Source organism: Arvicanthis niloticus, chromosome 1, assembly GCF_011762505.2.
Source record: "Arvicanthis niloticus isolate mArvNil1 chromosome 1, mArvNil1.pat.X, whole genome shotgun sequence".
Taxonomy (NCBI): Eukaryota; Metazoa; Chordata; class Mammalia; order Rodentia; family Muridae; genus Arvicanthis; species Arvicanthis niloticus.
Genome location: NC_047658.1, coordinates 40,645,619 through 40,789,797, shown reverse-complemented (window position 1 = coordinate 40,789,797; position 144,179 = coordinate 40,645,619). Strand labels below are relative to the sequence as shown.

The 144,179-nt window shown below is 45.6% G+C and overlaps 3 protein-coding genes and 2 long non-coding RNA genes across 9 annotated transcripts in view; 1 reads left to right on the top strand and 4 right to left on the bottom strand.

Moving 5' to 3' along the window:
• Nucleotides 1–24,679: 24,679 nt before the first annotated feature.
• Nucleotides 24,680–102,414, bottom strand: Fam169b (Protein FAM169B). 4 transcript variants are annotated; one of them, XM_076935740.1, is made up of 9 exons: nucleotides 102,378–102,414; nucleotides 79,461–79,591; nucleotides 74,869–74,968; nucleotides 58,192–58,277; nucleotides 51,443–51,620; nucleotides 36,042–36,224; nucleotides 32,629–32,760; nucleotides 27,785–27,888; nucleotides 24,680–25,950 (listed from the first exon to the last, which is right to left on the bottom strand). In XM_076935740.1, exons 1-9 carry the CDS (start codon nucleotides 102,397–102,399, stop codon nucleotides 25,894–25,896), a joined length of 993 nt encoding a protein of 330 aa, XP_076791855.1. In that variant the 5' UTR covers nucleotides 102,400–102,414; the 3' UTR covers nucleotides 24,680–25,893. The 4 variants fall into 4 exon arrangements, with proteins under 4 accessions (XP_076791855.1, XP_076791854.1, XP_076791848.1 ...); XM_076935739.1 differs by lacking the exon at nucleotides 102,378–102,414 and adding an exon at nucleotides 101,433–101,528 and having other exon boundaries at nucleotides 24,680–27,554; XM_076935733.1 differs by lacking the exon at nucleotides 102,378–102,414 and adding an exon at nucleotides 101,433–101,528.
• LOC143442659 (uncharacterized) lies at nucleotides 89,351–98,644 on the bottom strand. Its single transcript, XR_013111000.1, has 2 exons — nucleotides 93,702–98,644; nucleotides 89,351–93,464 (listed from the first exon to the last, which is right to left on the bottom strand). It is a non-coding gene; the product is annotated as an uncharacterized LOC143442659 (long non-coding RNA).
• A 7,604-nt stretch (nucleotides 102,415–110,018) lies between the features above and the next one.
• Pgpep1l (pyroglutamyl-peptidase I like) lies at nucleotides 110,019–141,137 on the top strand. The gene is made up of 5 exons (XM_076935729.1): nucleotides 110,019–110,483; nucleotides 120,610–120,662; nucleotides 137,615–137,737; nucleotides 139,132–139,358; nucleotides 139,881–141,137. Exons 1-5 carry the CDS (start codon nucleotides 110,282–110,284, stop codon nucleotides 140,077–140,079), a joined length of 804 nt encoding a protein of 267 aa, XP_076791844.1. The 5' UTR covers nucleotides 110,019–110,281; the 3' UTR covers nucleotides 140,080–141,137.
• Nucleotides 130,088–134,209, bottom strand: LOC143442655 (uncharacterized). Its single transcript, XR_013110992.1, has 3 exons — nucleotides 133,771–134,209; nucleotides 132,423–132,582; nucleotides 130,088–132,262 (listed from the first exon to the last, which is right to left on the bottom strand). It is a non-coding gene; the product is annotated as an uncharacterized LOC143442655 (long non-coding RNA).
• Nucleotides 141,138–143,405: 2,268 nt separating the features above from the next.
• Nucleotides 143,406–144,179, bottom strand: part of Igf1r (insulin like growth factor 1 receptor) — a 279,402-nt gene continuing 278,628 nt past the window's right edge. For both annotated transcript variants that reach the window (XM_034512795.2, XM_034512804.2), the window contains one exon: nucleotides 143,406–144,179. This exon is cut by the window's right edge. The gene's annotated coding sequence lies outside the window, so the exon portion shown is untranslated.

Sequence of the window (144,179 nt, the reverse complement as noted above, 5' to 3'; positions counted from 1 at the left end):
GGTATTTGAATGCTTGACCCATACGGAATAGCATATTAGGAGGTGTGGCCTTTTTGGAGTAGATACTGCCTTATTGGAGGAAGTATGTCACTGTTGAGATGGGCCTTGAGGTCTTATACACTCAAACTATGCCCAATTTTGCACACAGTCTTCTTCTGCTCCCTGTGGATTAAGATGTAGAGCTCTCAGCTCCTTCTCCATCAGCATGTCTGCCTGGATGCCACCATGCTTCCTACCATGAAGATAATGGACTCAACCTCTGAACCTGTAAGCCAGCCCCAAATAAATGTTTTCTTTTACAAGAGTTGCCAAGGTCATGGTGTCTCTTCACAGCAATAGAAATCCTAAGACAGCAACCAAAGACATAGTATCCGAATGCTACTATTCCCAAGGGTTATACTCAGAATAAGAGTCCTCTTTCTTCACCCCTCCTCCACAAATCTGCAAAGAAGACTTGACTAGGTACAGTTAAAAGGAAAACATGGAAGCTGCACCCAGAGTTGGATTCAGATACTGGTTCTGGCAGCAAAGTGAGTTTGTGGAAATCCACTCTAATTGACATTCTGTCTTATCATGTGAAAAATGAAAGAATACAGTGTTGTTCTCATAGGAAGATATAAGGCTTACTCGGGGCCAGACACACAGCCAGTGCTCTGCAGGGTGTGGTTATTGCTAATAGTAGCCAAGCCACTCAACAGAACATGGCAAATGAAGCTAGAACATCCATTTTCAAACCAAGAAGTATTTACTTAATGAGACAAGACCATTCTGAGCTATCAGATGATGACTTCTGCTTCCTTCTCCACAAGCTTGAAATAAATTCCACCTTCCCAGTGAGCTGGCTGCAGAAAGTCCCTCAGTGTGAAATGATGAAACAGACCAAGGAAAGCCACAGGCTCTGTGCCAGTGAAGTTATGCTAAGTACTGAGTTGCTGGAAATAACAACACCACCTATCAGGATATGCAAGGTTATGCTGGAGCAGCAAACGATTCCAACTATTCCAAGAGTCTGTGACTTAAAAAAAATCACAATACATGCTTAAGCCTGAGACCACAGAGCTGTAATCTCACTTCTCGAGAGGATGAGGCAGGAGGATCAGAAGTTTGAGGCCTGCCTTGCCAACTGAGTGAGACCCTTTGTCCGCAATACACATCCTTTACATACCATCTAGGAGTCTCCCCTCAGAGATCTGGGTTCTAACCATGTTATCTTAAGTGGTGCTGAACATCCAGCATCAAGGACAGGCTCCAGAGGGTTTCATACTGACAATTGAATGTGCTCAATTCATGGACAACATAGTCCATGCATGGTCACTGGCCTGAGTTAATCAGTTGACATCAGCAAACCACAAGAGTACCAAAGAGTGCACTGCCCCCATGATCACTATTGTTGTGACAAATACTTAACAAAAGCCACTTAAGGGAGGAAGGGTTTATTGTGGCTCAAGGTACAGTCCATCATAGCCAGGAAGTAATGGCAGAGAAGGGGGTGGGGGTGGGGGGTGGAGTGGTCACAGTGTGCCTACGATCAAGAACAGAGAATGGTGGCTCCTTGGAGGATCCCTGGAAAGCTGAAGCTGGGTTCTGCCATCAGTAAAGGAGATGCACTTACCACCAGAGAGCAAGGTGATTGGGAAGAGCAACCTCTCTTCACCCTTGGACCTCTTTTGTCTGAGTCACTGACAGAAGGTTCTGCCCACTCTGGGGAAGAGCTTCCCTGTCAGTCAGTCTTTCCAGGAAATAACTCACAGCCCTACCTAGAGTGGTGTCTCTCAGTTGAGCCCAATCCAATAAATTAACAACCAGTGTTAACTCTCCCAAAGCACCAAATACCATAAGCCAAGGTGGGCTCCATGCAAACCAGTTGTGTCCCCCAAGAACAACAGGGAACTGAGGAAACACCCTGTCTCCCAAATTCTAACAGCTCAGAGTGCAAGCACATTGTGGAGTAGAGTTTGGAGTTGTATTTAGCAAAGCACAAAGTGTCTCAGAAGTCCTTACTATTCATTTGAAAGGGACCCATGTCTGTATCCCCACTGACCCTCCAGATCCACAGGTTCTGAATCCAAACCTTCAACCAGACACAGACTAAAACCAGTCTGAGTAGGGGAAATGCTGCCTGCACTGAATGTATACTGAATTTCCTTTCTTGATATTGTTCCCTGAACAATACAGTGTAACAACCATTTACAGGGCATTTATATCGTGTGTGTGTGTGTGTGTGTGTGTGTGTGTGTGTGTGTGTGTGTGTGTGTGTGTGTGTGTATAGTATATTATGTGTCACCTAGAGATAACCTAAAGTGAACAACAATCAATGTGAGTGAGTTACATACAAATTCTACAGCTTATAAAAGAGACTCAGACATGCACTTGGCATCCAGTCCCCTGTATCCTGAGGGACCGTTATCACTGGACAACTACATCACACTGTGGTACTCACTGACTGCATTAGGCAAGAATAGAGTGGAACTCCTTGAAAACTAGGATTCTTGGATAGAAGTGAGAAAGGATTTCTCTCCCTAATTCTGAAACTATTTTTAAAATGTACAAGGCAGCAGAATCCCCCTGGGCATGTTCCCCTGCCCGGCTGTACAGTATTAGGATAGCAATACTGGCCAGCTTGGTCAGCCTTTGAGGAGTCAGGACAGGACCTCGTTGTCCAGGTCAAGTTCATTAGAGAGCTAATTAGTGCCTTGGATACAGGATCTATCTATAACCCTCATCCTCCATGACCCTAGTAAGCTCAACCGAGGACCCCTCTCCTCAGCAGCTACAAAGTTCATTGATCCTGAAGATGTCTGTGGTCTCTAGAGGGCTCATACCCCTGTGGCTACAAGATTTCCAAGGGAAACCCAAGCAAGTCACAAAGGGCTATGGCAGCACAGGGTGTGGTACTGAAGAGGGAAGCCCAGGACAGTATGAGGACCAGCAGGCTGGGCCAGTCACCGGACATGGATAACACAGAAAAAAGCTGCCCTATACCCAGCCCAGTTCCAGGGAAAGAGCTTAGCAGAGGTCAGGTGTACATACTTTCAGGGGATATCAGTGTGACTATTTCTCCAAATGTTTGTGAAGCTATAGAGAAATCTGGAGAGAGAGCCCAGAACGGATGCTCCCAAAGTCCTGGGAGCTGCCACATGTCTGACCCTGAGCAAGTGAAGGCATCAGAGAGTTGTATTAAAGGCAGGGACAAGAGACAGATAAGACCACAGAGGATGCTGGGAATACATGAAAGCAAAAGGATGAGGGGATGAAGGGTGTGAACAACAGGGTGACTCACCTGGGACGACCAGAAGACAGGTTAGTCTCTGGGGAGTAGGAGAATGTTTGGCCAAACTAACCAGGTATCTCAAAGGCTGGGGGGACTGTGTGCCTTAGGTACAGAGTAGTCACTGTAAGTACCTAACAGAGACACAACAGGATGGGCTGACTTATGCTGGCAGCTTGTCTATCTACACTAGGGTAACCCAACAGGGGACCTTCAGACTACATTCCCTGAATGTACAGACAGACGCATTCACAGCAGAAAGGAATTGTTTTTCAATAAGTCCACAAGGGCTTCAACACTGCTCCTCCTTGATAGGAGCAGAACCTAATGGCTCTTTCCCAACATCTGGCTTCTAAGAAACTAGATGGAAATACAATATAGAGTCTAGTAGTGAGAGCTGGTTCTTCAGAAGCCTTGCCCGCCCCATCTCCAACTATCTGGGGAAACCAGCTGCCCCATCCTGAGAACATGTCAACATGGAAAGATGCTGTGTGAAGATTTGAGGTCTCCTACCTGCAACTCAAGAGGAATAGAGGCATTTGCCCACAGCCGTGTGGGTGCACCAGTCTGGAAGGAAGTCCTCTAGGCCCGTCCAGTCAAGCTTTCAGACGACGACATCACTAGCAGACATCCTGGACTAAAGCCTCACGAGATACTGTGAGCCAGAACCATGCAGTAAAGATACTCTCTAAACTCCTGGACCCTCACAAGCTCTGTGCCACACACAGCAAACCATCATTTCCAGCTAATGTGTGTTGGCCTTAAGTTATCACGTAACAATAAAAAGTGGCAAAATGAGATATTGGGGTAAGAGTGGAAAGACAGAGGAGCAAATGGAAGGAGGGAGACCACCTAGACAAAGTTTAGGAAAGTCACATGACCGGCTGGACCAGCGTGATGGGAACAGAGGGGAGGAGATCTCCCACGTCTGATAAAAAAAAAATAAAATAAAATAAAAATAAAAAAAATAAAACATTTAGGACATTTAGAGAGCTCAGAGATTTGACCATAAGGTATGGTGAAATGCCTCAACGAATAAGGCCACTTGCCACCAAGCTCCACTACCAAAGTTTGATCCCCAGGGACCCATAAGGTGACTAACTCACACAAGTTCTTCTGGCCACTATATACACACTACATACACCATGGCTCACCCCTCACCTACACACACACACGAACGCGCACACACACATGATTTTAAAAAGAAAGAAAAGTTACAAGGATGATCGCGGGGCTCGGAGCCTGAGTTGTGGAAATGCCTTCAGAAACGGAAACAGTGCAGATCCACCATTTCTCACCGCGAACCCCGCCCACTGCTGCCTGCTCCAGTATCTGGAACGGTTCTTCCTTTTAAACAATATGCTTCCACGAGAGCATTCTCGCTGGCCGGGTTTCCAGTCTCATAATTTCGATTATCAGGATGGCCAAAGCATGTCTCTGAGACATGAAGTTTCCCTTTTGAGGTTCTGGATTTTTCGACACTTGTAATTACTCCCCAGGTAACTGAGGAACTTGAAACAGGCATGGCCTTTTTTTCCCCAACGGTCACATGCGCAGATAAAATCCCCTCCAGCCGCAGCTTGTAGCACTTGAAGCAAGCATGCACTGACCACAGCGTGAGCTCGCCTGCAGCCATGCACTAAACTCGAAGCCGCCTGTCAGAATCCCCAGATGAGACCAAGCAGCAAAGCCTCATCGATCCACCCATCAACACCTTGGAGCTAAGCTGAGAGAACGGATCTCAGCTGGACAGGGGGAGGGGCAAGCAGAGGTGTTGACAGTGTCTCCTGTGATGGGTTCCTAAGTGAAACAGTGCCCTTCTCGGGTGTCACCAAGTGTCAAAAACAGCCAAGCACTGGGCAAAAGCTGAAGCTGACCCTCCCCCTCCCGAGGCCAACAAAAAAAAAAAAAGTCACCTACACTCTCTTCTTTCACTTTGAGACAAGGTCCCATGTAGCCTGGGCTAGCCTCAAGCAGGCTATGTTGCTGAAAACGGACTTGAACTCCTGGCCCTCTTGCCCCACCTCCCATGTGCTGGGATTGCACATACTTCACACCGCATCTGGCTTTCCTCCCTTCTGAGGGTCTAGAGAAGCACTGAGCAAACCGTCCTCCACTCACAAAGGAGATAAACATGAGGTTGTTGCTGTCAAATCGGTTCCTTCTGCTTAGCAATTGTTTCAAGGTGAAGAAATATTGGAAAGAGAATCACTGGGCTCGCCCTTTATTTCTTTGTTTCCTTCTTTCTTTCTGTCTGTCTTTCTTTTTTCTTCCTTCCTTTTTTATTCACAGATACCTCTGCTAGGTTTTACAGGACAAATCACAATAAACCCCGTGATATGAAGGTGATTATCTCCTGACTGGAGTTTTATTTGATCAATTACTTTCTCACGACAGGGACGTGCCAACACCCACTGTGCCTTCTGCCCAAGACCTCTGAGCAGACCCTGTGTAGACACTGGGACCATCACGCCAGTTGTACATGTGTTCATATGCGTGCCTCCTTCGCTGAGCACAGGGAATGGCTTTCAGCAGGACACCTGTCAGGCTCAGGGCACAGCCTGCCGCAGCCGGAGACATTTGGTTCTTTCAAACCGTAGGAAAGGGGTCTAGAGCTCAAGGTGGCTCGGTAAGCCAGAGTGTTGGTTGTGTAAGCCTGAGGACCTAAAGTCAATCAAATATCAGCGCCCAAGTGAAAAGCCAGCCATGGGTGTGCACACCTGCAACCACAGCACTGCTGGGGGCGGAGACAGGAGGATCACTGGGGCTTGCTAGGTGGGAGCCTAGCAAGATTTGGTAAGAGACCATGCTTTAAAGGAATAAAGCAGAAAGCAGAGAGATCAGGACATTTGGTGTCCCCCTCTGGCCTCCAAGTATGTACACAAGTACATGCTCAAGCAGGCACACAAGTGCATTGACAGCATACACAACACACACACACACACACACACACACACACACACACAAGATAGAGGGGGTGCCAGGGCATATAGTAGGTAAAGACCAGAGATACTGTGAAGCATGCTGTAATGCACAAGGCAGTCTCCTTGACACACACACACACACACAAAGTATCCATAATGATATACATGCTGAGGTCAACAAAAGTAATCATGAACTCCACACAGGCAGATACTTGGACTTCACCAGCTTGCTGTCTGTCTCCAGACCCAAAAACACACCAACTGCCTCATAGGAGGTAAAGCAGGAGAGGAGACAAGAAAGAGGCAAAAGAAAGAACATGGGTAGCCTACAGCACATTCCCTAGGGGTGTGTGTGTGTGTGTGTGTGTGTGTGTGTGTATACATACATATATGCATGTGTATAAATGCATGTATGTATTTTGTATGTATGCATGTATGTATGTTTTATTTGATCAATTTGATCAATGTACATACATACATACATACATACATACATACATACATACAAGATACATACATGCATTCATACACAAAGGTGGGGACACTGGATTTGTTTCAACAATATGTATAGTCTCTCTGTCGGAGTTTTACCAGCTTTCCATCATTTTTCTGATCCAAGCGCAATAGTTAATGTCAAGCCAGCTGACCCCCTGTGCACGTCCCAAAGCTGCTGGTTAGTAGCTACATGGAAAAGACTATTCATCTCCCTGCCATTCCCCAAATATACACCATCAGTGTCTTCCATGTTGACCTTCACCCTTACTGCTAGAACTCAAGCAATCTGACCAACATACAGACACACACACATACAAATTGCAGGGTCTTTGACTCTCCTGCTGGCGAGTGACCTGGGGTAGTCTCACCTAAGCTGACCACTAAGCCAGCTGAGCTATGCACAGGCATCTCCTCCAACACTTCACGCAATGTTCCTCTCCCTCTTCAGAGAGAACCCAGACTCCAGAGAGACTTCATGTCATGCCAAGTCAACTTCCTGCCCCAGCATCTACAGCCCAAAGCATCTCCCAGTGTCCACCCTTGGTAACCATGGAGCACGGAACATACATGGAAAAAGCTGGTGACAGGCATCACATTGGAAGGCTGAGTTCTGAGGAAGAGGTCAGCTTTTCTGTGGCCACTCATGCAGCCAGCTTTGGGTCATACGACATGCATTCTAGAAATCCTGGCCCTGGTCCTAAGGAACCTTGCCAGCTGATTCTGTAATTACACCCTTCTGTCCAGGGATAGGAAGTGTCTACACTATGCCCATGTCTTACCAGTACTGGTGCTTTGACACTGAGGCCTTTCCCTCCCAGAGCCAGGTAATCCCTACAGAGTCAACAACTTGCCTCCAAAGTAAACTAACCAATGTACAACCCACACCCATATCCTCCTGTTGTAATCACTCTAGAACCAGATGTCAGGTGTAGGACAGCCCAGTACCTCAGAAGCCCTGGCTATCACTCAAACAAGCCCCCTAAGTCTGTTTGCCCCCTTTGTCTTCTCTTTCGGCAGACACCACAAGTAATGACCTGGCCACCTCCTCGCTGCCTCTTCTCCCTCAGTCTCCTCCCCACATGTCCAGGAACAGCTGTGTATAGAAAACTCACAGTTGTAGTCTACTTCTGCCTGTCCCACCATACCTAGTTAAAACAAACTCAAGATGCTCTTGAAACAATGCCAAACCTGCTTCATTGGTGAAAGGGGACAGGGTTGCTGGTCTGAGCTCATATGGTACCCATGTGGGCTTAGACCACAGAGGCACAGCCAGCCCTCTGCCTCCTGGAATGCCAGCCCCTGTCAATACCAGCAGCCCAGGGAGGTAAGGACACGATGCTCACACTGGCTGGAACTTGCACACATTGTCCTCTCATGGATCACAGAAAAGTCTTGGAGCAGGTAAAAGACCCAGGTTAACCCGATAGAGCCAGATTTGAACCCTAGCCTTAATTGTAGGTTCTCCATCTTTTGCTGGGTTGCCTTCCGGCTGGACACTATAATGCATCAAAAACAAGTAAGCCCCACCCCTCCTTTTTTCCCAGGAACCAGCAAGGACCACACAGAAAATATACCAATAAGGTGTGACTCTTCTATCAACCCCAGGGATCATGCACATGCTGTGATCTACTGTCCACAAACTCTCCCTGATGACACCCAGTTATTGGCCAGTAGTGGCTTCTTTGACGACCATGGCATTTAGCAGACCAAGCGAAGAGAGGTGGCCCAAGGGAGCCTCCTAACTGTTCCCTTGAAGCCCAGCCCTGGCAGAGCACACTGTGTAGTGTTTACAGCCACGCAACTGAGCCGTGAAGGAGGTAAAGGGTGCATTGTTCCCAGCCCAGCTGCTTTTAGGAGAGGACTTTATAGTGTGGCCCTGGCAGCTGGGACAGGAAACAGGGCCTGAGAGGCGTGGGAATTCTTCTGCTTCACTGGTGCCTGAAGCCAGCAGGCTCATTAAGGTTTTCCACCATGGCTGAAGAGAAAAGCATTTTCCAGAGCACTCTTTGAAAAAGGGCGACCTCCTGATGTCACTGCATCTACACTTCCCCACAGCAGCAGGGAAAGTTAGAAGAAGTCAATTGACTCTAAGTTTGCTCCTTAGGTGTGCCCCACCCCTGGGGGGAGTCAGGTTTTTTCCAGTAGGTTCCAGTGGGATTGTGAAGACAAACCAGACACGTTCAAAATAAGAGAACATTAATTTTAAATTGATTTTATTTGACAATAGAATATGTGCATGTGCATATATACGTGCACGTGCCTATGTGTGTATTTGTGTGCGTGCGTGCACACGTGTGTGAGCACACCCGTACATGCATGTGTGCATGTGTGTGATGACCATGATGTGGAGGTCAGAGGACCTCTAAGCCATGGTCTAAGCCATGATGTGGAGGTCAGAGGACAACCTTTGGGATTCAGTTCTCTGCTTCCACTGTGGATTCCTGGGAAAGAACTCAAGTCACCAGACCTCGAAAGCACTGAAGCTAAAACTCCACAAAGTCTCCTCACCAGCCCCTCTGCTTTTAAATTTTAATTCAAAATAAAGAGCATTCTAGTTCGAGAGAGGTGGGGGGGGGCAGAAGTGCCCTATGTACAAACATATCAATGTCACAAAGGACAGGGAATGTTTCCATGTTGGTTGTTCCAGACCAAGGGAGCAAGGAGATGTAATAGCTCTCCTGTGCTGGGGGGTGGGGGGAATCAGGGAGAGGGAGCTTGGGGAGAGGGAGCACGGGAGGGGGAGCTGCTCTAAAGGACCAAGTGGCCGAATTAAAGCAAAACAGAGGATGAAGGTGTTGATGACAAGCCCTGCCCTGTGACACATGACTATGAAAGACTGCCGTGGGGTGTGTGGTTCCAGCCCTGTCTGTAATCCCAGCACTTCAGAGGCAGCGTCAGGCGGATCTCTGTGATCTGGACGAAGGGTGGGTGGAAGTACCATGTAGCACCCACATCTTGGAAACTCTTGCAAATTTTAAATGAATTCCAATGTCTTTAGGTTTGGTTCCGATCTAGCTTTTGGACAGAGGCAGAGAACTTTCCACTGGAGGGTAAGCTTGCATCAAGTTGAGATTGGGTAGGGGTGGGTACCAGTTTGGAACCCAGGGGAAGTTCATCACTCATTCCAACTGTCTCATGTCCACACTAGGTCCTAGAAGCTCCAGCGTAACCAGGAGCTTGCAAACCAGAAGAGGTGGAGAAAGCAGACAAAGGCATCAATCTCCACCCAGCTACTCAACAAACAGATCAGGTGCATACCACACACCCAAGAGCAAATGCGCTGCATAAATTGGGCTCCATGGGGTTTTTAGGGGTGAGGGTGGGGTACTCAGTTTTCTTTAAAAAAAAAAAAAAAAGAATTTATTTATTTGTTTTATGTAAGTGCACTGTCACTATCTTCAGACACACCAGAAGAGGGCATCAGATCCCATTACAGATGGTTGTGAGCCACCACGTGGTTGCTGGGAATTGAACTCAGGACCTCTGGAAGAGCAGTTAGTGCTCTTAACCTCTGAGCCATCTCTCCAGCCCCCACACTCAGTTTTCTTTAAGTGGCTGGCCACTCACTGGCGGTGTGAGCATGCTCTAGCAAGCATATGGGCAACACAAATTAGACTTGTTTTTTTCTTCTTCTTTTTGGCGAGAGGGGAGAGATACAAGGAGGGTGGATCTGGGAGGGCTGGGAGGACAGTGTGATGGTGTGAATTGTGTTGAAAATCCCAAGTAGTCGATAAAAACATTGTATTGAAAAAAAATGAGGACCCAAAGTATGTTGGGTATGGAAGGGGGAGTTGGAAGAGGTGAATATCAAAATACAGTGTACAGGAAAGGAGAGGAGAGGAGAGGAGAGGAGAGGAGAGGAGAGGAGAGGGGAGGGGAGGGGAGGGGAGGGGAGGGGAGGGGAGGGGAGGGGAGGGGAGGGGAGGGGAGGGGAGGGGAGGGGAGGGGAGGGGAGGGGAGGGAAGGGAAGGGAAGGGAAGGGAAGGGAAGGGAAGGGAAGGGAAGGGAAGGGAAGGGAAGGGAAGGGAAGGGAAGGGAAGGGAAGGGAAGGGAAAAAAGCATGCCAGTCACCAGATGGAATCAGGCTTTGAGGCTGTGAGGGGAAAGAAAGGACAGTAAGAGAGGACAGTGAGAGCTGATGAGGAGAAGCCCAGAGATCTAGACTAGGGCACTTGGGGGGTGTGGTAAAACCAGGGTGGGAAGTGGGGAAGCTAAGCCCTGAGGTAGTCCTGACAATCTTACTGGTGGAAGTGTGGAAGTGTGGGTCAGGGCGGTATAGGGTGTGGCAAGAACAAAGTGGATGTCAAGAGTGACCACCCCCCCCCCAACTGTCGAAACTCACAAAGAGGCTGGCACCTGTGTCTCACCCCCCCCCCCCCGCCCTCTTCCCCAGTCATCTCTCCTCTGATTGGCCACTGCCTAGTGTAGGGATCTTCCCTTGCCCTCACCTAGCCTTCCCCCTCCCCTCACCCAGCAGGCAGTAATATGAAGGAATGTCAGCCTTGCCAAGGTTCAGAAGATCAGCCTATTCTAAAGACATGGCTGCCAGCTAGATCTCTCAGGGAGCTAGGGGTGCTGGGGGGATGATAGAGGAGCTGGACCCCTTCTTTTAATCTCAGTGTTTTGCTTCTGTGAGCTGGTATCTTTTCCCCCAAGCAGCCGCAGGGCTCGCAGAGCCCATGGGGCCCTCGGTGGAGCTTCCAGATGCACAGCATGTCCTGGAGCCTTGTGGCTCCTTTGTCGCCCTGATGGCAATGAGCAGAGATGAATCTCAACAAGCCCTCCAGCTAGAGAAGCCCCCTCCTTAGGAATACCAGGGCTTCCTGCAACCTCTACTACAAGATCCTTGAGGGCAGTGGGTTCAAGGGAGAGGACCTAGAGTCAGGCCTAGTTTGAAACCCACCTCCTGCCCTCCCTCCCTCCCTGTGGTTCAGGCCTGAGCTCCCAGTGCTGGTATTCCTCATTTGTGAACCGGGACACTGTGCTCTCTTCCTTCTAGCTGCTGAGAGGTTGGATAAAATGAGGTAGTTTGGGTAGTTTACGTTATGCTTATTACTATCATGGCTTCACAGTTCATTGCCACCCGGGGAAGTGGGTTTGTCACTGAAGTCACCAGCAGCCCCCTGCAGCCCCCTGCTCAGTTTCTGTCTCTGCACTGTGCTCTGGCACAAACTAGTCTAAGCCTAGTTCCAGCCTGACCCTATCACCCCATTCCCTTTCTTTCTTTTGAAGACCTTCTAGGGGGTCCCTTGCCAATATCAACTTCATCAAGGCTGGTACAAAAAGAAGAGGTATTGGATCAGAGCAGAAAGCTCCCTGTACAAAAAAAAATAGTCTGTCTCCACTTTTATAAGTGCTCCTACACCCAACTGAAACTAGCGACTGTGGACAGAACTCTGCCACCCCTAGAGGCCCAGAGTGGAGTGGAGTGGGGCAGAGTTAGGGGAGCCTGCAACGCAGAAGGGAGATTTATAACGTTCTACATGGCTTTCCTGCTACAATCGCAGTTTCCCCTAGTCAAAGCCTCATGACTGCATATCATTTCCTGGGTATCTTAGTGAAATAGGCCTCAACTCACATTAGAGCGACGTTTTGTTTTTTTGTTTGTTTGTTTTTTGTTGTTTTTTTTTTTTTTTTTAAACTAAGACTCCGGTGGGATCCAGGGAAGCCATGAGTAGAAGCGATGTGCAGAGTCCGCAGGGAAGTGCAGCAGCGCCATCTAGTGGCCATTCTTGCTCTGTGCATCTCCTGGACCATGAGGGTTGACCCGCATAATAAATTACATTTTACAGTTTTAAATCCACCAGCTTTCGCGTTCACCTCCGTAACAAACGCAAAAGCAAAACTGCTTACAAAACATGTTCGGGTTGTTATTTCTAAGGGTCCTAAAAGGGGCCGCTGTAACCGTGTTCCCTCAATTTTCAGACGGGTCATGGGCAGGAGCTGGCCAGCCCAGGATCCCTGGTGCTGGAGGCCTTCCTAGAGCTTTCTCCAGAAGATTGCATCCTTGGGTAGAAACTCAGAGAGCACACCGGAGCTCAGCCAGAACTACGGGCTGCCCTCTGTCTCCGGTGCCAACCATCTAGGGTAGGGCCTAGGAATCTACTTTCCTACCTAGGTTACACTACTTCTCTCCGTGTCTGCAAAGCTCTCCTGGTCTGCACTGGTCTTGCTCTTGGCTATACTGGCAAAGTTCTGCGGCTCTCAACCTGAAACTGTTTAGGAAAAGCTCAGGTACAGAAGAAAGGGATGGAGACAGTGCCGAGTACCGGATCTGTCTTTCCTCACCCCACACAGCAGGCAAGACCACCGTGGGGTAACTGGGGTAACGGCAGGCCCAGCCTTTGGTCGGCAAAGGCAACAGGATCCAAACGCAGCACCCAAGTATCCAATGAAGCCTGAAGGATCACCATTTGCGTTCCCTGAACCTTGGCAAGGCTGACATCTTTACAGTGCTCCGACGAGAGGCGGTCTGTGCTAAGACTTAGCTACACAGCACAGCTTCTGCGCTGGTCTGACCAACACCATTCCATCTGCCCTTACTTATACTACAGTCCTCAGCACCAAGTTTCCCGGCACTTGAGCCAAAAGATGGCCCCACTGTGTTCATCCAATCAGGAGTGGTCAATACTCTGAGAGCCTGCCCTCTGATACACACAGACAAACTGGGGGGAAAAAGTACTACTCTTGAGTGGAATTATGCATTAGACACCTGATAAGCACAGCACCTAAGGCTCACAAAAGTGTCCTGATCGGTTTTAAAATGTGAAGGAGAAACTGCAGTCTGTCCTGGATACTATTTAACTTTATACCAGCCAAGTAGCAAAATGTAATGTTTAATGTTTTTATGTAGAGAAAAGCTCCTGAAGGCCAAAGTCTCCAGGACCCACAAAGGTTGTGACAGTTCCACAGTGACACAGAATGTCCTCCAGGCCCAGACAGAGTCAGTCTTCAGTAGTTCCCACTTACCATGCTCCTTCCTTAGTCAGGGTTCCCTGGAGAACCAGAAATGACAGAATATATATATATATATATATGAGGGAGTTGTTACATCACTTACTGGCTGTGGTCTGGCTAGTCCTACAATGGCTATCCCCTATGAGGAGGCCAAGAATACAGTGGTGTTCAGTCCATGGGGCTGGATGTCACAGCTGCTCTTCAGCCTATATTAGAATCCTGAAGACGTAGGCTCTAATATCAGCAAAGGAATGTCTCAGCGCAGGATAGATGGACTTACCAGACAGAGTAAGGCAGGCAGGCAAAAATCAAAAGCTTCCCTCTGTCCTGTCCTTTTATATTGGCTGCCACCAACAGGTGTGGCCCAGATTTAGATGGTTCTTCTAGCCTCAAATGATCCAGATTTGGGGTGGGTCTCCCCACGTCAAATAACCCAAATAAGAAAAATCCCTCACAAGGCGTGCCCAGCTGCTTGGGTTTTCGCTACTTCAAGATGGAGTCAAGTTGACAGACAAGGTTAGACATCTTGTAGACACACTACAAAAGTCAGTGAACTGCAGAAAACTAATACATCAGTCCAGACTCTTGGTTTGAGAGACAGAACACCAACTCTAACATTAGGCAAAGGAGAATTTTAACTCTCGAAACTGAAAACTCTAGGGACAGTTCTGGCTTCAGGGAAAGCTGGGTCCAGGGTCTCAGTCCTAGAATGTGGAGTCTACTGGTTCCTGTTCCACTTGCTAGCTATCTCCCAGATGGCATCACTCTTCTGCCTGTCTCGAGCCAACTGGATACCCTGAGCCACTTCTGTGCTGGGAATACCCTGCTCCGACTGTTTAGACCCGTGTCTCACATCCCACTAAACTGCATGAGGTAAGATGCAGGGGACATAACAGGCAAACATCCAAGGCAGCCTCTGGAAGAAAACGCAGATGCCGGAAGTTGACGACGCAGATGCCGGAAGTTGACGATGCTTGCTGTCCTCTGCGCTGCAGAGTGCAGACAACTACCCAAGCTTTTTGACCGACAAGCCTTAGCTTTCTTCAGCTCATAAAGCTACCTGACATCCCAAGATCCCTTGTGTCAAAGTTCAGGCTTTGCGGAGAAGGAGAGCAAGGCTCAGAGGGAAATAGATCCCTGACATTTTAAGGTCACCTGCCCTGGTAACTCAGAGCCTGAGAAAGTGGCCACAGGTTTAAGGGAAGGAGGGAGTGGGAAGCTAAATGAATATATCACTCTTTTCCGTGTGCTACAGTCCCCTTTTCTATCTGCTTACCCGATGCTCTTACAAAGCCAACAGCCTCATTACGTGCAACAGCCTCCCAAGGAAACTGCCAATCAAAGCGTCTCAGATAAAGGTTTGCCTCAAAGTAAACGTGGAACTACTGAGTTTAACACTGGTCATCACATGCTACTCGAAAGCACTCCACATCTAGGCTGGCATCACAAAGCTGGGCAAGTCATGGCTAACCAGTCATCCCAGCACATAGACGACACACTCCGATGCTACGTCTGCTACTTGTGAATTGTGGTCTCACCATTGCTTTTTACAGTCTCGCCTGTGTTCTCCCATCAAGAGGCCACTCTCTGGCCCCTGCCTCCTTAGCCCAAGCTTGCTGAGATGTGATCTTATACCAGACTCACAGTATCCTTTACGACGTCCAGCATCTCTTAGCCTGATCCAATTAGCCACCTCTGAATCCTGACTCTCCTCTCTTCTGATCACTGTCAGGTCAACTGAAGGACACGGTGGACAAGTGGTGCAGGGGTCCCAAGCAGCCAGGCAGTCCTAGGCTGAGCACAGCCCCGCCCTGCCTGCCTTTTTGCCTATCATCGTGTTATTTAGCCATTGTTCAGACGTGTGCAAGCGACCAGTCTACATGGAAAGACAGGAGCCAACCAGCTCCTGAAACAGAAGAGGTCCTCAAGAACACGTAGGGGAAGATCAGCATGCTCCACTATAGAGGAATTTTAGAGGCTGCCCTGGGGATCTCCGTTCCCACTCAGAGTCCCAGAGCAGCCTGAGATACGCAGCTCTGCCCCTGCTTGCCCTACACAGCCACCACTAAGAACTCTGGCTGTGAAACTCACCAAGCTGTGCCCAGCCCACCCACTTCAGGGAATATCCTTAAAGGATGCATACCAACAAGGCCACCAGACTTGAAAGAATCCAAAGTCCCTGGGGCTTTGCCTATCTACCCAAGCTTGCAACTGGCTTTGATCCTTTGCTTCAAGCCCTGACCTAGCTTCATGGGACTCCTAATCCTGGCTGAATACACCCCAGTTGGATTCTTTGCTTCCAATCCACCCTCTAGTATTAGCATAGACTGCGAGCAGCCAGAGGAGGAGGAGCAACAGAGGACCATTCTCTCTCCATCTTCTGTTCTCACCTGTAGCTACCTCTGTGCTCACTCTGCTGATCTGCTGGCATCCGTAGTATGGATGTTAGAACGCTGATTGTCAATACTAGGGTGAAACTAGGATGTCAGACCCCCTACTGCTTCTTGTAGAGGATGATGCTGCACTAGACAGAAAGCTCAAGGAGGGCGGGGGACACGCCCTGTGCCAGCCCTCAGCTTAACTGGTCCATGAAGGGAAAGAACAAATTGAGTTGAACTTCAATAGGGCAGAGGCACCCTGGGCTGTGTGAGAGTCTCGAGGCACATGGTGCACAGTGGGTGGGCGGGGATCTTGAACACACTGTTACCAGCTGCTTTGTCCTAAGCCAGTGTGACCTGGGCAGCCTCAGATAGTAGACAAACTCGCATACACCTCCAGCTTCCCAGTGAATCCTGCAAGGGAATCATTGCTGTCCTTTTACTAAGGGACAACACTGTCCCAAACACTCAGCTACCAAGGCTAAGAAGAAAAAGTCAGGCAACATAAAAATAAAAAAACCTAAAAGCAAGTGTGTGTCCAAACTGACAGTCCAGAGAGAAAAGAACCCTACCCCAAATCATAGAGGGATGCTGAGCCTCTCTGACTGACAGTTCCCTTTCCCACCGGAAGCCAGAAGCCGTCAGCACTGTGCCCTACGTGCAAATGGAGGGAACCAGCCGGATGGAGCTGCAGGAGAAACTGGAAGGGTCCCACAGCTGTGTGCACCCCAAGTCAGGCTTGGAGAAGCAAGCAGCCTCCAGGCTGTTTACAGCGGGTGCCTCCTGCTCCTTGAGGGAATTTGTGAAGGAGTTTGTTTATTTACTTACTTGTGGCCTAGTTTACTGAGTTAGTAACAAAATTATAGAACTGTGAAATCTGATGCATGTGTAACATTTTTATCAGTGAGAGGAGGTGGGAAGGGAAAGGAGGAAGAACGTGGAGGAAGGAGGGGGGATGAGGACAGAGGAGGGAAGAGGAAAAGAGGCAGCTGAAGGCCCTATTCGGAAGTTTCCACTATATTTAATCTTGTCACATCATTCAAATTTAGGAAACGGATTGGCCCAGCCTAGCTCCTTTTAAAACAAATGTGTTCTGTTGCACCAACGGACACTCCAGGGGCAGGTGGTTGGGGGTGAGTGGTACGTTGGCACTCTTTCTTTCTTTCCCTGGGGGAAATACATAGTATTATTACGGACGCATGCCAGTGGGAGGGTAATGAGTGTCTTCTGAGACTTTCCAAGATGAGGGTGAGAACCCCAGACCGTGCCCAGGGCAGCCTTGGTTTGTGCGAGGCTGCCATCGTGTGGCAACTGCAGGTATTGCTCCCGGAACCCAGGAGCGCATGCGTGCACAGGTTGGTTCACTGTTTTGGTTTTTTAGTTTGTTTGCTTGCTTGCTTGGGTTTTTTTGTTGCTTTGTTTTGTCTTGTTTTGTTTGAATGATCGGTCAGCTAAACTGAGAACTAAGATTTTGAGGAAAATGAGATTTAAACTCTGCTATCTACTCTGAATCTTCTCCAGGACACCTTCTAAGCCACCTCATGTGAGTCTTCATTAGCACAGGCAGAGATGTCTAAGAAGTCTATCAGTGGGGGTAGTCAGAAGGTTCTCTATAAAAGGCAGTCTCCAGAATAGGGCTTGTGTTCCACAGTCATCTTGTAATATGTCACTTAAGCTTGCCCTTGTTGCAGGGTTGGATTCCATGTTCAAAGTTCCTGAGGCCCCCTGCATGCAGGGTCCCAGCCCGAATGACTGGGAGTGTGAGCCCAGAAAGGACAATGAAACAAACATGGAGGTGCCATCAGTTTGGGACAAGATCAGATGATGTCCAGCATCCCAAGCCTCTGCAAGAAGGAAGATATGCAAGATGAAAGATGGCAAGAAGAAAGAAGTGCAGTCCTGACTGGAGGGAGTGTGGAGTCACCTGGATTGCATTCTCTGCCATTTAATAGGGCGTAGCCTGTGACATAGATGAAGCATGCTGAAGCATGATGTGCAGGGATCTAGTCCTGATTACACACCCAAGTGCAAACTCTGCAGGTCAGAACAAAACACAGACCTTTGGAATCCTATGCAGATCAGTCCTAAAATAACCCTCGTATGCTAGGATCTGAGACTCTCCAGTGTCTCATATAAAATTCTGTATTGGGGGCTAGGAAGATAGTTCAACAGTTAAGAACATTGACTGCCCTTCCAGAGGTCCCGAGTTCCATTCCCAGCACACACACAGTAGCCCGCAACCATCTGTAATGGGATCTGATGCCCTCTTCTGGTGTGTCTGAAGACAGCAATAGTATACTCACATACATAAAATAAACAAATAAATCTTTTTTAATGTTGTATTTGCATAGAATTTGCACGGATCCTCCCGAAGGACTAAGCCATTGCTAGATGACACCAGAATCTGATCTGTAAATGCTGTGTGAATAGTTGTTAAACTGTATCATTAGGGGGTGGGATAGTGACAAGGGAAAACAGGCTCTCATGTTTGGTGACACTGGCAACTTTTTACAGCATACATTCTGGGAGTTGTTGAATCTACAGGTAGGGAAGAGGGAAATGAAGAGCTATCTGCACAGTGAAGAATGAAGTGGATGGAACACTTACTGAGTAAAGGCTTCTGTTCCTGGCATTAGCCCTTGAGATTTCAGAGGATTGAGTTTCTGAAGCTGTTGGTCCAAACATGTCCAGCAAGGCCCATGAGGCTTGGAACTGCAGTGTCTGGGCCAATATTATCTATCAAAAGGCAATTGACCAGGTCTTTGGACTCAAAACCTGGTGTGACTCCTGCCAACTGAGTATTACAAGAGAGATCATGGAGTGGCACTCTTCCTCCCCAGCTCCCCCCTCTCGACTGTCACCAGGACTGAAGGAATCCTGTCCCACACAAGAGGGGGTGGAGACACACAGGCACATACAAGCTTTTGAGAAATATGAAGCAACTTTTATCAAACCTTTTAAGCTTCAGTTGGTTTAAAATAAAGCTTTTTTTTTTTTTTAATTTCAGGAGGCTGGAGATGTAGCTCAGTCACTAGGCAGTGGCCTAGCTGCAGAAGGTCCTGGGTAGAATATATAGCACATGCATGCATGTGCACACACACACACACACACACACACACAGGTTGGCTGGTACAAGATCAACTAGAGCTAGAAAGATCAAAAACAGAAAAAGCACACCTTTAATCTCAGCACTTGGGAGGCACAGGTGGGCAGATCTGAGTTCAAGGCAATCCTGGTCTACAGAGTGAGCTCCAGGACAGCCAGGGCTATGCAGAAGGTGAAAGAAAGAAAGCAAGAAAGAAAGAAAGGGAAAAGAAAAAAGAAACCCTGTCTCAAAAAAAAAAAAAAGAGCAAGAAACCCTAAGTATTTATTTTCAGTTTTAAAATGAACCACCATACCATTGCTCATCAACTCCAAGTCCCCACATCCCAGAACCTCCCTGAATGCCACCTCAGAGGGTCGGGCACTGGGCCGCCATGGTCACAGTACTGCATGCACAGGGGACGTCCCATTCTGGTCTGATTCGTGTTTCTAGTATCGCCAAGGCTTTCCACAAGCTTGCTGTTCTGAGGTTTACTAGCTCCCCCCGCCCCCAATTCTGCCTTCCCTGTCCACTCATTGTCAAGAGCCTCCAGGAAATGTGACGTGTCTGAAGGAAATGGGGTTACAGAGGATTAGCCAGTTCCATTAAGCAGCCTATGACCCTTCATAGAAGCACCTCAATGCTGTGGTATGGAAGGAAATTACTCCTTCCTCATGTCTCGTCTAAAGCTGACCCAGGCTTTCCCCTGGCCAGAGCTTCAGCTGGGACACTCTTAGACTCCTTGCTCTTGTGTGGTGGTGCCAGCTCAGGACAGCAGCCATTCATTCCTCTCCCTCCCCCACGGCAGTTGTTTTGTGCTCTGAAGCAGAGGCACCGAAGACAAGGAGCCGACAGAGAAAACGTGTGTGACGGCTATCCTTGGTTGTCAACTTGACTACATCGGGAAGTAACTAACCCCAAAATGGAGGGCACACCCAGATTCACTTCTCATCTGAATCTTTGAGGCGGGAAGACACACATCTAATCTGGGCCACACCTTCTGTTGGCAGCCTATACCAGGACATGGAAGAAGGAAGCTTGCTCTCTGCCTGCTTGCCCTCACTCTCGCTGGCAAGTCCATTCAGTCACGGACATTAGAATCTACATCTTCAGGATTCCAATGGATACTGAAGACCAGCTGAGACATCCAGCCCCATGGACTGAATAACTATGAGATTCTCGGACCTTCCATTCCTAGGCAGCCATTGTTGGGAGTAACAGGACCATAGCCTATGAGTCAGTATGATAAATCCCCTTTCTGTATTTAGATTTGTTCTACCTGTTTCTCTAGAGAACTCTGACTAATATAAACAGCTTCTCAAGATGAAAACTCAAGAACCTAACTTAAAACTTCCATCTGCAGGGCAGGGCAGAACACACCCTGGCTAGACATTGGGATCCCCTGGGTTCTATCCCCTACCCCAGGGTTTTAGGGGAAGGAGCACCTTCTAGCTGCAGATCAGTAACTCTCTACAAAGAGAACTGCAAATTCAATGTTCAGATTGCCTCTTATAGATAGGATATATAAATCAATATTCTTAAAAAGAACAGAATCAATGGGATGTCGTGTGTGTGTGTGTGTGTGTGTGTGTGTGTGTGTGTGTGTGTGTGTGTCCTAAAAACACATACACTATCTTAGTTGCCGTTGTATTGTTGTGAAGAGACACCATTTAATTGGAGGCTTGCTTATAGCTTCAGAGGGTGAGTCCATCATCATGACTGGGAGCAGGGTGGCAGGCAGGCATGGTACTGGAGAAGTAACTGAGGGCTACATCATAATCAGCAGAGACACTGGGCCTGGCATGGGTTTTTGAAACCTCAAAGCTCACCCGCTATGACACACCTACTCCAGCAAGGCCACACCTCACAATCCTTCCCAAACAATTCCACTAACTGAGGACCGAGCATTCAAACAAACGAGCCTATGAGGACCATTCTCACTCAAACCACCACATTCTGTTCCCTGGCCCCCGGTGGCTTATCCATATCATAACGTAAAAGGTGTTTAGTCCAAGTCCAAAAATCCCCATAGTCTTTCAGCTTCAATACTGTTTTAAAGTCCAAGTCTCTTCTAAGACTCTTGCAATCTCTTAACTGTAACCTCCTATAAAACCAAACAGCAAATTACATACTTCCAACATACATACACAGGATATACATCACCATTCCAACAGGGAGGAAAAAGGGCACAGTGAGGAGATACTGGACCAAAGCAAGACTGAAAGCCAGCTGGGTAGACTCCAAATTCTGTATCTCCATGTCTGATGTCAGAGTGTTCTTCAGATCTCCAACTCCTTCCAGCTTTGTTGACTGCAGCACACTTCTTTCTCTTGGACTGGTTCCACTCCCTGTTATCAGATCTTCCTGGCAGGTATCCCACGGCTTTGGCATCTCCAACATTTTGAAGTTTCCAATAAAAGCAAGCTTCCTTTTCACAGCTCCACATAAAGGCTTCTCTGGGCCTTCATGCATGGACTCCTGTGCCTCCTCGGCTTTCTTTAGCCACAGAGGAAGGTTCCAGAGCCCCCTTTCCATGTATTCCTTGATAAAGCCAGAACTTTGTAAAGTTGTATGGTTGAAGCTGCCAAGCTCTGCTACTTGCTTGCTGGTGCTGGAAGCTGCAGCAGTCATAGACTCACATTTGCAGAAGCTTTCCTTTGTTGTTTAAGTCAAAAAATATCCCTCGAGTCTTTTCTTTCCTTCACAGGTTGCAGGATTAGCTGGGTGGGTCTTGCCCTGCCTGAGGTTACTACTCTTGTTTAATCCATTTTAAAACAAGCCAAAAAAAAAAAAAAAAAAAAAAAAAAAAAACCTATCTTCTTGAGCATATAATTTGGCTCCGTTTCCTGATGTACATTATTTTTATTTATTTATTTTTTTTTTTTTTGGCCATGCTCCTTCTTTTCCATTAAAGATCTACATAAGAGCAGCCACTAGTAGCCGCAAGATACAGCCAATCCTAGGCTGTCTTGAAATCTCCTCTGCCAAGGACACTAATCTAAAATTCTTCAATAATGCTCAGGTAGATTTTTTTTTAAAAGGTCAGAAAGCAGACACATACATTCTCTGCAAAGTACCACAAGAATGTTCTCTAGGCCTCTTGCTAATTCTTGCCCTCAGAAACTTCTTGAGGTGTGCCTGCAGAGTCCACATCATCCTTGGCACTACTATCCGCCATGCTCCTACTAGAACACTCCATTAAGCCACACTTATAGCATTCAAGTTAATTAATGCAAAGCATTAAAACATTCACTTTTCTACTACAAAGTTCCAAAGTCTTCCATAGTCTTCCAACAAACAGCATGGGCAGGCCTATCACAGCGATACCATAGATCCCTGGTACCAACTTCTGTCGTATTGTTCTGTTGCTGTATGGAGACACCATGACCACACAGAAAGGGGGAGGGGAGGGTGATGGATTGAATTGATAGATATATATGACAGATTGATAGATGATAGATTGATAGATAATAGATCAATAGATAATAGATGACAGATATATGATTAATAATTGATAGATGATAGATGACTGCTACATAGTGATAGATAGATAGATAGATAGATAGATAGATAGATAGATAGATAGAGTAGATCAGCTTTAAGTAGTAACAGCAGGATCACACCTAAAGGCTAAGAGCCGGGAAGTTACTCGGTCCTTGAGGAGGCTGGTACCTCAGCAGTAAGAGTCTCACAATCTTTCTCATTGAAGCAAAATAGGACAGCTGGTGGCTTCTCAGTCCACGTGGCTGGGTACTTTAGCAGGCCCAATCTGGTGCTGGAAACCTGTAAGGTTCCTGGAGAGATGCTGGTCCTTAGCCCACAGTGAATGTCTAGAAACGATGGTTCTGTTGTCTGTGATAGGAGTAGGAGCAGCAGCAGCAGCGCCAGCAGCAGCGCCAGCAGCAGGCAAATCCACTCAGCCATAAGGGGGAGACCAAGTGTGCGGATGCAGATGAGCTTCCTCTGCCAAACCCTTTTACCTGGGCTGCTGCCAGAAGATGCTGCCCACAATCACAGGCTGCCACATCAATCCAGGCTGACACTTCCTCAAGTGAGGCTCCCAAGTCAGGTGATTCTAATTTGTGGTACATTGGCATTAAAATCAACCATAATACAGGGGGTTAGTATATACAATATACAAAAAAAAAAAAAAAAAAAACCTGCAAAACTTAAACACCAAAAATAGTCATTGGATAAACTGGCCAGTGAACTGAACAAATAAAACCTCAAAAGAAGAAACGTGAGAAACACAAATGGTCAACAGATATTCTAAAAAGTTCCCAATTTCTGTGACAATCAGGAGAATGGGAATTAAAGCAATAATCTCAATATTATTGTTTCAACCCAAAAGCCCATCAGCCCTCTGAACACTGTCATCCTAAGTGAAGAAAGCCAGATGCCAATAACCTCTAAGATATGACTGCGGTTATGTGACATGCGCAGAGCAGGCATGACTGTAAGCAGAGTGCGGGTGGGACACCTAGGAATCGTGAACAGTGAAGGGGAAGGGTGCCAATACATGCTACACTTCTTTTGAGCGGTGGCTATAGAAATCCTGAAAATCACTTTTACATTAAGTAAACTATATTAGCAACAACTATTTAAAACTAATAGGAACACCCTGGGCACTGTTGTCCCAGCACTCTGGGGCCTGAGACAGGAAGATGGTGTGGTTGTGTAGCCTGGGTTACACAACAAGACCCTGTCTCAAAGTGGGTGGGGGAGGCAAGTTCAAAAAAACCAGTAAAAACAGAATTGATGATCTTGTATAAACAGGCTCACCACACAATGACAAGCAAGAGATCCTTAGGTGCCCTCCCCAGAAAGCACCCTGCATCAGCCTAGTGCTGCATCTGCTATGCCACCATCAGGGTGGGTACTGCTCTGACCCAGAGAACCTCTCCCAACTCCGTGAGCACCCTGCAAGTCCTAAAGTTAGGCTGCTAATACATAAAAGGTCTTTACTAAGCAATAATGTTATTAAATCCCAGAGATCCTTATGAGTTAATTTTCATATAAACAGAAAACACAGAATCTTCACAACACACAAACTACGTACTAAAAGATGTGTGGGGTCCCACACAAAACACCCCTCGGATGCTCAGTCCATGTCTGTGGTCTGGGCTCCCTTCACAGACCCCATATACAAACGGGGGCCTCGTGATGTCCCTGTACGGAGCTGCAAGTTCTGCTCCCTTACAGTTGGGCCCCTCCCTCTTTGCAATGAGTGTGAGAGGAAGAGAAACTGCAGGGGACACTCGAGGGCAGCCCATCCAGAGAGAGCAGCTCCCTAGCGCTGACACCAAGCCTCCGTTTAATGTCCCAAGCACAGAGTTTGTCCCACAGAAAGCATACTGGCTGGATAGGTGGATGGGGGAGAGTTGGATGGAAGAAAGGAGCAAGAGAGGACAGATTGTTAGGGGATATAGAAGTGAATCAAAGGGGGGGGGGAGAGAGAGAGAGAGAGAGAGAGAGAGAGAGAGAGAGAGAGAGAGAGAGAGAGAGAATGAATGAATATGTGTGTGTGATAGTTAGGGTTTTACTGCTGTGATCAAACACCATGACCAAGGCAACTCTTATGAATATAACATTTAATTGGGGACTGGCTTACAGGTTCAGAGGTTCAGTCCATTATCATAAAGGCAAGAACACGGCAGCATCTAGGCAGGCACGATGCAGGCAGAGCTGAGAGTTCTGCATCTTCATCTGAAGGCTGCTAACAGAATACTAAAGCCCACGCCCACAGTGAGACACCCACTCCAACAGGGCCACACCTCCTAATAGTGCCACTTCCTGAGCCTAGCATGTACAAACCATCACCATACATACATACATACATACAGATAAATGGGTAGAGGAAGGGGGAGAGAGGAACAGAAGAGGTGAAGGAAACAGAAGAGAGAGAAAATGAGAGATGTATGTGTGTATGCATGCATGCGAGCATGTGCGTATGTATGGAGAAATGAGCAAAGAGCTGAATGCTTTGATGAATATCAGGTCCCACAGCATATATGTTTGACCATTCAGGGAACATAAAGTGCCAGGCCAGCTTTCTCTGGGAGAAATCCTCCCACAGATCCAGACATCTGGACCCAAAGGCATTGAAGGCAACATAGGCAGTATACTGGGTCTAATGCAGTGCAAGGCCCACAGTGGCCATCATCTGGCCCCAGCATAGTTGACATTATCCAGCCCTGGTGTTTGCCCTCAAGGGGCTCTGAAGTGACTGACAAACCCCCAGAGAAGAAATCTGTCTCCCTGAAAAACTCTGGTGACAAGTTCTAAGATTACAACAGGGCTGAATGTACAACATGGATGTTTGGTACCATGGTTAGTCTCTGAGCCCATTTCCACTAAGGGAAAGGGTATGCGTTCGTTCACATGGTCTCAGGCACCTCCCTCCTATACTCCTGGGGAGTGGAAGCAATGGGAGTTTTAATGACTGAGATGCTAAAGTCTTGGACCTGCCAATAGTTGGCTTGCAAAAGTGGCTGCCATTGAATATTTAGCTTCTTCAGACTCTGTTATTCCAGAGCCTACAAGGGGAAGCAGAGATAATGGATGCCATCCTCAGGACCATAGACGGCTACATAAAACCCTCAGGCTCAGATCCTGGAGAATCCAGACAGACCTCTGAGGAGTTAGGGGTCAAGGTCACACCTAATTCACTTTCTCACACGCTTCTGCCTTGGCTCACCAACCAGCCCAGAGACTGCCACTGTCCTCTTGGCTCCCTTCCCCTCCATCTCATCCCAAGAGGGTCTCAGGGGCATCCAAGCTTCCTCTTCTCATTTGACACATCGTTGGTCATTCTGTGTCCTCTCCGGTTCTCCAACGATCCACTCCTGAAATCAGAAAGTAAGGCAAAAGCATTCACCTCAAACACTGTGATGAGGTCATGCTGGACCGTGGGGTCTAGACATAGGGCCTTGGGGTGACCTGGCTTGGCTAGTCCCCACACTTCATGTTGAGATAAAAAGGAGTCAAGTCATGTTCGAACATACTAGCTAGTCATGCACGGAGGAAATAACATTTTGTCATGGGTGCACGTATTTGCTGGATGAACCCAGAGGCCAGCCTTTACAAGACCTGAGTAAAGTCAGAGCAGAGCAAGAGAGACATGTGTATTCAACACCAGCAGCTGATGGACAGACTCAGCTAACACAAGTCGGAACACTCCAAAACAGCTCAGGCTGTACTGGGCATGCCTACACTTCCCAGGTCATTATCCCCTACAGTACTGAACAACAATCTCTGTGGTGCTCACTGCATTGGGTACCCAAGTCATCTAGAGATGATGTTACGAGATGATGTCACGTATACAGGAGAGTGTGAAACAGGAACACCATTCTATACAGGGGGCTTGGACATCCAAGTGGGGTCCTGAAACCAACTCTCACAGACACCAAGGCAAAACTAGACATTTTTGTTTGTCTGTTGATTTGTTTTGTTTGTTTGTTATGGGGTCTCCTGTGTTCCAGGCCATCCTTGAACTCTCCATGACGCTAAGAATGCCCTGATTTTCCTGTCTCTATCTCTTTTGGGCTGGCCTCACAGGGGTACACAAATACACCCAGATTATACAAAGCTTCATGCAGCTACTGGTTGAAGAAAGGGGCGGGACGCTTTCTTCACTGATGTAGCATGAAGGGGTAAGGAGGAAGAGTTAGGAGAAGAAAGAGAGTCAGTGGGAGGGGGAGGGGAAATTGAGGGTAACAGGGCAATGACTGTGGTCAAAATACATTACATACAAGTGGGAAGTGTCATAATAGAACTCACTAAGTATGACTGATATATGTCAATATATTTTTAAGGCATTTGTATTTCAAAGGCATTCTGCTTTTGAGTATGCAGCCATACACACAAACACACACACACACACACACACACAAATATTCCAACATCCAGCTGCTTCCTCTGAAAGGAAATTTAGAACTCAGTGACCGGAAGAAAAGGGCCAACTTTTTTCTTTTTACCCATGTTCTGGAATACCTTCTGCCTCTGAGGAATCTTCTATCCCAGAAATCATCTACTTAGAATGAGCCATGTCGCTTCACATGGACAAGAGTTAGGCTTCAGAGTTGACTCTTTAAGGATCTCAGAGCAACGACTCAGTGTACGTATGGGCTGGCTTCAGGGAAAACACCAAATCTTATCAAATATTGAACACCAAGATACTAAGAAAGACTTCATAACCTGATTTCCCCTCAAGACCCCAGTCACTCTGGAGGATGCAAATACCCAACTTCATTCTCCTTTTAGCCATCAGACTGGGGAGGCGGCAGGAAAAGAGCAAGGACGGTTTGCCTTGCTTTTGTTTTACTTGAAAGATGCTGGCCTGTGACCAGATTTGAAATTCAGATTTTTCACTAATTCTCTAACCAGACCAAGGTCAGGCTCCTAAGTTTCCTTCTGGCTTCATGAGTCCTTGTCTGTCTGAGAGATGGAACTACAGAAAGAAAAAAAAAAAGTCTAATTATAAAGGTCTCTTCTTATCCCCATCCCTCTGTCCCCGAGACTGGAAGGTTTGTAAGCATCAGACAACAGCATGGCCCACTGCTGGGGAGGAGCCTGCAGCCCAGGTATCCAAAGAGCTGGGAGCTGCCAGGTAGTCACTAAAAAAGGCAAGGTGATGCTAAGGAGACAAAAAGGCTGTGGAATGACGCGTCGACACTGTACCTTGTGGCTTTCTCCATGATTAAAGTGCGTGGGTCCATCCTTCTGAGAAGTCTGCCTGGCAGTGTCTGTGTCCTCTTCAGAACATTTAGGGTGCACTGTGCTCCCTAAACAGGAGAACAGAATAAGTGAGCCCCTCCCCAGACATCGATGCTGAGGCTCCACTCCATTCCCCACTTTGATCTTTGCTAAGATGCTCTCCTCTGAGGACAGCTGCGAGGTGTCAGGGGACGTAACGTGGTAGATGGCTCAGTGGTGGGGATGTAGCTTAGCTAGGAGACTGCTCGGCATACACAGTACTCTGGCTTCAGTCCCCAGCATCACGTACGCCATGCGTAGTGGTGCCCGCCTGGAAGCCTGGCTCTTGAGAGGTAGAAGGACCAGAAGTTCAAGGTCATCTATATCATTCGGGTGTTAGCCATATAAGTAGATTTGTAAATGTTTTCCATAACCACATGAATTTAATAAAAATTTGGTTTGGCAAAAATTTGATTCTCAGCACTTAAAACCCCTTCAGTACACTTTATCTCTCTCTAACACAGAGTTTTTACACCATACTGCCCGTGGACTTACTAGTTTATAAATGAATGCAGAGGCCTCACCAGCCTTGTCTGCTTGTTCTCTAATGCCTAAGAAAGTGCCTGCCTGCACCGTAAACTGCTATCAAATGAAATAACAAAAGAACACAGTGGATAGATGGAGTAAATGAATACACTCTCAAGTTCCCACCTTTGCTTATATTTTTGTGTGGCTCGAAATAATTCATGCAAAGAAAAATCAAGTGTTTACTTTCTATCCAACGAATGTCCCATAACGTTTAATACACTAATTGGAAAGACACGTATCTGGGGAACCAGACATTCAGGTAGAACAGTTGAGAGCCTGCTCCATTTCAGGACTGCAGTGCATAACAATGGCCACTAGAGGGAGCCATAAAACCTGCCCAAAACAGCACTCAACAAAAATCTCACAGTAAAACCTTAAGCAGGTTATTTAGGTTCGCCACATTCCCAGGCATACTGGACCACCGTAAAATTGCTGTTGTTGCTGTACTATGTAATGTACAGCTAATTAGAAGAAGCTGCTCACGCCTCGGACTCCAGTTGGCTGGCCCTCTGACTTTAGAAAAGCAGACCTCCCTTCCCATCTCAAAAGATTCACATCTCAATCTGTATCTAGGGGGTTTCTTGTTTGGTTTGGGGTTTTGTTTTGTTTTGTTTTGTTTTGTTTTGTTTTGTTTTGTTTTGTTTTGTTTTAGATGAGCATAAGTAGAAGAAAAGCATTTTTCCTGCGGATGACAAAGTGAACATGATAAATTCGTCTAGAAAATAAAATTGTGAAACTTTGAAGGGAAAAACTTTTTTGATTTTCCACCTACAGCAACATTTTTTTTCTTGCAAAAGAACATTTCCTCGTTGACATATTCAATTTCATCCCCTCCAGTAAAGAGACTTCAGGCATGTGCAGACTGACTAGGAAATCACATCAGAGGGAATTACGATGCTATCAGTCAAGTTTCAAAGGTTTGCCATGTAACTAGGGGGGGGGGGGGGGACGAATTTCCCACAAACTCCTCTCTCAAAGGGTCTAAAAAAAAAAATCTAACAATCTCCATGGTCATTACGAGCCACAGATGTTATCAATAGCCAGGCTATGCAAACTTTAAAAAGACACAACCCACAAAAGAAGCCACTTCACACACATTCTCAAGCATCTGCACGGAGCCCAGTGACTCTCCCTTTGAAACAAGCACATTCATGGCTTCTCCAAACTCAGAAGTCGTGAGGGGCCCTGCTTCCGATTTCATTTCCCTACACACAAAGTGGTAGAGACTCTCTAAAACTGCGGTTCTCAACCAGTCATGGCTCCTTAGGAGGTCGAACATCTATTTTACGGGGGTCTCATATCAGATAGCCTATGTATCATATATTTACATTATGATTCACAAAAGGAGCAAAATTACAGTTACGAAGTAGCAATGAAAATAATTTTATGGTCAGGGGTCACCACAGCGTCGTGAGGAACTGGATTTAAGGGCCACAGCAATGAAGAAGGTTGAGTACCACTGCTCTGGAATAACAGAAATACAGAAGCAAGAATACAGACAATACATTCACAATTAAAAAGGAACTCTAGGGGTCCTTGGCTAACTGAAGATTCAAATGAAGTGACATAGTGAGATGACCGATGTAGAGGACATTCTGGAATGTGTAAGACCTATGAGAAATTCTAGTCAACTCACACTTGCTGATCTCCATGAAGAGAGAAGCTGATTAGAAGCTGACCGTGCCCAGCATCGGTGCAGATTTCTGATTGTGTCCCAGAGCCCCTGCTTACCAGCTGGGAAAACCCCACAGACATCAGTGAGGTGGCTGGCTGATGGCCTACCCACCACAACGTGCTGCCTGGAAGCTCTGATGGTGACACTGGAAACAAGCCAGGATTTAAAGAATGAAAAGACCCTTTAATTTTTTTTTCCTCAAAAACTATGGAATCTGAGTAATCTAATTATAGGCTAATTAGAAGAATGACTCTTCTTCCTGCAAAGGACTTCTGGAACATTCTCTGTGAAGGCCCTCTCATTTGCTATTTGAGAGTAGGAGCTGGTGACTCTCAGAGTGGGTTAGCATCTGATTTCCAGATCAGCTCCCTCTAACCAGACCACACAGACTCCCAACTCTTGAAATAAACCCCAGTGGAATTCTCCAGGAGGAAGCCATCTCCCCAATTAGGCCAAAACAACCTCCTCCTCCTCTCCCAGCTCCTCTGGCCAGGCAATTTTCACATTCCAATATGCATTTGCTTTTTCCACTCCCAGCCAAGGAATGGCTGTGTGTGTCGGAGCACAAAGCTGGACCCTTCATTTGTGAAGCTCTGTTATAAACCTATCTGGATGGCCAGCCCCATGCCCAGGGGCACAGGCAGCCTTCCCTTCCCTCCTAACGCACTGCCACAGGGCAAGTCATTTAGCTGCATCATTAGGATCACAGTTGCAACTCCCCAGTCTCCTTCCCTGGCACTCCTTCACCTCATTAATATCTGTAAGGACCCATTAAGCCTTACAGCCGAAGGGTGCCATCAAGGCAAGGCCTAACGCTATTATCAGCAATAAGGGCTCAGGCACTTGCCTGTCACCACCTGAGTTAAGGCAGTCACCCGAGTAGAAAGGCAGCCTACACCCTGGCCTATACACCCCTAATGAGCCACCGGCTTCTGCAGAAACATCCAGATGAATGTGACGGGTGCCCACATCACGGAAGGGAAGAAAAGCTACTGCTTAAACTTAAGGCAGTGCATTTAACCAGCTGGATGCTATCTCCAAGGACAAGAGGTACCTGCGGCTGGAATGTCCGGGTACCTAAGCTCCAACCAGCCCCTTCCATGGAACCTGTGCAGCTGTGAAAACTTCTGTGGGAGTCAGAAAGCCACCTGTAAATCCTAGAACAAGCATACCTTCATTCCCTCTGGCCAGCTGAAGGTTCTGCTCCCCTGGGGAACCTGCCATTAAAGCCCTACCTTGCTCCCTTGGAAGACCCTTCTATCCAAACCTCACTGACAAGCCAGGACACTGTCTGGAGCCACCCAGATCTGAGAACAGTGCATCTGCAGGGCATGATAGTGTCCTGCCATTAAAACGTTGGCTACAATTGCCCCATGAACTCAAGGTCACTGTGCTGACCTGCACAAGGTCAGGCCAGTCAAAACCAGCAGGGATGACCCAGGCACTGGCAAGGCCCCACCTGTAGCTGAGAAGCTATTGGTAATTAGTGGTGGTGCCTGGGGAAGGATAGTTACTTTTCTTTGGGCTGTGGCTACTTGTAGACTGCCCAGGCTCCAGTGGTTGCCCCCACTACATAAAGATAGCACTAACTGGATGCAATGAGAGAGATTTTTTTTTAAAAAGTTTTAAACAATTTTAAAAAGATGGATGTGAAGTTAGGAAGGATGGAGATAATCATAAGCCATCGTGTACATATATGAAATGCATACAACAAAGAAGAGGAGGAAGAAGAAGAAGAGGAGGAGGAGGAGGAAGAGGAGGGGCTGGAATGAGATGGCTCAGCCAGGAAAGTGCCTGGTGTATAAGCATGAGGTTCTGAGTTTGAATCCTCAGCGCCCATATAAAGGTCATACCCAGTGGATTACTTCTATAACTCCAGCATGGAGGTAGCGGGTAGGGAGGAGATGCCATATCCCTGGAGCTCACTAGCCGGCTATTCTAGCTGATTCAGTACCCGATTCATTGAGACACCTTGTCTCAAAAACAAAGAAATAAAATGGAGAATGACAAAGAAAGACAAGTCAATATCAACCTCCAGCCTCTATATGCACAGATGTGCACACACCTCACAAGCATGCACCGCACACTCACGTACACGCACGATGATTTACACGGCACCATTCAACATTACACACCCTGCACAGGAGAGGGACGGAAGACTGGCTTATGGCAGCAAACCTTAGCCGGCTTGTGAATTCCCAACCAAGTGTACATGTTACTCCCTCAAAATAACATTTGTGCCTGATTCTCAGCCACACAGAGAGGAACAGGAAGAACATTCATAGATGTTTCAGTGATCTATCTAGTCTATTTGGGAAAAGGGAAACCATTAGAGAGCTTCCAGTTCCTAAACTGAGCGACAGCTTTTGGAGCCATGCAAATGAGATGGCCATAAGGGAGAAATACACAAAGAACAACTATCTCAGTCCCTCCTCTGTTCTGCTACATACTCAAGAGCAGTAACAGCTACATGAATCAGACTCAGTGAAGTGAAACTGTCCCCATTTGGGGCAGCTATGGACGCTAGGGTGACTAGACCCCCTGAGCAGATGCCCATCCCACTCACCATCTTGAAGTCTTCGCTCCTGAAGATAAACCTTGAGCCAGATGTTAACACGCTGGCCCCAGGCCCCCGGGGGCTCCACCTCCCACAAGCGCCCTCTCTCTCCTGGACAGGTCAACAGGAACTCCCTGAGGACTGGGAAGGAGAAGCAAACCATGAGTCAGACTCCTGCCCACCCGGCCAGCTCAGCCAGCCAGTTTTCTCTGAGTCCCTGCACCTCATGGACCACCCACTCCTTCTGTGGCTACCCTCCACCTCCTCAAAGCCCTGCCCTGCTGCATCTGAACCCTTCTCACCAACTCCCCGTGGATACAGAATCATCCCTGCTCACCCCACGCTCCCACTTCCATCTGTCCTGCACTGAGTTCCAGGGCTGCAACTATGAAGTACCCATCCCTTGGTGTCCACGGGTACTGAAGAACTCTGAACGCACCAAATCCAAAGATGCTACATTTACATAAAATGCCAGGCTCAGTGTTGGCACAGACACTTTGAGATCCCCCTGCGGGCGCTTTCAGCACATGACGCAACACAGATGCTGCATGGAGAGCAGTTAGACGGGGATGCTTAGGAGAAGGTAGCAATGGAAGGGCCTGTACGTGTTCAGTCCCAGGGTCATTTCTTAAACATTTTCAAGCCATAGTTACTTTGAATTCTGGTTTCAGACTCCTCAGATAGGACAGGCTGACAGTGCCACGGAAAGACAAGCTGATTTCTTGAGACTCTGAAGGCCTAGATTGTCCAAGGCCTCCCCTGACCTTCCTGTGTACCTTTCCAGGGATCCCTAGGGTCTCTACTTACAGGGGTGACTATGACAGCTAGTCTTGGCTGTCAACTTGACTACATCTGGAATTAGCTAAAACACAAATGGCTGGGTACACCTGGGAGGGATTTTTCTTAATTAAATCATTTGAAGTGGGAAAACCCTCTTCTAATCCAGATCTTTATGGTGGGAAGATCCACCTTTAATCTGTACCACACTTTCCGCTGATACCCTACAGAAAAAAAAAAAAAAAAAAAAAAAAAAAACCCACATGGAAGAAGGAAGCTTCCTCTTCTTGCCTGCTTGCTCTCACTGGCAAGTCCATTCCTTCACTGGCATTAGGGCTTATTTCTTCAGAATTCCAGAGTCTACTGAAGACCAAATGAGACATCCAGCTTCATGGACCAAACAACTGCTGAATTATTAGACCTTCAGCTGGTAGACAGCCATTGTTGGACCACCACCTGTAAGCCCTTCTAAATAAATTCCATACATATTTACGTATGATGTATATTTCATTCTTTAAGTTCTATCCCTCTTGAGCGGTGATTCTCAACCTTCCTAATGCCACAACCTTTAAATACGGTTCCTCATGTTGTGGTGACCCCAGCCATAAAATTATTTTTATTGCTACTACATAACTGAAATTTTGTCACTGTTATGAATCATAATGTAAATATCTATGTCTTCTGGTGGTCGCTGGAAACTCCTGTGAAAGGGTCATTCAACCAACAAAGGAGTCACAACCTGTTGGGAGCCAACACCTAGCAGAAAGCGGCTATCATCTTTGCAGCCATCTCGGGCCATATATCCTGACAAGAGACTTGTTTTCAACAGTCTACAACAGCTGAGCACACTCTGATAAACATCTTGTTTTTCTCAGATATGTCTTACTTCGTTGTTTAGTATCCACAGCTGCAAGGCACACGTGGTAAAGTGTCTTCAGCTGCATTCCCCTGCTTGTGCTTATACATACCCAGGATTTTCTTTCAATAAAGGGGACTTGATCAGACACTCTGTCTTGTCTTCATTCTTCTCGTCTCTTGCCCCTCCATCCCCACTCTCTCTCTCTCTTGCTAGACCCCATTGACTGAACCAACAGGCCAGGTCACTTGGTGCCCAAATGTGGGGCAGCACAGACTGGAGCAACGACCCACAGGCTGAGAACCTCTGAGTAGGTCCTTGAAGGTTGGTAGACTATCCACATTTCCTGAATAAGCATTTTCACATGGCAGCAGCCCCAACACCAGAGAAATGGGAAGCCACTTGCAGTCCTGCAGGTAACTGGGAAGCTATCACACAAGCATGCTCTTGGACCACTTGCAGGCTCTAGGCAAAAGCAGTGTGGAAGATTGTCAGTCTAAATACAGCGCTGTCTGACGGGTGGAGCCATGCTGGGAAACGCTGAGTGTAGCACAGCGCGCCCTCCTGGCCTGACCAGCCTAACCTCTCTTCAGAGAAAGCCAGCCCCAATGGTAGAGGTCTTAGATAATTGGGGTTTCGAATCAGAATGTGTGACCCCAGGAGAGTTGAATGCCAACCCTATCAGTTTCAGATAAAAATGGAGAGTCACTTCAAGGCCCTGGCACAGCTCCCTGGACTCTGTGTGTCCCTGAGATATTTATTTCTGATTATATTTGTTCCTCAACTTGGTGAAGTACACCCCAAAACAGCTGTTTAAGTGTGTGGTATGTGGCAATGCATACGGTACATCCGGCCTACAAAGCAGCATTGACTCTCTTGAACATTGGAGAGGGCTGCCGAGATGGCTCGGCTGGAAAAAGCACTTGCCGCACAAGCCTGATGATCTAAGTTCAGCCCCTGAAATGCATGGAAGAGCATTAATTCCTAAAACTTGCCCTGAGCCCCACCTGAGCACCATGGCATGTGTCTGCATGTGTGATGGCTATTCCTGGTTGTCAACTTGACTATATCGGGAAAGAACTAGAATCCAGAATTGGAAGGCTCGCCTGTGATCCTGATCTTGAGGCACAGTGGGTATGAAAAGCTTAGGCTCAGACAAGGTAGTACATGTCTTTAATCCCAGGAGACTAAAGCAAGTCCCAGATCCAGGCATGTTGGTCCACACCTTTAATCTGGACCACACCTTCTGCTGGAGACCTACCTAAGGACATTGGAAGAAGGAAGACTTGCTCTTCTTTGCTTCCTTGCCTTGTGGGGCTGAGCAACTGCTAGATCCTTGGACTTCCGTTCACAGCTGCTGCTGACCATTGTTGGGGAGTTGAACTACAGACTGTAAGTCAACAACAAATTCCCTTACTATATAGAGACTACCCATAAGTTCTGTGACTCTAGAGAACCCTGACTAATACAGCGTGTGAGCATGTTCCCCTTCACACGTACATTCACATACATATACCAGCACACACATATACACACATATAAGCACATACATACATACATACATACATACAGCACCATCTACATTTTTTCAAATGAAATTATTTCTCAAGCTCAGAAAGGTCCCCTTTGCAAATCAAACAGGAAGTCTGTGGTTAGCTGAGGCTGTGGGAAGGAGAAGTCTCAACCTACATCTACCCAAAAGACACTTCTGCTTCAGCATCGACTCAGTCCACAGGTGTTAGCAGTCACCATTACTCAAACGCTCACCGAGGACTCAAGTGAGAGTTACCTTTATACATTGCAGGAGATATCGGACAACTGATACCCAGGGCTTCATCTCCTTGAAAGGTGTCACAGAAGTCCCTCAGCATGGCTGTCCCCAGGCCTTGGCAACGGTTCTTCCTCCTCACAAACACGGTGTCAAAGACAGGCAACAGGTAGCATGCACTGGTACCATCACCACAGAGGCTGCCTGCAGGAAAGCAAGAGATACATGCTGTCTCCCAGGCTGGATGCTGACTCACCCAGACCTCAAGTGTCTAGCCTGGGTCACTGGCACCACCCAGGGGCAGAATTCACTTCAAGAACTAAACAAAAGATGGTGAGATACCGAATCACTCCAAAACACCAGGTCTCTAGTGGACCTGAGTATTCTCTTCAAAGACCCACATAATTAATTGCTCCAAGCACAGAAAATGGGCTGGGTCATGGATGTTCAGCCTGAGAGACTGAGCACCACCAACACACTGTGGACCCAGCCAGACTTCTCCTCTCAGTGAGACCCTTGAAACCAAGGAGGTTTATCTAAACAACATCAAGGTTCTCCCTGAATAGGTGAAGCCGGTCCACAGTGCTGGCAGAGAGACCAATCAGATCCATCACTAGATAATGACTTGTTTCAATTACTTCATCAGAGGCTGATGGTGTCCAGTTCAGGTAAAATGTCTGGCCCTCCAAAACTCATGAACCACACATGCTTCCTGTGAAGCACGAACACAGCTGCATCAGAGCAGGAGACCAGACTTTGCACCCTTTCCATTTCCAGCTTGAATGTGACTATACTGTCACCAATGTTACCATCCACATGACTATCATCTCACCTCTTACTGTCGAGATTCAGAAACATGAGTTAATGTCCCACACCTGGGAATGACTTTCCAATCTTCTCTGGAAAGGAAAGATTCAGGTCCGAGTAGATGGGCTGAATTGCAAGTTATACCATACTAGGCAACATTGTTCATTGGTCATAATGATTCCCTTCCTGTGTCCACACAATTTAGTGTGTGATGTTAAAGCTATTTCCATCAAGAAATGGGGTCTGTTCCCCCATCCAGTCTAGTCTGGTCTGTGACTTACTTTAGCAACAGAACGAAACAGAGGGATAGATGATGTACGGACGGAGCCCAGGTCTCATGGAATCCAGCATGTCTCAAATACTCTCTCAGATACCTACCTCCATCACAAAAGCAAGTGAAGACCAACCTGTTACCCTGAAAGAAATGTGACTCAGAGCCCTGCTAGTCCCAGCCTACCTCTAGCTAGCCCAAGAAGCAGAAGTGTTACCCAGCCCACAGGTCACCATGTTCACATAGAAAACCCATCAAGACTAAAAAACCATCCAGCTAAGCACAGCCCAAAGTGACAAACAAAAGACTCTGTGGTTACATGAAATTATTCTTTTATGCACAATCTATATCCAACAAGGAAACACCATCCAATTAAGGCAGTAATTATAAAAAAAAATATTTGGGATTTCTCCTTCAACATGCTTGAAAAGATATCAGTCTGTTTGGAAATTTACAGCTTCGGTTTCTATGGGACGAGAACAATGTCAACCTAATATGAAATCTTCTGTAACTAAGAAGGTTTAAGTTTAAATAGAGAGGCAACTCCACTAACCATAGAATTAAAGAGAAGAAAATATTTAGGAATCTGCTGTGCAAATGAAGTCCGGGTCTTGAAAATGAAAGTGTCAATCATCGAAGGGAACTAGAGATCCAGATAAATGAGGAGAAGGAACTAGAGATCAGATAAATGAGGAGAAAAATCATGTTGATGAATCAGAGGACTCGAAAGGGAATTCTCCCCCCCCCCCCCCGTAACTCTTCCCACTGTTGTTCTATAAGTTCAAGGCCAGCCCTAGCAAAACTCCAGCATGTTTTTGGTAGCCATTGATAAGCTGATTCTAAATGTTATGTGAAATGCAAAGTTTCCTGGACAAGGAGCATTGCTTGGAAAGAAACAGAGCCTGAAATCTAGCAAAGCCCATTTTATGGCTGTGTCAGGGGACCAGAGTGACACTGCCACAAAGAACTACAGATCAAATGGAGGCAAACGGAGAATGCAGAAACCAGCTCTTTTTAAATTACTTTTCATTTATTTATTCATTACTATCATCATCATCATCTGTGTGAGAGAGAGAGAGGGGGGAGAGAGAGAGAGAACATGTAAGAATGCACACGTGTGATGGTAGATGTGTAAAGCTCAAAGAACAAGTTGTAGGACTCGGAGTTCTCTCCTACCACATGGGTTGGGGCTGGATCTTGAGCTATCAGGCTTGGCAGCAAGTGCTTTTACCCACTGAGCCATCTTGCCGACCCAGAAATCAACTCTTCTCTTTTGATCAACACAGGTTAGTACCAATTATGTGGGGAGAGATTTTTAATTTTTGCCACAAATAACAGTGGGATGATTTGATGCACAAACTGTGCTGCTCACTTGCTGGCAGGCCATTACTGTGGAGGAAGAAGCTCCTATGAAAAGGCAAGCGTTCTGATTACAGTTGCCAGATATTCTGGAAAAGTCCAGTCTGCTGAGGCGATAAAAAGATAGCAGTTGCCAGGTTGGAACAACGTGACTACTCAGGATACAGACTGCCCTATATACTACAGACCATTAAATATTTGTCTGGATACACAGACCGTCCAATACTAAAGGTGAGTCCTCACATACACCATGGCCTCTGGCTTAGCAACAATGTGACCTATGGGCTGACTTGTGTCTCCCAACATTCCAAACCCTTCAGAAGGACTGTATTTAGATAAAATGCTGTTAAAAGGTAGAGTGGGGTTCATATGAGGTTCATATGAGGCTATTAGGCTTTGCCCTTATTCAATATGGCTGCCATCCATATAAGAAGACAAAGAAATATGATCAAGAGAAATGCAGCAGACCTACACAGTGAGAAAATGGCTACATATAACCACAGAGAGACCTCAAGAGAGGACAGACCTGCAACCTAGACGTTGAGCCTCCAGAACTAGGTGAAAATCAATTCCTGTTGCTTATATCTGCGGGTTGAGTCTTTTGTGAAAGTCCAAACAAACTAAGGCATGCATCCATGTTGGTTCATGGACCAGATTCATGCAATATCCTAATCACACTGTGCTGGCTACTTTTTGTCAGTTTGGCAAAAACTAGAGTCACTTGGAAAGAGGGACTCTCAGTTGAGGGACTGCCTGCATTAGGTCAGTCTGTGAGTATGTCCATGGGGTATTCTCTTGATTAATGATTGATGGGGGGGGGGGGGGCACCAGCCCTCTGTGGATGGTGTTACGCTTGGGCAGGAGATCCTGGGTGCTGTAAGAAAACAGGCTGAGCAGACCATGAGAGGCAAGTCAGTAAGCAAAACCACCTTCACTCTTATGCACCACCCAACACCCAACACCCAACACCCAACACCCAACACCCAACACCCAGGCTTCAGTTCCTGCTGCCTTGACTTCCCTAAGTTACCTGGAAGCGTGGCATGAAATAAACCCTCCCTCCCAAAGGTGCTCTTAATCACGTAACTTATCACAGCAATGGAAGAAACCTAGAACACAGCACAAACTGCACAGAAAAACTGCGTTTTGCCTCAGTGTCTTTCTACATGCCTAAAACTGCTCTAAAATACAGTATCCCTGATTTAATGCACTAGAAGCTGAAGGCATGGCCCAGGATGCTAAGCCGTGTGTTGAGTCCACCAAAAAGGAGTGTTACTTTTAAAGTAGACTAGTTGTTTGTTTGTTTGTTTGTTTGTTTAACTGAAATTGGAATCTTTTCTTACATCGTTTACAGAAACAAATTCAAAATGGATCACAGATACAAGGATAAGAGAGAAAATTTTAAAGCTTTTAGCAAGGGGGGAAAAAAAGTCTTTGTAACCTTGACCTGGTAAGGAGTTCACAGATTCAGCAACAAAAGCACCATTAACTGGCAACTCCAACTTCATCAGAACTTTTAAAGATTTTGCTTCAGAAGACTATTAAGAAAAAACAAAAGGCCAAGCATAGGCTGTCAACAGAAATGTTTACAAATCACATTTCACATAAAAAAAAAAAAAAAAAAAAAAAAAAAAAAAAAAAAAAAAAAAAAAAAACCCTTACTGAGAACCAGAATAAAAGGCTCTTACAATTCAATAAAAAGAAAATAAATATTCTCATTAAAATTGCACAAGACTTGAACAAGCCTTTCTTTAAAGAAGACATTCACATGACTATGGATGGAAACCAGCTAACATCACTCATAATTAAAGAAATGGAAGTTAAACCCACAATGAAATGCCACCCTGGGCTAGGACAGCTAGAACCAAAAGGATGGGCCATAGTGAGAGAGGAGGAGGACGTGCGGAAATCGGAACCCCCATGTGTGATTGACAGAAGAGTTCAGCCAGACTTCGAGGCCATTGGCAGTTCCTTTAAACATTAGATATAATCTTGCCAAGTAACCCAGGTATTGTTCTCCTAGGAGCCTACCCAAGAGGAGGAAAAACACTGCCATGCAAACAAGAAAGAGAATGTTTATAGCCACCCATTTCACAGTAGTGAAAGGGAAACAACTCATCAGCCAATAGATTCACAGGCAAAGGAGAGCATATTCGTAAGGCAAAATCATGTGGCAATAAAGAGAAACATAAGCACAGCCATGGTTTGCAGCAGCTCCAAGACACCACGCTAATTGAAAACATGACTGGTAGAGCACCTGGTACATGCTAATTGGCAGGGCAGGAGGCAACTCAGCTATTGCTTAGGGCTGAGAAGGCGACACACGGCAGGCGGACAGTATCCACTGGTAACAGGAGTGTTCTAACACTGGGCTTTGGTGAGAGTTACATAGCCCTCTCTCTAACATTCACCCTTAGTTTAGGCAAATTTTATAAGATATAAATTTATACTGCAATAAAAAATATCCTAAAAGACATAATGAGAGCATGTACAATAAGGTAGGTACAGTTTGCAGCTGTATGTTTTGTCAACGACAACGACAAGTGAGACACTTGATAGATAGCTCCCAACCCCAAATGGCAGATTTTCACAGAGATTAGTTACCCAGATTTGATCATAACACATCTCAAATAATCACCCTGCAGCTCATAAATATGTAAAATGACATGCCCAAGTAAACAGGTACATTTACTGAGTAGTCCTCTGACTTCCACACCCTTATGTGGTGCAGGCCCAAGAGCCCCTCCCCTCCACCCATGCACATGAACATGCATGCATACACGCATAGACAAATATGTGAAAACATTTTCAGAAGTAATTGCAACCCTGATGTGGAAAAAAAAAAAACATGGTGGTTATATGTGTCTCCCAAAAAGCTTAGTGGTTCTAGCTGTGGAGAAGCTACTGGATCATGGGGACTCTGAAATAATTCATGGATTGGCCCACTTACTGATGCACAATAAGACAGCACTAGGAGATGGAACTTGAATGGAGGACGGGGCTCATGGGAAGGGTCCTCTGGAAACATCTGCTTGCCCTCTGGCCCTTCCTAGCCCTCTTTCTCTGTCAAGTGTGTGTAGCACGTGATCACACGATCATTGCAATCTGGCCTCCACTATCCTCCCTACATCCTGACAGTCTGTTTCATCTGAGGCTAAAGCAATGGAGTCAGATGACCACAAAACTGTGAGCCAAAATCAATCTTTCCTCCATTCAAGGCATTTTCACAGTGCTCTGTCACAATGAAAAAAGTGATTAATGTCCCTTTCCCCAGTCCTTAACTCAGGCATGGATCAGTGTTAGCACCAGTCCTGATGTTCATGTCATACACCATAGGCTCCAACATATGACAAGGTTACTCCACATCTCCCAACCCACAACCCTGTCTAATCATCAGGAAATGTGGGACCAGGGATCCATGGGAAGCAGGCCTAGAGCAAGAGTGGGGTTGAGACATATTCAAATCCCAGAAATCTCACCCTGAGATTGGCAGGAGTAGGACCACTCCCTGCCTCCCTCCCTGGGCCTGTGTGTCCTGGCGCACATAGCCCTGTGCTTTTGCCCACCAGAGGAGGACACATAGTTGGGTAGCCAAGGTAAACTCCTCTGCCCTTATACATCATGTCTGGCAGCACCTGGAATTCCTCCTTATGCAAATGAGGTAGCCCTCGTGCCCTGGCCCAGGCCAATGATATATACTTACCCCGATAACACCCACGTACCTCCCAAAGGCTTAAAAAAGCCTTTGTTTCCCCTCAACCCCCTAAAAATAAGCTGTCTCTCTGAAGCTGATCTCACAAGTCTGCTCTCACCACTGGCCAGACCTCTTCCAAAGTCCAGCTGATGAAATACAAGAGGAACCAACGGTCACAGAGTAGAGGAGACTCAGGAGAGCTGACAGGGGTTGCAGATGCTGGGTGTTCTCTTGATCCCAGAAGAGAAAAACAGACACTGATAGAAAAATCAGCCAAGGGTGATTTCTTCAACTTGAACACCATACCATGATGACACAGATACACATATTATGCAGGGCATCTATCCACAAGGCACAGACGACCTTTCTACCTGGCTGTGCAATGCTTCTGTAAACTTCTCAAAATCAACTTCTGGAGAAAAAGAAGCAAAATTACTCTACCAGTGCTTTCTAAAGGATAATCATATCTTCAAAGTTGTCAAGTAAAATCCATGATGTAAAATGATTACCAAGCAATTTTCCTAGAATTCCATTCCAGCCGTGAGCTGAAGAACTAAGATGCCTGCAGTCAACTGGCTCTCTGCTCATCACTGGGACAGAAAGACTAAGAAAATACTGGGAGAAAGCCCAGCAATGATTTCACCCGATGTCTCTAGTTTACAGTATGATCACCAAAAGGAGCAGAAATCATGGAAGATGGAGAAGACTGGGCAACTCAGGAGGTAAGATCACTTGTGGGCACGCAGGAGATACTGAGTTCAAATCCCCGGCAACCATGTTAAAACCCAGGTGTGAACAACTTAGTAAAGACAGGAAGATCACTGGGCCTACAGTCCACCAGCCTACCTCGCAGTTCAGTGAGAGACCCTGTCTTAAGGGAATAAGGTGAAAAGGGAGAGACCAGAATACTTGAAGATGTACACCTGCAGAGACACTTGCATGCGCACACACCAAATTAACGAGACAGAAAGCAAAGACAAAGAAAAAAAGAGTTGTGGTTTTGTCTTTTGTTTTTTGTTGTTTTTTTTTTCTATTTAAAAGATACTAGAGTTAACAAAGAGAGAGAAACAATACATTGAGTGTATTAGGGATTAAAATAGAGAGATTGATGCAGATGCCAGCTCCTTCTGAGTAGTAAGAAGAAAGGGGTCTATCCTGAAAACTACAAGCTGCTCAGAGGCTACAGCGGAATGGATGTTAGCATTGGCACAGTGAAGCCAGCCCTAAGAATGGGAAAAGGCCTGAAGTGAGTGCGAGTCGGCCAACCAGACTTGACAAAAGGCAGACAGATGGGCTCTAAGAAGCCAGGAGAATCTGGTGAGCCTGGTGGCTAGCGTCCACGAGCCTCCCTGGGGAGTGCATGCTTGATACTATTTATTACTCTTTTCCATGTCCTTGCCTCTAATGCAGCCAATGATAACAGACTAAGTTACAAGTTAAAATGGCTTCGGACAAACCTGCTTCCATTTGGGGAAAAAGACCCTAGACAATGCCACAGACAAGGACGTAACCTGGAAAACTGTAGCTGTATATTGGTGGCTCTGGCAGAGTTAACTCTCTGTCGTGATAAGGCTGCCAGCTGGTCATATACAGGTGAAGATTTTAAAAAGAAAAGAACAAGCTAATTGACACCTATCAAGACACCGGCAAGGTCAGAGGCAGTCAACGGCATCAGCTACTGACAATCAAGATCAATACCTAACAGCTCAGGCAGAGGTAGACAGCAGGGGCTTCAACCACCCCTAATGGGTAGGCAGTATATAGATAATGCACAAGCACAGACATAGGTGGGCTAGGGATACAGGCATGGAGTGAGTGAGCCTTCCCTCTGCTTTGCTCAATATAGCCCAGAGAATCAGCCAATCTGAATAAGGAATACCTAAGCCTTTGTACAGTTTCTGCCGTACCCCAATAAAACCCCTACATGGAGTTCAGGGGCTTTTCCTCTTTTGGAAACCCCTCCCATTCTCCAGGATTTCTCTCACTTTTCCTTATTTTCTCACACTTAAAAATTATTGATAATTTTAATAATGTCTGCTTCTACTTTGTATATTCAAACAACTTTAGTCACCACTGGTGTGACAATGATCTTTGACCATGGTGAGTGTCTTAGTATCTTTTATCCTTGGGAAATGTACAAATGAGTCATGAAATATCCTGCTGCTCTTAAAAATCCCGCATGAACATTACTAGAGGTGCCACAGAAATTTAAAAGGTAGGAGAAGATTCCAATAAATCTGAAAATAAATAAAAAGTAAGCATCTCTAAAGACAACACAACCTAACAAAACTGACTCAAGGGAAAGAGAGAGACTAAAATGTCCTACAAGCATTAAAATATTACATCAATAGCTTAAAAAACTCCAACACTTAATGAAAATCACCAGGCTCAGGTGACTTTAGAGATATGTTCTACCAAACTTGCAAAAAACAACTCCCAAGGAACAGAAAAGGAGAGAGCTTTCTCTCAAAGCTATGTGCAATAGAACACTCCAAAGAATTAAAAATGATAGTCAACAACAGGAAAAAATATTGGCTAAATCATTTGAAGATTAAAGTAAAACACACAAATTAATATAAACACCAAAGATTCAACAGTGTAGACAAAGTTAATTTAGGTCACCACAGATGGCTGAATCATATGGGCACCAGATTCTTGTGAAGGAAATGTGTAATCATGTGGGTACATGTAATGAAATGATGAAGACACAGTCCAGCACCACATACAATCAGAAGTCTTCACTCCAACAGCATGGGCAGACCTGAGACAGGGTCTTTGAGAAGAGCAGAGAAAACTCACCAAAGAGGAACCAACATGGAGCCAGTAAGCTGTCTGCAACAATAATGTCCAAACAAAAATGAGGAAAGGGCTTAAAGCAAGGTATGATGGTGGTGGTGGCTCATGCCTTTACTACTCAGCATGGCGGAGGTGGAGGCAGAGGCAGTTTTTCTGATTTTCAGGCCAGTCTGGTCTACAGAAAGAGTTCCAGTACAGCTACCCAGAAAATCCCTGTCAAGAAGAAGAAGAAAGAGGAGGAGGAGGAGGAGGAGGAGGAGGAGGAGGAGGAGGAGGAGGAGGAGGAGGAGGAGGAGGAGGAGGAGAAGGAAGAAGAGGAGGAGGAGGAGGAGGAGGAGGAGGAAAGAGAGAAAGAACAGAAGGGGTGTGTATGTGTGTGTATGAGCATGTGTGTGTGTATATGTGTATGTAAGTACATATGTATGTATTATGTATGCATGTGTGACTTCTCAGAATGTGTGTATGAGAATTCACAGGTAGACCACTAACCAGGAAAGCCAGGAATGGGCATTCAACATTATCTGAAGGCAGATAATGCAGACATCAGGATACTCCTGAACCTGATCTAAAACACAAATGGCTAAGCAGGCTGGTTTTTGCTAATTGTTAGCAGTCTTTTAGTTACAACCATGCTATTGGGTCTCTCCTGGGGCCACTCTACAAGATTAAGACAGAAGCCTTGGAGCCCAGGGCAGTTAAGCACCTATTAAGATGGCAGCCAAAACTCTAAATGCTCCTGAATTCCACTAATACAATTTTAATTAAATTGTTTTGTTTTCATAGGAGATGTTTACAGTGTATTCTCTAGAACAGGGGTCAACAAAATGTCTCTGTAAGGATGACATAAAAAAAAATACTTTAGCCTTTGAGATTCAGCTTTTAGTTGCAACTTCTGGACTCTGAGGTTACAGTACAAAAGCAATCATATGTGTGCCTGTGTACCAATAAAACTTTATTCAAAAATAATGATGGCCACAATGGTCCAGAAGATGGCACAAGGGACTCCTGCTTCACAGGGCCGCCGCCGTGCAGGAGGTGACTGTGGCCCTGAATGTCTTTAGAAGGTTGAAGCAAAAAGCCTCAGCCACAAAGCGGGCTGAGGTGAGGTGATCCTAATGGCCGCCTAGGTTGTCCAAGTTCCTCACCATCCCATTTAATATTTGTAATTGACACTCCTGTTTCCACGGCCTTTACTCTCACTGGGCATTTAGAAATCAGGAAGTTCTCTGTAGATTTCTGCACATGTGGATAATACAAGTTCTTTCTTAAATTGATCTACGCCCCACTCCACAGCACAGTCAGTACTTTCTTCCCTTAAATGCTAACGGCCTTGTGGTTTGAGAGTAAAAGTTAAAGTAAAACCCACTAATTTTTATTGTTTAGGGGAAATTCCCGCATAAAGGAAGTTGTAAAGTGACTAAAGCGCCACTATTTTGTAAGAAAACCAATCACAGAACCACCAAACCAACCAAGAAATGCAAACCGGCCCAGTGGCAAACTGCTTCCAGTGAGACGTCCACCAGAAAATGTCCTATTCATTCTAAACGACAGCACTCGTTTGTTTGAAAGCTGAACAGGCTCCTTAGGCATAAGGAGGTACAATCTACAATACACAAGTTGACTGACACAAATCTCAGAGGCGTGATACTGAGCAGCAGAACCTAGTCTCGGAAAAGCTAAACGACGCAGAGTTCTACTTCCGTGATCTTAAAATGACAAAACTGTGAATCTCAAAAACCACAGTGATGGGAAAGGAACCAGTGGTTGCCAGGACATGGGTGACAGAATAGAGGTGGGCTGACTCAGGGGTGATCCTGTGAGGTGCAGGCAGCTGAGGGAATTAGGATACTTCATTCTTACTGTACAAGGATTAGAATGGGCAATACTATAAAGCCCTGAGTTGTTTCTATTCATCTTTCAAATTATATTTAAAGACTTGTGTGTGCAAGAGAAAGATGATAGACGATAGATAGATAGATAGATAGATAGATAGATAGATAGATAGGATACATAGACAGACAGACAGACAACAGACAGACAGACAGACAGAGATGGACGACTAAAAAGATACTCAATGTACCTAGCCTCCCAAATAGCACAATGCAGAACCCTGCAGGGAGTCACCTGGTGCCCTCAAAGCAGCCATGCTTTATTGGTACAACAGCTTGTTGCTTCTGCCCAGTGTGGTGGAAGAGTAATGTAATGAGCCATACATCACTACATCCAGAAGAAGACCAAAATTCAGATGATAGTTTCCACTGAATATATATGGTCACAGCATCATAGAGTCAAAATATTCAAAGCAAATTGCCATCATGTTGGGGGTGGTCTGCACAGTCTTCAGTAGCTAGAGCCTGGCTGGCCCCTGGTTCTCTCCAGAGTGAATTTGCATGTTTTCTTATGCTCCTGCAGTAGAAGAACTTTCAGGGGGACCTAAGTTAAACTAAGAGGAAACAGGAAGTCAAGTCCATAGACTGCTGGGGTGGGAATGTCAGGTGCTAGCTCTTGTAATTCTTTATCTAAATCAGATAGATAGATAGATAGATAGATAGATAGATAGATAGATAGATAGATAATCTCCAACATACAGTCAAGGTGTCAAAACTCCAAAACAAGGAGACAACATTAAAAGTTCTTCAGGAAAAATGTCAACTTACCTACAAAGGATGAAACACCCGGATAACACCAGGTCTCTTAACAACAATACTAAAGGCCAGGGAAAGAAGGAATGCTGTATTTCAAGAACTGAAAGTAAATAACTGCCAACCAACACTGCTAAAGCCAGCAAAGCAATCTTTAAAAGTGGAAGGGAAAAATCTAGGCATACTAAGACGAGCCCACACCAAGGAAGTTCATGGCCACCCAACAACACTGTAGAAGACATGGAAAAAGAGTGTCATCATCACAAGGACACAGGAAAGAATAAACTTCATGAGGCAAACAAAAAAGAGCTGGGAAAGAGTCCACCACAGCCAACCCAGCAAACCAGTAAGACTAACAGGGAAGAGAGAAAAAACAAACAGTTATCTAAACACCACTATTAATAACTTTCAATGTAAATGACCTCGAGTCAACAAGAAAGAGACACAGATTGCTGGGTAGATTAAAAAACAAGATCCAACCATCTGTTGTCTCCAAGAAACACAACTCACTGGTAAAAATATCCATAGACAGAGTCAAGGAATGGAAAACAATCTATCAAGTGAGCAGAAACCGAAAACAAGCTGGCATAGCTGTTCTGGTAACTGATAAAACTAGACTTTCAGGATGAAGATTTAGCTAAGTTGGCATAATGCTTGCCCAGCACACACAAGGAACTGGGTTCACTGGAAAGTACTGCACTGCTCAGGCATGAGGTGTGTGTCTACAATCCCAGCATTAGGAGACAGGAGAACAAGAAGTTCAAGGTCACCCTCTGTTGAGAACCGCACTGCCCCACGATTGGGGACCACTGTGTCCTGTCTCGAGCTGCTGCTCCAGTCCGAAGGTCAGGGTCTAGCAAGAGAGAGAGTGGGGATGGAGGGGCAAGACACACGAAGAATGGAGACAAGACAGAGTGTGTGGTCAAGTCTCTTTTCTTGAAAAGAAATCCGGGGTATTTATATGCTTTGCCATGTGCCTTGTAGGCGTGTGGATACCACATGTGTCTTGCAGGTGTGGATATCACATGCCTTGCAGCTGGGGGCACTAAACAGCAAAACAAGATATGTGGGGAAAAACAAAATGTTTATCAGAGTGTGCTCAGCTGTTGTAGGCTGTTGAAAACTAAGTCTCATGTCAGGGTATATGGCCTGAGATGTCTGCAAAGATGATAGCCGCTTTCTGCTAGGAGTCAGCTCCCAACAACCCTCAGCTACATAGGGAGTTCAAGGGCATCCTGGACACATGAGACCATGTTTCCAAAAATTTGAATAGATTTCAAACCAAAGTTAGCCAGAAGAGATGAAGAGAATGCCATGCATAGCAATAAAAGGAACAATTCATCAAAGTTGTAATAATTGCAAACATATGCACTAAACATTAGAACCCCCAATTTCAACGTGCAAGTGCTAACAGACATAGAGATCAAACAAATTCCTGACACTATCAGTAACAGTAGGTGATTTCAACACCCTATGGTCATCTTCATAGAGGCCATCTAATTGAAAAGTCAACAAAGAAATCTTAAGAGTTAAACTACGGAATAGAGCAGATAAAGTCACCTGACAGCTACATAATATTCCATCCATACACAGCACATATTTGTCTTAGTCAATATTCTCATAAAACATTTTTTAAAACAGACATTCCAGCTACAATTCAAACCTCACCCGTACAAAAGGATCTAAATGATGTCTTGTATCTTACCAGAACACTGTGCAAAAAGAATAGAAATCAATACTAGGAAAAGAAGACAAAAAACATGGAGACAAAAACACTATGTCCTTAAATGACCAGCGGGTCACTTTAGAAATCAGAGAGGAAATTTTATAACACCCACTATCACAGTTTACCAGAACCTGTGGGATGCAGCTAAGAAAATCTTAAAAAAGAAAGTTTAGAGCTATGAGTCCTTGCCTATGGTAAACGACGACAAGAAAGGTTGCAATAAATAGCCAGATGACGCACCTCAACGTTCTAGAAAAACAGGAATAATCTAAACCCAAAGAGTGGTCAGCAATAACCATCCAGGCAGAAAGCAATGAAATGGTGTCAAAGAGAACACCAGCCACGTAACAATGATTTTCAAACTGTCCCATGAAATAGAAAAAGAAGTGAAGGGAGAGGGGAGAGATAATGGGTCAGCAGTTAAGACAGCACGGGCCAGGCATGGTGACGCACACCTTTAATCATGGCTCTGAGAAGACAGAGGCAGGCACATCTCTGTGAGTTCAAGGGGAACCTGATCTACAGAGTGACTTCCAGGACAGCCAGGACTGTTACACAGAAGAACCTTGTCTCAGAAAAAGAAAACATTTTTTGAGTGTTTGCCTACATAAATGTAAACGTACCACACATGCCTAGTGCCATGGAAGCCAGAAGAGGGCATTTAATCTGGAACTGGAGTTATGGATTTATGATCCAATCATAAATCTTTAAAAAAAAAATAAATAAATAAAAATAAAAAGGAAACAATCAAACTGGTCGTATAAAAGCTAGTAATACCGTAAGACACCCTAATTATGACCTGTCTCTGCCAGGAGACTCGGGACTAGATCAACAAGGCTATGCATTCAGACTGCACATGACTCTCTTACTACAGAGTTAAGCTTGGCTATTTAATTTTTTAAAATGTGAGGACAATATGCTTTAGAAAAGATGAATTATGAATGGTTCCTCTTCATCTTAATTATTCTCCAGGTTCATCAGTCCATCTGAAACTAATAAGCCAGGAAAATGACAACCTGAGAAGGTATAAAGACACACTGAGATCACAGGGCCAGTGACAGTCCAAGGGAAGCTACTGAAATAGCTATGTGCCAAAGCACCTAGAACTGACCTCAGCAGACATTTAACAAAGCATGAGACTCTGGTCATATTACAGAAAACAGAAGGGGAGACAGAAAGAGAAGAAGAGAGGACAGGACTTCATTCCATTCTGGACAAGTAGAACACACGCGCACATGCACGCGCGCACACACACAATGTGAACATAGTTCAAAACAAAAATCAGCTTCTTTATCCACCAAAAGCACTTACCTCCAAAAATAGCACATCCATTGGGGATTTTCTGGGAAATTTAATTGTTGCTAAAATTGATACTTTTCTTGCCAGTGAGCTTGCTCAGAGTGTTTCCAACCAAGCCTGATGATATGAGTTTGATCCACAGAATTTACATGGTAGGAGGAGAGAACAGACCCCCACGAGTTCTCCTCTGGCCCTCTGACCTTGCCCATTCCCCCTCCCACCTGCTAAATAAACACTTGTAATTTTGAAAGTAGTTTTTAAAATGAATAACTTTATAAGAAGTTAAATGGTGATAATGCTGGAACCAACTAGGCCAGATGTTGATAACTTCTATTAAACAAAAAAAAAAAAACTATTAAAGAATGCAGCTATCTAAAAGGACAGTCACCTGCAGCCCAATGGTTGAACGACTAACGCTCGCCAAGAGCCCTAGAAGGAAGTTGCTATTGTCTAACCTAACCTTGTTTTTGTGGCCAATTCCCTGTCTTGTCTTCTGAGGTAATGTCTGAAAGTCTTGGCATCGAGGGTGCTTCCTGAACACATGCCAACTATCAGCAATAGTATTTTTCCTGACAGCTAATTGTTAACATTAAGAAAAAAAACAAAAGCATTAAGCCTTCAGTCACGTCCATTGTTCACTCTTGTAGGGACACACTGTTCTTCCTGGGAACCCAGGAGAAGGCTTACAGAGATAAATTCCACTCCTTTGGCTGGGCTTCCTGAGCCAGAAGAGTCCACAGAGTGTAGTACTGAGGTGGGTCTGCAGAGACGGGCAGACATCCGGGATGCCCAACCCACCCTCCACCTCACAGGCCATGTGTCCCTCACCTTTCATCTTGATTGAGTAAAATCCAACTGCGGCTCCATCTTTCCACAGAATCTTAGCTTGCTCCTTTGCAGGGTGAGGTAAGAAAAACATGTTATCGCTGTCCAGCCTTCTCTCCAGTCTTCCGAAAACAATGGCGTTGAGAACAAAAAGAACAATCCTTTCCCCAAAGGACTGAACCTTAAAAGGAAAAAGAAAGAGGGGCCCCCAGGAAGTGAGACCAGTCAGGAAGGTGGCTCGAGGCAGGGCCAGGTAAGGCAGACTGCTTCCGAAAAAGATGAAGTCTCAATTACAAGGCAGTAAAGGGGTAACAGTGTCAGGGAAGACTCAGGTCCACAGACAAGGTCTGTTAGTCCACAGAGCATGACAGAGGGGGGTCTGCCGAGGGTGACAGAATAGGAAGTTGCCTCCAGGGCATCCAGGACAACCATTCCATGAGATAGTCTGTGTCCTGAAATAACCCAATCTGCCATTTAACACATGGGCATCCTTGTCCTGTCCATGGGTAGCAGAGGGTGAGGAAGCGGGATCAGTGCCACAGCAAAAGCCACGAATTTTCAAAACTTGTGACATATTTCAAGCGCACTCTAGAATCCCAACCCCAGAGCATTATGAGGACTCAAGGCCCCACCTTGAACAAATCTATATAATAAAATCCTCCTGTCCACCCATGACTTTCGTTGCAGAGTCATCCAAGAAAGGAAACCAACCTGTGGTCAAAGTTGGGCCCACCTAGTTAGAAGCTTTCTCTTGCACAAACCAAAATGACATCACGGTTCTGTCTATGATTCTTCTGAGTAAGTGGCCCAGGAAGGACAAATATGTAGCTGAAGTCAGGCCTCTCTTCTAGATTCACATGAGACGTGGCTACCTGGCCATGTCTGGCTACACAACCAGACCAGGACCTATTAATCTTACAAACAGCCCTCCAGGCAGCACAAATAACTGAGAAAATGCAACCCAGAGGATAAAAGCAGCCAGACATGAGGACTGTATCACAGTGCTGAACTTTCTTCCTACAACTGGGCTATGTGACAGCCAATGTGGTGCTGTGTGGGTGTGGGCGTGGACATGGGCATGTCCACATTACCTCCATATCCACGTCCCCGAGCTGTGACTTCCACCCACATGTTGTCACCTGACTCTCATCTGCTGGGGAAAGCCTGGCTTACAGGTGCAGAAACTGAAGCTGGAAAAGTTTAAGTGAGAACGTGGACTAATTTTACTGTCTCCTTCCAAAGATAACTTGAGACGGCTGGGCTAGGGCTATCTCAAGCTGCAGGCTGGGGTTAACAGGCCAGGGCTCCTCCATCTCAAACAGCACACCTACTCCAGCCCAGACAGCAGTTAAATCCTTCCTGCTTCCTCATCCACCAGACCTGAGGCTTTGGGAAAGGGACGATCCACTGAGAACAACAGTGCGTGATTTTACTGTCAATTTTACTTATTTACGTCGTATGTTCCTGTTTATGGAGGGAGTGTGTTTTATGTTAGTGTGGCTGTGTGGGTGTGTGCATGTGTATGTGTGAAAAATGTGTTGTGTATGTGTATATGTGAATGTGTATGTGTGTGTAAGAGAGAGAATGTATGTGTGAGTGAGTGTGTGTGTGTGTGTGTGTGTGTGTGCCAGAGGTCAACACTAGATATCACTCTTCAGGTGTTGTCCACTTTAATTTTTGAGACAGAGACTCTCACTGAAACTGGACCTCACCAAAGGCTGGCTGTCCTGTGAGCCCAGGGATCCATGTGTCCCCGACTCTCCAGCTCTGGGACCACATGTGCCACCGTGTCCCATTGTTTATGTGGGTTCCAGGTGTTGAACTCAGGTCCTCGCGCTGCATGACAAGCACTTTACCAAATAAACCACCTACCCTAGGTTTATGTTTAATACCAGACCCTAAAGTTACCGTCCTCCTCAACATCAGCACCATCATCTATAACTGTGGGAACTCAGCCTTCATGTCCTGGGAGATCTCAGTTATTCAGCCTTCTTTGAGGTTCAGTTCAGGGGATGAGAGACTTTGAGTGGGCTCTAAACCACTGTCTGTTATTATCATTGTGTGTGCACTCTCTCTCTCTCTTTCTCTGTCTTACACACACACACGCACACGCACACGCACATGCACCATGCACACACATGCACATTAGCCCATGATGTACATGTGTAGACACATGTGGAGGCCACAGGACAACTTTGAGGAGTCAGTGCTCTTCTTCCACCTTAACATGGATTTGGGGGAATCGAACTTAGGTCATCAGGCCCCCGTGGCAAGCACTTTTACTCACTGAGCCACCTTACTGGCCCACTTGTCTGCTTTTAAAATGACTAATAAGGCAGCTTACAAAGCCCTAACATCCAGCACCAAGTGTCCAGGGTCCACAAACTTCCTCGTTGGTCCAGAATGTTGAGATATGTCACCTTCATCTGGAGCCAGCTCTTAAAAGAAGACATGCAGATCTGACCAGTTCCCGATCTATCTCAGACAGTGGCAGCCAGATGAAGTTCAGCTTTAAGAACCAGCTGGTGTCAAGAGCTAATGGGTATCATCTGGGAGGCTGTATTTTTTTCAACTTATGAAACCAGAGGGAAAGTAGAGAGCAGACTACATGTGGCAGAGGGGAAACATCCAATCAAATGCTGGCAAGAGAAGAAGGCGGAAAAGGGAGTGTGCTTAATTTGTCCAATTCCATTACAGGAAGAAAAAAATGCGTGACATGTGATTTTGACTTAGAAGCATTTCCGAAAGCATAAAACTAATATCCATTTCTAAGCTCTCACTGGGACCACTAATTACATTAACAAAGAGAGCCTTAGAGATGCTTTTTCTAGTAATTTACGAAAAATAAGTAGCTGAGAAACAAAACCTATTAAAGACAAAGCAAAGACAAAGTCTTACCAACAATAGAAAGAAATATGGGGCGGGTGAAAGCATAGAACGTCACAGCACATTGTTAAATTCTTTCTATTCAGAACATAAACATCCGTACAGTGCTCGCTCAGAAACTCGGGTGGGCTCCTAATCGAAACTTGGAAGAGATGGGAAGTGAGAAAAGCAACCACTCTCATTCTGGAACAGTCTATCTCGAGTCTGCTCAGCACTCAGTAACAGCAGTCACCAAATGGCCACCATGGCCACCTGGGACAAAGGGACTGGAGCAATACATATCGTGTTCCTTTGCTGAGTCTCAAGGCAGCATTAGTTTTCAGGAAGAAAACCTTGCAGAACATCTATAACATCTACTGAGTCTACAGAATCTGGACGTAATCTTTTTAAACAGGCAGCTTACAGAATGGGAGAAGAGCCGTGCAAGTTTCTCAGTCACAAATATGTGACAAATCGCTAGCACCAAGAATATGTGGGAAACACAATTCAACAACAAAAATTCAAATATCCCAGTCTAAAAGTGGGATACAGTCACTCTGCCAAAGAGGGCATATGTCTTAGGGTTTGACTGCTGGGAACAGACACCATGACCAAGGCAACTCTTGTAAAAACAACATTTAGTTGGAGCTGGCTTACAGGTTCAGAGGTTCAGCCCGTTATCATCAAGGCAGGAACATGGCAGCATCTGGGCAGGCATGGTGAAGGAGGAGCTGAGAGTTCCATATTTTCATCTGAAGGCTGCTAGCAGAATCATCACTTCCAGGCAGCTAGGATGAGGATCTTAAAGCCCACACCCACAGAGACACACCCACTCTAACAAAGCCACACCTACTCCAATAGGGCCACACCTTCTAATAGTGCCACTCCCTGTGCCAAGCATATTCGAGCCATCACAACATACAAATGGCCTGTGAACATAAAAAAGGATGTTCAGTATCCTTAGTCATCAGGGACTGCACATCAACACATCTACAGAGTACCACTTCACACCTACGGGAAGGTGTATGAGCTCCTGGTCTGCTGCTGTGATGAAACACCATCATTACCTCAAACAACTTAAGGAAGATAAGGGCTATTGTGCCTTAAGGTTCCAGAAGGATATCATGGTGGGAAAGAGATGGCGACAGTCAGGGAAAGCAAGGCAGCAGGAGCAGGAAACTGGCTGGTCACAGTTTTACCCATACACAGGAAGCAGAAAGAGACAGAGACATAGAGAGAGGCAGAGACAGAGAGACAGAGAACAGGATGTGGGACAGGACTCTAAAACCACAAAGCCCTCCCCCGGTGATGTGCTTCCTTCCGCAAGGCTCCATTTCCTAAAGGTTCCATAACCCACACAGCGCAACTAACTGGGGACCAAGTATTCAAGTAGGAAGGAATATGGAGGACATTTCCCACTCAAAGCACCACAGATGGAGAATAGACGAAGCAGACAACAGTTCATATCGCTGAGGACATGGGGAGACTGAAGCCTGCTGGCACTGCCAGTGGGAAAGTCAGGTGGTACAGTAACTGCAGGGAATCCTGGCACTTCCTCAAAATATGGAATAGAGAGATAACCATGTGACTAGTAATTATGCTTCTAGGTTTGTACGCAAGAAAATTCAAAATGCATGTTCTCATAAAAAGTCATACAAAAAGGCTCGGGAAAGCTAAGAAGTGCATACCACTCAATATCCATCAACCAAAGAATGGATAGTAACACATAGTCCGTTCATAACGCTGGACTGTCACTCAGCCAAGAACAGAGTTAGAATGATGAAAATGTTATGCAGTGATTGATTGAAGACTATTAAACATCTCAGAATTGTACTTTTTTAGTGTAAATTTATGGTATGCAAATTACATGCCAATGAAACTTGCTTAAAAGACAGGGCTCAATTTAAATTTTTCAATCTGTGTGTGTTGGTTGGTGTGTTGGTATGGTGCATGTACTTGATCATGTGACCATGGACATCCATACAGAGGCCAGGGAAGTACTTTGACTATCTTACTCAGTCACTGTTGCTCTTACTACATTGGGACAGGCTCGCACTGAAGAAGAAGGTTGTCTCGACTGGCCATTCAGGGAACTCTAAGACTTCACCTGTCTCCACCCTACACAAATTGGGTATACACAGTCATACATGGTTTTTTACTTGGGTGCTGGACATTCCAGCTCAGGACCTTATGCTTGCAAAACCGGGTTCTTACTGAGCCATCAGCCCAGCCAGAAAGCATAAACAATGCTTTAATTGTGCAGTACAAGAAACAACACTCTAAAGTCATTCTCTAAACTGAAAGTGAACAAATATTGACATTTCATCCGGCACTTACCGAACGCCACGGAAAGGAGAAAGTAGTTTTCTAGACCACTGTGGAAAGACATGCTATTTCAAGATGGTAAAGAATATTTATCTCACCTATTTAAAATTAATCTAGCAGCTAGATGAACGGGGAGTTATGAGGCACACGTCAGATCTCCTGGCTAATTACTGCCTCCTTCCTTAGCCCCAACTCCAGCTGAAGTGCAGCTACTGTATTGCACTCTGAGAAGCCACATGACTCCACCCTCTCCATCCCAAGGCTCTCACTTTACAGCTCTACAAAGCCACAAGGCCTCACAGGCTCCAGGCCGGACATCAGAGGCACTGAAGTTTAAACCCAACTAAATCACTCACTGACTATGTAACTCAAACCTGTGTCTCCGTGAGCACAACAAAGAGTTTGAAGATTCTGAATTAGACCAGCCCTATGAAGAAGCTGGACCAACAAAAATACACTGGACAGAACCGGATCTGTTTCTAAATCTTCTATCAATAACCATGACCTGAATATACTCGACAGGAAAACTTCTCAATACAGCAGAGAAATAGGAGACAGACTAAAGCTTACACACTGAGGCACAGAAGGAACTTGAGCAGTACTGAGCGGTATTCGGGTATCTGGTGAACCATCACGTTTTCCTTGCTGGCAAGATGCTAGGATTAATAGTTGTACCCCCAAAAGATACTGAAATCCCCACCAGCACCTGTGAAAGGGAACTTTTTTAGAATTTTTTATAGGCAATTGGGCCATGATGGGGCATTCTTCCCAAATCCAATACAACTGATGTTCTTATCAAAAGTGGGACTCTCAACCTGGGCTGACAATGCTTCCAAAGAAGGCCACGTGGAGACACATAAGTAACACCATTTTGGGCCAAAGAACTGCTGGAGCAAGCAGAAGCAGGGATAGAGCAGGCAATGAATTCCCTCACCGCCCTCCTAAAGAAAAACTCCTTGACTTTGTACCTCCAGTCTTCAGAATCAAGAGACAAAGTTTTCTATGTAGGCATGTCAGACTTGGTGCCCCACAGAGCAGCCCGGGAAAAAGAGTAAACAGACAGAAACAACATAGACACAGAGGAACCCACTCTTTGAACAGTTGGGGATTAAAATGAAGCAGCTCCATCTTGGCAGTGGTGGCACACACCTTTAGTTACAGCATTCAAGAGATGGAGGCAGGTGGATCTCTGAGTTCCAGGCCAGCCTGGTGAAGTTTGCCTAGAGAGATGGCTCTGGCAGTTAAGTGCACTAGCTGCTTTTCCAGAGGACCAGGTTCAGTTCCCAGCACTCACATGGCAGCTCACGGCTGTCTGCAACTCCAGTTCCAGGGATCCAGGACTCTCACACAAATATACAAGCAGGTATAATACCAACACACATAAAAACAAATAATACATTTAAGAAAAAGAAAAAAGAAAACCTGTCTCCAAATAAACCTGTTCATTCAGCTTCCTGATAAACGAACTTGCTATCCAGCTTTAATTTATTAACATGGGCCCAAGTAAAGAGAGCCTGAAAACCTGTTTTGCAAAGATTCGCTTAAAAATCATATCCCCTCACCTTCATGAGCCCATCCCGTGTGGGATCAGAAGTTCTTAGGATGTCTTCAATGGACCACCAGGATTCCCTTAAGTAAACAGCCACAACTGAAGGGGAAAACCAAGAGAAAGATGTAAGTCACACAGCAAACTCCCTGGTGGCAAGGGTGGTGCATTCAACAGCATGGGCCAACAAGTTGCGTGCTTTGTGGAGGACCCGGGTTACATTTTTAATCATTTGGATTGCATTATGATGTTGTGGATAGAACCCAGGGCCCTGCACATGCTATACAAGTGCCTTACCACTAAGGTAATCTCCCAGCCTGGAGTAAGGTTTATGGAGTTCCATAAAAACACAAATTAGAAGAATCTCATGATAGGAAAAAGACAGGTATTTTACAGGTGGCCTGCCTGTGGCTCAGAAAACTAACTATCTCATTGGCACTAAATAAAACAAAATACAAACAAATGTTGAAGCTGTCAATGAGTTAAGAATCACATTATTTTTTTAGGTTTGGGGATATATCACAGTACTGAGCAGTATCGGTAGAATGCTTGCTCACCATACATGAAAAGCCCCGGGTTCAATCCCCACCACCACATATAAACTGGGTGTGTAGACTTCAGTAGTGAACATGATGCAATTTTGGCATTCGGGGCAAGGATGGGAAGGATGGGAGTGAGGGTACAGATGAGTAGACGCAGGAGAGTCAGAAGTGCAAGGGTACACTCAGCAATATAGCAAGTTCAAGGCCAGCCTGGGCTACATGAGAGATGATACAGCAGTTAAGAGCATAGGCTGTAGCCCAGGCTGGCCTCAAACTCATGATCCTCCTGCCTCTACCTCCTTCAGCAAATCCTACTGGCAGGGGTGGGGGCATATCCTCATAGAAGCAGGAGGAGGGGGGTAGGATAGGGAATTCCTGGGTGGGGTGGGGGGAATGGGGAAAGGGGATTACATCTGAAATGTAAATAAAATATACAATAAAAAAAAATTTAAAAGAGCACAGGCTGCTCTTCCAGAGGACCTGTGTTTAATTCTCAACACCTACATGGCATCTCACAACTGTCTGTAACACCAATTCCAGAGGATCTGGCGCTCTCACAGAGACACACATGGAGGCAAAACACCGATCAACACACATTGAAATAATAAAAACTAATAAAATAAAATGAAGAGACATATATTAAAGTCCAATCATTTGGCGTTGGAGAAATGACTTGGCAGTTAAGAGCAAAGCCACCGCTCTGGCCGAGGACCTAGACTCAGAATTTACAGTACCCACACACAGCCTGCAGCATCTACAAACCCATCTCTGGAGGCTCTGATACCTCTGCGGGCACAAGGCACACCTGTGCTACCCAGATACACATGCAGGGGAAAACACTCATGCATGTAATTTTTTAAATAATGTATCTTTAAAAAAAAAAAGTCCAATCATTTGCACAGCTCATAACTCCCTGTGCATCATAAGATTGAATGTTATCTATGGGCCCTAAGTGAAGAAAACTACTTCCTGTGTGTTGTGCAATGCTTGGCACCCGTCTCAGCCCTGCCTGCTTTCATGTGCATTTCCTCCAGCCCCATAATGAAGCTATTATCAGCCAGCATCATGTTGAGGACACTGCAGTGCTGAGAGGGAGGTGGCATGAAGACAACTGGCCAGAAGAGCCAGAGGGAGAGAGTCCAGCTCTGGACTTCAGGCCATAAATCCAGTTAACGGCATGATCCTCAGAATGGGGTGGACCGTGTAGAGCGGTGGAGCTTTCTCCTCCCAGCTCGCTGTTACTAACTGTGCCGCCACCCTGGTGATCTGCACAGCATCCTCAGAACCAGGTGTGGAGCTAGACACACATTCACCTTGCCCCGGATGCTTCACTAGGGTTGCCCAAACAACCCAGGTGTCTAGGAAGTTGCTAGGTAGACCAGGTTTGAAATACCCAGATAAGGTTGGCAGGCCGTGTGGGCTTCCTGCCTGCCATTCGATGAGTGGATTACTCCTCGTTCTTCTGCTCCCATCCCATTTATTCAGCCCCTTGCCTCAGATGACCAAGGTAGCCCCTCACTCGGGCCCACTCCAGTCTCACCAGTCCATCCCTACTAAGTGGTCCGGCCTTGAAAGGTGACTCCTACCCTGGCTTCTGCCTCTTTGTTCCCACCTTGAATACAAAAGTTCCTTTGCTTGCTTCCTGCTATCTTTTATGCCTTTTTTTAATAGATTTTTTTAAACTACTTCTTCAGCCAGGTACCTGATCCCAAGGGTTTGGGAAGCCACACGATTTTAAAATTTAAATTTAATTTTTTAAAATTGCGATATATTTAATAAGTTTAGTAAAAATTAAATTTAAATTTTTAAATGCGCCTTCCCTTTCAATCCTTTCTAAACGAAGATTTGGGGTACGACCGGAATCAAAAACCAAGTCATTTAATGTAAGGTTTGTGACTGTAAAACCCTGTGAGCCACTCAGGGTCAGCAACCTCCCCCTCCTTCCCTGTTCTAGATGAGACACGTTAGTGGAGATCTGTGAGGACCAGGCTATGAGGCACAAGCCAGACAGTCTCAGAACCTGCCCCTCCCCCTCCAAGGACCAACAGCCTCCCTTCTCCCTGCCTGTTAGTTTCACTGACAATGGTTCTAAAATTCATGCAGCAGGCTGGGAGGGAAGAGCCAATTAAATGCCTGAGGCTCACCTTCACTTAGTCAATGTGATTACTTTCCAAAATGGCAGCTACTAGAACTTGCAGGGGCTTTCGACAGCCACGGGGATTATTTCCCAGGGGGACAAGGTGAACCAGCAAAGCTGTTCGGCTTACTAAAAGACTGTGCCCCTGTAATACAAATGTTCCGATTCTCTAATACCGGTCCAAACAAACATGTTGACACGGCACCTTTCTGAGTTTCACGGTGCACAGCAGAGCCTTCATTAGTCATGTTGGCCATTACAGAATAGATTCAAATGGCCTCATGGTGTTTTTTCAAAACTCATCTTCGACGGCTAAGGATACACAACAATGAGTGTGAAGGGCAGTCAAATTTAGCAGTCTAAAATAAACCCGTCCTCAAACCAGAACGAGCCTGGAGGATGCGGCAGCTTTTGATCAATGGAGTGCCTGGAAATGCAGGCAGCGGAGCTGGCAGCAGAGCCGGTGCCAAGGCTGGCACAGCACAGCAAGGACATGTGACAGCACCAGGAGACTGACAGGTGCTACAGGGCCTTCACTGCGGAGACCCTGGATCTAGGCAGCGCTAAGGGGAACAAAATGCAAACACCTATGTTTCAAAAAAACAAAAGCTTCCCAGCAGATCTAACTATCACTCCCCACCCTACCCTTCCACCCCACCTTCTGTCCAGAGCTAAGAGGAGCCAGCAGGCCAGGTCATCATGAAAGGCATTGCCAAGACATTAGCACCAATTTAATTTTTCTCTCTCCAAGTGACAGGTGACAACGGAGCACAGGGAAGCTGTTGCTGATAGATTTTATTCTATGGCAAGCCAAGGTTTCTCAAACAAGTTAAGACAGTGAAGTCCCTAAGTGAACTCCCAGTGGCCTAGATTCATCCCGGGCAAGAGGGGATCAAGTTAACTCAGCTCTCCTTGGCTGAGCTTCCAACTGTCCACAGAACCTTGGCCCCAGGGACTGATGAATTTACCTCCATCCTGACTCCAGAGGTTGGCAGCATGAAGAGGAAGACAGAGCCCAGCTAGCTGCCTGACCAAGGCAAGGAGATGCTGAAATTGATGGGGGACCCAGAGGAAAAAACAGCTTTGCAGAGGGGGAAAAGGACAGTGTCCTCAGAGAACTCCAAATAGTCTGAATCACTGGTTATGGCTTCAGCTAGCAGAGGAGACAGGCTGTCAATGAATGACAGAGACACAGAGCCCTGCCTGCAAGTGCAAGGCCACATTCAAGACAACTCAAGCCACTGGGTGAAGGAATAAAGGAGACGGTTGTAAACACCAGTTCAGTCAATCACTCAGTTCCCAGCATCTGATGGACTTCAGCAGAGGCAGTGGGCAAGGCGGCTGAAAGCAATTCCAGACACAGCCCTGGGTACCTGGTGTAGGGAGGAAGACTTCAAAGCCAGTGCGCCTCAAATACCAGCTCCTCCATTACTAGCCTTATGACCTGATCCATAGCTCAACACAGCATCCTTTGCCCTGGTTCCATCCCAGGTACCACGGGAGAATGTACCTCACCAAACTGCATTGCCCAAAGTGTAGACATTCTCCTGTGCTTTATAGAAATGTCCTTAAAACACCTGCCTTACGCCGGGCGGTGGTGGCACACGCCTTTAATCCCAGCACTTGAGAGGCAGAGGCAGGTGGATTTCTGAGTTCAAGGCCAGCCTGGTCTACAGAGTGAGTTCTAGGACAGCCAGGGCTACACAGAGAAACCCTGTCTCAAAAAAAAAAAAAAAAAAAAAAAAAAAAAACAAAAACAAAAAACAAAAAAAAACAAAAAAAAACAAAAAAACAAAAAAACAAAAAAAAAAAAAAAACACCTGCCTTAAAACACTGCAAGCAGTGTGAAAAGGCCTTTGTCGCTTCCACTTCCTATGAGGCAATAAAAAAAAAAAAAAAACTTCGTAACAGGTCATCTCTACTTGGAAAACTTGCTCTCCAAGTCTGCATAGAGATGTCTGTCTGTCTTTCACTGCTATCTATCTGCCACCCTGTCCGCCCCCTCCAATGGAATGACAAGATTCTCCTCACGAATTTTTCTGTCACCATCTCTTTCTTGTATCAGAGAGCATCAAGCTGACTATGGCGCTCTTGATGAGAACATACACCTTGTCTGCCCAGAACCTCCCAATGAGATTGTGTGTGTGGATCTGCACATGCAGATAAGTGGCGTATGTAGGCACATGTGTGTAGGGAAGGGCTTGTGGTCAGCAGCAGGTGACACCTACCTTATTTCTTAGGTATATGAATGAGAACACTGCTGTAGCCTCAGACACACACCAGAAGAGGGCATCAGATCCCATTACAGATGGTTGTAAGCCACCGTGTGGTTGCTGAGAATTGAACTCAGGACCTCTGGAAGAGCGTTTAGTGCTCTTAACCACTGAGCCATCTCTCCAGCTCACCTACCTTATTTCTTAAGGTGAGGTCTGTCACTGAACTTGGGGCTCCCTGACTGGACTAGGCTGGTTGGCCAGAAAGCCCCAAGGATCTGCCCCACCACCATCACTGGGATTACAAGCATCTATAACCATGCCGATTTTTTTTTTTACATATAAAATGCAATTTATTAATGTTTTGTCACCAAGCCTTAAATTAAACCTCGAGAACTTAGCCATTCTACATAACTGAAACTTTTTACCCTCTGAACAATATCTCCCCAGATCCCCCATCCCCTGATAATTATCTATTATTCAATTATTTGTTTTTTTTGAGTTTTACTATTTTCTTTCTTTCTTTTTCTTTTATTCTCTCATACATTACATTCCCCTCCTTCCATTCCTTCAAGTCCCTTCTCCACCTTCCTCCTGTCCCAGATTCACTCCTCCTCCATTCCCTTTCAAATAAAAGAGCAGGTCTCCCAGGGATACCCACCAAACATGGCCTAACAAGTTACAGCAAGACTAAACACAAACCCTCATATCAAGGTTGGACAAGGCAACCCAGTAGGAGGAAAAGAGTCCCAAGTGCAGGCAAAAGAATCAGAGACAGCCTTTATAGCTGGTCTTTGCTACCTTGTGGGTTCTTATTCCCCCCTCCCCCTTCCTAACACTAGATAGGAGATAGAGGGGAGAGAGGAATTAGGAAAATCCTTGAATCTAATTTCTTTCCTTTTGTTTCTTCTGACCAACAACCACTGACCCCGCCTCTCGGGGCCCTCTGAAAAGTTCCCAGAATTCCAAATTTCAAACATCACACAATCTCAGAAATTATCTGCAGCTGGCAAAACCACACTTCTGCTAAAGCACGAGACAAATCATAGCCACTGCAGACGGTCGGAAGCAGCCCCGAATTCCTACACCTGGGATTAAAACGAAAACACATTTTATAGTATTTCTGTGTTTTTTTAAAGAAACCAAAATTCTCAAAGATATCACTACACCCCCCCCCCATTCCCACTATTGAGAGTACCATAAGAACACCAGGCTACACAGCATTACACATATGCAGAAGACCCAGCTCAGCTCCATACAAGGTTCATGTTTGTCGCTTCAGTCTTTATGAGCCCCTATAAGGCCTGCTTAGTTGATTTGGTGGCCATATTCTTGTGATGTCCTGAAACCCTCTGCATGCCCAGATTGAGAGGACGGGCTATGATAGCCAGAAGCCGGGACAGATGTTCCGGCCACAGCAAAGAACAAACTTAGCAAAGAGCAAAAGAGCTACGGTGAATTAGCGACATAGATCAGGGAAAGATGGCTCAGATGCCTGTTTGCCACCTCCCCCGACTTGCTCCAGCGGGAGGCACCAAAACGGCACACAGTTTTGCCATAGGTGGAAATTCTACAGCGTCAGTTCCCCATGAAGCACACACATGAGGAGCATGTTCACAACGCTCACTACATCCACTGTGAAACTAAACATGAACTCTATCCTAGGAAACACCCAGCCTGGAGAAAGAGAGAGGGCCTGGGCACAAGGCAGAATAAAATATGAGCACACTCAAGCTATGCACACTAGGAGGGGAGGGGAGGAAAGGCGAGTCACTCAATCAAGAATCCTGGAGAATGCAAAGGCTAGAGGAATGAGTGGGACAGTGGTGAGCAGAGGCGGGTACTCCAGATGTGAGAAAAGAAAGAACCCAGGAGGTGTGGCTACACTAACACCAAAGCTATAAGAAGGAAGAAGGCCAGTCTGGGGAGTGCTCGGGAGATGATTGACAGCCACTCGGACCCCCAATGAAGGAGAGAAACACAATTCCATTCCTTTAGTGAAGTAGTAACAGTTGACACAATGGCATGTCTGAGCATTCAGCGAGCACCTGGTGTAATGGCAGAGGTGGCACCTCATGCCATGGTCACACAAGCTCATTCTGTTTCCCAGGTGAGGTTCAGGGGTTGAGAGCCCCACTTAAGGTTGTATGTGTGATAATGGTGCCACTGGAAAGAGATGTGAATCTGGTAAGTCTCCTTGGTTCCAAGCATTGTGCCCACAGGTTAAAACAGACAGAAAAACAATGGTGTAGAGCTGGGGTCAGGCCAGGCAGGAGGGGCCAGCAGGAGGAAACCAATGAGAGCATGGGCCCAGGCACTGAGTGGCAGAATCTGGAAAGAGGGTAGTTCAGCAGAGCCAATATTGTCAAGCTGTTTCCACACTAAGGGACGTGAAGCACATGGTACCTATTCAGCAAATCTAACTAAGTGCCAGGTACTGTGCTCATCAGTAGAGATCCAGCAGGGTGACCTGGCCATAGCAGACACTGTGACATGCACTTTAAGACTGTCTGGGAAGGATGGAGACAACGTTCCAAGACCAAGCCTGAGGCAACAGATGGTGGTCAGCCAAGGGACGGGGTCCAGCCTTGGAGACCACAGTAGTTGGATCAAGGCATCAGGCTTTGTAATAAATCACAGAAAAGATTAAGCAAAAGAGGCAAAGTGCCCAGCTTCACAGAATGTAGATAATGACTGGGTAATTGGGACATGTTCCTGTAGGCAACAGTTACAATGTATGTCCCAGTGAAGCACAAACACTGACCACAGGGGCGGCCGTACATAGATACAGACAAGGAGACTGTGGTTAATATCTGCTTTCCTAGATCAAAACTGCGATGTCTAAAGCTGTGTGCTTAAAAGTGCTGTTTTCAAGAATGAAGTGTTTATAGCATAAAGAGTAGATTAGGGAAGAGTGAGGTCAGAGATAGGGAAAAGAAAAGACTGAAGTTAACACAACCCTAAGAGTGAGGGTCTAACTCAAAGCACTCCTACCGACAAAGTAGAATGAGCTTGGGACAGAAAGGACCCAGTGGTAGTGGGTTTTACCCCAGACATCAAAGAGGGCAGCCAGCTAGAGCAGAAGGAAATAGGTGGCTTAATCAGGAAGACTCTAGGGCCGTGGGGAAACATGAAGTGCCAATTACAGACAACAAAGAAAGCCAGGCATGATGGCATATGTCTAGATTCCCTCTCATTGAGACAGAAGGATTACTAGGAATTTGAGGACAACCCGGGCTACACAGACAGCAAGGAGAGGGTAGCCAGGAGGTCGCAGAACACATAGCCCAGAGTAAAATAGACAGAACTGGTGCCCCGTGCCATCTTCATAAAGGATTTAAGAAGAACAAGCATCTTTCATCTGCCCCGAAACACACATCTTACCTCCCCGAACCATCTGCAAAGGATTCTCATACTTCCCCAAGGTCTGTACTTCTTCATCACAGCTTAAAGGGTTCCAGTCCCCCCCACTCCTTACTTCCCTTCCTATTGTTCCCCTGCAGTTTAAGTCACCGCTGGCCTGTTACAAATCTTAGAAATATCTGTGTTGGGGTTGGGGTTGGGGCGGAGGAACACAGTTAAACTGAAGTGACAGGCCATCTTTCCCAAAAGCAAATACATGCAGTGGGGGAAAAAAGTGATGAAGAGTTCTGGCAGCAGCCGGCACATAAACACATTCCACTGAACTGCATGACTTTTATGCAACATTGACTGTGCTGGTCAATAATTTTAGGGGAGGGGAAAATACACCAGTTGACATAGCAACCGTCACATTGCATTACTTGGGCTACCATTTTCATACAGATGTTCTTAAAGGAAAACACTTCCCCACATGCCCGTGAACTTGAGTGCCTTTTGTCATGAGAAGAAAACATCTGGTTTGCAGGACATTGACAGCACATGCCCCCCACCCCCATCTCCTGTGTGTCTCAGGCTTCTCTTGCCTCAAGTAATTTTGTTTTTCATGGGTCTAGATTTTAATTCAAGGAAGATGGAGCAGAGGGAGGGTGTGGTACCTAACTCCTGAAAGTACAGTTGAACTAAGAAATACCAGGGCAAGAAAAAAAAAATAACATTCTAGTCTATCTAGGAAAGGAACCTTAAAATTGCCAAGGTGGACCAAGGCAAACTCATCAAGTTTCCCAGAGTTTCAGAAAGCACAGAGATGCAGAGTTGTGGCACTGATGGAAACCTTTCGTGTGCATGGATAGAAGCAAAGGCATCCCTGTCCTTCAGGACAAAGGCCCCACTCTGAACACTGTAAATATTTTCCTTGGCCTTCATAGTTTCCAAATACCAGAAGTTCCTTGGTATGAATGACATGTCCTCCTGGTATGCTCTTTCCCTCAGTTTAAATCCATCTCACAGTAAGTACCATAAATTAACAGCGAATAGAAGAGGAAAGCCCAAGCCATGGCCAACAGATGCTCCCAAAACACATGGTTGTCACTGTGAACAGATCTCTGGTCTGCTTTTTTCACAGGCCAATGAAAACAAGATTCTGGGTGCCATAGAGCATCTTAGCTGCCCCAAAACACGGGTACCTAAGAGGAAACTGAGTTTCCAGCCAGAACCCACCCTCTCTACTCCTTTAACTGGTCTGAACTATCTAAGTGCATCTCCTACAGCCCAACTTAGATGATTTGGTATACCCCAAGATGATAGCGATCTTTGTATGGCTTTAAATGCATGCACCAGCTCAGACAAATGCTAGGTCTGCTGGGCCATGGGACCCAACAGGAGACCCTCAAGGAGTTAGCCCACCCTACATCTGTTTTGGAGTCTGGGGACAGAACAATTGTATTTTCTCCTCCACTGACTCCGCTACAAGGACAAACCTCCCAGGGACACCACCCATGAGTTTACTAGAGGCATATAAACCATCCATCTGGAGAATCAAGTGGACAGGCTCATTTCTGCAAAGAGAGCTGGGGTGATCCCAGTCCATCCCTCCCACCTCCCTTTAAGAAATCCACAGATCTACCCACCCTGTAGCCAGTCTCCACCTCTAAGCCCTCCTCAAAGTCGAGATAGCCTGTTCAGGAATGAGGGGTGCCCCGGATAGGTCATTCTGTCCCAAGAAAGCCCTCCAAGCCCCTCTGGGGTGTAGCTCACATCTAACCCTCCATGCTGCATGCCAACCACCTGCCCCAAAGGCAGCACAGAGGTCTGGTCTTAGTGTCGCAATCTTCCTTGGACCAAGACAGCCCCCTCAGAGGACTGTCTACACAGAGGCTCCGGTTTCATCTGAATGTTTAGCTTGGCACTCGATGTCACTGCAGGCTATAATGGACATGTTTTTCCAGGAAAAAAAAAATCATCATTTTTCAATTCCCTGCTTGTTTTTCTCGGGGCGCACATGACGTGCAATCACCAAACACTGTAAATAAATTAGAAGCAATTTCAAGAGTGAATGTTACGCTTGGTCACAAAATGTCCTGGGAGCCAAGGGGGGGAAAGACAGACAGTCTCATGAGAGAAGTCAATGTGTAGCCACAGCTGTTTACAGCATCGCCTCAGTCTCCTGTCTCCGGAAGTGTCTGGCTTGCTGTTTCTGAGCCTGGGCCACCACTGTGTGTCACAGCTCCCTGGATAGAAAGCTCAGGAACACGTGTCAGACATCCTCTCAGGTTGACAAACACCACGCAGAGCCAGAAGATCTGAGTGGCACTCCATGCCTTCAGAGTGCTTATAAACTACCCACGAAGATGAGCTGCAAAGAGTAACCAGAGCCACAGGCAGTGACGTGTACAGAGCTTCAAGCTGATGTGCCCTACGCTGAAGGGACACCTACAGAAGGAGTCCCACTCAGGAGAGCATCCGGGTTCAGCCCCCTCTACCCGAGGTATAATCTTACTCCTCTATACCACTGCTACCCACAGACCATGCAGGAAAAGACCCCAGTTGATCTCACCTGACACCATTTCTCCTAAATAACTGAGCTTGGCGCCGGCACATGACCAGACCTAAACCTCCCTCATCCTCATCTTCATCCACACCCTAGTGTGCTCTTTCCTTCTGCTTCCCCTGGTTGTGCCAGGCTAGCCCACTGCGCCACTGACCTGGCTACTGGCAGTCTCCAAGGACGACCATTCTAGTCCCTAATCATAGCCAACGTTCCCTTCCAACCATCCAACGGTCAATCTGCAAGGCACTGAAAGTCAGAGAGCCAGGACCCTTGCCTGCAGCCCTCACCCCACCCCACTCTCTAGAATATCACCAGGCATCTTTTGATCTCTGTGCTTTTTTTTTTTTTTCCACCCTTCCATCATGGCCTCCAGAGTAAGCTATGGCCAGGAACATAATAGGATGACTATACGATCAGCCTGGAATCCTTCAAAAGGGGGAACTGCTAAGATTCACAGCCAGACTTTACAGGGTAGGGAGCCACTTTGGGCCAAGCCCAGGAGTGCCAGCTGCCAGAGGCCCAAGTCCCTAAGCCCTACAGGTCACAGGAGCCAGTGGCCTCTGTGAGCGTGAAGAACAGATGCCACTATTGAGCTAGACACCAGGAGACAGGGTCAGAAAGTCAAAGAAGTGGCGGTGGGCATCTTTTTGGAGTTCACACCCCTTGTGAACTTCCACTTTCCTGCCAAGGACCACTTAGGGGTTATCCCTGACCTCAGCCATGCCATCTCATTCCAGAAACCTCCATAGCACTCTGGTACTGTGTCTCTGTCACGTGACTCAATTACAGAGTTTTATCAGTTTCTGGACAGTCTTTGCCAACTAACATCTCGCCACTTAATTATTATAATTAATTAATTAATTAAAAGTATATAAAACAAACACTGTCAGAAATAGAGCTAAAGAAAAGAAAACATGACAAGGTTATCTTGAACGCTACGACAGTGATGTGGTCCCACAGCTCCCAGAGAAGCCTGACGTCTGACAGTGTCTTTTGTCACAAAGATGTGACCGTAAAGGAGGTTGGTTGTATCCCATAGGGAAGGACCTATCTCCAGATCCCCGAAGACCCTGTATGCCTCGGGAGGGGATGGCCACAGCACTGCATAAGCTAGGTAAGTGCTCAAGGGTACCTAAGAGGAGATGGCAGACAGAGACAAGACAGTCCCCAGAAGCTCACAGGCCAGCTAGCCTGGCAGACAATAGAGACCCTGTCCCAAACAAAGTGGAAGACCAACACCCAAGGCTGTCCTTTGACATCCCCCCCCTCTCTCTCTTTCTCACACACACACACACACACACACACACACACACGAAAGAGAAAGACAGACAGAAACAGAGAGGGATAGAAAGAAAAGGGAGGCACAAAGGGAGGGAGGGAGGGAGGGAGGGAGGGAGGGAGGGAGGGAGGGAGGGAGGGACAGAAGGCAAACAGTCTAGATGCAGATGTTGTCATGGTTTGAATATTCTTGGCCCAGGGAGTAGCACTATTTGGAGGTGTGGTCTTGCAATAATTCACTTGTCTGGACCACTTGTCCTCTTCTCGGCCTGGCTGCCCACAAGGCTTCACAGATCAAAGTCTTAGGAAGAACCATCTCACCCCAGCTCAGGACACTGGGCTAGAAGCTTGCTCCTTCTTGTGTTAAACTGGGATTAACAGTGGAACAAGACACAGTCTTAGGAAATGAAAACAAAATATTTAGAATTGAATGGTTGATATATTTGAAGTTGAGACAAATTGATAAATTTAGAATTGAAATAGAATTAGTCAAAGACAATCCATTTTCTCCTTCTGAAAGGCAGCCACAGAGTCTAGAACTTTGCAGAGCCCTGAATCCTGGGATTTCAATATAACTTCAAAGGCTATCTTCTAGTTGTTTATTCATTTGTGTGTATAGTGTGAGTATATGAGTGTGTGTGTATGTGTGCATGTGTGTGTGTAGTACAAATGCATGAGTGTGTGTGTGTTACAAATGGATGAGTGTGTCTGGTGTGAACATGAGTGTGCTGTAAATGTATGAGTGGTGTGTGTGGTGTGGGAGTGTGGGAGTGGGAGTGGGTACGTGTGTGTCTATGTGTGTGGTATAAGAGTATGAATTGTGAGTTGTGGTGTGTGGTAGTGTTTGCGAGTGTGATGTGAGTGTGTATATATATGCATGCAGAAATCAGAAGTGGGCATCAGATCCTTGGACCTGGAGTTAAAGGAATATGTGGGACACCTGGCTTATCTATGCTGAATTTAAACTCTGGTAAAAGCTCTTAACTGCTAAGCCATCTATCCAGCTCCCACCATGAGCTTTGGACCCCTGCATCCCTTATCTGCAGCCTGGTCTCCTCAGACATTGCTCCAGCCCTCCATTTGTCTCCTAAAGACGTGGACAAATGTTTGCTACAGACATGGCTTGGCTGGCTTAAAAGAGGCCAGAGGTCACGAGAAACACTGCCTTCCCTTCCAGCAACGCTAGACCACAGCTGGCTCCTGGCATCTCCCATCACTAGAATGGTTACCTTCTTTTTCACCCAGGATGGCCACATGGGCCCCTGGCCTCCCCCTGATCAGCTGTGTTTTAAGATCAAGTGCATAACATTTACACAATCGGCACTTTGGGGTCTGTAGAAGAACAACCTTACAGTTAAGGTAGTTCAGAGTCAAATTAAACTGCCTGTGATGTGGCAAGCAGGATGTTCTGAGGACACAGTTCCACCTTACAGAGTTTGGCCAGAAGTTAATGTGTGAGCATATCCCTCTGAAATCTTGTGTTTCTCTCACACGGTGTACATGCAAAGACGAAGAGAAGACCAAGGTTTCCTTTGGTGGACTACAGGAATCCTGCTCTCTGCTGGAACTGACACAAAGCATCATATTTTCTGCCGTAAGTCATTCAGTTTCCACAAATACCCTGGGAAGCATAACATGTTCTCCATTTTGTAAATGGCAAACCTGATACTCAGAGAAGCCAAATAGCCCGACTGACACATGCATGACTTCCTGATGCTTCACTTGACACCCAAATCCACGCTCATCCTAGCGCATAGTCAGGACACAGGAAGAAATGAGAAACTCAAAGGTCACCAGGAGCAGTAATCATGGAACCTAGGGTGAGTGCTTTGGATTTAAAAAAGATGGGGGGGAGGGGGGGAAGTTGCCTCTCACTTGGCATGAGGACTTATTTTATATTGTCATAAACACTTGAGATTAATTAATAATTAATAAATAAGGGAAATAAAACATGAAAACGTATATAAAGGCCCTTAAGAAGCTAGGAAAGCAAGATGCTGGGTACCTGTGTCTACTTCCCCTTAGGGAATGTCATCCAGCTGCTATGTAGAAAATCTGAATAAATGCCCACGAGCAGCCGAGACAAGAAGCCCTGTTTCTGAAGCCACCTTGAGGCAGACCGCAATTGCAATTCCCTACAGGGAAGATGGTGGATGGTTGTCATAGCCCACATTTGAGCAAGATGCCATCAGCATCAACTACTTGCCACTGGGGAACTTGCCCTTCCAGGAGGTTTTTCATTTGCTTACAGACTTATCGGAAGTCACTGTAAACGGAGTCAACCAGCTTATCAATAATTAACTCACACACAGTTATCAATAATTAACTCATACGCAGGGCCGATCAAACAGCTTCTGATCCCTTTAGCTTCCATTTAAACCTGCATCCACCTTCACCAGAATGGAAAGATAATGTGTACAGGAGCCAGCCATCCCCTTCTCCAAAGACAAAGCTTAGCACAAGGGTAAGGGACCCACTGACTGGGCAGAGCTATGAAGTCCTTCTACTCTGAGGTCTACAAGCTTCAAGATCCAAGATGTGCATTCTCTGAAGACCTCAAGATGCCTTCTGAAGGAGTGCATGGGGCAGCAAGTACATGAATGCTCCTCTAAAATCAACAACAATTGCAGCCAGTGACCGGATGAGGCTCACAGCAGCAGGAAGTCATCCGGAAACTTTATTTAAAGCACTTTTACATACAAGCGTGGGGCCCGCAGTGAGATTCCTTGGCACTGTGAATATGGATAAGGGGATACTCTTAAAAGGCAGCAGAAAATCAAGTACAGTGCAAATGGGAAACAGATTTCTCGGAATCCATTGTGTGTTTGCATCATGCAGACCGTCTTTAAAACCCTATGCCAGATTCTTGTTCACTGTCTACAGTGGGGTGGGGGAGCTGCTGGTATTTGAAAATTTCCTTAAAATGAGTTATTTTAGAGATGCAGTGAAGGACTCCTCTTCCCCATCCCTGGTAGTGGGGTTGCAAACTCAAGGTAGTATCAAAAGCCTGAGGTTAGCATGGGCCCGGCTCTCTCTTCAGGGCAGCCGTGGCTCTGCTGGATGGAGAGCAAGCAAGCACCCTCATTGTGACAGGAGGGCTCTAGCACAACCTCTGTCAGCCCTGGGGCAATAAGGAGGCTTTGTCACCATACACCCAACACCCAGTCAGCTAACTCAGCAGGCTTCTGTTTCAGCTAGCAAGAAGAGAAGTGTGAGGAGTGGTCCTGCATAGTTGTAAACAGTTCTCAAAGACATCACCTTGGACTTTGTGACATCACTGGAGCAAGGGATCCTCTGAGCCTAAACTGCAGGCAGACAGTCAGGGACAAGCAAAAGCACTTCTCTAGAGGAGGTGGAGAACTGGAGAACTCCTCCTCTGAAAACAGTTAAAGACCTAAAAATCCCAAAATGCCATCATTTCAAGAGGCCTAACTAACTAAGAAGTGTATTACCAGTATGCTTTAATTATTACGACTTACTGGAAAGCAACCTTCGCATTGTAAAGACAAAATAAACGAGAAAAATGCTGCAAAGGATTGTTTGCCGTGAGGTCATGCGTCAGGTGCCTCCCACCAGCTCGCTGGTGCACTGGGTTCAGGCAGACCGACCTGTTAGATCTCCTCCCAACAAGGCTCACTTGCAGTCCCCACACCTCTGCCTAACTCGCAATTGACAATGCTTGTGCCTCTCTCCAGAGGACTCACTCCGTGAAGCTGACGCCTGCCACAAATAGTCTCTTCATAATTTGGGGAAGGGAAAAATGAGTCACAGACCAAACTGTCACCGTCAGAAACAGAACCCCCACCTAACTGTCACTTTGCAAAAACTGAGCTCTCCTGTGTTCTAGCTGAAGGCCTTTGGCAAGCCACTTGACCTCTGTGAGGCCCTCGTTCATTACATTTGGAGATGAGAATGACCCTTTCATTCCACAAGGTCATGGGGATGTCCCAATAGTGTCCTACCCAGTACCCACAGCTCTGTAACAGCTGCTAATGACAATGGCAAGAGTGAGCCTAAAAGCAGCTCTGGGTAGGGACTGTGGTCAGAGACATGCAAAAATGATCCACGTCTCAATAAAGATGAATAAGACTGTACCACTGCATCCCTAAACATTAAAAAACTCCCATGTATCGTATACCACAAAATCAAGATCACTGTTTTTAAAACCCAGGACTCACCGGACAGTGGTGACACGTGTCTTTAATCCCAGGACTTGGGAGGCAAAGGCAGGTTGATCTCTGTGGTTCCAGGGCGAGCATGGTCTACATTTTAAGTTCTAGGACAGTGAGGATTACACAGAGACCCGGTCTCAAAAAAAAAAAAAAAAAAAAAAAATAGAACCCACAAACAAACAACAACAACAAAATCAGGTACAGCTCAGTCACAGACACCACATCCATTAATAACTACTAACACAGAGCTGGAGAGCTGACTCGGTTAAGAGCACTGGCTGCTCTTCCAGAGGACCCAGGTTCAATTCCCAGCACCCACATGGCATCTCACAACTGTCTGTAACTCCAGTTCTAGGGGATCTGACACCCTCACATAGACACACATGCAGACAAAACACTAATGCACATAAATGGATAGATCAATTTTAAAAAACACTACCAACCTGTCTTTGTGTCCTGGGGATTAACCAAAACCAGTATTTTATGTTGAGGTTCATCGCAGTACATCATGCAAAAACGAAGAGATGAAGTTTCAAGTCTGACCTAAAAAAAGGAAAAAAAAAAAAAAAAAGGCGAATGAAATTACTACTCTCTCACTTCACTAAGTGGGAAATGACATGCAGTTACTTATGGAAGTGCTCACTGAAGGAACACTATTAACAGATAAACTTAGCAGGACACAGGAAAGACAGAGACAGAAGCCTTAGCCACCCTGGATATGGCAACGGTCTTGCTTCTGTCTTCCACCAGCAAGCCTTCCCATCCCAAGATCACCTGTCAATCAATCCATGGATCAGACACCTATTCCACTACCAAACACCCTTAGAGCTCTCTCCCTTTTTGTGACCACTGTTCCTGCAGTCTTCTCCATCCTTGACCCTCCCTGGGCCTCAACCTGCAAGGTCTCACTCCACCTCACACAGACAACTCTGGTGCCGTTCTCATCATCTCTAGAGCCCGGTAGCCACGCAGTAGAAGGCGCCCAGGCTGTGCCCTCCTCCATGGATGCTCCTGCTGTCTGTGACCCCAGCACCAGCTCTGAAAGCAGCCATTGAAATGTATAGTACGTCTGAGCCTACAACCTTAGCCTTGTCCTTAAGCCCCACAATGGAAAGATTCAGTTTAAGGTGGTTTTACTAATCATGAAAAGGAACCAGATTTCCTCTGAGGACCACATCTAAAGCCCTCTTTGTAAGCATCCAACCTTCTGCTCCCAGCTCCTAACACAGGAAGGTCAATACATTCCATGATCAATGTTGTTTTGAAAACTGAGAATATAAGGAAAATTAGAAAAGAATGTGCAGCCGAGCCAGGCAGGCAGGTTCTTGTAAAAAGTTTACAGCAGACCACCACCATTACAGAGAACTGTTTCCTGGCAAATATCTTGGTACCTCCCTCTTTTGGAATGACTTTAATGAAATGTCCTCCAGGGGCTCATCCGCAGCGGTGGCTGTTACAAGACCATTAAACACCAAGTTTACAAAATATCGCAGCAACCTGGAGAGGTGCTTATTGTAGACACATCGTATTCAGAGGGGAATCTTACCCAGGTTTTTTTTTTTTTTTTTTTTTTTTTTTAAGCAGGTAAAAATCATGGCATTTGGAATGATGAAGAAAGAAGTTGCCAAGTTCGGAGCCAGTCTGGGCTACATAGCAAGACCCTTGCAAAAAAAAAAAAAAAAAAAAAAAAAAAAAAAAAAGTGGAAAATAAAAATAAAGAAACGCTCACAGCCAACCATTGGACTGAGCACAGGGTCCCAGATGGAGGAGCTGGAGAAGAGACTGAAAGAGCTGAGGGGGTTTGCAGCCTCGCTGGGGGGAGCAACAGTATCAATTGGCCAGAACCCCTGGCGCTCCCAGGGACTGGACCACCAACCAAAGAGTACACATGGAAGGACCCATGGCTCCAGCTGCGTATGTGACAGAGGATGGCCTTGTTGGATATCAGTGGGAGGAGAGGCCCTTGGTCCTGTGGGGGTTCGATGGCACAGTGTAAGGGAATACCAGAGCGGGAAGGCGGAGTGGGTGAGGGAGCACCCTCATAGAGACAGGGAGAAGGGGGATGAGATGGGGGTTTCCAGAGGGGAAACCAGGAGAGGGGATAACATTTGAAATGTAAACAAAGAAAATACCCAATAAAAAAATAAAAAAGAAAGTGTAGGCAAGACCAACAAGAAATAAAATAAAATAAAATAAAATAAAGAAACGCGTCAACATGACAGTTTATGACAGTTAACCACACATGGCTTTGATCCCTCTGTTCTTTGCTGTAGGCCTTAAACATCACACAATGAACATATACATTTTTTTAAACCAGAGAAATCAGCAAGTATTTTAAATGCAATGTCAAGACAAGAAAAAAAAAATTAATTGTGAAAAGAAGAAAGTCAAGACATGGTATCTCCTCAAACCACTTCCTCATCATTCCTTTCAGCCAGAGACTCTCTGGAGAACAAGAGTCCCCACTGGGTCAACTGTGAGGAGGCTCACTCCTGGTGAGCTTAGTTCACTGTGCCAAATGGCACACTGCCCTCTGCCTCTGCCCCTGCCCTGCTTCCTTACTCACCACTAAAACAGTAGAGAAGCAGATGGTGGGTTTTTCCTGGCTCCCTTCTTTTTATGAAAGGAGGAAGGAAGAAGTCCGCAGTCATGTTGGCATGTCACCTCACCTTAAAACAACCTCATGTTAGCAACTCTTTACCTTTCTGGTTTTGCTAGTAACTTTGCCATTATCCCTTCGATGAGTATACTGCACATTGGGGTTTATTTTTTAAGTTATTCTTAAGAATGAGTGCTGTACAGCACTTGGGAGGCAGAGGCAGGCAGATTTCTGAGTTCGAGGCCAGCCTGGTCTACAGAGTGAGTTCCAGGACAGCCAGGGCTACACAGAGAAACCCTGTCTGGAAAAACTAGAAAGAAAAGAGTGCTGTAACAGCAGACTGAGAGAGCTGTGTCCTAAAGAACCTGGGGGCACCTCTTTTTGCATCTCTCAAGCTCCCCCTTGCCACCAGCACCCATCAGATCAGGCAGGCAGTATCCAATAGAGCCCTGTGTCCTTCTGCTAGAGATCCACTAGGGGGCGCAAAAAGCACGTGAGGCCAGCAAGCTCCCACCAGCGCTCAAAAACTTGAGGTTGGTCTCCCACTGGAGGGGGTCTTCTTCTAAGAGCTACCTGCCTGTAAACTCCCACCTCCAAAATCTCAAGGAAGCCACAGCTTATAACTGCACAAGCCCCTGTTTTCATTAACTCTGGGACACAAAGACTTTCCTCTACCAGCTCTGCCTGCCAGATCATAACCGTTTCTGGCAGGAGTGAAATGATCCACACCTAAAACAAATGATGTGGATACTGCCCACGGTGAGGAAAACAGTCTTAAACAGTCGGGGTTGGGAGAGGGTACAGTCAGGAAAGTGCAAATTTGGTAAGCAGGAGGCCCTGAGTTTGCTCCCCCATAGCATACACAAAAAGATGCAGCATAAATTGCTTGTAATCTCAACGCTGGGGAGGTAGAAACAGACAGATAGATTCCCCAGCTTGCTGGCCGGTCCACCTAGCCTAATTATGACCAGTGAGAGACCTTGTCTCAAAATACAAAGCAAATTGTATTTTGTATATAAATGTATCCTGAGGTTATCCTCTGGAGTCTACACATATACACACACATTGACATGTATATACATGTACACACACAACACATTATTTTTAAATCTTGCCATAATCCCAACAAATAAAATTTCCAGTTTTCTGTGTCCTCTTGCAGAACCTATTCACAATCCACAGAATCTCATCAATGCAAAAATATCGTAAGTGGCTCAGCTTCATTCCAAGTCACATATCAGAACTGAATCAAACCTTGGAGGGCAGAGAGAGATGAGCCACTCCCCTCATTTTAAAATGAAGAAACTGAGATTCGGCTGGGCATTACACACAGCATCTCATTTAACCCTCGTGCCAGCCCCACGAGGAAAGCAGTGTTATGCCCTGAATTCAACGAGACCATCAAGAGCCGAGGGGGGGAAGCACTTGAGTCCGCAGAGCTCATAAGTGGTAGACATGGGATTCCCACAGGTTATCTGGCCCACAGCTCACCAGCTGGACCCGCCATCAATATAAATAATGACACAGAAATCCTTATATTTTTTTTAAAGCTTAAGCCTTTAACTTGGCCTCCCTTCTAGCTATTCTAACCTGACTAATTCTAGCTTACGTCCCACCCCATGGCCAATCCCGCCAGATTCACACTCAGAACTTCAGAAGGAAACTTAAGAAGGGTTTCCTTGGCATCAAAGCAGAATTTGTTAGGGTAAACTGTGTGAAGGTATATCTCTGGATAAAAGCTAATGTCCCATCACCAGTCGGATAATTTGTAAATATTCACCCTTCTTTACCTGCTGATTGGCTTTAATAAAGATCTGCTGGCCAATAGCAAGGCAGGAAATGGAGGGCGGAACTTCCGGGCAGAGAAAGGATCTCTGGGAGAGGAAATCAAAAGCAAGGGATTCAGCCAGCAGGTAAGATGGTGGATGGAGAATTCGGAGAACAGAGATGTAGACCTGACCATGTAGTGGGGCGTAGGCCAGAATTAGTCAGGTTAGAATAGCTGGGAGGGAGCCCAAGCTAAAGGCCTAAGCTTTAAATTTTCTTTTAAAGATTAACTTATTTTATTTATATGAGTACACTGTAGCTATCTTCAGATACCAGTAGAGAGGGCATCAGATCCCATTACAGATGGTTGTGAGCCACCATGTGGTTACTGGGAATTGAACTCAGGGCCTCTGGAAGAGCAGTCAGTGCTCTTAACCACTGAGCCATCTCTCCAGCTCAAGGCCTAAGCTTTAAAACATATAAAGAGTGTCTGAGTCTTTATTTATATAGCTGCCAGGTCCGAGTAAGTAGCATCATACGAATTCTTTACTATTCTCTCCAGAAGTTTCTTTTTTGTGTTGTTTGTTGGTCTTTGTTCTTCTAACTCTGAGATGTTTTTTTTTTTTTTTTTTTTCTATGACTAGATTGAACAGGGAAAGTTAAACATACCTGCTCCCCAGTGGAAAGGGAGATAACCTCTGTTGAGGTCTGGGCTCCTTCCCTGAGCAACTCATAGTATGCCTGGGCTGCAGCCTGACAGTCCTCCTGGTCATCCTCCAGGATGTCCACAGGGTAAGCCTCTGTAGGAGAAAAGGAAACCAGGAATAAAATTAGTTTCACTTTGTCACTAAAAGGAATGTTAATTATTTCAATTTTTTTGTTTGGTTTGGGGTTTGTTTGTTTGTTTTCAAGACAGGGTTTCTCTATATAGCCCTGGCTGTCCTGTAACTCACTCTATAGACGAGGCTTGCCTCAAACTCACAGAGCTCTATCTGCCTGCCTTGGCCTCCGGAGTGCTGGGATTAAAGGCGTGCACCTGGCTATTTCAAGTTTTTAAAGGAATAGTTTGGTTTAACAATCATAGTCAGGACTGGGGAGATGGCTCAGTTAGTAAATGGCTCCCCATACAAATTCGAGGACCTGAGTTCCATCCCCAAACCCCACCAAAAGAAAGAAGAAAAGAAAAAAAGCTTGTCAGCCAGGCCCGGGGGAGGCAGACACAGGCCAGCTTTCCCTAATCAAACAGTTCCAGGCCCATGAACGGCTTTGTCTTCAAAAAACACAAGGTAGATAGTGGATGGCACCTAATGAATGACACCTGAGGTTGATCCCTGGCTTTCACATGTGCACACATCAGCACATACACAAACACATACCTACATGGATATGCACACATACACATCCAAACACATAAAATTATGTTCACCCAATCCCTCCCAGACTGTAAACCCCCTCAGTCATACACTCAAACAACTGAATGATTTTCCATCCTTCACTGTGGTCAGCTCAGGGACCATGAACACAAGCAGGCTCCTTGAAGGCAAAGAATGGCTGGCTGCAACTTCGACACTTCTGTCACATGTGACTTAAGCTGTTCATTTCCTAGTTTATAGTCACTATACAAGTCCCTAGGGTTCTCCCCTTTGTCCCTGCCGCCAGGCACTGAGGGTACTGTGGCTTTTGAGTATAGGAGCACATCTCCGATCCCTTGCAAAGAAACTAAGGTATTCTGCAACCATCCTGTATCTCTTTCCCATCCCATCTCTGACAGAAGCAGATCCCCTGAATAATAATATAAATTGGCAGCATCCAGTTCTTGGAAGCAGCAATCAGTTGCCCTTTCTGTAGTGAGCAAAAAAAGATGCTGCCGGTCTCTGGCTGACATGCACAGGGACTCAGGGCTTTTTCTGTGGACCACACCCCATCTCTGTCTGTGATTCACCTCCTGGCCTTCTATGAGGGGAGCAGGCTTCCCTCCCGTTTCTTCCTCCTTCCCTCCCCTTAATCCTCCTCCTAATCCACCTATCTTCCTCTCACAGAGATTAATCTCTGGACGTGCAGCCCAGCTTCCAGCCTCTGTGGCATCTCAGGTTCCCATTCTCTCTGGAGAGCCGTTGTTCCCGGAAGCCACTCTGAGGATCCAGAAAACTGTTGACAGCAAAGAGTTCAAGCCTTCAGTTCACTCCATTTGTCTAAGGAGGACTTTTTACCTCTGCCAGTCAGCTCCCAGTGGGAGAACTCAAAGGTACATAAGATGCCAAGGTTAGTGGACAGGGTCATGGTTGCATCCACCCAAACTCCCAGGCCCATTTTCCTGGGTGGATACGCAGGTTGCCCAGAGCTGAGTGGAGACAGACAGCCTCTGTCAAAAGGCCCTACATTCAACCAACCATGGACTGAAAATGCCGGGATTGCACGGGACATGACTTCCTTACCATGACTCCCTAAGGAGTAAAATATAGCAACTACTTCTATGACATTTACTTGTATCAGGAACTATAAGTCACCTGGACAAGACTAGGGTATCCAGGAATACACGCATGGGCTGCACACAAATGAGCCACTTTGCAAGGGACCTGAGCACGAGCAGATTCAGGGGTCCAAAGGCTGTCGCTGAAGCCATCACCAATGGGACACTGAAGGAAAACTGGACATTCTTCTACTACTCAATTTTTTATAAAGCATGAGTATAAACACACAGAGACACACAGTGTCCTTAGAAGTGCACCGTCAGAAGATTTAAAAATAAAGACATCAAGGGTTGGTGGTTTATTTGGTAGCAATGACTAAGTGAATACAAAAGGGATGTGTCTTTATCAAGCCAAGATCTTTGGTTGATGAAGAAGTTGCATGCCCTCTACACACAAAAAACATGTGCTCAAGGAAGTCGAGCGTGATCAGCTATTCCTTTAGCAACGGAGCAGGCCTGCAGACCCCATGCCCAGGCAGATCCCATGCCCTGCAGACCCCATGCCCTGCAGACCCCATGCCCAGGCAGATCCCATGCCCTGCAGACCCCATGCCCTGCAGACCTACCCTGCTTCTTAACTGGGATTGTCATGACTCCGTGCAGGAACTACATGGACCCCAAGGACATCAAATTACCCAGAGACTGCTTCAAGTCTGTCACAGAGACAAACTCAGCCTACACCTGTCCTCCAGGCCACCCCTCACTCAGATCACGGTCTCAGCTTCCTAGAAGAGCCTCAGGCCTCACCCCTCCATCCATACATAATTAACAGTGACAATGAACTTTCTCTGGGTTCCAATTGCCAAGAGGCAGCTGAGTGACCAGCCTTCTCTCATTGTATCCGGTTGCCCCCCAATTTACAGGGAAGAAAGCAAGGCATCGTTAGAGAATAAGGAGGCATGGACCGGGGCCTGTCTGATGCCTAGTTCTGTGTAAAGCACTCAGACTACGTTAAATGTTTAAGTCAGAGCTCGCCGTCATGACAGCGGGGCACCCAGTGGGCTCTTGTAGCCCCTACACTTGGTTTTGTGCAACTCCATCCTCAAGGCTCACAGGATACAGCCAGCACTTAGGGAGCCTTCCTTAAACCCCAAAAAATCAAAATCAAGGATTCCATGAGTCAAAGTCCTAAGTCCAAATACCACCTCAGCCTAGGATAGGAGCTGACATGGCCTGGCCACCTCTCTGTCCTATAGCCAAAACCCTTCCAGCTTGTCCCTTGGTTTTGTTGTAGCTTAGTCACCTCCTAACTTATACACAACAAGAGTAGCTGGGGCTTGTGAAGCACAGCTCTGCTCCTCTCCCAGCCGCACCACAAAGACCCACACTCAGGCCTTTCCCATAGGAAGCACTATAGGAAATGTGGGTGGCTGTTCCACAGAGCTTTCCCTATTAACAGCTGTTTCGCGGACTTGGCTTTTCATGAGTATGCAAGAAGATCTAATGAGCAGGCCAGTAAACTAAGAAAAGCTAGCAGGTGAGCCGCTTGGGCCTTGGGTACACATTGATGCTGCATTTATTCATGGGCACCAGCTTTAGGATTGACCACTCTCAAAATACCCACCCTCACCCCCAGGAACACCAGCCTAGGGGGCACAGAGAGACCAGACCTGGATCTGCTTCCAGGCAGTATTTTAGGAAAGACACTCATCTTATCCGGACCATCAATCACCTTGTGAGGTATGGATTGCAGAATTGACAAAGAACATGTATTGATCAGCCCCCTGAAGAAGCTGACCTCATGCTCATCAAGTTTGCTGGGAGAGGCACCCATCCACCCATTCAAGGCCATCAGGGCCAAGGCTAGGTGCTTGCCAACTAGTGGCATAGTTTCTGGTCATGTGTGGGCAGGACAAATGTCATGAATGTGCCATGTCCTGTTCATATCATGAGATCATTTACGCTGCAGGTTAAGACCCCCCACTATCACCAAAGAACTCGTGGGCAGTGCTTCCAAGATGCTGGCTGTCCCCAGGAGAGAGTTGTGGTGGTTGGCCTCCAACAAAGGCCACAGGGGCAGATCTGGGAGGGTCTCAAGATACCTAATGCATGCTGGAATTGGCAAGATATGGCCCTGCCTGATTATCTTGAAAGTGGGGTCACTTTCTGTTGCCTGGGGGCATCAGGGAACATAAATTAATCACTGAGGGTGTCCTGAGACTGACTGCAGACCTCTCTATCCATGGGGCAGAGTCATCAGGCAAAACACCTGGGGCACCCTGCAACCTGGGCCACCACATCCCATCTATCCTAAATAGCCACCCCTCTCCCACCCTTGAGAAAAACACCACCACCCCCAAACTCAACAGCTCTCCTCCACACAGAAAATGTTCATGCAAGCCTTATGAAAAACTAAGGGAATTTGAAAATTGAAGGTTGCCCAAGTAGGAGAAGAGATAGATATTCAAAACCAACAGAAAAAGGGGACTCTCCTCCTCCAACCCAGCAGGAAACCCCAGCATCTCCCCCAATAGAGCCCCCACCCCAGGGGGCTCTGGGAAGTAAACAAGTCTGGGCTGGGTTAAGCCATTCTTGATTCTGGTGGTGGAAGACAGGCCCCTCCCCCGTGGATTCCAGATGTGAACCCCGACAGGCCTTCATGGCTCAACCGAACAGGAAATACTTTCCCAAAGCCAAAAGAATGTAATCTCTACAGCGTAACACTAAACGCTTTTATTAAAAAGGCATACAGTGGAAATACCTCACTGCAGACTGTAAAGAAGCTGAAATTCCTGGATAAAGCCCCGTTTTATGAATTCACTTGAGTACATGCTGGCAGTCTCACCCTCAAAACAAAAATAATGGTACCCCTCAGAGTGTTTTTTCTAGGGGAAATATGAAGAGTTGCCATTCCCAGAGCAAAGCTTGAATCCTGAGAGCTGCTGAGACTCTTGTCACCCACAGCCCAGCAAGTCAGCCACTAGTCAATCCAGAAAGGCCTAACGTTCAGATAGTTGTCCAGAAATGCATGGTCCTTTGCATGTAAACAGCAATGCTAGTTAGCATACACGTCAGTAGGCTCAACAATCTGCCCTCGCTCCTGGACTCAGTATACCGTTTGCACCAGACCCTCTCCCCACACTCCCTTACCACAAAGATCAGGGAAAAGCTTTCATTTTGTCAAAGCACCATTTTTCTAGGATGAAACAATTATCCTAAGACACACCAAGGAAATATTTCAAATTTTACGAGTCCCGGTCTCACAAACGTGGCTTGATTGAAAGCCACTACCTGGCAGTAACTACGGGGCATTATGTCATTGGAAAAGCTGGCAGCACTTGCTCAGGATTTTCTTTCTCTTCTTTAGTCATCTGGGTTCTTCAATTACAGTAAGAAGAATTCTTGCTCCAGATAATGTGGAGAAAACACAAGGACACAAAACTAAACTCTGTTCTCATCATCCAAAGGAACTGGAGAGGGGAACCCTGATTGAAAATGTCTTCTTGTGTATTTGTTTTCTGTATCTTTTTTTCATGCAAGCTGGCTTTTTTTGTTGTTTTTGTTCACAAGTGAGTTTTCTTCTAAGATGGAATTATTCTAGAATAGCATCTTTATTAGAGAAGAATCTACTACTTAGGAAGGTGAAGACCAGTTCTGGGGCCCCCACAGAGAGTAAAGACTAGCTTCTCATCAGACATGGGCAGACAGCAGAGAAGCATGCAGCAAGACAGCTTTGTGTGCTCTGCAAACACAGTGCAGGACATCCCCAACTCATCTAAATCTCTCAAAATCCCATCAGCATCCCTGGCTTGACTGGAGTCGCATGTGGTTCAACACAATACAGTCCATATGGCTGGGTTTGTAAAATGGCTGAGGTTTCAAAAAATGAATTCACAAATGCAGACCCATTAAAGGATGCCTTACTGGAGCCTGCATGTCCACAGGACCTGGGTTCAGTACCCAGTACCTACATAAAGGCTCATAACTATTCTGTTACTCCAGTTCCAGGAGATCCAGCATGCTCTTCTGGCTTCCAAGACCAGTCAACTTGCAGATGGCATATAGATATACATGTATGCTAAACACACTTATGCACTTAAAAATAAATAAATTTTTAAAGGGGGAGGACGGTGCTAGGCAGTGGTGGTGCATGCTTTTAACCCCAGCACTCAGGAGGCAGAGGCAGGCAGATCTCGGAGTTTGAGACCAGCCTGGTCTACAGAGTAGTTCTATCTAGAACAGTCAGGGCTACACAAAGAAAACTTGTTTGAGGGGAGGGGGCAAAGGGAAGGGGCTTATTTTTAACTTGAAAATTATATTTCACCTTTATCTTGTTATCTATTTACTGGTTTATTGGTGCTAGAGACTGAATTCCTGGTGAAGGTGCAGCCTCAGTTGCAGTTGATGGTTCCAGACTGAAGAGGTTATATGCAAAGGAGTTGAGACTTAGCACCATGAAGAGAGCCTATGAGAAGCTATTGGTGAAGCCTAGTTGTAGCAGAAGACAGCAGAGTTTTGGAGATGCCAGTACCATGAGATGACCACCAAGAACAGCAGCGGCAGTGGAGTACAGGCAGCTGGAGCCTAGAAGACAAGGTGTGTGCTACAAAGGGCAGAGCTGGAGAAGTGACCCAAGCCCTTGAAGGAGACCAGAAGATCATGAGTGGATCCCAGACATTGGACAGTTAGAGTTTGATTTTGATTGTGACTGTGCCCTGATATTTTTCCCTCTTGAAGGACGTATTTTAGTGGAGTCCACAGTTAAGAGACTTCGAACTGTAAAAAAAACCAAAAAAACAAAAAAAAAACTTTGAATTTCAAAAGAGATTGGATATTTTAAAGGGATTGAAATTTTAATATGATGTAAGAATTTGTAAAAACTATGGGACTTTTAAAATTATTTAGATCTTGGAGATGAATAAGAAAGTAAGGATGGGGGCTTAATAGTGATGTGTTTGTGTGTCAAGCTGACAAGGGGTCAGTTGTACTGGCTGGTTTTATGTGTCAGCCCAGCACAGTATCAAACAACTTTAATCCCAGCTTTGGGAGGCAGAGGGAGGAAGATCTCGGAGTATGAGGCCAATCTGGTTCACATACCAAGTTCTAGGACAGTCAGGGATACACAGTGAGACCTTGTCTCAACATAAGTTACATTAAAATTAAAAGAAGGGGCCTGGGGATGCTGTGGATGCTGTGGATGCTGTGAAGTTGGAAGGGTGCTCACAAAGGGCCAGCACTGCAGAAGCAGGTATAATTATTCACATCTGTAACCTCAGCACTCAGGGGCGGGAGTCAGGAGGACCACACATCCTGTAACATCTTCCACCATAGCCAGAGACTGGAAGCAACCTAGCTGTCCCTTAGCTGACAAATGGATAAAGAAAGCACAGTTCATTTACACAATGGAATATGACTTGGATATTTTTTTAAAAACCAGAAAAAGACATTATTAATTGAGAAGGAAACTGGATGGAATTAGAAAATACCATCCTGAGTAAGGTCACCCAGACTCAAAAGGACATGCATGGAATGTACTCACTTATAAGTGGATATTAGCAATAAAGTACAGGATACCCATACTATAGTCAACAAGCCCCAAGGAGGTCCCAAAGGAGAATGGTTGGATCTTTCTCAGAAAGGGAAATAACATTTAAAAAAGAAAGAAAACTTGGCAAGATATCTCATGGCATCTTGCTCAAAGCACTTGCCACAAAGCTTTACACAACCCCAGCAATTCCAGGCTCATGCAGCGGAACAGGAGAACTGACTCTTGCAAGTTGTCCCCTGAGTTCCAAGATGCACTGTGCCATACATGTGCGCGCGTACACACTCACACACAAATGTTGGGTTTGTTTGTTTGTTTTTAGAAAAAGGACTGAAAAGACGATTCTCACTCACCAGGGGATCATGTGAGTGAGTACCCTGCACTCCTCAGACATCTCAGGACTTAAGGTCTGCTGCACATCCCCACCTCTCTCCCAGTATACAACTCTGTTTCCCCTGATGCTTGTTGTGAAACACTAGGTCTATAGATATACTTGGAATAAGCGAGTAATAGACAAAAAGGGGGACTCTGGTGCCAGCACGTTTAGAAAAGGTGACCTGCCATGACTCTGAGCTCATGTCTGGGAGTTCCATCAGCAACCAAGTGCTTTTAAAAAATTTGTAGCAGGCCAGACAGTAGTGGCACATGCCTTCAATCCCAATACTCAGGAGGCAGAAATAGGGAGATCTCTATGAGTTTGAGACAAGCCTGTGTAGCCAGACCAGCTATGGCTACACGGTGAAACTGGGTCTCAAAAGCAAAAAAAAAAAAAAACAAACCAACAAGGAGGAGGAGGAAAAAGGAAAGAAGGAAGGAAGGAAGAAAGGAAGGGAGGGAGGGAGGGAGGGAGGGAGGGAAGGGGAAAGGGAAGGGAAGGGAAAGGAAAGGAAAGGAAAGGAAAGGAAAAAGAGATTTTTCAGCATTCAGATTTATTTCTCAAACTTAGTTAACAAAGGACCCTGGTCCCAGAGTGTCATTTCCCAGATGACAGAACATACCTTAGAGAACAGTGTTTGAAATACTGAGAGAGCAGAAGGGCCCATCCCTATTAGAGATGGCAAACAGGCAGGCATCTGAGTCCAGGATCAGACCAAGAAGAAGCTGCCATCAGGAAAGGCACCCATCTACGGTGCTATAGAACATCTCTTTCCAATAAAGCAGAGAACAGAAGGTGAGGCCAATAAACACTTGGATATTTTTGTTGTTTTTTGAAAAGCATCTGATTGCCAAAATATTCTTAGCAAAGTTCTTTTTTTTTTTTTTTTTTTTTTTTTTTTTTTAAGTTGGAAGACAGAATGTAGAATATGTTAGAATGTTGTGAGCAGATGAGCGAGCCTGTCAGGGGGTGAGGAGGCACTGAGGAGGCACTGAGGAAGGTCTGCAGGTGGCTGGCGGCGGGGTTTTAGTCCCTGGTGATTGACAGGCTGCCTGTTGCTCTGTTGTCGCATGATTAATATTGGCCGACTTGCAACTTGTCAATGCCTCGGCTGAGAACACATCGCTCGTCCCTCATCTAGGACAGTAAAATATGCAGATGACTTTATGTGACACCCACACAAATGTTTACATAGTCCCGGTTTTGTTTTGTAATGAAATAATATGTGAACCACCTAGGTGATAGGAAAGAGTTACCTATGGGTAGCTCTCATTAAGATTAGCTAATACAATATGATGAAACAAGGGTTTGAACAACTTCATTATGAATGTTGGGCATATAAATACAGGGTTTCAAATTCTCTTGTAGATAACTTTAGAAACTTAGCCATTGCCAAGATCTGCTAAATCTTCCTACCTTGCACTGATAGTTCTGATATAAGAATGTTTCAGCTCCTAATTGTTCTGTGTGGGGGAGAGAGAGGGGGGAAGAGGGAGGGAGAGGTCCAACCTTCATATTTGTGCCATAGCATGCATGCATGCATTGTCCCATACATATAACACAGGGGTGCAGGGAAGGGGGTAGCTGTATTGCCCTGTGTGTATGACAAAGCCCCTCTCCCTTTCCAGTAAAGCTCAGTTATTATATGGTGTAAGTACACACATTTGTGTGGGTGCATCTTAGCTGCCTGAGGAGGACATTAGGCGCCCTGCTCTATCAGTCTTCGCCTTATTCCAGCCTCCGATTCTGAAGCTAGGCAAATGAACAGCGATCATTCACAATGATCCTCCCATGTTTGCACCCTCCAGCGCTGAAATGACAGGCATGTGCACAGCCACATTCAGCTTTCACATGGGTACCCGATGTGCTTCAGATCTTCACTATACTTGTGCAGCAAGCACACATTCCTGTAAGCCATCTCCCCAGCCTCTGCTTTTAGGATGCAGGTCTTTAGTCTTGTAATCTGAATATCAGTGCATCTTACTTTTGAACAAATGAGCAGCATAAAACCAGTTTTCCCTTGAATCATTCAAAAGAATATGAGAAGAGCCAGCAAGAAGACTGCACAGGTAAAAATGCTTGCTGGGAATGCCCGGTGACCTGAGTTCGAGTCCTGGATCTAACTCTCAAAAGTTGTTCCCTGACCTTCACATATGTTCCCTGACATGTGCACACTGGCATTCACAAACACACATAATACATACACACAAAAAATAAACTTCTTAAAATACATTGAGACTGTAGCATTCTGTTCCTTTAACATTCAAGAAAGTATCATATTTGGTGACATATATGGAGCCCCTGAGAAGGGCAACAGAGAACAGGAAATAACATCTCCAGTAACCGCTTCCATATAAATAGTGGCCAAATTTCTCTTGGTCATAGCTGCTACAAGTTCAGGGTCCTCACCCATGAGACCTGGAGCTACTCTGACCCAGCTAGTCACCTGCGAGGTTACTATTTGTCTGGGTTTTGCTGGAAAAGGAGAGGGGGGTTGTCATGCACACGGGACAAGACAGAAAACCTGAGTCTTTTTTATAGTATAGAATAGAGTTTAGGGCTTGGGAAGAGAATAGAGACAGAGGGGAGAGAGAGTAGAGGAGTAGAGGCTGGCCATGAACACATGGATGGGGGAGAGAAATGGAGAAAGGATAGAGGGTAACAGGGTAAGAGTAAGAGCAGAAAACCCGAGTCTTAGAACATTCTGAATTTAATCAATAAAACCATGAAAATACCTGAGTATCAGTAAGATGGAGTATGCGTGACAGTGTGGCAGTCTTGAAGCTGGGAAAGGAGCCCTGAAGTAGGACAAATGCCTACCATGGAACTAGAGCCACATACCACACAGGACCCAAAGGACAAAGAAAAATAACCTCACACCACTGTGATGTATTCATTGTATGCCACTGGATGAACGTTCTCAGACCCAACCAAACATCAGGGCTGTTCATTGACTTCATAGACTTCTATACAAAAATCGCATCCCTCGTGTGCTCACCTGTCACCTTTTAAACAACAAAACTTCTGAAGAGGAATAAATGGGCTTCTAGCCCGAATGTGAGCTTTGTGAAGGGCAATGAATGGGTAGAGATGAAGGAGCCCAGAGTCTCAGTGAGGCAGCTGGGTTGTGGACTCAGCTGCAGCCCATTGCTCAAGTACTTGGCGTATCCTTCTGATGTGCAGCACCCAAGAATAGAGTTTGTATTAGGGTTCTCTAGAGTCACAGAACTTACTGGAATGACTGTACTCCAGTCAACCCAACAATGGGCAGCTGTGAATGGGAAGTCCAAGAATCAATTTAGTTAGTAGTTGCTCAGTCCCCACGAGGCTGGGTGTTTCAGCTGGTCTTCTGTATAAGCTGAAGAAGTAGGTTCCAACAGATGTGCTGGCAAGAAAGTGCAAACTGGAGAAGAACAAACCCTTCCTTTTTCCATTGTCCATATGTAGGCCTTCAGCAGGAGGTACGGCCCAGATTAAAGGTGTGTACCACCAGGCCTGGGTCTAAGCTTTTGGTTCCTTGGAACATGCTCTGTCCCTGGCTGGCTTTGAACTCAAGAGATCTGCTTGTCTCTGTCTCTTGGAATTAAAGGTGTGTGCCACCTTGCCTGGGCCTAGCTCTTCACGGCCACTATGCCCCATGACCCCGATCAAAAGCTTCTGCCTTCCAGTCTGAAGATCTGGATCACAGGTGTGCCCTGTTTCTGGATTGTAGTTCATTCCAGGTGGAGTCAAGCTGTCAACCAGGAATAGCCATCACAGAGTTCAACAGGCTCCTCTGACCTACGAGGGGATTTGCCTAGGGTAACATCTGCCTCTCAACAACTGGAACGATAACTGCCTTTTACAGAGTGCTAGACTTGTGTGTCTAAATTAAGGCTGAGAAGTACAGGGAGCAAAATGCTGATGCTTGCTTGCACAGAGCTCAGTGTTATTGTGACGGAATAGAAAAGAAACCTGATACTTAGTGTTTTATGGATAAACAATGTTTCTAAGGTAAGAGAGGATGGCGGGAGGGGTAGTGGTGTGTTTTCATGTGAAAGTCCACGGTGAAACCCCACACTTGCAGAGATACCCCGTTTCCAAAGGGCTTTTACGTGCACGGCTTGTGTGAAATGTGTATCAACCCCACAGAGTCAATAAAACACAGTGCACTGACCGTTTGTCCGGTGAGGAAACAGAGATTCAAAGGTTAATTAGTAATGAAGTAAAAACTCAAACCCAGACCCTGAGATTTCCTGCAGAGCCCTGAGAACTCGCCTCCCTGCTCATTTATTTTAAAGCTTTTTATTTTGTGGGTATTAAGTATTTGCCTACATCCATGCCTGTGGGCTGAGTGTGTACCTGATGTCCACAGAGGCCAAAGAGGTCATGAGAGCCCCTGAGACTTGGGTTACAGATAGTTATGAGCCATGCAAGGTACCAGGAGTCAAACCCAGGTCCTCTGCATCAGCAGTGGTTACTCTCAACAGTTGAGCCAGCTCTCCAGTTCTACACACTAATTTATATTGAATCAACCACTCACTTTAAATGTCAGACAAGTGTTCATGGCAGCCCTAGTTCAGAGTACACTGAACTGCCATTGCTAACAGCACTGGTCACAAAAGACCGAAGCTAAAGGCAACTCCAATGTTCACTGGCAGAGGAATCTATGTACAGACAAATGTGCTACACACATAGCAGAGGATGTTGTTCAGCTTTAAAATGGAAGGGAATTTAGCAGCAACTGACATGGACAGAACCTGAGGCCACTGCACTGAGGGCAGTAAGACAGCCATAAAAGAAAAAGGATTTTTCTACTTCCATTTACATGTGCTACCTATAATAGGCAAGTTCGGCAGACTCCATGAAACATGTTTTCAGAGACTTGGCAGCCACAAGGTTCCTGTTCAGATGGAAATAGATGGCGGCAATAGATCCTGTCACACTGACGTATATTATTCACAGTTAAGGTGAAGTTATGTGGATCTTACCATAGTAAATGAACTTTAAAAAATACTTAGTATCACCAGGTGCGGCGTGGCAGTGCATGCGTTTAATCCCAGTACTCGGGAGGCAGAGGCAGGTGGGTCTCTCTCTCTCTCTCTCTCTCTCTCTCTCTCTCTCTCTCTCTTTTTTTTTTTTTTATTACCATGAGACTCACTGAGAGTCACACAGGGAGACTGGAGTGGGATTTGAACTCGGAAAGTCGGACACGTCTGCCCTCTGGTGGCGGGCGCCAAAGCTGTGCGGTGCTTGCTCAGGTGGGTCTCTTGAGTTCAAGGACAGCTTGGTTGAGTTCTAGGCTAAGCAGGGCTTGTTACACAGTCTGGGGTAGGGGTGGGGGTGGGGTGGGCGGGGATCTGAATATCTGGCCTCTGCCTTCAAGTTTAGTTTTAAATGGAAACCACAATGCATCTCCATAATTATTTCAGATAGTTTCGTTGTGGTTACCATTTAGCTGTGTACGGTTGTGTGTGACCTCAGGCACATCCCTACCACTGTGCCCTCACCACTACTATCCGCCCCAAGGACTTCTTCACCCTGTCAGACTGGAGGAGCACACTCTACATGCCGGATTCTAACACATCTCCAGCCCCCTGCAACCATTACACCGGCCAGCTCCACAGTGTGACTATTAAGGTGGTCATCTGAGTGGAACCACTCGGTCTTCTCCTTTTGCATCTGACTCCTTCCATTAAGCACACTGTCTTCAGAGTTCACCCTTGCGGTAGCTACGTGTCTTCTTTCACAGCTGAATGAAAGTCCTTTGTTAAGAACATTCTGTTTGTCACAAGAGCACTTTAGTTTCTCTCCACCTCTTAAATACGCTGCTTGGAGATACAAATACTGTTCGAGTTCCTGCTCGTGGTCCTTCGGTCTGTACATCCAGAGGAAGAATTAGTGGATCATACGGTAATTTTGTTTAATTATTTTCGGAACTTCCATACCAAGTTTTTCCTTTCTTTCTTTCTTCCTTTCTGGTAGCGGTAATGAAGACTGAACCAAGGCCTCAGGCAGACTAGGCAAGTCCTGCACCACGGAACGACAGCACCTGCCCTCCCCACACCAGGCTGGAATATTTTACACTCTTAGCAACGAGACACAAGGATTCCAATTCTCCCCATCCTCTGCAACACTTGCATTGTCTGTTTTGTTGATGTTTTACAGTAGTCACCCAGTGGGGCAGAAAGGATATGTATTGGCCTGTGGTTTCCACTTGTGCTTTCCTGATGGTTGGTAAGGTAGAGAGAGCATCTTTTCCCATGCTCACCAGTACGTACATCTTCTTTGGGAAATGTCCTGTCAGGTCTTTTGCCAATATATTCTTAGAATTTGATGTCAACTTTGAGAATTTTGCAAGAGCTGGAAAGAGAGAAGTGAGTGCGTGGAAGGAATGCTTAATGCTTCACCCAGAACGCACTGTAGTAAGTAAGTAAGGGACAGAGTCAGAGGCATTTCCAAGAGTTCAAGCAAGCATAAAGACAGCTTAGACTAGAGATGGCAGTGAGGTGACATGACAAATGACACACGTGAGCCAGGTTTTGGTAAGCTAATGTACTTTAATCCCTCCTTCCAAAAAGGCCAATGAAATTCACCTACCTGGCAATGTTCAATTGTGGTGGCTTCATGAACTAACCCAGGAAGCAGCCTAAGTCTACTCTGATTGTAGCATTACCAGAAAGTCAAGGAACATACCAACATACCAGAAGAATACGATGTACACTCTTCTAAAACATTAAATATCTTACTAAGGTTTACAAGCATTATAAGTTAAAAGGAGTGAGAAGCCTTCAAAAGGATAGCTTTTACAGTGCATTGAAAACTGGTGAAATCCAAGCATGGCCTTCTTCAATATTCAGCCACCCACACGTGTGTTTGGGCTGAAGATAAGGGTAGCAGCCTTGAGGTCGTTGGAACCTGACCTGTAAAACTCTTCAGGCTGCTGAGCATGGTGGTGCACATCGTTAATCCCCTCACTTAGGAAGCAAAGGTAGAGTGATTGATCTCTACGGATTTGAGGCCTTACTGAACTATGTAACAAGCTCAGGGCCAGTCAGGCTACATAATGACAACTTTGTTTCAAAACCAAAATAAACAAAAGAAAGAAAAAAAAAAAAAAAAGACTCTGAGCACATGGTGAAACAAATGCCATTGAAGAGACAGCACAGACTATGTATGGTACACTGAAACCACACACTATAGGAGATGCTGGTATTCAACGTGCTCAGGAAACACTTCAGTTAAGAATAAAAGAGACCTTTCACATTGCCAAGTAAGAATTGAGGAGAAAGGGAAGTAGAATTTCTAAAATGGAATGTCTTAACTGAGACAATGACCCAGCACAGAGAGACACAGCTGGTAAACTTGGAAATCGAGTAAGGAGAAATCTAGCACAGAGGGGCAGGACACAAGATGCTGTGGCAGGATAATTCAAGTTCCAGAAGAAGACTGAGGAAGAATCCAAATGTAAAGAACCCATAGATGAGTTAATGGAGACATCTACTCTTACAGTCTGTAATCTTAACCAATCCCCCAAAGAAATTCCCACATAAACACACTAGTAACATTTCAAAACAGCAAACACACACACACACACACACACACACACACACACAAATCTGAAAGCATTCAGGAAGAAAGGACAAAGGACAGATCTTTCCACATGGCTGCTAATAATCGGACAGCTACCTTCTCCACGAAACTATGGAAGGCAGGAGACATTGGAATGTCATTCTTAAGGAGCTAAAGGAAAATAACATTCATCCTCCATCTAGCAAAACACAACCTCCAAGATGTCAGATGAAATAAAGAAATATTAGAGATAGATCATTCGGGAGTTTGCTGTGAGCAGACCTCCAACATAATTATTTCTTATGCATATTAGTATATAGGAAATTGAGCTCTGCAAGAAAAGGCTCATCGGGAAGCAATGGGTACCAGAAAACAATAATAAACTTGGACAGAGTCTAAGCCAATGTTGACCATACAACATAAAACATTTTAATTTAAGGAGCAAGAAAAAGCTTAACAGAGCTTAAAGTGCAATGTAATCATGTATGCGTGTTTGGTATTTTTCTTGTGGCTGGGACAAACTACCTGACTAAAGAACTTTCAGGAAGGATTTATTTCAGCTCATAGCCTGAGGACAAGGTCCACCACAGAAAGGAAGGGATGGTGGCAAGAACAGCTCTGTGTCAGCAGGAGTGAGAGACAGGGCTGGTCACACCGCACCCAAACTCAGCAAAGAGAAAGGGATGGATGCTTCTCTTTCTCAGTCGATCTAAGTTTGCCCTGAGTTTGCAGGACGATACCACCCACATTCAGGGCATGTCTTCTCTCTTCAGCTAAGCCTCCCTGGAAACACCCTTACAGACACTCTCAGAGATGTGTATCCTAGGTGATTCTAAATCTAGACGAGTTGACAATGAGTTGGAGCCATCACAGCACGTGAGCTGAGGAGGAGACAATGGGAGAGAGAGCATTTGAAGGCCCTTAACTCATTCCAGGGGAAGTTAAAATTTGACTTATCGCAGAATAATTAATTAAGTATGAATATTAAAATTTCTAAGTTAGCACTTAAAAAGGAGAGAAACATGGTTATTAAATTTCAAAATAGGAAAGAATGGAAATGGGGCAAGGGTGGAGGAGATGCCATTTAAGATAAAAAACGGCAAAAGATGTAAAAAGACTATCTGCCTATTATCATGTTTAATTATGATTAAATGCAGATCGTTATGCATGAACAAGTAACTGGATTTTTATTGGATAGATTTTGTTTAGGTTGTATTTAAGTTGTATTTTTACACCAAATATTTAATATTTTTACCTAATGTTCATGCATTGTGGAAGAACAAAACTTGAAGAAAGCAATGTCTTCGCTTCTGTATAGCTGCTCTTTTTTTTTTTTAGACAGGGTCTCGAGTATGCCAGCCTGGCTCCAAGCTTGCTATGGAGGTGATTCCCCGCTGGATAGCACAGCCTGAACCCAGGGATTTGTGCATGCTGTGCCAGCTACACCCTACCCACCTCACCACCTAGCTCTTTTGTCCAAGAGGCTGTGTCCAAATGTGAGCAGCACACGTATTACACAAAGCACTCGTAGGAAACACAAAGGTCAAGTTAATAAGAAACCATTGTCTGAACCTAGCACAGCGGTACCCTCTGTATACACCAAAAAGAATCCAGCATCATGGAGCAGAATAACAGAGTACGCATGCGCAGTGAGCCACTCTCGGCAATGGTGAAGACTCTACAACGCTAACTTCTCACGTACTTACCACTGCATGAAATATTCAGATTAGAGTTTGTTTCAGCAAAGGCAGTGGAGAAATAAATGAAGCTTTCTCTCTGTTAGTGGAATTTTCAAGTCGTGGTTACAGACTTGGTTTCCAAGAACAACACATTTATCTTAATTTCAGCAAGTCAAGCTGTCTAGGTGGAGACATGGCATCCCTCCCTGGCAACACACGCATAGCAGAAAGAGCTCAGCCCCATACTGCTCATTCTGGATACTCAGCGCCTAAGTGGCTGTCCTGTCTTGAAGGCACAAACACCTATGGAAGTTTTGGATGTCCTGAGAACCAATGGGTACCAGTTAAATCTGTTTTCTCTTAAAAGTGAGGCCACAGCTTTGGTGGTACTGAATGAGGAGGTGTAGTGGTTTTAAAGTGAGTGGGTTCTAAAGACCAGGGAAAGGAACAGGAAGAACAACGGGGGGTGGGGGTGGGGGTGGGGAATGGCCTCAAATTCACAAGGCTTTGGGTCCCTTATCCAAGCTAGCTGAGGACTAACTCTGATTAACTCTAGAAAGGTAAGCCCATAACCCAGGATGGGACATATAAAGTCAAGTAGGCAGCCTAGGTTTTTTTTGTTTTCTGTGGGTTTTTTTTTTTTTGGGGGGGGGGTGAGGGCAGGGACAAAGTCTCACTATGCAGTCCAGGCTGACCTTAACCTTATAACCCTGTTTCAGCCCACAGGGTACTGGGATTACAGGTGTGCATAGAATCACGGGTGTCCCACCCTGATTAACTGTACTCTGAGGCCCAGACCTTCAGAGGCTACCAGCAGGCACTGAACTGCAATTGCACCCCTAAAAAGACAGACTGCCCTCTGACCAAGTGTTCCAACTTTAACCGCAAACCCTTTTTCCTCGACCACAAAGCACATTCATTTCCTACAGTCCTTCAATGCAGAACTTTTCAGGGCTGCACAACAAATAACATTCGCAGAGTCTGGATAGTGAAGACCAGTTAGCCTTCTGTCCCACGGCTCAGTCTGATTCTTGGCCACTTGGTCAGACACCCCATCCGACCAGTCCACAAGAAGACACTTAGATGGGGATTGGCCCAGCCATATCCAGCCCAGCCTCATGGAATGTCAGTCTTAGTGCAGAAATCTAGTGCTTTGTGAGCAAGGACTGGCTATAGTGTAGATACCACAGTGGCACCAAGAATCACAAAAAGGAGAATACACAGAAACTCAGCTACTGGGAGAACTGGCCCTTGTAGGGGTCAAGCTACCCAGAGTCCTGGCCAGGACACTCTGCCCAAGGCATACAAGCTTGATACACTTGATTGCAGCCTCCCTCCCAGATGCAGTCTTTAACAGGCACTGCTGCCTCACTCCCTCTAAGGGAGCTCAGGGCACTAAACAAAAGGATTCACAGGGCTTCTGCTTTCTGAGACAAAAGTCTGCTTGAGGAAGCAACCACAACCTTCACAACCAAGTACTTCTTTAGACACCGCCCTCCACTTTCACCCCCTCCGCTTCCTTTCTCACAGGAAACTCCAGCTCTAGAACAGCTGTGAGCAAAGCCCCTCTCCAGCTTGTCCTCATTGAGGTCCTGTTTCCCAGACACTGAGATCCCAAACCTGCCAAACCCACATCCCCCTCCAAGGACACTCAGTCACCATGGACTACAAAAGATCCAAACTAACTCATAGTGGTGTGACTTAAGTTTGTGTTAAAATGAGGTCATCTCTGAAACACCTTTACGGACTGACTCTACCAGCTGCATGGAATCTCTCTCTCTCTCTCTCTCTCTCTCTCTCTCTCTCTCTCTCTCTCTCTCTCTTGAAAAGGAGAGGAGAGTTCTCACTTTCTGAGGGAGGAAACCCAGTGCCCTGAATCATACCCCCATCCCTGCCAGAAACCTCTGTTTCAATGCCAATGTTGCCACTTAGTGGCCAGGTCACCCTAGTCCATCTCTGGGCCTTAGTTTCCTCACCAGTAAACTTTCTGTCTGAAGTAAAGGTCAAGTACAGTAGTGCTTGGGAAGGACTCAGGACTATAGCGGACATAAAGTGTTCCTAAAAGTGAATGCACACACACACACACACACACACACACACACACACGCACACGCACACGCACATGCACACGCGCTCGCACACACACACACAGGCCAGTGAGATGGCTCAGTGGGTAAAGGCACCTGCCACCAGACCTGCTGACTTGAGTTTGACAAGGTGATAGACCCTCACCTAATGCTGAGTATTCTCCCTTTTCTTGCCTTTGCAAATGGCTTTCAAACTATAACTGTGTCTGGACCCTTTAGAGTCCCCCACCCCCACCCCCCGCCCCCTACTCCAGGGCTCTGCCCATACCAATACTTCCCAGTATTGTTCCTCAGGTTCTGAAGAGGGCTCGAAAGAAAGAAAGAAAGAAAGAAAGAAAGAAAGAAAGAAAGAAAGAAAGAAAGAAAGAAATGGACTTATGGCCTTTGGTGTGCTCAATTCTTTAAAAAGGACTTTGGAAGACCTCCCAACAAGACTCCACTCACTTCTCCTCCCTGGTTCCTTGATCTCTTGTCCCCTTCCACAGAAAGCCATGCAAACGGCACAAGTTTCTGGATTATCCCCACCTGCTTGCTAGCTGTGTAATCAGTCCATCCCCTCTGCTTTATTAGCAGCACAAATTATCAGGAAATCCAACTTTTCAAAGGCAAAATAAATGGTTTTCTCTATGCTCACTATTAATATGACACAGGGCCCAGCAGTGAGCTCCCACGTACACAGGGCCTCAACTAATCCTTATGAGGCAGCTCAGTCCTTAGTTCATAGCTAAGGAAAAAAAAAAAAAAAGAGGGTAGTAACAAGACCAGGCTGCGTCTGGCTTTCTCTTTCCTTTCCACTCTGTTCTATGCTGAAATGACAGCAGCAGATGGCCCAGTGGAACCTAAGAAGGATTTTGGCATCAGGGAAACTAAAAACATGTAGAGAGAGGGAGGGAGGAGACGAATATTGGGGGGGGGGGGCATGTCAGGATGTAAATTATTGTGGACCTCCAAATCTCCTTTGGACGGTACTGCCCCAAACCAAACCCCCTGGGGCCCCTCCTGTGAACAGCTGCGGAGGATGTCCTTCCTTGGTTTTCAGCGGTGACCCTAAGTAGAGGCTGGCAGGTCGCCTTACCTGAAAGCATAATTTTTCCTTTCATGCTTCTCCACTAAAAAGAAAGGGATTCCCCAGTAGACGAGATTTGCTCAAGCTGTTTCTGGAAACAGCTATCAAAGCTCAGGCAGCGGTTCAACTATGCAAGCCTCCAGCCCATTAGGATCTCACACATGTGGAAATGATAAACGGAGACTGCTGTGTGTCATCTGAGCCATCGGTGGCCATCAAAACCACAGCAAAGGTCGAAGCGAATACAGGAAAATCCATAAACTGTCTCAGGCCAATGATACTTTTCCAGAAGATGAAATTACTATTCTTTTTTCCCCATCAAATAGGCCTGAGAGGGGAAGCTCTCGGAAGCAAGGATGGGGAAGGACCTGCTCACTTCAGGGGAGGGGAGGGAGACCCGCTAGTAGAGATGGGTGTGTAATGAGAGACTGCTGGACTTAATAAGCCCTAGGGGGCTTCTCCTGTTTTGTAGGGGGGAAAAAAAGGCAAGACTTTTCCCCCTTTTATGCTATTTTTCCAGCGTGTGAACTGGAAACAGCACTCGCTATCCAAGCCTTTAACACCAACTTTCTAAAAAAAAAAAAAAAAAAAAAAAAAACCACACAAGACTAAAACAAAAGAGAAATAGCTCCCTTTCCAAAATTAAAGACGAATCTTTTCTTAATCTCTAGATCAACTAAATCCTTACTAAGCCATATAATTAGCTAAGTGGCTGCATTCTCTCCTTATCTCACGCACCTGAAAATAAGAGAAAAACAACTCAATTGCAATGTTTCAAGTAGGTCGTAAGTGCGAGTGGCTACCTGTGGGCCTCCAAATGCTGCGCATTTACCATGATTTACTTTACTGTAGAAAAGGTGGGCTGTGTGCAGTGTGACTGCCCGTGCCACACTGCCAGCCACCTGTGACCCAGGATGCCTGAGGCCTCAGAGGTGGTCGGCTCAAGAAAGTGTCTTCAAATCCACTCTCCCCTGAAACTGGGCGGGAAGAGGCATGTGGATTGTGCGCCCGGAGCCAGCAAAGAGGCTGGCCCAGAGCGTGGGCTTCCGTGACACTTCTCCCCTCAGCCCAGGCCCTCAGTGGGTCCTCCTTGCTGGAAAGTAGGAATGAGTAACAGTGCGAACTTCTCCCCACCGTCGAGGTTCCCATTTCCCAGACACCCACTGGGAATCCAGCATCGGAGCTCGGAGCTCGTTCCCCAGCCTGGCCAGCAAGCCCAGGTCCAAGGTCCCCAAGGCCGGGAGTTGCGGGTTGGGGGGTAAGGGTGAAGATCCAGCCCAGAGCCCTCGAGGGTATCAATTTTGGAGGTTACTCCTCCAGCTCCTGCTGCCTGGGACTTATATGAATCCGAGGAAGAGAGAGAGAGAGAGAGAGAGAGAGAGAGAGAGAGAGAGAGAGAGAGAGAGAGAGAGAGAGAGAGAGAGAGAGAGAGAGAGAGAGAGAAGAAGAAGAAGAAGAAGAGGAGGAGGAGGAGGAGGAGGAGGAGGAGGAGGAGGAGGAGGAGGAGGAGGAGGAGGAGGAGGAGGAGGAGGGAGAAGAAGAGGAAGAGGGGGAGTGGGAGAGAGGGAGGGGAGAGGGAGAGAGGGAGAGAGAGGGGGGGAGAGGGGGAGGGGGAGAGGGAGGGGGAGAGGGAAGGAGAGAGGGAGAGAGGGAGAGAGAGAGAGAGGGAGAGAGGGAGAGAGAGGGAGGGGAGAGGGGGAGGGAGAGGGGGAGGGGAGAGGGAGGGGGAGAGGGAAGGAGAGAGGGAGAGAGGGAGAGGGGAAGGGAGAGAGAGAGAGAGAGAGAGAGAGAGAGAGAGAGAGGCGCCATCAGGCCCGCACTGCACCTCAAGCTGCGGTGGGGTGGCGACAAGTGTACGGCATTCTGCCGGCTAGCATTTGCGTCCTTCTCCCTCGATTGGCTACATAGGGGCCGCGGGACTCCTTACCTGTGGCTCCGCAGGCGGCCTCAGCCTCCATGCTCCTGCTCAGCCAGTACGGAGTCTGCCACTCAGTCAGCCCCTACCTCCTACCTCCCCACCCCCCCATCCCTCAGGGCCACCTTTCTACCTCCGGTTCCCCAGGGGCTGCCCCGCCCTGCCACCTCCCCCGGGGCTTTCTTCTCACTCGGTTTCCTCCGGCTGCTGGCTGCGGGCGATTAACTCTCTCTCCCCACCCCACCCCCCACCTCCTCAAGACCACCGCCCAATTGTTTCTTCACCAAACCTTGACTCCACAAAGTTTAATCCGCCAAAAGAACGTCCTTTGAGCCAAAAGTGAGCTTGTTGCTGTTCTTGAACTACTATAAACATAGGCAAGCACCCTCCTTCCCAGTGCCCCAAGCCTGTAGTGGACAGATTTTCCACCAGGTTCCCTTCTATGTGCAATGCAATATATATATATATATATATTTGCATTAACCCTTTTCAAAAACGTTGCATGGCTGAAAATAGCAAAACTGTAATAAACTTTCTGTTTTGTTGCTCTTTTTGAAACAGAGTTTCTCTGTGTAGCCCTGGCTAACCTGGAACTCACTCTGTAGACCAGGCTAGCTTGTAGATCTGCCTGCCTCTACCTCCCCAGTGCGGGGGATTAAAGGTCTGAGCCACCACACCCTGCCTTGAAGGAAACTTCTTAAAATCAAGTATTTACAGGGAAGGGGAACAACGTGGAAAACAGATAAAATATTTCAGGGAAGATAGGAAATAACACAGAATAGCTTCAGGTAATCCCAGGAATGGAGCAGACTCACTAGCGCCCTCCCTCCAAAGAGTATATAAGTAGTAAAGCCTGCTGAGAGTCAGCCTCAGATTGCCTGGAAAGAGTAGAGGCCAGCTAAATTGTCTAGAAACTGTCTCAGACCACAGAGCCACGTGAAAAGGCCACTCTCCAACCTGTCAGAGGCCTGCAGGCCATGCAGTGTGCTCCAGGCTTCCAGCTTTTGTGAACTGTCACCCATGCTGAGGTGGACTTTGGTGACTCAGCTGCCTTTATTTCTGCTCGTTAGTATTCCATCACCCATAATCCTGTAAGTAACCCCAATAAACTCATTGATTCCAAGTTGGAGTTTGCCAGCGGCTGTACTTTGTCTTTGTCCTTTGGTCTGTTGTCAGTTCCCAATCTGGGCTGAGCAGAAAGAAGGTTGCTTAGGTAACAATCCTGAGAGAGACCAGTCTGTGGGTAAAGGTGCTTCCAGTGACTCCGGGTGAATTAAATTCAATTTCCAGAACCTATATATATAAAAGTGGAAGAGAACAGAATTGATAAAGTCCTCTGACCTTCACACTTGTACCATGGCACTGATACCTATGCATATAGTAATTTAAAAAATAAAAGGTAGGCCTGGCAAGATGGCTCAGAGGTTAAGAACACAGGCTACTCTTCCAGAGGTCTTGAGTTCAATTCCCAGTAACCACATGGTATGGCTCACAACCACCTATAATCATATCTGGTGCCTTCTTCTGGCCTGCTGTATGCATAATAAATAAATCTTTAAAAAAATTAAATAAAAGGTATATTTTCCTTTATAAGGTAAATTATCTCCTTAAATACATGTGCATGCACATATATATAGATACAGATATATAGGTATATATAGATATACAGGTGTGTGTGTGTGTGTGTGTGTGTGTGTGTGTGTGTGTGTGTGTGTGTTTAGAAGCTACTTTAGTCTCAGAAATTTGCATATACTCTACATTTTGTACTAGGCTGAATTCTAACAAAGAACTGAGTTTCCAGAAACACCTCTGGCCCCGGGTGTCTTGTATGAACTTAGACCATAATATCTCATCCTGTGTAGGTTAGCACACAGTCGGAATTAAAACCCAGTAGTTGCTAAAAGGGCTCTGATTGGTTGGTTTCAATCCAGGCCAAGTTATCAGGGAAGCTATCTGAAGTATTTGACAGCTAGTAACCACTTAAAATGGCAGATGTGAAAGACAGTTGGAACTATAGAATATGCATGTACCCCATTGGCTGCCCCTTCTCTTGCCCCACCTAATCTGTGGTTTTGTGCTTTAAAAGGTTACTCTGTATTGCTTCCCACCAAGCATTTTCCTGATATATCAGTTTCTGAATAAAGACACTTTTTCTGCCTCAACCTTGGTTTTCATAGATCATTCCCAAATTCCCAAATATATATATATATATATATATATCCATTGTATATAAATATTTCCATTGTATATATTTTTCATTATATATGCTTTTGTTTACTATTTCTATAACCATTTCATACCATTAGAAATGCAATAGCTTAATCATGTGCTTAGATTCTGAGACAGCAAACCTCAGAACCAGCTAAGGCTACTTTCCTTCAAATGCTTTGTGCACATTCCCTGACAGATTTACTCTGAGATACTTGCTGACACTTGATGGCTTTCACAAAAGGCTCCTCTCCTTTACTGATTACATTAGAATTAACAAAACTTTTCGCTTAGGGCACAAGCTAGTCTCACATCCAGCCACTTCTGAGGTCTGACATGCTCAGAAATTATCACAGATTTCCTAAACAGATGAGCAGATTGTCCACAAAGGAGACACTATATTTCTAAGTCTTCTTAAAACAGACTCAGCCACTTAACACTCACTACTGACACCAAAATTGCCCTGGGCCCTAAGCCAACATAAAAGAAAAATGCCATTTGTATCTGTGTTAAGAGGAGGGGCTCAGCAAAGACCTAGCCATGTGTTTGATATGGCCTCTGTCCCAAGAGGACTCTTAAGTATCACTATATCTTTCATCTGGCCTTACTTATCAACACAAGAATTTCCTCTGTGTTAAAAATACAGCTGTTGAGTCGTTCCCAAGGTATTAGAGAAATTAAACAGTAAAAATTCAGTACCTGAACAATTGGCCCAGCCAGCTCCTGGATTTTAATGAAAAAACAAATTCCTGTTGCAACAGTTGTTACTATTTAGTGAAAATGTGCTTCCAAAAAAAAAAAAAAAAAAGAGTGAATGAAGAGAGGATGTTGGAGAGATGGCTCAGCAGTAGTCAAGAGAGGACCCAGGTTCAAATCCCAGTGCCTACATGGAAGCTCATAATTGTCTCTAACTCCAAGATCTCACACATATATTCAGGCAAATCATTAACATACACACAAAAAAAATTAAAAATGTATTAAAAATAAAAAGTGATAAAGTAAGGGTTAATACAAACCCCAAAAATGTAACAGACAAAAACCACAGCTAGGGGCTAGAGAGATGGCTTAGCTGTTAAGAGCACTGACTATCCTTCTAGCGGTCCTGAGTTCAATTTCCAGCTCACAACCATCTGTAATGGAATCAGATGCCTTCATCTGGTGTGTCTGAAGACAGCAACAGTGCACTCATATAAAATAAAATAAATAAATCTAAAACCAAACCATCTGAAGACAGCAACAGTGCACTCATATAAAATAAAATAAATCTAAAACCAAACCAAAAAAAAAAAAAAAAAAGCCCTAACAATAACAACAAAAACCACACAGCTAAAGGTTTGTGCTACAGCATGTAAACACTGTTTTCTAGAATACTTGCAGGAGTTTTAAAACACGTAATAAAGAACAACTACATTATAATTCATAGGAAAATTAGAGAATACATTATCTTAACTGGACATGGTGGTCCTATAGGACTGAGGGGCTGAGACAGGGGAGTCATTTGGGCTTAGTAGTTCAAGACCATCTTAGACAACATATGGAGATTCCATGTCAAAAAAGGAAACCAGAAACTCATTGTCTTCTATACCAGTTTCCTATGGAATGCTGACAATAATCCCACTGTTGTAGCAAAGCCGCTAATATCTCAGTTTTATGGTTGCTTTAAAAGTTTTAAATTGTTGTTTCAGAACGTTATAAAAAAAAAAGTCCCAAAGTACTAATTCTTAAATAAGAAAGAGCTACAAGCATTTGAGAGGGAAGCCCTTTTAAGTGTGGGGTTTGAAAACAAGAAGTTAAGTGAGCGGAGAATCTCCCAGACAAGATCAGGTGCATTCAGAGCAGCATACCCAGAGACAAACCCATCAGTGTATGATCTTGTGTCTCCATGAACATAGAGTAGAGCTTTGGGGTCTTCCCTAGATGGGTGCTGAAGCCAAATCCCACCTTGTTCTGTACAATAAGCCAGCAACTGCAGGCCAAGGCTGGAGGGGGGCTTGGAATAATTGCTTCTCATCAAACATGAAAAATAAAACCACTGGTAACTGAGGTGGTTAATTCCTGGAGGGAAAAAAAAATTACTGAAATTTTTAAAATGACAGTGTTTACTGGATTTATTCAGCATGCTTTTCTGCATGAACGTAACAACAACAACAACAAAAGTAAAGCAGTGAGGTTTTGATAAACTATTCTGTATCATATAATCTTTGTTTAGAAAGAGTGTGTGTGTGTGTGTGTGTGTGTGTGTGTGTGTGTGTGTATACAGGGGTCCACATAAATGTGTGCACACATGTAGAGGCTAGCAGGTAGGGTATCATCTTCAAAAAAGACCACCTACTTCCTTTGAGAGCATTTTTTAAATTTTTTATTGGTTATTTTATTTATTTACATTTCAAATGTTATCCCCCTTCCCAGTTTCCCCTTCACAAACCCCTTCTCCCCTCCTCCCTGCCTCTATGAGGGTGCTCCCCCACCCGCCTACCCACTCCTGCCTTTTTGAGAGAATTTTTATTGCTTCTTTTTTTTTTTGTCTTGGAGCTTCACCAATTCAGCCAGTCTGGCTGGCCAGTGAGCCCCAAGGCTTCACCTCCCCCAGTGCTGGGATGACAGGCACATACCTCCATGCTTGGAATTTTTATGTGGTTGCTGTGGATTGAACTTGGGTCTACCTGCTTCTCAGACAAACACTTTACTGGCTGAGCTATGTCCCCAGGCTCCTAAGTCACTTAATCTTTAGGTCCCAAAACCCTAACTAGGACAGCAAGGCAATGAGGAAAAGACAGACATAAGGACACCCAGGAAAGCTGGGGTTGGGTGGACTGGGCTCGCTGCTGGAGAAGTGACAGCATCCTGGAAGCTTAGCTTCTTTATTATATACAGTGCTTAAGTAGCGCATCCAGCTGAACTGGGAGGCAGAATGTGTGACGTACAGCTGAGTCCAGGAGACGGGCTTAGCTGAACTGGGTAGGCACAGTCTCTATAGGAGAACAGTCTTCAGGCTCCAGGGACAAACAAGCTATGCTGGACATTTTTTGCCCACGCTATCAACACTCACATGGGGAGCAGAGGAAGCCTTTCCCCTCCCTCTGAGCTTCCCTCTGGGAAGGCTTTGCCATCCCGCTCAGCCTTACCAGAGGAAGACTTTGCCACGTCCATGGACTAAGCACTGGGGTCCTTGACATGGCTGTGCCCATATCAGCAGCAGCCATTCACTCAGGGCCGTGCTTCCTCCCTTCTGTACAGGGATGCCTCTTCTCTGTGAAGAGCACTCAGTAGGATCTGAGCCAAAGGATAAGACCCACCCCCAAATTCTCTGTTTTCTTTGTATGTATAAACCTATGCTAGCAACTAATTTAATATAAAAAAGACATGGTAAACGGTTATCAACATTAACTAATAATACATAATGAAGTAGGACAGTTCTAATAATATGCTGTAATAGTCTCACCAATATAATTTCTTAGGGCCATTATGAAGTAAGGTAAGAGTTACATGAACACAAGTCTCAGGATACCTGCACAGTCCATCTGATAACAGAGAGATCTGTTGAATGATAAAGGGTTGAGCAGCATATACACAAAGTAGCCACACTGGACATAGTGATGGGTCACATCCAGGAAGGACAGAGCTTACCACTTCGAGATTCTCTCACGCTACTCCAAACAATGGGTGATTTAAACTTATGCATTATTTATAACTGGAACTTTTCATTTAATATTTCCGGGGCCACTAGCAAGCATGGGTAACTGGAGCAGAATTGTTTAACAAAGAGGTACAAGTATAACCAACGTATGTAGCTTACTGAAAATTTACCTCAGCGCTTTATACCGTAAGGTTTCCGTAAGAGAAATAGTGAATCCTAAGGGATTTCACATAGTACAACCCATATCTCTCATTCGTCCAACCACCTATGTTTGTTCAGCCCAAGACCCGAAAATAGTCTCTACACTTGTCAGTAGTTTAAAAACATAGCAAAAGGAGACCATTTCACGACATGTCAATATTATAGGAAATTTAAAATTCAACATCCATAGTCATGGGAGCAGGGTCAGAGTTGATTTACACAGTATCCACACCACATGCCCACGGCAGCAGGAACAACCAGAGAGCTGCACCAGAGGCCATGTGCCACACAAACCTAGAAGCACTTCCTGCCCGGCCCTTTATAGAAACTTTATAGCTACCCACCCTTGGGGTACAAAGGAGCAGGAGAGATGACTCTCAAATACGAGGTGACATTTTTTTGGAGAATCAGTTAGTGCTTTGACAAGAAGCAATTTAGCTATGGGCTGTGTGATTGACGGTAGCCATAAGTGGAGAGTCTGAGAGCAGAGATGCCCGACGTAGGGGAGGGTCTATGCTAGCATTCTTTTTGAAACAATCGCTGTTTCTTGATGATTGATTTTGTTTTCCTCCCCCTGCAGGAATTTGATCAGTTTGATGAAATTTCACTGATGTCAACTATCCAACTGTCTGTGTCCTACCAAAAGAGCTATTTGCCTCCAAGACAACAATCAGCCCGTGTGATCCTTTCTCTTGTTTAATCAGGAAGTCACCACTCAACAGTAAGGAATTTAAAACCAATCCCACAAAGTTTCGTGTTTGGTATAAAATGTGAAATATTTGAAGTCTGGGGATATTGTCATCTCGGAGGTCCCCAGTGAGAACACATGGATGCTTTCCGGTTCAGTGAGAGGGTCGCACCTTGCTCTCCAGTCAAATATAATTGCAAACATTCCCCTCTGGGGAATATCTTGTAAGGAAGATTGCCATGCTTTCTGTTAAATCAAACCTCTCCCATCCTTGCCTTACAAATTCTCAGGCTTACTGTATTTCATCAGCCTAAAGGCAGGGTTTGACATCAGTGATTGTTGGAGAACATTTGTTTTTACAGTGGAAAAAGAAACGAGAGAGCAGATCCCAGACCTGAAAATCAACAGTAGTGGATACGTCATTGTGACGAGCGAGAATATTTTATATCAGTTAGGGACTTTTTAAAAACTTCATTACAACGTGAGAGAAAACATTAAGACAGAAGAAAAATGAATGAATTTTGGGAAAGTGATGTGATGATGATGATGATGATGGTGGTGGTGGTGGTGGTGGTGGTGGTGATAGCAGCAAGAGATTATAGCTCCATTATCAAAAGAGTAGAGTAGTATTGTTTACAACTGATAATTGCAGTTAAGAGACTGCTTCCTCTCAGCATAGTAAGCATTAGTACACAGGGTCACATGATATCGCGACATTTGTTCATTTTATTGGAGACAGAATTTCTCTGTGTAGCCCTGGCTATCCCGGAACTTACTCTGTAGACCAGGCTGGCCTCGAACTCTCAACGATCTGCCTGCCTCTGCCTCCGGAGCACTGGGAGCTTCAGCACCACCAGCAACCACCTTTATAAACAGGGACATTTTGTCTGTCATCCCCTTTAACTGCGGCAGGGAAGGAAGCAAATCCCTCCTAACAGAAATAGGAAAAGGCCACTAACCAGGGAGAGACAGCTCAGTAAAGGAAGTTGGATAAATGTCTAAAAATGCCCACAGGACTGTGAGAGACTAGGACCAAGACACCCACCCATCCCCACCCCACCTGCAGCCAAGCCAAGCACAAAGCCCCTGAGTTAGCCTAGAACCCTCCTGGGAAAGTAGTGGAGAGCTGGCTTTCACCTGTTCCCGGATAACAAAAGAAGCCAGGACTCCACCCCCAGGGCCAATTAAAGGGAAGGTCTCACAGTGGCCAATTAAGGAGTTAGACTACTTCCCAGTAGACTACTTCCCAGATCACCCGTGGCTTGCTTCCCTGGCCTCACCCAGATGGAGAGAGAGAAATATGAGTTTTGTTTCTCTCTCTCTCTCTCTCTCTCTCTCTCTCTCTCTCTCTCTCTCTCTCTCTCTCTCTCTCTCTCTCTCAGGTCTTTTAGTTTAAAAAACGACAACAAAAACAAAACTAAGTATTTTTAAAAGACCAGCATGCTGCATAAGACATCAATAGAAGAACTGGCCCAAAAGTGAGGTTTCTCTTTATTCTTTCGCTGCCAGATTTTAAAAGATCACACGTGAATCTAGAACTCAGAGAAATGCCAAGACTGTGGGTGACATCGGATGGCACTTTTGCCAGGGAGCACAGTAGGAAGCACGTCACAGACAGGATGAGCCAGTCTGAAGCCAGCAGACATCAGCCAGCTGGTGAGCCCCTGTCGCTCCAGGCAGATGCAGCTGGGGACATGCGTGGGAGGCAGTATGCTCCGTATAAACGGGCGGGGGTGAGCCCCACTCCACAGAACAAGAAAACTGAGATAAATTTGACAGTGGACCCACCGGGTCTAGGCAGCAGGTGCTTGCAACCACCGCCTACAGTCAGCTTCCAGTGAGTGTTTTCGGAGAGTTTGGTTGCTTGTTTAAATGCTTCGCAGAATTCAAGAGCAATCACAAAACAAGTTACACTTTCCAAACACTGGGGAATACTCTGGGCAGCAGAGGTGTACATCGAGGAAAAAAAAGAAAAAAGAAAAGAAAATCAAGGTAATCAAGAAGGTAGGTGTAAACAACAGAAAGGATGACCCACGGGATGCTAGTTTAGGTGATTTCGGTCATGGGTCCTCGTAACCGCGCAGTATTGGGACAGCTGGTCGCTACAGGGCCGAGCACCTGGATGTCATGCATCCTATGGAACCAACTGAGTCCACAGAAGTTTGCAGTGCTATGACCCTCGAGTGTCCAGAGACCGCCAGGTCTGCTCCCGAGGGGCGTGGCCTTTCCACGCTCCCCACGTGGTCGTTTTCCGTCCTGGATCCTGGCTGGACCAGCCTAGAACAGCCGGGTCTCATGGATTCGCAGTCCCGCTGCGTGGTGGTGACGGGTAAGCCCACCGTTTCCCGGTGTTCCGGTTTCGGCTGCTTTCTGCTGGGGCCTGGAATGCGCACTTGCTCCACACTGCTTGTAAACAGCTCTCCCAGGGGAACATGAGTGGCAACTGGTGTTGGTAAGAATTCCAGATGGAAGCTGACTTCCTGCTCTGCCCTATTAAAAAACCCAGGCTTTCCTGCCTCTGAGCCCCTTCGCCACAAATAACTTGAGTGCCGTGCACAGAGGTGCCCACTGTGGCTTAGACTCACTCAGACCTTGTTTGTCCTTCAACCCCTTGGGGAGGAGCTCAGGCTGTCACCTGCTGTCCCTAAGCCTAGGACCCAGCAGAAAGGGTAGAATTGCAGATTCAGATAGAACAGACCCTCACTAGGCTCACACCATCCCTTTAAAGGACCTGGCCTTCATGGAGACTGCAGTGCCCCATCCCCCAGCCCCATTGGTGCTTTTGCTGCTATGGAAACACTGAACTAACCAACACACACACACTGGTTGTTGATGCCTCTGAACCCCTTCACACACACACACTGGTTGATGCCTCTGAACCCCAAAAGGTCAGCCTGGAAGGAATGGTGGCTGCTTTGTCCTCCATCTCAGCAGCACATCTGAAGTCACCCCAGCCACAAGCACCTGTCATTGTCACAGCTGGTCCCTATGGGCTTACTCTTTCCTCACGATGCTCTTATTTTTAGTCAAACACTAAAGCGCTTTATTTATTTTTAGTTAGACACATTTGGCGCATTTCAAGTTTTCCAACTTGCATTCAATAAAGGGAACATAAAGGATTCCTGTCACCTGTCCTGATTGAAAGCTTCTTTGATAAATACTTACAGTGATTCATACTATCAGCCTTCCAAAAGGAGAAAAAAAAGAGCATTCTTTTGAGACACTCTTATCCCCTTGCACTTTTGATTTGTTTTTTTTTCGGGTCCAGAGATTGAATGGCTCAAATTACACTTGGCGTTCTCAGGAAACCATACTCTTGGTAAAAAAGCAGTGCCTGTCTCAAATGAAATATGGGCATGGAAATGTGCTGCCCCCTCTTGGACTCACATCTTACCCCAGATTTCTCTCATCAGCCTGCAGTAGCTGGAAGTCTGGCGCCATTGGGAAATGCCCACTGGATCCCAGAGTGTGGCCTGCTTTTATTAGTGATGTTTTGAGTTGTCGGGGTAGTTTCTTCATTTTATTGGATCTGCTGGGTGTGTAAATCTTGTCTTGACAACTGGAATGTCGACAGATGTTGGAAATGCAAGGATTCTAACAAACAGCCTTAAGATCAAGGTAGTGGCAGGCACCAACAATAAAATGAGAGACCAGGCAAGCCTGCAGTCCTCCCCAGGTTTCCCTGATTCTACCAGATTTCTTTAGCTGACTCCCCAACTCCACTCCAAGGCAGTCTTGATGGTGAATGAGGCTTAGCCCAGCAAAACAAGACCTTCTAATCTTGCTCCCTGAATTGTCATTCCCAATTTAAAACAAACAAGGAGGTAGTTTTTCTCAAAGCTGAATATGGTTCTAAAGCACGTGATATATGTGTCAATGGGTTTTTAATGATCCTAGAGGAAGCTGGCGTCTCAGTCTTTCTACTTAATCTCAACATTTTCCACGCTGTTCTTTACGGCTGCAGGTTCCCACAGCAGCTGCAAGACTGTGAATCCTGTCAGTCAAAGCCAGATGGTAGTCCTGAGATGGTGGGCCATTTTGTTGAAAAGCTTCCTGTCCCCAGAGGTTTTGCTCCCTGTGAACCAATCCTGTTGATGGGTCACAGCCCACGCACTCAGCAGTTGCCAGGCACAGCTGGATCCCTTCTCCAGTGCTGCCACCTACTCTAGAGGCCCTGGGGTACAGCGACTTGATGTGGCATTCTGATCTTTCACAGACTCAAATGTATGGGAACTGAGAAGAATGTACTGAGAGTCAGGCGAGGGACTCAAACCCTCAGTCATACTCCAGATAAAACTGAGTAGGACGATGCTCAACCCTACCTACCTGCAGCCCAAGCTGAGATGAGTCTCCCCCTCCTCTCAGTCTGACACACTAGCCCCAAGTAGGAGACCACATGTTTTTCATTTTAGAAATATAGATCAAGACGAAATTGTAAAGAAATGTACAGAGAGCTCCTTGCAGCTCTCCCTAGAGTTGCCTGATGCTGGCATCTTCAATGTCAAAGTCAACGTACTGACATCAGTACAATCAAGAAAGAGAGAAGCAGAGAGAAGGGGAGAAGGAAGGGAAGGAGGAAGGGAGGGAGGGGTTGAGGAATGAGCATGTGCACATGTGCACACAGAGAGCCCTATACAATTTCAACCAGTGAGAGGCTTCCTGGAATCGCCTCCCCCTTAAAATGCCCTCCCATGCTACTGCTTTATAGTTTCTTCCACACCTCCTTCCCCCATTTTAACACTTGGGGTGCTTTTCAGATTCATTTGGCTGTAATAAGATATCCAGAAAACAAACAAACAATGAAGGCTAAAGCAATTTATTTCTGTTTACAATTCCAGGTTATAGTCTATCGTTGTGGGAAAGTCAGCATAGGAAGTTCAGACAGCTAGTCACATTACATCCACAGTGAAGAGCAGAGAGAAATGCATACATACTCGCTCTCTTGTTTGCTTCCTTGTGTTCAGCTTGATTTCTCCATTCTTTTATAGTTCAGGACCCAATGCTTAGGGAATGGTGCTGCCCATAGTGAACTGAGTCCCCCCACATTAATTAACAAGACAGTCCCCAGCAGAAAATGCCCACCAGACAACAGACTGTAGATGATCCTTCACTGAGACTCTCCTTCTCAGAGATTCTAGGTTATATATCCGGTTGACAGAGCTGACTACCACAGAGTTAGTTTTCATGTTGGTGGAGATGTTGTAACAAAACATCGGAACACAAACACCATAGATGGAGGAGAGGAGAAATTTATTTTATAACTCTCGTCAGAAATTTCCATCCACTCTAGCCAGTACCATCGTATCTGAGTCCTTGATGAGGGAGAACATCATGGTAACACAGGAAAGTTAAAAAGAAGGTTTTGTCTGATGGTGGACAGGAAGCAGAATATAACTGTGACAGGAACCCAAGATATAGTCCAAGGAAGTGCTCCCAGTGACCTATTTCCTCCAACCTGGCCCCATGCTCCACAGTTTTCCCTCCTCAAAGTAGTTTATTCAAATTTTAAATCATCAAAGAATGACCATGTGTGGGGTCTGGAGAAATAGCTCAGTGCTTAAGAGCACTGGCTGTTCTTCCAGAGGACCAGGGTTTGATTCCCAGCACCCACCATGGTTGGCTCATGACCACCCATAACTTCAGTTCTAAAGGATCTGACACCCTCTTCTGACCTGCTTGGGCACCTGTACACATGATTAAAAATAAATAAGGTTTTTTTTTTTTAAGTCAATTAAACCAAAACATTCATTAGGCAAGCCCTCATGACATCATCCTCTCTCCAAGACACACCTATCTCAATCCTGGCCATCTCTTTTTTTGTTTTGTTTTGTTGTTGTTGTTTTGGGTTTTTGAGACAGGGTTTCTCTGTGTAGCCCTGGCTGTCCTGGAACTCACTCTGTAGATCAGGCTGCTGGCCATCTTTTGATACAATCAAGTTGGTAGTCTTTATTAACCAGTTCCCTGACATCCATTAATCTCTTTGCTATTTTTTAAATTATTTTCATAATGAAAATATTATGACCATGGAATCAGGTAGTATGAGGCCATCTGAACTGGAATTTTTTTCATTGTGATTCTTCTGAAGTTCATCCAAGTTTTTGGAATGTGTTAATAAGTATGTTATTTTAAAATGTGAATGAATTTATTAAGATATAGCACTTGGCTGGCACAGAGGGTAAGAATGCTTGCTGCCTAAGCATGATTTAGGAAAAAAAAGCCAGGTATATCCATGCATGTAACCTGTAACACCAGCAACAGAGAAGGGGAGAGACAGGAGGGTCTTTGTCTCAGCAATAAGACAAAAAGTGATAGTAAAGGACACCTGATGTCCTCCTCTAGCCTCCATATATGCACCTGTGTGCCCATCTGCACACATGCATGTAACACACACTTCTCATGCTGTACGTGTCACTCATTTAAAGTTTGCATTTCAATGCATTTTAATATAGATACAGAGATATAGATGCTAAAAGAGATCCCATCACTGTCATGGCTCCTATTCAACAGGCACAGCCCCGGGGAATGGCAAATTCACCTTCTCTCTTTGCAGTTGTGCCTATTCAGGACATCTAGCATACATGGATTCAGAATATGTTGTCTTTTGGAACTGATTTATTTCACGTACCATGCTTACAGTGTTTGTCCATGTTACAGTGTGCTTCAGGTCCTTTGGCTACAAAGGATTTCATTGTATGGATTATTCCACATTTGTTTTTCATTCATCAATTTATAAACATCTAGGTCATTTCTACTTTTGGCCCCCTTTTTATGGCATAGTAGTATTCTACAGTATGGATAATTCCATAGCTTGCTAAGTTGTGATGCTTAGCTTTTAATTGTCAACTTGATAAAACCTAATCACCTGAAAAGAGTCCCAGTGAAGAGTTGTTGAGGAATTAGGCTGGCTTGAGGGCATCCCTTTTGGGGATTATCTTAGTTAAGCTAATTGATAGAAGAAGAACCAGTTTACTGTGGGCAGCACTGTTCCCTAGGCAATGGTTGGCCTGTGGGCATGTCAACATTCCCTAATAGTGGTTTGCCTGTGGGTATGTCTGTGCCCAAAATTAAGATATGAGGAGGCCCAGCCCACTGTGGGTGGTACCATTTCCTAGGCTGGGGATCCTTGGGCTGTAGGAGAGTAGAGAAAGCAAGGGGAGCACAAGCAAGTGAGCACATAGACATTCCTCTCTGCTCTTTGACTGTGGATACTATGTGACTAGTTGTTTGAAGTCCCTGCCTTGATTTTCCCACAGTGATGGACTATAACATAATTGTATACTGAAATGAATTCCCTTCTCTTCTAAGTTGCTTTTTGTTGTTGTTGTTTTTATCAGAGCAACAGTTAAAGCAGAACAGTTACTAACAACCTGTGGAAGAACATACAGATAGCTTACAGCTGTAGAGTACTTTGAGTAGAGAACACTACTGTGAACAATAGTTTCTGTAAGAACTAAATGTGAATCTAGAGCTGTATAGATTTGTTCCTTTTGCAATTTCACTTTATTATGTATGTGAATGTATGTATATGTGGGTAACTGTGTGCCACAGGATGTATGTAGAAGTCAGAGGGCAACTTTGGAAGTGTGTTTGTGTAAGGCCCCCATGAAGGGAGGACCTCACCCAAGCCTCAGGAATTCTCGGCCACCCAGTAACTCACAAGACACTGATCTTGATGCAATCAGCAAGAGGTATATTTTGATCAACATGTTGAGGTCGAGACCCATGACCCACACAGGGGCAGTGGGGTTTGACCCCAGGGCTTTGGAGACAGAGAGAATTTAAAGCCAAAAACCACAACTTGGGAGGGGGGGACCACAACCCATGGGGTATTGGAAAGTACCTGTGGAAAGTCCCAGCCCATTATTCAGTTTGTGACAGGGTCCAAGGAACAGCCATGGGGAACATTTTGTATAGGCTATTCTCTAAGAGCCTATTTGTAATCAACCATCTATCTTGTGGTCAGCCAAGTTCCTGAAACACAGAGCTCATGACCAAGCTGACCTGTACTCTTGGTTCTGCTCTGCCTGCTAGGAGTTTTTGAAATTTTTTAACCCTTTCATTTGAAAGGAATAGAAATATTGTGAGACCCCTAGCAGATAAAGTGGAGCCAGGCCAGCTATGCTCCAGAAACTTAGCTAACCACAAAAAGGCAGAACCAAGAATGCAGGTCAGCCGGTTCATGAGCTCTAGGTTCTAAGAACTGGCTAACCACAAAGTAGACAGTCGAACAAAATTAAATTCCTGAGAAAAACATGTACATGGTGTCCCCACATGACTGACTGAGTAATGGGTTGGGACTTTCCACTATTTTTATGGTATTCTTCCTTGGTTTCCCCCTCACTCCGCTGGTTTGTGTTTTTTTCCTTTAAATACCCTTCTCCCCCTGGCCTCGAGGTAGAACTCCTCTGCCCCTGCGTGGGTAACAAGTTTCAGCCTCAGCTGGCTGATCCTGAAATATACCTCTTGCTGATTGCATCAAGATCGGTGTCTTGTGTGTTATTGGGTGGCCACGAATTCCTGAGGCTTGGGTGAGGTCCTCCCTTTGTGTGTGTGGGAGGGTGTCTTACATTTCCAGTTCTGAGATCACTGTCCAGGTGTGTACATGTTGGTCAGTCCACTTTCAGTTCTTCAAAAAAAAAAATCTATCACCATATTGCAAAGTGGCATTTTACATTCCCATCAATATGTGAACCCCAGTTTCTTATTCTCACCTGCATTTATTTGTAGGTGGTTGTCACATTTCACTGTGGCCATATTTCATTTTATTGTCTTATTACCTGGACATTATTATTTATTATTATTAATTAATATTATTAACTGGAAATTAATATTTCCTGTTATAATACTGTGAAACTATTGTTCACAGTAGTGTTCTTTGTAATACCCTAACTGTAACCTCTTATGTTCTCCCACAGGTTGTTAATAACTGTTCTACTTTTACTGTTGCTGTGATAAGACACAACAATTATTTCATCTTGATACAGGTTCTTGCTATGCAGCCCAGGCTAGCCTGGAACTTTCAATCTTCCTATCTCAGCCTCCCAGGTGCAGGGCACTGAGGCTCTGAACCATGAAGTTGAGCATGCTCTCCTGCGCTTTTGTGGTGACTGTAAGTCCTCTGCAGTGAAAAATCTCCTTATTCCTTTTGCCTAATTGTCAATTAGACCTTTTAAATATATCCCATAATAGTCTTCACACAATAGATATGTGCTTTTAAACTGCTCCCTGTAATAGCCTTTTCATCTTCTTAACAGAGTTTTTAAAAAGGCAGACTTTCTTAACTCTATTGCTTTTTTGTTTGCCTTATTTTGTTTTAAGACAAGCTCTTGGGTGGTGGTAGTGCACACCTTTAGTCTCAGCAGAGACAGGCAGATCTCTATGAACTGGCCTACAGAGGGAATTCCAGGAAATTCAAGGTTACACAGAGAAACCCTGCTGTGGGGAAACCCGGTTAATTAAGGTTGAAATCTACTCTGTCCAAATGGCTCATCTGAGCTCGGTGCAAAATGGAGGATTCCCTTTACTAGCTTGGCTTCCCCTTCTTTGACCTTGTCTGGGGATCCCAACTTCCCACACCCTTTACCTGGAGAAGGTCAAGTAGTCCTTGGCAGACCTATAAACTTTCTTTTTTCCTGATAAGAACCCACCCAACAAGTACCTGGGATTCCTGGAATGCCTCTCCATCCAATGAGGTATTCACAGAATTTGAAATTCTAACCAATAGTTTTTATTTACCCTGAAAACTCCTTTGCACTCTCCAAGGTCCATATATAACCCTGGTTCACCCCCAAATAAAGTGTACTCATACAAGCCCACCCCAGTAAAGGTATGCTCACAAGCCAAGGCCCTCCAAAAGAGCTGTTTCATTGAAGACTGTTGGAGAAAGCCTTCATCTAAAAGAGCTGTAACACTAAGATCCTTGGAGAAGGCCTCTCTCCTCTACTCTTCTCTTCTCTCTCTCTCTCTCTCTCTCTCTCTCTCTCTCTCTCTCTCTCTCTCTCCTCTCTCTCTCTCTTCTCTCTCTCCTCTCTCCTCTCTCTCTCTCTCTCTCTCTCTCTCTCTCTCTCTCTCTCTCTCTCTCTCCCTGTTTCTCTCCCCGCCTTCTCTCTCCAACCCCCCACTGGCACTCCTACCCATTTGATCCTGCATGTATACACTACCTATTCTAGACTCCATTTCATCCTTCCCACCCAGTGTGCGGCGTCTGGACACCCTGAGTGGGAGGAATCAGAGGATGTAGAACCACAGCTGGACCCCCAAAACACATACCACACCCTGTCCCTAACCACCTTCCCACAAAGATCTGAAGCTCTGGTTAGCCTCCAACTTGATACACTTGCTGTGTAGCAGAGCATGACCTTAAACGTCTGATCTTCCTGCCTCCACCTCCTGATTTCTCTGGTTACGGATGTGCTCCATCATGGCTGCTTTTATGGTTAGGCTTGAACCCCATGCTTTGTGCATGCTAGGCAAGCGTGTTACCTATTAAGCCTGTGCTTTCTTTTCTTTTTTGTGCTTGGGGTTGAACCCAAGACCCTGTGTACATTAGCTGTACACTATCACCCTATGAACCACACCCACAGCAGCCTCAAAGTTTGTGATTATTCTGCAGTCCATGTGTTCTTTTGGGATCAAGGCTCCTGAGACACACCCCCTTTTTTGTTTCCTCTAAAAATTTCAGTCCTACTTCTTACTTCTAACGCTTTGCTCTCTGTTTTGAATTTACTTGTGCCTAAGCTGCAGGCCATAAGAGGCCAGGATTTTGCCTTTTGGTGTCTGTCTTAATTACTTTTCTGTTGCTGTGAGAAGATACTCCAACAAAAACAACTTAAGGAAGAAAGGGTTTATCCTGGCTCATAGTTCAATGGCAGTGTATTGTGCCAGGGAAGTCACCATGGCAGGATCATACCTATAATCAGGAAGCAGAGAGTGATGAATGCAGGCTACTGTTCAGCCCCCTTTCTCTACTTATACAGTCCAGGATCCCCAGCCAGGGAATGGCACCACCCACTGTGGACAAGTCTTCCCATTTCAGCCAACACAAACAAAATATACTCCCTATTGTATGCAGAGGCCTGGCTTCCAGGCGATTGTGGATCCTGTTAACAGTTAGTCGACATCCCAAGAGTCCCGTCACTACATCCTTTATTGCATGGGATTACTTTTGTGCCTTTGTCAACGAAGGCACAAAGCAACAAAGGCACTCCTGGGGATGCTCACAAGGGTTCATTTCTGGTTCTCCACAAAGCTTGTATCACAGTTTGAATGTGAACTTCATGTACTTGAATATTTGGCCACTAGCTGGGGTTGTGGTCCGGGAGAGGCCTGTGGAGTCTTTAAGAGGTAGAGTCTAGCTAAGGAAGTGGCTTGCTGGGAAACTAAGCCTTGGATTCTGTAGCTCCACCTTGGCTCAGCAGAAGCACTCACTTCCTGACTGCTGATATTTATGAACCCACAGCCTGGCTTTTCTTGTCACAGCCAAACATTGTTGTCCTACCATGATGGACTTGGCCCCCTGAGCCAGGAGACAGAATAAATCCTCCCTGCCTGAAGTTGTCTCTGTTAGGTATTTTATACCAACTATGAGAAAAGCAACTAATTTGGATTTAAGTCCAACACTTGTGCATACTTGTAAAAGTGGATCAGACCAGTCTTTCAGTTATGTATTTGTTACTATGCGTGTTACGCACACATGTGCGCACGCGCCTGTGTTTGTGTTCCTGAGCCACATTGTTTGGGTGCCTGCATAGGTCAGAAAAGGACAACAGATCCCCTGGAGTTGGAATTTCAGATAGTTGTGAGGCTCTGAACATGGATGCTGGAAACTGAACTCAAGTCCTCTGAAAGAACAGCATGGTGGCTTATTTTTGTTGTCAACTTGATACACTTGAAAAGAGGGGACTTCAGCTGAATTGCCTCCATCAGATTCAACCTATGTACCTGCCTCTGGAATTTTTTTATCTATCTATCTATCTATCTATCTATCTATCTATCTATCTATCTATCTATCTATTCATGAAGGAGGGCTTGGCCCACTATTGGTAGTGCCACTCCTAGGCAAGTGATCCTGGGTTTTATAAGCAAGTCAGTAAGCGGCATCCGTCTGTGGTCCCTGCGTCCATGTTCCTACCTTAAATGTCTGCCTCCTTGGCTTTCCTTGATGATGGGCAGTAACATAAACCAAATCAACCCTACCCTACACAGGTTGGTTTTGGGCAGTGTATCACAGCAACCAAGGCCAGCAGGAGGTACTTTTAACCTCTGAGCCATTTCTCCCGCACACTCCCCTTTCTTTTGGGCTCCCTGACTAGGTTTCATACAGACAATTTTGAGGAAGCCCCCGGATTAGCAAGGTTGTGGTTCTCTGGGGCCTATGGAACTTGTTGCCAGGTGGTAGAACTTGTAACTGGGTGGCATGGATTGGTTTGAGCAAACCTGGGTATCTTTGGTTTCAGGTTTTGGGCCCTTCCGGCAGCACCTGGTGAATTCCAGCTGGGAAGCAGTGAAGGTAAATCCTGCCCCAGGCTAACATGGTTCCTTCTGTGGCTCTTGGGAAACCCCAGCTCATGGGACTCCTAAGAAACCAAAGTCACCTTGGAGGGAAGGCAAGCAGGCAACCCCTGGAAGAAAGGCTTGGTTTTGGTCCTCCAGTGGTGTCACTTGCCTGATCAGATATTTCTCACATCTGTGCAGGGATACTCCTAAGTGGGATCAAGCCCCTTGTAGTCTCTGCTGTACCTAAGGCTAGATTCTTGCCCTTTCTTCCTTTGGATTGTAGGACCTGGGGAAAGTAATTTTCACCAGTTCCTGTCCTTACCCATGCATGTGGAGTGATAACATTGATGTTCCTGGGTACCACTAACAACTCAGTGTGAAGGCGCTTTGTATACACTGCTCTGTGTGAGCATGACATGGGGCATGGGTGAGCACATGGTCAATAGTCATTACTGTCAGCAGCATGCTTGCTTTTAAGGATATAGCTGACCAGGAGAAGGTAAGTCCTCTGATCGCCCACTGTCCATAAGGAGGGCTGGTATCCCTGACCTGCCCCCACCTCCCTACACCAATTGCCTGCTATCAATCCTCATGGGGTGTCACCTAGAGGTACTCAAAGCTGCCTGTTCACACTTGGCTTTCAGCTTCACACCTCTGTTGGATCAAGCCAAATGTGGGGCCTGGAGTCTATTCTCAGGGTTTCTCAATCCTGCTGGAAAAAAAAAAAAAAAAATGCAGCAAGGCTACTAGTGTCCCATACTCATGGCCACTGTGTCATCAACTTTGTGTTCTCACAAGAACAAGGGCAGGCAGGAGACTCTTGACCCTTGAGTTAGCCTTTGTGCTTTTGTTTTTTCAATCATGAAAAAGCTCAGAGATCCTTGGGTTTACTGCCAAGCCTTACTGTGGCACACAAGGTAACAGAGAGGCCAGTATCAGACTTTCATGAGCTCCTGGCTTTCTGCAGCCAGTCTCTGATCAGCAGGACTTCTGCCAAGTCCCCGATGGTCCCAGACCCTTTTGTTTCTTTCTGCACCCATGAACAATGGAAAAGAGCCAGACTGCTTCTGGTTTGCCTCTCAGTTTCCACAGTGCAAGTAGTGGCATGCAAACAAGCTTGCCCAAGTTTTTTGTGCCTCAGTTTCCATATACGCACGCACACATACATATATACACATATATACACACACACACATAAATATGGTTAAGGAAGTCATGTGATGTCCCAAGGACTGGGTGGGCATGCAGGGCTCACAGGTAGTCCATTCCCACCAGGAGGCTTTTCTGTTAGTCAGCAGGCACATGGGATGAGGTAGGGAGATGAGAGGGGTCACAGTAAATGAATGTGAAGTTTCCTTAAACTACATTTATTTATGTAATGGTGTGATGGTGTGTGTGTGTGTGTGTCTGTCTGTCTGTCTGTCTGTCTGTCTGTGTATATGTATGTGCACACCATGGTTTCCCATGAAGGTCAAAGGACAACATGCAGGAGTTCTAGCTCTCCTTCCCCTGTATAGGACCTAGGAACTCACTGCAGTCATCAGGTTTAGGCATCAAGAACCTTTACCCACTGAGCCTCTCTCATACGTCTTTAGGGTTCTTTAGGTTGTAATTCAAAGGCTCTGGCACTGATTGTGATGATGGTTGGTTATATGACTCTTTTTTTTGTTGTTGTTTGTTTTTTTTTGTTTTTGTTTTTGTTTTTTTTTGTTTTTGTTTTTCGAGACAGGGTTTCTCTGTGTAGCCCTGGCTGTCCTGGAACTCACTCTGTAGACCAGGCTGGCCTCGAACTCAGAAATCCACCTGCCTCTGCCTCCCAAGTGCTGGGATTACAGGCATGCGCCACCACCGCCCGGCGGTTATATGACTCTTGATGGTGATGGTTATATAACCGAGCATACTGAAAAATGTGGAATTGTAGAATTTAAATAGGTTAAGTACATAGTATGTGAATAAGCTATCTCTTAGGAGGTAGATGATAAATTAGATTGCTATATTAGATAGATAGATAGATAGATAGATGATAGATAGATAGATAGATAGATAGATAGACTTTACCCACATGTACACATACATAGCAGTTCAGAAACAGATGAAGAAAAAAATAGTACACTCGAATATAAGTATGAAGATATTATTCAAAGGACAACACAAAGACGGGCAAACAAGTGCAGGAGAGAGAGAGTGTGTAAATAGTAAAGGAAATTTCTGTTTAAATAGAATTCCAGAGGAAAAGAACAAGAATGGAAGAAAGTGATATTCAGATATACAACGTGTGGTGTTGAAATAGGTTTGGTCCCATAGACTCCTGCGTTTGAATGCTTGGCCCATAGGAAGTGGCACTGTTATGAGGTGTGGCCTTGTTGGATGTTTGACCTTGGTGGATGAAGTATAACACTATAGGGGTCAGGGCTTGAGGTTCTTATGCTTAAGCTACACCCAGTGTGGCCACAGTCTCCTTCTGTTACCTGTGGATCAAGATGTAGAGCTCTCAGCTCCTTCTCCACTACCATGTCTGTCTGGATGTTTTCATGCTTCCTGCCCTGACAATAATGGACTGAACCTTTGAACCTGTAAGCCAGCCCCCAATTAAATGTTTTTCTTTATAAAAGTTGCCTTGGTCATGGTGTCTTTCACGGAAATGGAAACCCTAACAAAGACACAATGGTTAAGAATTTTCCAGAGGGACTAGAGAGGTGGCTCAGTGGTTAAAAGCTCTGTCTGCTCTACCAGAGGTCCTGAGTTCAATTCCCAGCAACCACATGGTGGCTCACAACCATCTGCAATGGGATCTGATGCCCTCTTCTTGTGTGTCTGAAGGCACTATACTCACATACATAAAATAAATAAATCTTTTTTGTTTGTTTGTTTGTTTTTTTGTTTTTTGAGACAGGGTTTCTCTGTGTAGCCCTGGCTGTCCTGGAACTCACTCTGTAGACCAGGCTAGCCTCGAACTCAGAAATCTGCCTGCCTCTGCCTCCCAAGTGCTGGGATTAAAGGCGTGCGCCACCACCGCCTGGCTAAAAAAAATAAGTCTTAAAAAAAAAAAAAAAGAATAGTCCACAACTGATGAGATTAAAAACACAGAAAATCCACACCTAAACATAGTAGAGCTACAGACTGCAAAAGACTGAATAAGGCTTTAAAGTAGCCAGAGATAGAAGATGGTTCTCTTACAAAAATGGATACTCTAAGGCTAACTTTCTCAAAAATAGCAATACAAGCTCAAAAGCAGTACAGTAATAACCTACAGAATGCCATAATTATAACTGCTGAACAGAAATCATGTACCTAGGAGATCATTCCTGGAGAATAAGGGTGGGGCTGGAGAGATGGCTTAGTGGTTCTGAGCACGTACTGCTCTTCCTGAGGACCTGAGTCAACCCCCAGCACCCACATCAGTTGCCACTCTGACCTCTGTGAGAACGTGTATTCGTGTTCACATACCTCCCTACGCACATATACAAAATTAAAATAAACAAATAAATCTTTTTAAAAAAAAAAAACCAATAAAGCTGAAGTAAAGACATTTTCACAAAAATAAATGCCAGGCTTACTCGCAGAAGGGCAATACAAGGGGACTGTATAAAGAACACTTCTCAAAAGAGAAGAAAATTATCACAAAAATGGTGTCTTAGTCAAGGTTTTACTGCTGTGAAGAGACACCATGACCACAGAATTGGGGGTGGCTTATAGTTTCAGAGGTTTAGTCCATTATTGTCATGACAGGAAACATGGAGGTAGGCAGGCCGACATGGGGCTATAAGAGGAGCTGAGAGTTTTACATCTTGATCCACAGGCAGCAGGAGACTATACTGTGCATACCCTGAGCACAAGAGACCTCAAAGCCCACCCCCATAGTGACCCAATTTCTCCAACAAAGCCACACCTACTCCAACAAGGCCACACCTCTTAATACTGCTATTCCCTATGGGCCAAGCATTCAAACCCACGAGTCTATAGAGGCCATTCCTATTCAAACCACCACAGATGGTATAAAATTCACTGGGAAATACTGAGTCTGAAGGTAAAAATCTGTATCAGCACCAAGCAATGATGGCACACACTTTTAATCCCAGTACTCAGGATCTGGTGGATCTCTGAGTTAAAGGTCAGCCTTGTGTACAGAGTGAGTTCCAGATCAACCAAGGCTACATAGAAAAACCCTGTCTTGAAAATCAAAACAAACAAACAAATCAATCCATATCAGCATTGTTTGTAACATGTAATAGTAGTAGTTCATAATTCCAGGCTTAGCAAAAGGATGGAACTAAAATTCACTACAGTCAAAGGGTCATCTTCTCTCTCCAATGCTTCTCATCATGGGTGGCCTTCAAGCAGAAGTTCATCTCCACCATCTTTTCAGTGACAGATTCAGGAGCAGACTGTGCTCAATCTTCTTGCTTCTAATAGGACCAAAGGATGGTGACCAGAACAGGAACCTAGGTAACAGCCGACAACACACAGGCATTGGCATCTGGAAAGCGAGGTTTCCGAGGGTGGTTAGGCCATGCCCAGGCTCTTGGTACCCCAGTTTGCCTTCCTTTTTGGCCCCGGACTCAGGGTCTTGCTTCTATTCTCCCTTCCTTGTGTTCTTCCTTTGGACAGAGTTGGTTCCAAATTCTTTGCTGTCAATGTGCAGGGTTGTTTCATCCCCATGGGTCAACTTAGATTATCCTGTGTCCTCTCTAACATGTCAGTGAACTCTACTTTGGTTTAGCATCTTCCTATTTGGAGTTTGATAGTCACTGAAAGTGCTAGCAAACAGCCAACAGTGTCTGTAGTAAGAATGGCCACCTAAGGGACCATACTAGGTAAAGGGCTGAGCTATATCATATACATAACATATTCTAACTGTTGTAAAGATAGAGAAACAGGCCGAGAAGCCCTACACAATCTGAGTCTGTATAAGCTACACACTTTCTGTAATGATCAATATCAGTGTATCTTTATCCCATAGAGGGCCTGGCCTGGAGCATGTCTTCCAGAGGCTGAGTCACTTGGGGCAGGAATGAGTAGCTTTCTTTTCTCTTCTTTCTTTCTTTCTTTCTTTCTTTCTTTCTTTCTTTCTTTTTTTTTTTAAAAGATGTATTTATTTTATATGTGTGAATACACAAAAGAGGGCATCAAATCCCATTACAGATGGCTGTGAGACACCATGTGGTTGCTGAGAATTGAACTCAGGACCTCTGGAAGGACAGTCAGTGCTTTTAACCTCTGAGCCATCTCTCCAGCCCCAGTAGCTTTCTTTCTTTCCTCTTGCATTCTTCCAGTAAAATTAAAGCTTATCTCTATCACGTACATTCCCAAGCAATGTTTAATAATCTGTACAAAGCTTCGTGACAGAGAATGCATGGGTTACTGATGGGAAAGGGGGAAAATGTTTATTTCCATAGTATCTCACTTCCAAGAATGGGGTGAGCTATTAACAAACCATCACATGAATGCGGGGTTTTTTTGTTTGTTTGTTTTTTGGTCGGGGCCACTCATAAATTGGAGAAGAATGTTGAAAGTAAAAGAAAATGCAGAAAAATAACACGAAGTCTAAAAATTCATAGTGAAAGAGGCATTTTCTATGAAGTTCCCAAGAGAGTGACTCCATGCTGTTGATCAGCATTGTGAGCCCAGGTGTTTAACACTAAGCCACCTCATCTCCCCTCTACAAGCCTAAGGTTCCTGCAGTAACATATGCAGCAGCTGCATCGTCATTGCCCATGATCTAGGTTCTAGGCTCTAGGTGTGGTGGTTTGAATAAGAATGGCTCCCATAGACTCATATTTGGATCCTAAGGGAGTGGTGTTAGGCGGTACAGCCTTGTGGGAGAAAGTGTGTTACTGAGGGTGGGCTAATAATATAGAAGTTGGTACCAAAGACTGGGGATTTGCCATGATAGGCCTGACCAAGAAAATAGTTGAAACGTTTAAGTTGGGTATCACAGGCCATAGTAGTAGGAACATAGAAGATGGTGCTGAGGGTGATTTGAATTGTGGGGGACACGGGTTTTGTTGGACTCTAAGATCCAAAGCCAGTGAACGTGCTCCCCCAGAGACACTCACGGATGGGATTCGCTGCAATAACATGAGGCTTAATGATAATAATAATCCAGTGCACTGGGGTTCTCTCTCGCATGCAGGCAAAGAAGAACCCCGAGTTGAGGTTAAGAGCAGTTTTTATACAGTTTAAGGGGTGGACTAGAGAAATAGTGACTAAGCACAATATGATTGGCGGAACAGTGTGACTTTGAAACTGATTGGTCTTTGGGGAATGAGGTGGCAAGGACCTCCCTTGTCTGTAAGTAGCAAGGAATGGTTTGTCTGTGTCTACTGTGTTCTGGGCCTTTCTTGCCCCACAGGTGGGTTCCCTCCCCTGTGGTCTGAGGAATATTAATCGCTTTTCCTCTGAATGTTAATCCAGCAGGGTAATCCAGCAGGTGTCCTTGGGCTAAGGAATGTGCTCCTCCCAGGATGTGTCCTGGGGCAGTTAAAAATTAACTAAAAATTAAATTTAACCAAATTCCTACAGTTTTAGAGGAGAAGAATTATAGACCTAGATTTTTCAAAACCTACTTTTACTAAGGGTTCTTAGACGCTTTAACCTCTCTTCTAGCCCACCACTCACAAGAGGTAGTGGAAAGGAAAGGTTGATAGGGCAAAGGAGGATATGGACCTGTTTAGAAATAGTTCTTTGGAGCAAATTCAATCTGTGTGGCCAGGATATTGCCACTTGGAACAACAGTGGCAGCTCCATCCACTTGCAAACACCATTCATCATGAATCAGCAATGGCAGGTCAATCCAGAAGAAACCTCGAGGCCCACCAAATCCGAGGAAGCAGCAAGAAGCCGCCAGAACACCACCAGAAGTTCTTTTGTGGGGTTTCTATCTATGAAATCATGACAAACGATGACCAGCAAAGAATGGCAAGGCAAACCAATACCATACAGCTTTGTCAGCGGAGACCATTGTCAGCAAAGCCCAATGATGACCAGCAAAGAATGGTAAGGTATACCGATACCACACAGCATCATCCACTGTCTGTTGAGTCATATTTATATCCTTTCCTAACATCACATTCTTGTTCTCTCAAGTGTCAGCTTGAGCAAAACTTCACGTGCCCTTTTCCCAGGCTGCTTCTAGAAAAACCACCATGTGTCTGTTCTCAGCAAAACATCCTCCCACATGTCTGCTTCAGCAAAAACATCCTCTCATAAGACAGGTTTCAGAAAAAAAAAATCACATGACACAACTGAGTCTCCAAAGAAACCAGAAATGTCCAAATCACAGAATATTAGTGTACAACCTAGAGACCATTCTTGTAATATTTTGGCAAAGATTGTAGCTACATACTTTGCTCAGGCACAAAAAAAAAAATCTGCCTGAGTTTAAATTGAAGAGTTATAGATTAACATCTTTAGGAGATTTGTCTCTAGGAGATTTCAAAAAAGTTTAGTATTGACTTTGTTGCTTGGTTATTAGTGACTACACGTACACAGATCTATAATGAGTGAGAAGAACCAAGCTAAACAAGGAAAAACACAAAATGTACAGTTTGAGGAGAAAAGGAACAGAGAGGCAAGGGTAATAGGGTCAAGTCCAGTGCTTGAGGTGATAAACAGGTTAAAGAAAAGCCTAATGTTAAAAGGAAGGGAGAGTGGTGACCTCAGGGTCAGACTCCACCCAGCTAAGCTTCCAACTTCTGAAATTAAAGAAAAGTTTAGGGCTGGGTGTGGCTGCATTACCTTTAATGCTAGCAGCACTGGGGAGACAGAGGCAGCAGGCAGGTCACTGAGTTCAAGGCCAGCCTGGTCTATAGGACAGCCAAGCTTAGGCAGTGAAGAAAATCACTGAAAACAGAAAGCTGGTGAAGATATATTCAAATGAGGAGACATATTCCAGACCCAGCAAGCAGCAGAACTTGGCAACTTTGGCCATATGATTCTAGCTTTAGAGGCAAGGGTACAAAAACGGGTTATGAAATCTCCCTCTGTGACTAAGGAAAGCTGATGAGGCCAGGTGTGTGTCAGGGATATCCCTGCATGGAGGCCCAGAGAGACCTTTGCTTGAAGCTGTGAAGGTAAAGCCTGCATTGCTGTGCTAGTTTGGATAGATATGGCTGGCTCTCATACATCCATATGTTTGAAGGTGTGGCCATAGGGAGTGACATTATTAGGAGGTGTGGCCCTATTGGAGGAGGTATATATAGCCTTGCTACCATCCTTTCTGCCATGATGATAATAGACCGAACCTCTGAAACTGTAAGCCAGCCCCAATTGCATGTTATAAGAGTTGCCATGGTCATGATGTCTATTCACAGTGATGAAAAACCTAACTCAGACAATTGCCCTGGAGGCCCCCAAGATGTTGGATATGCCAGAGTCATGGGATTCATGAAGAGGGAAGCTGGTAACAGAGAGTGGAAGCAGCCCAAGAGAAATAACTGTGTTGCAGTCAACAAAGTTGAAAGGAGTTATAGATCTGAAGAGCGTTTGACATCAGGCTTGGAGATGTAGAGTTTGGAGTTTACACAGCTGTTTTTTAGTCTTGCTTTTGTATTTTTTGAGTATTTCCTCATTATATTCCCTTTTCTCCCTTTTGGAATGGTGATGTGTATCCTGTACCATTATATGTTGGAAGTACGTGATCTTTTGATTTTTTTAAATTTATTGCAGACCATAGTTAAGAGCTTGCCATAAGTCTTAGAACAGACTTTGGACTATTAAGCAGGGTTAAGACTGATTGACTATGGAGACTTTTGAGGTGGGATTGAATTTACCTCTGGATTATATGGCTACAAGCCTATGGGGACCAGGGAGTGTAATGCAGTGGCTTGAATAAGACTGGCCCCCGTTAGACTCATACTTGAATGCCTAAGGTGTCATTAGAAGGTGTGGCCTTGTTGGAGTAGGTGTGACTTTATTAGAGGAAGTTTATTATTGGGTTTTGGGGGATGAACTTTGGGTTTAAAATGCCCAGACCTGGCCCAGTGGCTCTCTGCTTTTCCATTGCCTCCCAGACTGGATGTAGAACTCTCAGCTTCTTCTCCATCAACGTGTCTGCCTGTGTGCTGCCATGCCTCCTGCCCTGATGATAATGAACTAAATTTCTAAATTTTTTTTTTAAGACAGGGTTTCTCTGTGTAGCCCTGGCTGTCCTGGAACTCACTCTGTAGACCAGGCTGGCCTCCAACTCAGAAATCCACCTGCCTCTGCCTCCCAAGTGCTGGGATTAAAGGCGTGCGCCACTACTGCCCGGCTAAATTTCTAAATTGTGAGCCACCCCCAATTAAATGGTTTTCTTTATGAGAGTTGCCAGGTGGTCATGATGTCTCATCACAGCAATAAAAACCCTAAAGGTGACACTAGGTATTCCAGTTTTAGAGACAAAAATGCCACAGATTCATTCCAAAAAAAAATTTTTTTAAAATTTTATTTTATGTTCATTGGTGTTTTGCCTTTATGTATGCCTATATGAGGATGTCAGATCCTTTGAGGCTGGAGTTACAAGCAATTATAAACTGCCATATGGGTGCTGGAAATTGAACCCAGGTGCCTTATGGACAATAATGCTTAGCATTAGGTCTCTGGGGTTGAGCTATGGAGAGCTATGTGTTCTTCCTGGGCCACACACTCTGCCAGCATGGGTAGTGTTCTGCTTGAGCTGTCTTAAATGCACATGAGAACAGAGGTAAGAGTGACCCCAGAAATAAACCCCCCAAAATGTCCTGTCTGAACTCAGATTACAAAGACAGTTCTAGAAGGCTACTCTCACCTCTACCCTCACATCCACTCTTAATACAAACGTGTCACAAATCACCCCATTGGGATTGTCATACCTGGGGCTCCAACATATGTAGGGACCCTCCCAGCCTGTGGTTGTCAGCCAGGTGGAGCTGCCATGAATCAGATACCCAGCATCTGTGCTGACATCTGCAGTCACGGCTGAACACTGTCCATAGCAGCCAAAACCATATAAGAACTGCCCCGTTCCGACGAAGAATTAAGATGCATTTGACTGTGACTGACAACCCACTATCAGGAGGCCAAAGCATTTCTTTAGCAGTTCATCAGAGAAATACTTTGTGTACTGAGGACAAGGGCAGTAGTCCCTTCACATCAGTGGTTTCAGTGGACAGAGGTCAACCATGATTCAAAAAGCAGTATGTGGAAACTCCCAGAAATAAGCAAGAAAGGAACTTGATGGTGAAGAGACTGGACACAGTGCCAGAGTCAGGTGACCAACGTCTGCATAAGTTCTCAGATAACTTCCACCGAAGCATATTTACGTCAACGTACAGAAGAAGGGCAGTTACTTTAAAAGCGCCCATCTTAAGCCTACCTTTTAGTACAGCTAATAAATCACAGATGCCTGCAGTACTCCCAGAACAGAGGGGCTTTAGTAGTCAGGCCCCACATAGGAGGCAAGTAGGAAAGCATGCAGGAATCAAACCATAGCCCAAAGTATAAGATGAATATCCAGGAACCTATACCACTCTAAAGAAAATTACATAGATTCTCTTTGTAAATGAGGGAGTGGGGGAGGGAGCTTTAAGTTGTTTCTGCAGGTGCATAAATGATGCAGATACTTCTGGCCCTGTGGATAACTTAATCCTCCTTGTCAGCATCTGACTGCACCCAGACCGACTTCCTGGCACAGGATCCAGGCTGTGAAGTGCAGGAAAGAGCATTTGAAGGTGAAGATGCCTGAGAGACTTCCCCACCAGGTGATCAAAGTCAGCATCTATAATGACAAGTCTTGTTGATAGTTTGTACCCTTGTAATAATCAGCACAAGAAGGGCGCTCTATGCCTCTAGAGTCTTCTTCCCCCAACCCTAGGGCCCAGTCTGATATGAAAGGAGCAGGAGACAGATTCCAGTTGAGACACAAGCTGTACAGTGTCTGGCCAGTGTTCCATAGAACTGTCAAAGTCATTAAAAACAAGAAAGTACTGTAAAAGATGTAACAATGTAACGAAGTGTTGTGATGCCCTGGATGGGCATCTTAAAGACCATAGCATGGGGCAGGGGAGGGGACTAAGGAACCTGGTAAATGGTGCAGTCCTTATCACTCTTCTGTCTACCAAAATGTTAATCTTGTCTCTGGGTGGTGGTGATGCTAGCCTTTAATCCCAGCACTCAAGAGGCAGAGGCAAGTGGATCTCTGAGTTCAAGGCCAGCCTGGTCTATGGAGGGAGTTCCAGGGCTACACAGAAAGACCCTGTCTGGAAATCAACCAACCAACCAATGAACCATCCACAATGCATAGATTTTTGTTTTGTGTGCTTTTGCTGGAAAGTCCCTCTCTTTTCTCACTTTTAAGACTTCAGAACTGAAGTGAGATCAGCTGGGCATGGTAATGCGCACTTGTCATCCCAGCAATGGGGGAGAGGAGACGGGACTTTATTGACTGAGCTCTGGGATAGTGAGAGACCCTATCTTAAAGAAAAAAAAAAAGTGGATGTTAGAAGACACCTGAGGTTGTCTCTGGCCACCACACTCATGTACAGACATGTACACAGATGTGTGTGCACACATGACTGTTTTCCTCTTGTTTATCCCTTGTCCCGATGACAGAGGTTTTCAGATACAGAAGTGGATCAGCTCAGTTCCACTACCGGCCTGTGTAAAAGACAAGGAATCTCTGCTGAGTTAAGTCGTGCTGTGAGTGTAGTCTCTCCAGACCAGACCTCTACTAATGAGGTAAAAAAACATCCCAACAACAACAACAGAACATTTTGTGGGAAGGCCATAGTTTAAAAATGGTGTTGAATATACATACCATGAAGTTCAGCGAGTCCATTCACATCATTATTTGACCTTCAGCGCTGCTCGTTTCTGGAACTTTTTCACAACACTCTTTGCCTCCTTCCCCAGGTCCTGGTGACTATTATTATTTTGTATTCATATTGTTGTGCGGCAAGTGTCTAGAACTTCTGAAGCTGCAGAACAGACACTCTGCTGATTTAACCATGGTCCCTACCTCCCCCTCCGCCTGGCGTCTGATGACTACCGTTTATTCTACTTCCTGTCTCTCTGACACTGACTGTTAGCTACTAAGTGGAAGTGGAACTATACCGAGTTTTGTGACTGGCTTACTTCGCTTAGTGTAATATTTTCAAGATTCATCCATGTCATTGAGTGTACTGATACATTCCTAAAACCCTGGCACTGAGGAGGCTGAGGCAGGGGAACCTAGACCAATGGTTTTCAGCCTTCCTTGTGTTGTGGTGACCTCCAACTATAAGATTGTTTCTGTTCTTACTTCATAGCTATAATTTTCCTAATGTTATGGATCATAATATAAATAGTTTTGGAGATAGAGATTTGTCAAAGGGGTCTCAACCCACAGATTAAGAACCACTGATATAGACCTTTAGTTCAGGCCAAATTATATAGTGAGAGCCTCTGTCTTTCATTTCCTAATTTGAAAGAAAGAGGAAAGAAAGAAAGAAAGAAAGAAAGAAAGAAAGAAAGAAAGAAAGAAAGAAAGAAAGAAAAGGCTAGGTGTGGTGCATCTCACTGCAGCTCATGGTGAGGTGGAGGCAGGAGGGGCAGTATTCATGGTCTTCCACTTCAGCTACATAGTGAATTTGAGGCCAGCCTGAGCTACATGAAACCCTGCTTTAAAAAAACAAAATAGAGGACCAGCTTAGTGGGTAAAAGTGTTTGTGACCAGAGCTGCCAACCTGTGTTGGATCCCCAGAACCCACATGCTGGAAAGAGAAAACCAGTTCCTGCAAGTTGCCCTGGGACCTGCACATTGGGAACCATGGCATGTAGGTATCCACATACATACAGACAAAATAAATAAGTACATTAAAAATTTTAAATTAAAAAATGGAGGGGGCAGAAAGCAGAAGGAAGGAGATGGGGTCTTTTCTCTCTCTCTCTCTCTCTCTCTCTCTCTCTCTCTCTCTCTCTCTCTGTGTGTGTGTGTGTGTGTGTGTGTGTGTGTGTGTGTGTGTGTGTGTGTGTGTGTATTCTCTGTGTAGCTCTGGCTGTCCTGAAACTTGCTCTGGGGCTGAAAGGCATGCACCACCATCACCACCACCACCACCACCACCACCCAGTTGAGACAGGATCTTCTTAAAGGCAGTCTAATTCTCTAGTGTGCCTGTGTTTCTTACCCGCTTATCTTCTGCCGGACACTTGGATGGAGTCTTCTGCTATGCCACTGTGGACAGAGCTGCAAGCTTTCAGTTTGGGGGTATATACTCAGAAGTGGGGGTACTGGGTCATATGGCCAGAGATTGTTGAGGAACTACCAAGTTGTCTACATCTTCAGAAATACTATTTCTATTTCTTCTTCTTCTTCTTCTTCTTCTTCTTCTTCTTCTTCTTCTTCTTCTTCTTCTTCTTCTTCTTCTTCTTCTTCAATATTTATGTAATATATATATTTATATATGTTATTTACATGTATATCTTGCACACCAGAAAAGGGCACTGGATTCCATGGGACCACAGCTGCAGACTTGTGAGGCATATGGGTGCTGGTCGTTGAACTCAGGTTCTCTGAAAGAACAGTCTGTGCTCTTAACCAGTGAGCCATCCCTCTGGCCCCAACATTTCATCATTTCATCTCTCTCTCTCTCTCTCTCTCTCTCTCTCTCTCTCTCTCTCTCTCCATCCCTCCCTCTCCCTTTTCTATTTTTTTCTACTTATCTTCAATAGCAGCCACCTCCATGGATACAAAGGTCTCTGGATAGGCCATACAAATATGAACTTAACCTTGAGCAATATGTGGTGAGCAGACAGAGCATGGCCTTCTGCTGTGCTTGGTGTCTACACAGGTCCTCACGCCCAGGATTCTAAAGATCCTTCGGGGGTGGGGGGTGGGGGGGAATACACAGTGGTGCTATAAAAGCTTGTCTTCCTCTTCTTCCTCTCAGTTCACTATAAAGCATTTCAACCTGTTAATGGGTTCCAGGGTCACACTGTTCCACCTTAATTAAACTAATCCTCACATTATGATCAAGAAATCTCATAAAAATGATCTGTAACAACATCACACATAGGGGATAAAATGAATGAATGTGAACCACATGGAAATGATGAATGACAATTTCCGTGACCCTCCCAGAGGCTCTTACCAGCCATAGAAACAAAGATGAGCTGACATGTTGGTCCAAACAAAGGAGAGAATTAGAAAAAAGCAGTTAAGGAAAGAAAGAGGGCCTTAAAGATTTATATCTGCCCAATAAAGCCCACTCCAGAGTAGGAGCCCTGAGTGAGTGTGTCATGTAGCCTAACCACAGAGCACCAGGGAAGAGATACTAAAGTGTGCAGTGTGCCCTGTGTCACCCTGACACCAGCTAATGGGGCAGACAGGCTGTGTCAAACGTTTTTATTAATGGGGCACATGATCAAAAATATTTGGAGACAGTGACTGGAGAGAGGGTCCCTGTCATTTCATCCTGGATCATCCAGGCAAGACTGACACATCAGTTTGGAAGAATCACAGAACAGATATCGGGAGAGGGATGGGGCAAACACCCTATATGGAGGACAGAACTCAACAACACTCAGGCATATGATGTACCGGTTTTCTGAGTTAACAGTCCAGCCGCCATCCAAGGCTGCCTTTAACTAGCACCTCAGGATTTCTCAAGACAGGAGTAAGGGCTGTGGACAGCCCCCAGGGTCCCTGAGCTCCCCCTGTATCTCTTTTGACGCTGCTCCCTGAAATGTCTTTTATTTAATTGTGTCCCTGTGGACTTTGGTTGTCCCCTGTGTAGGATGGGGCTGGTATCTACTGTTCTCGAGGCTGCGGGGAGGAGATGCTTAGCAGAGTGCCAAGGGTCCTCCAGGGGCAGCTGCGGATGATGACTGGACTATTCATTAGCTCAGAAACCTGGTACATTATACGCCTGGAAACATCTTACCAAGTATAGCGGTTCTGCGCTCAGGGCTGACCATGCTGGTATGCTTCCCTTCTCAGAGGAATTCGGTTTCAGTGGTCTTTGTAATGTCTATGTTACATTGTTTTAACGGATACATCACCCTCCACCGATGACGGCTAGCCTCTGTTCTGCCTCCTTCTTCTACCAGTCCTTTCCTTCCATTTCTTCAGTGCTCGGATGGAACCCAAGACTTTGCTCAGGCTTAGCGAGGTAAGCTGCTCCAGCACTCAGCCACAGCCTTGTTCTTGGCTCTGTAATGCTTCTTCTCCCAGGTCAGCTGACTTTCACTGCTCACTTTCACAAGCCTCCAGCCTGTAGGAACCCAGGCCATCTCTCTCTCTCTCTCTCTCTCTCTCTCTCTCTCTCTCTCTCTCTCTCTCTCCCTCTCTCTCTCTCTCTCTCTCTCCTGCTTGTGAGAAAATGATCACTAAACTATTTAGACTCATGAACAGTGAGCACATGATAAGTTGGGGACAGATGAGTAGATAGGAGGAAGAGGGGATGAGGGGAAGGGAAGGAGAGGCAGGGATTATACAAAGAAAGGAAGAAAAGCAGGAAGGGGGAGAGAAAGGGAGCAGAGAGGAGGATCTTTGTACACTTCCAAACTAACCCTCCAAGTGGCCCTCCAGCTGCACGGCCTTGCCTGACTCTCATGACAGCCCTAAGAGGGGCACCTGTGTTTTGCACAGGCAGGGAAGCTGAGGCTTGGGAGGTTCCAACCTTTGCCTAGAAGCACCTCATCCTACGAAAAGATCAGAACAGACAGAGGCCACCTACCTGCCTCTGAGGACCACCTCCCCAGAGCCCAGAGAAGGATCCTGCCTGGGATCTGTGGGCGGCCATCTTACCTAGAAGGCATATAGTTGGGTGCCCGGAAGTGCCAGGAAAGGAAGTCAGGAACAGCTTAGGCAGAAATGGAAGCAGCAGCTGGGCCTTACATTTCTGGCCGAACTGGAACCAAGAAAGAGCACACACTTCTAAGATCTCAGGCTCCTAGTTTTCTTTCTTCCAACTATGCTATTTCTACTCTGCCTGGAAGGAGGATGCTCACACCCTTCCCTATCTCATCTAGCCTTGGGTCACTTCCTGCCTTGCCCCTCCCCTCCTCTCCCCTCCCCTCCCCTGTCTTTTCCTCCCCTCCCCTATCCTCTCCTCCCCCTCCCTTCCTCCTGTTTTTCCCTTCCCCTCTTCTCCTCTTTCTTATTCCTTCCTTCTTTCCTTTTCCTCCACCCTCCCTCTCCTGTCCTCTCAGAATAAATAAATAAATAAATAAATAAATAAATAAATAAATAAAATTCACAGCTTTTGCTTCTAAGATCTTATCTGCACAATAACCTCTCTGCCAATTCCAGGCACACAGAGCCAAGACCAGATCTCTTTGGATACTTCAAATTGACCCCAAGATAGCCCTACCCCACTTGTATGTCACTCCATTTTCTTAAGCGGCTGCTCTAAGCTCTTTGTTTCCTGACTGCAATCCTCCCATGGCTTCCTATTGTCCCAGAGAAGTCCACACCTGACTAAGCATTCCACCCAGCATCTGCAGTCTTCTCAAATTTCAATCTCCATTCTTCCTGGGGTGGAGTGTCCCCGTTGTACCTTTGGTAGAGATGACTAGGGACTCATCAGATTACACTGGACAGTTGGTGTTTGGATTAGCAGCAGGGGTGCAAGGCTAGATGATTTATTTGCCTTGTGGCATGCAAGACACCTGTCAGCTGCTGAGAACGGCATGTCATACCAGTTTCCCAAAGGCCTCGGGCTCTTGTGCTTCCTTCTGCTACCCTGCTGCCGAGTGTGTTCCCAGCTTCTCGCTCTAGCCCATCTTCATCTATCCACAGACCTCAGGGCTGCAAACATAGCTTGTTCAGATGTGTCTCCCTAGGGTGCCCCCGTTTCAGGAAGTATAGCTGAGAGAGCTGGGGCTGTTTTTCTGGTTTCTGATCACTTTGAGTTCCTCCATACCAGGAGGGATGGGTTGGGCCTCAGAGAAGACCCTGGGCATACAGTCTGGGTGCTTTTGTGCTCAGGCAACTGAGGCACCCCCCCCCCCCCCCTTTGTGTTTTGTAGGAACTCTCCAAGCTGGGCTTAGGGGTGGATACTAACATAGAACTGCGAACTCTGCAGCTGCCTGTGGATTACAGGGAGGTAAAACAGAGGCTCACCACAATCTGGGAAGATTTTCAACCACAAGTAAGTGATAAGTGATACCTGGAGAGGCTGTGGATCTGCGAAAAACTGATGATGGACCCAGAGTCTAAGAACTTTCTGGATCTTGATCTAAATTTGAAGGCTAGAATGCACCTTTTCCCAGGGCCCCATCAAGAATGTGAATTACTGCGGGGGTGGGGGGGTGGGGGGTGGGGGCTTGGTGGTGGTGGTGGTGGTGGAATCCCAGCACTTGGGAGGCAGAGGCAGGCGGATTTCTGAGTTGGAGGCCAGCCTGGTCTACAGAGTGAGTTCCAGGACAGCCAGGACTACACAGAGAAACTCTGTCTTGAAAAAAACCAAAAAACCAAAAAACCAACAAAAAACAAACAAACAAAAGAATGTGAATTACAAGCTTCTGTCATAAGATTTTGGGTCTGTGTATAAGTTTATGCTGAAACATGAGGTAGATCTTAAAAGATGATGGGGGGTAAAATGGAAATCTTGTGTTCAAGTCAGCCTCTTAAGCCCTCTCAAGTTTATGGCTAATTCTAGCTGTTCTGAGGGACTTAGGGCAAAGAACTTTGGGCCTAGGAAGGTCTGATGGTGGTCCAACCAGTGTCAGTCCACCTTCAAAGCATCCTTCCAGGGCCCTGGTGTGGTGGTACACACCTTTCAGGAAACAGAAGCAAGCAGGTCTCTGTGAGTTTAAGGCCAGCCTGGTCTACGTTATGAGTTCAAAATCCCATTTCAAGCAAACAAAAGTCCTCTGCCTACATAGTAACTGAATATAAGCACTGTGTAAACAGGGACACAATGCAAAGTATGATGGCACATGCCTTTCTTCAATCCCAGCACTTGGGAGGCAGAGGCAGGGAAATCTCTATGAGTTTGAGGCTAGCCTGCTCTACAAAGAGAGTTCCAGGACAGCCAGGGCTGTTAGATAGAAAAACCCTGTCTCTAAAAATCAGACGCAGCACCCTGTGGTAAGACATTGACCAAACACTGCAGTAAAATCCTCTGCAGCAGTTTTCAAAGGAGGAAAAACTAAAGTCTAATAAGATTCGGTTAGACTGTTGCTAGCTTCCTTTATGGAAGTTTCATTAAAAAGATACATGATTCCACTAAAAGCCAGGGTCATCTTAGATACCTGCTTGCCCCCACCCACCTATGGCGAAATAGAGCACACGACCTCATAGGAACCATTTGAAATAGAAAAGCCCTTAAATGTAGATGTAGCATGCCTAAGTCAACCCAAAGATATGCTCCTTTTGTATCAGTACCATTAATTAGGGGCCTAGACAGGGATCCTGGGGTCTCCTGGAGGATTTGGAGCTTAATCTGTTTTGTATCTGGGAACAGGGCTCTGCCATCACTGAGCCTTTCTGCACATCTAGTGATCTGGTGTTTTGGGATTTTTTATATGTATGTTCATACAGCTTGCTGTGCATGTGGGCATGGACACTTCCTCCAAGGCCATCTTTCTGGAACAGTGTGGTAAAAACCGAGGCTATCGGGATTCAGATGTAAGAGGCTTTCAGCCAGAGGATGGTGTGTGCCTCCCAGGTGGTCCCGAAGTGATGCTGTCTGTTGTCAACATGAAGGAGGTCTGCCGGCGTGTTGCTATTGAGGATGTCGAGGTGGCCTTTTCTAGAGACTCGGGCAGGTACTTCAGGAGTCCTTGTGCCAAACAGGTGGAAGAGAGGGATTGTCCCTTGGAGTCCCTTCTCTTTCCTCAAAAGGCTATCCTATGCTGTCCATGTGGCTGCTTTGGTCACAGGCATCTCCAAAATTCCCCTTATTTGTCATAGGCACTATAGATTAATTTAAGCTCTTCTCCAAACACTGATGGCCCCTCCTCCCAAGCACCTTCTCTCTTCTAGGGATAAAGAAATACCTGAAGGAAGATGGCAATAAGGGAGTCACTGTGGTGAAGGTGTTTTACCACTAGTTGTTTGAAAGGCTGGCTCAATTCTGTCCTGACCACTTGCTGGTCAATAGACTATGAGCCCAAGAACCAGTATCTGTCTGGTGTGTTCTTAGGCCCGTGTCCTTTATCAGAAGAGCCGAACACAAGTGGTAGTGGGCATGTGGGCATGGGCACCCACAAACTCATGCTTTATGAAAAGTGTACTGTGTCTGGCAGTGACAAGATCTGGGAGTAATGGGGAGTTTCATGTGGTTGCAGGTACATCTGCGATTACACCTATTACCTGTCTCTGCACCTTGGGACCGGGCATGCAGCGCTCATCCATGTCCCTCCTTTGTCACACTGGCTCTCAGCCAGCCTTCTGGGCAAAGCCTTGCAAGTCATCATCCAAGAAATGCTGGAAGAAAGTGGGGAGGTCCAGACTCAAAGGGAAGCAGCAGGGAGATGCCCTCTTTAGATGAAATGTTTCAGGCTTGGGTGGAGAGGCTAACTGTGCTATGAGAGACCCTAAAACAGTGGCTTGTGAGACAGTTACAAGGCCAAGGGTGGTGGCACAGGGTAGACACACAGAATCACAGACTTACTTTAGTGTCTAAAGCAAGAAGAAAATCCCCAAAGGCGGATGCTTCACAAGGGATTAACTAGGGGAAGCTATGACCTTCGTGACAATCATATGCAAGGCAGTAGTTTCCCTTCCAAGGCTGTGTGGTCCTTCCTGGATTGGTAGGATGACAGAGCTGTTTCAGAAGGTCCAGAAATGCAGGTGTAGCCCTGGCTCTAGGGTCCCAAATTCTGATCTTCTGATCCCCAAGCGTCTTTAGTGTCCCTCCCTCCCTCCCCCGCCTCTTGTCATTTTAACAATTTTAAAGTAAGCAGTTCGGTGGTATTTATTACTCCATCTCTGCTAGGCAGTTATCCTCACAGTCCATCTTTAGCACTTCCTCTAAAACCATTTGTTGTGGCGACATGTGAAATGCTCCACGTCCCCCCACCTGTGTTTGAACCACTTGGTCTCTGGTTTGTTCCTGATTTGGAGGGCTGTGGAATCTTTAGATGGTGGACCCTTGCCTGAGAAAGTAAGTTACTGTCAGCTAGCTTCTGCTGTTGTAGCACTCCCCCACCTTTCAGCTCTCCATTCTTAATAGCAGATACCATATGAACAGCCAGCCTTCTGATGCTCCTCTGCCTTCCCTGCATGTGGTACGTCTTCTGCCACCTTGAACTGTACACCAGGACAAACCCTTCCCTCCTTAAGTTGATTTTGTCAGGGCACTCTGTCACAGCGCTAGGAATGAGTTGGGGGTGTAGTTCAATGGCAGTGTGTTGCATGAGTGTCCCAGGATAGCCAGGGAGAGGGAGAGATGGAGAGAGGAGCAGGAAGAGAGAATAAGAAAGATTAGAAGGGGGAGAGGAGAGGAGAGAAGGGAGAGAGACTATGAATGTACAAGCCCTGGGTTCAATAGCTAACACTACAAAGAGCCACCAAAACCCACTATTAAAACCAAATGAACTGAATGGCTCTCAACTATTCTTTGCTTTTCAGATTTATTATGTATATAGTGTTCTCCCTGAATGCATGCCTGCATACCAGGAGAGGGCACCAGACCCCACTGTAGATGTTTATGAGATACCATGTGGTAGCTGGGAATTGAACTCAGGACCTCTTAAGCTCTCAGCCACCTCTGCACCTCCCATTTGTTTTGTTTTGTTTTGTCTTGAGAAAATTTCTGTGTAGCCCTGGCTGTCCTGGAACTCACAGATATCTGCCAGCTTCTGCAAGAATATGACTTTACATGACTCCCTCTGCAAATAAACCAGGAACATTTTATATATGACAGAGTCAAGTCACACGAAGGCAGATCAAAGCCTAAGGTGGATTGGGATGGTACAGACCACCTGCACAGAACCTAGCTGCTTGGCTGGTCCCATGGAGACTCCTCTCTGTGAGCAAAGAGCTCTTGCCCGAAACCTTACGTTCTTTTGTCCCAGGAGTAGGCTGCAGTGATACTTCAGGTCACTTGGCACCTGGCCAGACACATTCAAAAAGTTTGTTTGAAAGCTACCTAGGTGGGAGGCCCAGAGCCTCCACTGATGAGCAGCGCTTCCATCCCCTTCTATCTCCCCCAAGTTTCTCAAGACCCTAGGCACCCATTTACACTGTGGTTTTTATAAATGGGCTGGCATCCCCTTAGATGCCACACTGCATCCTGTTCAGTTACGGCTGATAGTAGGTGGCGTTGTATGCTCGATAGCCATAGTATAAAACACTGGTTTACCTTGGTCATTTAATGGCTGGGAGGTTTAAGCATGACTGTGTGTTTATCTATAAACCAGACTAATAAAAACTCCTGCCTTTGTAGGTTGGTTTTGAATACCCTGAGAATGTGTTACCAATATACTAGAAGAAAGAAAAAAGTGTGGGCCCTCAGCTTATGGCTTGAATATGTTTTTCTGTTCGTTTTTTTTTTTTTGGGGGGGGGTAGAGCATATTATAAATCTAGCTAGTAAATGTTAAAAAAGAAAAAAAGAAATTATAGAACCCTCTTAGGAGGTGACTCAGCCAGGCAGTGGTGGCACATGTCTTTAATGATGACAAAGTTCACCAGGGAGGCAGGTAGATCTCTGAGTTCTAGGACAGCCTGGTCTACACAATGAGTTCCAGGACAGCCGAGGCTACACAGGAAAAAAAAAAAAAAAGGTGACCCCTCAGACTCCGAGGGGAGGAGAGACACTCTAACTTTTAAAGGTCTAGTACATTCATCCTTCGAAGCAGCTGCCTCCAGCCAGGCAGGTTTTTTTGTAAGGCATGTCATGGCAAGCTGGAGACATAGTACCAGTTCGGGCTGGCTCAGAAATGAGACCTTCAGAATTATTGAGTGAAGTTCCCTGCACACTTGGTGAGCAAAAACTCGGGACAGTAGCAGACTGGAAGGTGTGCTCTTTCAAAATGACCTTTTGGCTATAAATCCAAATACCCCTTGGGTTTGGTTACTCAGAGACTCACTGGGTCTTGAGTCGCCTCTGATTTGCTTCAGCCACTTACGACTTACTGTTCAGTCCATCACATGGTGTCCTGATTTTGTCAGACTTTCCCCATTGTCAGTGTTTCGTGAGAAGGCTGCACACTCTCCCAAAAGTCTAGAATGTATGGCTTGGTTCATTTTCCAATCCAAACCACCCACCAACTTCCCAGGATCAAGATGAAGAGGTAAACATTTCAGAGTACCTGAGGACAACCTAACTGCTCATCACCTTGCAGCCGGGCACAGCCTCTGATTTTCTTGGTTTTCTCCAGCACACCCTCTGAGGCGCCCCAACTGTGAAGCGTTACCAAGGACATGAAAATGCACAGACTTATGTTTTTGACAACCATGCTCTGCCCCCAGACTCTCACATATCAAACCCACCTTGGCCTTTTGTCAACTGAAAAGTCCAGGAGACAAGTCTGTAAAAGCAGCACTGAAACCGTGCTTCACGTGCACTCATTTGCCTCTAGCTGATTTAATGGGGAGACAGTCGCTTCTCCAAGCTCAACAGCAATCTGCATGTGGAGAAACTCAGCTTCAGGGATGTGGAGATGCTTTTCTGTGCTGAGCATTTCCGAGTGACACACGTAACACACACACACACACACACACACACACACACACACACACACACACACAGAGAGAGAGAGAGAGAGAGAGAGAGAGAGAGAGAGAGAGAGAGAGAGAGGCTCAGCTCTCTGAGAAAGTGAGGGATGGTTCCAGAACAGAGAGGAAACCAACAAAGAGGAGACAAAGGTGCATACAGAATTCTTTTATTTAACTTAATCCATGTGGTACTTTAACTACTAGAAAAAAGCAGAGTAATAGACTCAAGTGGCCTTAGCTTCAGCCATTCAAAATAGACAAAGTTTCTTTTTCCATAATGTAAAGACTCCCGAGTATGTCGCAGTAACAGGAATAAATTCTTACAACAGAATATACAAAAACATTGAATTTTTTTTTATCTACTGATTTTCTTTTATATATAAACAGAGGGTTTTTTTTTTTTTTTAGGAATAATTTATACACAGAAAGTTATTTTATGTAACAAATTGGCCATATTATTATCTTTTTTAGACTTTTTTTCTTTTTTAAGAAAAAATTTAACAAGAAAACTTAGAAATGCATTATTGGCGATGCATCCATTCCATCACACCTTCTGATATGACTTTTTTCTTTTTAATCCCAGAGGTAGACAAGCTCTGAGAAAGCTCTCACCTCAGCCTCACTGGCTTAGGAAGCAGACGGGATGTCACCAGGCAGGCACCTGTTCCACCTGCGTATGTGTCTGCACACTGCCCAATACCCACGAGAAACTGAAAAACCAAAACAAACCCACAAACGGTTCCTAGACTTTTTTCCTGCAGTGTTAGAAAATTCCTGATGTTTTCAACAATGGTATCTAGTGGAAACATAGAGACACTGCCAATAATGCATGGGGAGCCCAAGGACATGGGTTTTAATTCTAAAAAAGGGAGGGGGGAGTGAGGGGGACACACGTTGTGGTTTTTGTTTCCAGTTTGTTCTGTAT

Coding starts and splice junctions, on each gene's coding strand:
- Fam169b (XM_076935739.1), bottom strand. CDS start 101,463: ATGGAGGCTGAGGCCGCCTGCGGAGCCACAG. Junction 74,969..79,460: donor CCCTTTCCACTGGGGAGCAG/GTATGTTTAACT, acceptor TCCTTTTTTTAG/GTCAGACTTGAAACTTCATC. Junction 51,621..58,191: donor CACGGGATGGGCTCATGAAG/GTGAGGGGATAT, acceptor TTTCCTTTTAAG/GTTCAGTCCTTTGGGGAAAG.
- Pgpep1l (XM_076935729.1), top strand. CDS start 110,282: ATGCATCCTATGGAACCAACTGAGTCCACAGAAGTTTGCAGTGCTATG. Junction 120,663..137,614: donor CCAGCTGGGAAGCAGTGAAG/GTAAATCCTGCC, acceptor TGTGTTTTGTAG/GAACTCTCCAAGCTGGGCTT. Junction 137,738..139,131: donor GGGAAGATTTTCAACCACAA/GTAAGTGATAAG, acceptor ATGTTCATACAG/CTTGCTGTGCATGTGGGCAT.